The sequence below is a fragment of the Lactuca serriola genome, chromosome 4 (genome assembly GCF_051521515.1).
Source record: "Lactuca serriola cultivar US96UC23 chromosome 4, Lser_US96UC23_V15, whole genome shotgun sequence".
Classification (NCBI taxonomy): Eukaryota; Viridiplantae; Streptophyta; class Magnoliopsida; order Asterales; family Asteraceae; genus Lactuca; species Lactuca serriola.
This window is the reverse complement of record NC_136411.1, coordinates 277,053,703-277,197,881: the sequence shown is the minus strand read 5'-3', so window position 1 is coordinate 277,197,881 and position 144,179 is coordinate 277,053,703. Positions and strand designations below refer to the sequence as shown.

General features: G+C 36.7%; 2 protein-coding genes across 2 annotated transcripts; one reads left to right on the top strand and one right to left on the bottom strand.

Moving 5' to 3' along the window:
* Positions 1-62,652: 62,652 nt before the first annotated feature.
* Positions 62,653-63,388, top strand: LOC145099368 (uncharacterized). Its single transcript, XM_079036957.1, has 3 exons — positions 62,653-62,734; positions 62,788-63,001; positions 63,127-63,388. The coding sequence occupies exons 1-3, from the start codon at positions 62,653-62,655 to the stop codon at positions 63,386-63,388; spliced, it is 558 nt and encodes a 185-aa protein (XP_078893083.1).
* Positions 63,389-65,984: 2,596 nt separating this feature from the next.
* LOC145097049 (cycloartenol Synthase-like) lies at positions 65,985-132,034 on the bottom strand. Its single transcript, XM_079034535.1, has 19 exons — positions 131,948-132,034; positions 131,657-131,865; positions 128,160-128,348; positions 127,852-127,941; positions 127,508-127,702; positions 127,167-127,251; positions 122,109-122,275; positions 111,110-111,298; positions 110,879-110,992; positions 110,662-110,784; positions 110,440-110,562; positions 110,250-110,348; positions 110,012-110,068; positions 109,784-109,830; positions 109,552-109,695; positions 109,198-109,375; positions 109,018-109,098; positions 91,155-91,238; positions 65,985-66,452 (listed from the first exon to the last, which is right to left on the bottom strand). Exons 2-19 carry the CDS (start codon positions 131,852-131,854, stop codon positions 66,336-66,338), a joined length of 2,280 nt encoding a protein of 759 aa, XP_078890661.1. The 5' UTR covers positions 131,855-131,865; positions 131,948-132,034; the 3' UTR covers positions 65,985-66,335.
* Between the last annotated feature and the right edge of the window lie 12,145 nt (positions 132,035-144,179).

Genomic DNA, 144,179 nt, shown 5'->3' with positions numbered 1-144,179 from the left:
CATGATCACAATGATAACAATGTTTGATGCTAGTATCTGGAGCCTGCTACCGACAGTCCCTCGCAATGTGACCATGCTTACCACATGTGTCGCATCCTGAAGAATATCGACAAGCTCCATCATGAACCTTGCCACACTTACCACAAGTACGGGCCCTCTGACTCCCAAACCTAAAATAAGCGGCCTGGACCATTTTAGTGCAGGCTGCGACTACGTCGAGGCCGGTCTCTGGTCTTTCGTCTCGAGCTCCAACTCATTCTCAAGCCACCTGACGACCTTGCGCAACGCTGAAAATGAACCATAACTTTGAGTGGATACAAACCGTCTGGTATCTGTCTTGAGCATGCTAAAGTAACGGGTCAGCTGAGCTTTCTTAGAAGCAGCAAACTCAGGACAAAACATGGCCCTCTCCGTGAACATCTTGGTGATCTACGTCACCGACTCCGTCCCCTACCTTAATTCTAAATACTACTAGGCCAATCACTCACGCTCCACCAGCGGAACATATCTAGAACGGAACATCTCCGAGAACCGCTCCCAAGTCACTACAGTCCTCTACTTAGGACAATACGAGTTGGTAACAAGCCTCCACTAATACTTCGCTCCAGACCTAAGAAGGTTTTGAGCACACCTGACCTCACACAACTCATACATGAAACTTCCACTAACCTTGTTGCACTCGTGTACGATAATTACATAACAGTGAACGCTATAGACAGACGAATATCTGATCCTACCCTAAGCTCGTCATCAAACAAGAACAGGAAATAAGGCTAAACCAAACATTCTCAGGTTATAGCATCTTAGTTATGTATAACTACGATGCATACACTAAGCAACTATAGTAATGATGTCAATTTCATATAAGTAAGAACCCTAGGCTATCAAGCATCATAAAATCAGACAATTCTATCATGTAATTCCTAATAGCATGTTGTTTTAATATATCACAAGATCAAATAACAGTGTGGTAATTTGGGCTCTACGTACTGGCTCAGGCTGATCGTACACATCACATCCTCTTTGATTATTTTGAAAACAATTTGAAATTCATTTTTAAAATATTTTTCCTTAGTTTGAGACTGGGTTCGCATGAGTGTTCCTCCAATTAACTCAAACCAAGGCTCTGATACCAACTTGTAACACCCAACAAAATCACAAGAAATTTAAACTTTTTAACACCAACCCAAAATTCACAAATTGTTTACAAACATAGTTTTCAAAACATTTTCAACATCAGAGTCTCCCGAAATCATAGCTCAAAATATAAGGATGTTTACGGTCATGCCTTTGCCTTCCCACAATCATCTGAAGTACCTGAAAAATAACCTAAACTTATAAAGCAATGCTTAGTGAAATCCCCCATGGTACCAACACACAAACAAATAACATATACGATAACTGTTGGATTAGTGTCTAAGTCCATAACTATAATTAGTATGTACTTGACCCGACTCGGTATGGTTCATTTGTGTTGCATGGCATCAGAACATTTGGATAGACAGTTTGTGAGAAGAGGACATTTGTGGCATATTAATATATTATAAGTTTTAATATATTAATATGAAATCATGTTATTTAATTAGTATTGATCACGAATAAAGTTGGACTTAATTTAGTGATCAAAAGAGACTAATTAAATATATGGGGATTGATTGTGTAAATATTTAATTCTTATATATGTGGGCTTATGATCCAAGATTCCTTATGTTGGAAATTGAGTTTTGAATAGTTCCAAAACTTGCCCTCGAGTTTTGGAATTTGAAAAGTTTTCCCTTATGAATATTTTAATTCCAAGTTAAGCCCATAAACTTTTAAAAGTTAAAATTCAACCCTTATACTTTATAGTTTTATAAGTTAATAATATATATATATATATATATATATATATATATATATATATATATATATATATATATATATATATATATAAGTGCAAGTCAGTCTTACCGTTAGTAGGCCTCATTCACGAAGCCGGTCTATAAGGGGGTATAAGGTTACTGCCTATAAAATGGCAGTTTAATGGGTGTCCACTCTCACCCACCGCTTCCTTGACTGGTGGAGGGTCATTAGCCGAACAGTTAGGACAAGGACTAGAATTCTCCCTTCATTAAATGTATCAATGATAAATATAAAGTAACTAAAATGTTTTTATAATTCTCAATCTTAGTTACTTTAGGAAAAATGTGAATAAGGTGCTAATCCATGAAATTACACTTTGCTTAAAGTCGGTTAGTGGAGCGCGTGTGGTTAACCGGCACACTAGCTTAATTTAACAAGGTAGGAAAATGGTAACTTAATATTTATCATAGTATCCGTGGAGCGCGTGTGGTTAACCGGCACATCGATTAAGGGGTAAATATTAAGGTGTCATAACTAGAAATTTTGATGCTTTGTAACTACAACAATTATATCAATTATGAACCAACAATGTGAAAGCATGTATGATGCTTATTCAATAACAACAAAACTTCATCAAACACTTCATTCAAGCACTAAAAATAGTTAATAAAGAATGGGAAACCCTTGAAATCCCGGTTTAAGTCCATTTTGGACTAGGATTCCCTTATTGGGCCAAATGGACCCCTAAGCTTCCAATTCGACTATCTTGAACATAGAACTCTCAAATGGGCCCTAATTTGGACCCATATGCTTAAGATTTTGGGCTTTATAAGCCTAAAATAAACTAGGATTCTTTTAATGGACCTCACTGGGTCACAACCAATTTAAATTAGTCCTAATGGGTCATAAAAATCATGCTTTGATTTAATTGGGCCAAAAATCATCTAAGTAAAGCACAAGAAGGGCCTAAGGGCAAAAAACCCAATTTTCTTCCTTTTCCCCTCTCATTTCTCGGCCCAACAACCTAAGAGAGAAAGGGTTCACTTTAGCATTGCCACCTCACATTTACCCCTTGGATCTCCATGTATTCATCTCATATCTCCATCCAAACATCCCATCAAGATCTCTCTCGGACGAAAGAACACAAACACACACACATTTCACTCAAACTCTCTCAAAGAAACTCCCTTCATCCTTCATCAAATTCTCGAAATTTAGGCGGCTTTTCAAGGAAATCAAACCACAAAACGCATCATCTAAGTTAAGTTGATGTTTAATCCATGATCTAACTTCTTCATTTCAGCAAAAGTCTCTTCTAAATCTAATCAAACTCGTGATCTTGCATCTTAGAACACATCTAAGTCAAAATCTTTCAAGAAAGACTTGCTAGGATCGAATCTTCGTCATTTCTCTCTTCAAAAACCGAACCCACAACTCAAGGTGGGCTTCATGCCCCTCTCCTTTCAGTTTTTAATTGTTTTATGGGGGGGAATACAAGAAAATGTGTATGTGTATGTTATGTGTGATTTTATGTATGTGTTTGATTTTATGTGTGTTTTGTGATGAACATGTAACCAAAAAGGAGTGATATGTAGAGATCTATGACATGAGAAAGTAAACCAACATGATCTAAGTTATTTCGCACCAAACAAGTCAAGAATAATAACTTATAAGGTTGTTTTAAACATACTTCAACATAAAACCCATTTTTGGGCTTAAAATGTCAAATATACTAAACTTGGGTTAAATGTTGCCAAGTCAAGGTTTCTTAAGGGTCAAAAGAGTCAAAACAGTTTCAATAATTGTTTTTCTGAATATTAAAATTTTCAAAGGACTAAAAATGTAAATTTTTAGCTTAATGGGCTAATTTTGGGCTTTTCGGCCCAATAAGCCCAAAATTGCAAAAAATGACAATTAAAGGGGCTGAAATGAAACTTTCTTCAAAACAGGGGATAAAAAGTGTAACAAAACTATTTCATGGGTTAAAAATGCTTTTATTTCCAAAAAGGATTAAAAATGTAAAGTTTTTGGATTTCGGGCCAAAATTGTAAAAATTGTGAAAAGTTGGTTTTTAACCGAAAATTACTATTCTAAAAGGGCTAAAACAGTTAACAAATAAATTTTGAGTTAAAACCCTCATTTCAACAAATTATGATACAAAAGTGTCAAGAAAATGTTTATAGGGCTAAAAATGTCTTTTCTTTTATATAAAGGACTAAACTTGTATTTTTATAAAAAGAAAAGTGTGAAAAGGGTCAAACCTCTACTTTTAAACAAATTATTTCATTGAGTCACAATACAAAAAACACGACTGCCGAAAAATCAAAAGACGAATACACGTATAACCCCAAATATCGTTACAAACGAATCGATACTATTACAACAACCGTAAAATCGAACCCTCCAATACATATGCAAAACCTAAGATGAGTAGATATTCAAACTTTGGGCTTAGAAGTTTCTAATCATGCTTGTTGGACCTTGCAAGTCCATTAGCATGATCTTTGGGCCCAAAGTGATAACGCTTATATGTTATTGGGCCTCCTATGACCCAATTCCATATAAAATGACTTTCAATATCTTTTATGTGCTTTTGGGCCCTAGTGGCCCATTAGTATTGCTAGTAAGGTCAAAGTAATCAAATGCGAGTTGGACCATCGTGTCTTTCGCATCCCCGACAGCCTAAGGTACTTTTGGTAGTAGCAGGACATAGTGTTCCTCTTCTCTTCGTTCGCTAAGGCTTACGAGTAATCAAAGTAGACGAAATTAGGACGTTATTCAATAGTAATCAAGGTGGAGTAATCTATAGTCATTCGATATGACGGTACGAAAGTCAGTAATCACGTATATCTTTCGACATTGGAAAACATCGGGTTTTCCGGGGAAATCAATACTATTCATTCGGAAATTCCATAACTATAATACAAAACACCCTTCATATATATGGTTTAAAATCATTCATGCATCAACTTATGGATCTTCACACTTTGATAAACTAATGTCTTTTCAGAAAATATCGGATTTTCTAGGTTTTACAAACTATACAAATCATTTTATTCACAACCTTGCTTATGAACTCACCAACATTTCATATGTTGACGTTTTTTCAAAATGACTTGTATTCTCAGGTAACAGATAAGCGGAAGGGTAATACCAAGTACGCTAGAATGTTTTGTTTTGAAAACTCTGAAATAGTTTGTGTTATGAATGTGTAATATTTGAAAACATTTTACTGGATGTAAACGATTTCAATTGTAATGTATTGATGCATGGTGATGTTTATGTTATGATTCATGTATATTCATTGTGATGGTATTCAATTTAAGTCACGTGAGCCCTTAGACGTTTCCGTCGTCTGGTTTCGGGGGTGTGACAGGTTGGTATCAAAGCTCTGTTTATAGTGAACTAGCATATCTAACCACACATTGATATGCAACTATAATCCAAAGAGGGACTAACACAACTCTGAACAAAACAAATAAAACACAACGATAAAACATCTTTGCTTGTGTGAATTAGGAAACATGTGACAACCCGAAGTTTGTTTCATCAATTGTAACCCTTTTCGTTAATATATTCGTCGTTTTCGATTCGTTTCCGTTATGTCATTTAATTAGGTCATATTTGTGGGACTTCTATTATGACTTAATGAGTGTCTAAACATGTTTAGAACTCACATTAACACTTCACATTAATAATCGGAAACATTTCAGAATCGACCATATCGGGTTACGGTAACTCAATCGGGTGTGACCAAAAGCACCGTATAATGCCGGTATCGGGTAGAATTCCATTGTGTCCAAAACTTAGACACTATTTAAAGTGACCTAAGCTTCCATTTGAAGCATTTGCTTTCTATCACTACTCTCTCTCTCTCTCTCTAACCTCTCTCCTCAACCAAAGATTCAAGGTCCAAAACATTGATTTAAGGCTCCAAATCTTTGAGGTAACATCCCTAACTTGTTGTTTAACCTCTTAGGCCTTCAAATATGTTTAAAATGTGATTTTGGACCTGGAACATGTGTTTATGGCCAAGGAGCATGCTTGGGTCGTAAACACTTAATAAATGGGTTTTTGAGCAATTTAACCCCTCCAAACCAACATTGGGACTTAGATACGACCTTATGGCCTACAAATCCAGACTTAGAACACCCTAAACATGAATTCTGAGGAGAAAATAAGAGTTTGTGGCCAAGGAATATGCTTGGGCCGTAAACCCCTCAAACATGGGGAGTAAACTCATTTAAACATGTTTAAAAGCCATATAACTCCACCAATAGCCTTGGAATAAATCCTAGAATCATCTAAAAATAGTTTGGGGACCTTAAACATGTCAAACACCCTTCATTTAGGAGTTTACGGCCAAAGCTTCCCAAGAAATAGTTCCAGGGCCATAAACTCATAAAAACATGTTAAAAGGTGCCCTAAATTCATACCAAGGCTTAGAAAATTAGTTAGAATCACATGTGATTGTCCTAGCCTTCCAAAATAATTATGGTTTGAGCTTGGGGGAGTTTACGGCCGTAAACTCCAAGTTTACTACCGTGAACTCCCATAAATAACATATATGCTAGTACAATCCATTCCAAGGCTTTAGAAAAATCCATTCCAACATTTAGCATGTGCATTTATGCCATTTAGCACCCCAAAACACCCAATCATGAATTCACGGCCGTGAACTCATGTATGTATGGGGTATGTGGCCGAAAACTCCCTAAGGAGTTTACTCTTGAAGATTAAACTCAATTCCCAAGTCCCACACATCATTACACGTCCGTAGATGTCACCCGGGTCGCTCCAAACACTTGTTTCGAAGTGTCTTAGTTCATTGGAGTGTAGTATCTCATCTAATTAGTATTCTTAAATCTAATTAGATATATTTGGATATTATTTCATATTACATAGGAACCTCGCATGTAATCAAGCCTCGAACCAACGTTTAGTGTCCGAAACAGTTGCGCCTTATCGTCTGGTGAGTTCATACCCCTACCATTTTTCACTGTTTTTCACTGTTTTCAGGGGGGAATACAAGCAAAGTACAAGGGATTACTTGTACTCAAAACTTTTTTTTTCATGTGTGTGTTTTATATTTCATATGCTTTTAACACTGATTGTTATAACTGATAACCGATTGAACCTACAGAACACGTAATCATATGTTTGTGAAATGGGTTATAAACTGTTATGTTTTATATATTTCACAAATGGTTTTCCACATTATTATAAGTTAAAAGCATGACATTAGAACCTTTAAACATAAAACTTTGTACACTGTTTTGTCCTCGGTAACACTCCACAGAGATACGCGAGTGGAGGATTATCGTATTATTACTAGTAAATTTGTTAGTCCTATATAATTGGAGACACGTCCTCGGCGAACACTCCACAGAGATACACGAGTGGAGGACCGCAACCGTAACCAGAATATCTTAGATAGGGAGCGTGACTTGAGTGTATAGATCTATACGGGGCTGACTACCCTACACCTGGCTGCTAGCTACAGCCGAACCAAAATGGTTCAAGGGTGATGAAAGTCATAAGGTGATGTGGACTACTTATTGCCATATCTAGTCTATTGTATGGTTATGGAACTCGCAATAAGGATAACAGAGATTTACTTAATAGTAATAATGAATAAAGTAATTAATTTACTTTGTAAATATTAGTTTTATATATGTGTTAAAACTAATACATTTCGCAAGAACAACCGGGTTTTCAGTATACATCTTTCACATTTGGTAACCAACATTTAGGAAAATATGGGATTTTCCTGGGAAAACATTTGTACATAACCAGAAACGTGTAACAAACCAGATAACTAAACTTTACATTTTACAAGGGTAAACATGTTTTTAGTATACATCTTTCACATTTGGTAACCAACATTCAGGAAAATATGGGATTTTCCTGGGGAAACATTTGTACATAACCATAAACGTGTAACAAACCAGATAACTAAACTTTACATTTCACAAGGGTAAACATGTTTTCAGTGTACATCTTTACATTACATGTTGGGATTCAATAACCAACTTTTAAGAAAATATGGGATTTTTTTGGTGTGTAACTTTTTCAGAAACGGAAAGGAACTTGTACATTTTTCACAAAACAAAACCGCTTATGAACTCACCAGCGTTATGGTGATTTTCAAACTACTTGTATTCTCAGGTTCGTATTAAAGAGGTACCCGATGACTCCTTTTGGCGAAGATGGAGCGCGTTCAAGACACGTCTTGCTTTTGTTTATATATATATATATATATATATATATATATATATATATATATATATATATATATATATATATATATGTATAACAATGTACAAATTTACTTTTGAAACAAATGTAAACTTTTATATATGTAATGTAATGGTTGTTTACTTTACTTACTATGTGCATTGGATTTGATACTCAACGTGGAGTCAACCCCGGAAATGTTTCCGCCTTCGGTTTTCGGGGTGTGACAGAACAGAACATAATACTAAATCAAACAAATAAACACTGACCTCTCGGTTAAGTCGGGACTGTTCATGGTTGTAGTAAGGGGTGAGTGTAGCCTGATCAACTACATTTTCTCCAAAGTGCGGCTATCACATGCTCCGAGGAAGCCTCGATGGTCAGTAAACCTAAAAAAATACCCTCGTTTACCAAGAAGAGAACATCAACTCAATCTATACAAAAATTGAAGCATCTTAGCAATAATGCTAGTATATTTATACATCCTCGTAGACAGCATGGCTGGTTTCCATCACCCCGGAGATCCTTATTTCCCCAATCAGGGAAATAACGGATGGTTGAAAGAATCCGAAGAGGAACCTGAAGAGGACCCCGTGGAGGAGTCTAAAGAGGAACCCGAGGAAGACCTCGAGGAGGAATCCGAAAGGGAACCTGAGGCGGAAGCCGATGGCGGACCTGCCGAGCCAGTGGTGGACCAGCAAGAAGAGGAAGCCGAAGGAGGTCTCGAGGAGTAACCCAACGATAACGGAGATGGTGATTCGGACGCAGAGTCCGAAGTCATCAACCCCCCTTATCTGGTTAGGGTGCCCGCTTATCAGGTGGGCCCCACTAGTCCTACACCCCCTGGGGTATTAACCTTTGGAGGTGGAGCAGGCAGCAGGGACAACAACCCACGTTTGGCATGTCACGCGAGTTCTATGACTTGAGGGAAGGAGGACCGGCTGATCACGCACTCCCGGTTATGGTGAGATGATTGCGGAACACTGGCGACCTAGCTCAGAGCACCGTCGATCAGATGCACCGGATGCGAACTAGGGTCGAGCGTGCAGAGCAGTAAACACGAGAGGTTATCCGAGAGTTCCACATGAGGCAGGCGAGGTGGGAGGCTCGACTCCGGGATGCGGAAGGACAGGTGGCTCGTCTTCAGGGAGCGTCCACATCCTCAGCACACCCCTGGCGCATCCCACCATGACTAGGACTAGTCGTATCTGTCTTTAGTATTATGTTACTAGGATCTATGTTATGTACCACCGACTCTATGTTTAAGTGATTACACTAATCATAGAGCCGTTATGCTGCCAAACTTACACCACTTATGTATGCTCTTTCGAGCAAAGTTTTCATGTATCAAAGTGCGGATAATATTAATGGAAAATTTTATGTGTTCTACTGTGATGTTGTAATCTGCTATGTGTTATATATCCATGATTGTATGCTAATTTGTGAAATTGCTTAAGTTCGTGCCACACATCTAGTTTATAGGATCACAATCTCACAAAAACCATAGGCACTCAACATCTTTCTGTTCCATGACAGAAAGATGCCTCAAGGACCAACACGCGGTAACCCTGGGCCAACCCCACCCGAAGTCGACTCAGTTGCAATCCAAGCGGCTGTATCTGTTGCGGTCACCACAGCAATGGCACAAATTCACCAAGGGAAGAATGAAGGAGTTAACGGAAAAGGGGCTGGAATTTCGAACAACGGGATCAATCAAGGACCTACCAAAACTGATGGGTTTTATCCATATGAACATTCCTATGTGCACATGCAAACCCTAATGCTTGGATATAGGTTTCTCTAATTGAACATACATTGAATCCAAGACTTCTAATGGCTAATAGAGTATAATAACAATAAGAAATCAGAATTAGAAGTTTACCTTGAATCACTTGCTTGATCTTCTTGTCCTTGGAGCTTTAGAGTCACAATTGTCACTTCTCTAATGGCTTACAAACACCAACTAGCAAGAGGATGATTTGAGAGAGAGGAGAGGGATCTAGAAATCGGCCAGGGTTTCTTCTAAAGCATAGGTGCCGATTTCCTTAACCCTTAGGGTCTATTTATACTTGTAAGGCTCCTAGGGTTTCACCCTTAAAACCCTAATTGGATAACTTAGGCCCTAAGCAATCCAATACCCTAATTGATAAGCCTTGGACGATTTCAAGGCCTATCCATAGCCCCCAAAACCGTCCCCCTTTATCATTAAGGGATTTATAGCCCAAAATATAACTATCACACAATTGACAACTTATACCCCTTTATTCAATTAATCTCTTTAAGTCACCAAATTAATTCCTAATTAATTTATGACTTATATTAATCAAATAATAATATTATTATTCCTTATATTATTCTCATAATACATTAATAATATTTATCCTCTCGTAATAAATCATCCTGTCAAGTTGCTATGGTGAAGGCAACCCAAAAGGACCATGCATAACCGGGTCAAATACTTGCCTAATATAGTTGCAGCCTTAGACACTATTCCAACAGTCTCCCACTTGGATAAGTCTAGTAAATATATACACAAGTATAATCCGATTAGCAATCGTAGCTCTCAAAGACGCTGTGAAACTCTGATCTAATCAATATTGTCCTTCAGATAAGGGATCGTACAGTCCTCTGTTTAGATATCATGCTGACAATTCTATGGAACCAATTTGTCTAGCATTTGGTTTCTCGATTTCAGATTTATTCGACATAGAACTTAATCGAACACATCAATTCAGTTCTGACCGGGCCCGACACATAAGTCAAATCAAATCATCGAGCGACCGAGATATCGCTTCTACCCTCTTAGGATAAAAGTAACAGTTAAACTTCAACTTATATGCATTTACTTATTCATTAATCAACTATACACAACAATGTGTTTTATAGCATCAAGTTACTGATGCGGTTTCGCATTATCAATGTACAACCAATTAACAAATAACAAACCATATATCTTGGTTTTAAGACCATATGATATTATCGTCTTGCGATCACCCTTTTTATCACATTCCATGAGGTGATTCCAGCAAGCGCGGGTTTGTTCCAATGCTCAAAACTAGTTCATAAGCACTCATGAATGTTGCAGCAAACTTTTGCTATGTCTAATACCATTTAGACAATCTACACACCAATTCATGAAAATCTTCATTCATACCTACTTCCAACATATGAACGATTGTGGACAATTTGAATAATTCGATTATTCTCTATAAACTCAATTATTCTAGAAGTCAAAACATGCAAAGTGAAACAATAGTTTAAACAATTAACATTAGATAGTAATATTACTCATAAATAATACTCTTTTATTTAATCATCAAATGTTAATTACATTTATCTATTACACGTTTCTACTACTATCTAATCTATACTAATATCATCCTTCAGCCCAATACTCCTAGCATGCTGTAAGTGCTTAACCCTACTCAGTCCCTTCGTAAGCGGACCTACTGGGTTATCTTCTGATGATATCCACTTCACCACGAGTTGTCCTTCTTCTACATGATGTCTAATAAAGTGATATTTTCTTGTTGATATGTCGAGATCTACCATGATCCCTTGGTTCCTTGGTCAAGGCAACCGCTCCTTCATTATCACAAAAAATCTCCATGGGCTCCTTTATGGCAGGTACAACTACAACATCACCGATGAAGTTCTTCAACCATATTGCCTCCTTCGACGGTTCGCTCGCTACAATGTACTCTGATTCGCACATTGAATCAGCTACGGTTTCTTGCTTGGAACTTTTCCAAGTTACTGCTCCTCCATTCAAGGTAAAGACCCAGCCCGACTACGAACGGTAGTTGTCCCTGTTGGTCTAAAAGCTGGCGTCACTATACCCTCGCACCTTCAAGTCATCACTCCCTCCGAGAACTAAGAACCATTCCTTCGTCCTCCGAAGGTACTTAAGGATATTCTTGACCGCAATCCAATGGGCTCTGCCAGGGTTCCCTTGATATCTACTAACCATGCTCAAAGAAAAGGCTATATCAGGGCGAGTACAAGTCATAGCATACATGATTGAGCCAACTGCGGAAGCGTATGGAACTCGGCTCATTTCTGCTATTTCAGCTTCGGTACTCAGACTTTGAGTCTTACTCAACTTGGCATTACTTTGTATCGGTAATTCTCCCTTCTTCGAGTTTTCCATACTAAAACGTTTTAGTACCTTATCTAAGTAAGTGTTCTGACTAAGTCCTATTAGTCTCTTACTTCGTTCTCTCACTATCCTTACTCCCAAAATATAGGAAGCCTCTCTGAGGTCCTTCATAGCGAAGCACTTCCCAAGCCAGGACTTAACCTCCTGCAGAGTCGGGACGTCGTTTCCTATGAGTAGTATGTCATCGGCATATAGAACGAGGAAGCTTACTATATTCCCACTGGCTTTGAAATATACACATGATTCATCTTTGCTTCGTACAAATCCAAACTCTTTGACTTTCTCATCGAAGCAAAGATTCCATCTGCGAGACGCTTGCTTAAGTCCATAAATGTACTTCTCAAGCTTACACACTCTATTTGGATGCTTCAGATCGACAAAACCCTCCCGCTGAGCCATGCAAACTTCCTCAGCCAACTTTCCATTAAGGAAAGCGGTTTTGACATCCATTTGCCAAATCTCATAATCATGAAATGCGGCAATCGGTAGCATCACTCTAATAGATTTTATATTCGCAACTGGTGAGAAGGTCTCATCATAGTCAACTTCGGGAGTTTGAGTAAAACCCTTTCCAACCAATCGCACCTTATATGTGTGTATGTTTCCATCCACGTCGGTCTTCTTCTTGAAGATCCACTTGCACCCAACGGTCTTATGTCCGGGCACATTATCAACCAAATTCCAAACTTGGTTGTCATACATGGACTGGATCTCGCTGTCCATTGCCTCTTTCCATTTTACAGACTCTGGGCCTGCCATGGCTTCCTTATAGCTATTAGGTTCATCTAGATTTATTAGTGTACCATCACTAATATACGTATCCCCTTCGGTAGTAATATGAAAACCATAAAACTGGGGTTGAACTCTAACTCTTTCGGAACGTCTAAGAGGTAATGACTCGTCAATCAGTTCAACCGGAGTTTCCTCCTCGGGTTGAGTGCCAGCGGTAGAGGTTCCTTCATCTATCGACTCTTGAATCTCTTCAAGCTCGCTTTGCCTCCCACTGTCTCCTTGGCTTATGAGTTCTCGCTCTCGGAAAACTCCTCTCCTCGCAACGAAGACTACATTGTCCTTCGGTCTATAGAAGAGATATCCAAAGGATTTCTGCGGGTAGCCGATGAAAATACATCGCTCACTACGAGGTTCAAGCTTGTCGTGAGTATCTCGTCTTACGAAAGCCTCACAACCCCAAACCTTGATATGTGCTAACGAGGGAGCTTTCCCTGTCCACATCTCGTGAGGTGTTTTGGCAACCTTCTTAGTAGGGACATGGTTAAGGATATGAGCGGCAGTCTCTAAGGCATACCCCCAGAATGAGATAGGTAGTGAAGCACGACTCATCATAGAGCGAACCATGTCTAACAAGGTTCGATTACGCCTTTCTGCCACACCATTCAACTGCGGTGTCCCAGGTGGCGTCAATTGTGAAACTATTCCACACACCTTGAGATAGTTGTGGAATTCAAGACTTAGGTACTCTCCTCCTCGATCGGATCGAAGCATCTTGAGTTTCCTGCCCAATTGATTCTCCACTTCATTCTTGAACTCTTTGAACTTTTCAAATGTTCTTGAATTTTGCTTGATTAAGTAGAGATACCCATATTTACTATAGTCATCGGTAAAAGTCACATAGAAGCGGTTCCCATCCTTTGTGGTTGATCTAAATGGTCCACATACATCGGTATGTATGAGGTCCAATAGACCCTCACCCCTTTCACATGTTCTAGTGAAGGGTGACTTAGTCATCCTTCCAAGAAAACAAGATTCGCATGTGTCATCTTCCCTAAGGTCGAATGACTCCAACACTCCATCCTTTTGGAGTTGGGCTATGCGATTCTTGTTGACATGTCCAAGACGACAATGCCACAAGGATGCTCTATCCATACCATTGGAAGAATCCATGCATAAAACATCATTTCCTAGGTTATCTACAATCATAACAGTTTCATAAATACCATTACATGGTATTGCTTCAAAATATAAGACACCATTTAGATAAGCAAGAATAGAACCATTTTCATTATTAAAAGAAAATCTAAAACCTTGTCTAAACAAACCATGAAATGAAATGATGTTTCTTGCCATTTCTGGTGAATAGCAATAATTGTTCAAATCTAAACATAGACCATTCCTAAGCACTAAAGAATACACTCCAATCTTGGTCACAGGCGATGATCTTCTGTTCCCCATGATTAGATTTATTCTTCCATGCTCCACATCCCTATTTCTTCTTAGTCCATGCAATTCAGAACAAATGTGGTAACCACAACCAGTATCAAGGACCCAAGAAATAGCTTGAGATGAATCATTAGATTTAATTGTGTATATACCTGCGAAAGATGGCTTGATATTTCCTTCCCTTATGGCTTGCAGGTAGTCTGGGCAGCTTCTCTTCCAATGCCCTATTTTATGGCAATGATGGCACTCTACCTCCTTTGGGTTAGGATTAGGCTTAGCGGGATCAACTTTGGTTCCACTAGAGGAGGAACCATCTCGGGAATTTCCCTTGCGGTGGCTCTTAGACGGAGCCTTCCTCTTCTTGCATCTTCCTTCCCCAATGGCCAAAACAGGAGCAGCGGGTGGATTGGGAGTGGGTGCAACAGACTTGTCCTTGAGGTTTCTTTCAGCAACCCTAAGGAGACCTTGGAGCTTGCTTAGGGTGACCTTTTCTTTGTTCATATGATAGGTCATCCTAAATTGATTGTAACACGGAGGCAAAGAGTGAAGCACCATGTCGATTGCCAAGTCTTCCCCAAAGTCAACATTCAACTTGTGAAGACGATCGACATACCTTTGCATCTTTTGCAGGTGCACGGTTAGAGATTCTACATGACCCATTTTGGCGGAAATCATGTTAGTGAAAATCTCATAACGCTCCTGCCTCGTGTTCTGGTGGTATCTCTCCAACAAGTCTTGGTGCATTTCGTACGAATACATGTCCTCATAGGACTTTTGGAATTCAGCGTTCATTGTGGCTATCATGATGCAATGAACCTTCATTGCATCACGTTCATGAGTCTCAAAAGCAGTCATTTCAGCCGGAGTAGCGATTTCTGGGTTGATCTTCTCAAGCTTCTCATCGAGGACATACTCCTTGTCCTCGTAGCGAGCAATAGTGCGAATGTATCTTATCCATTCGCTAAAGTTCGTCCCATCGAAAGTCACCTTTTGGCAAAGGCTCATCAATGTGAACGAGCTAGCAGCAGCGTTGTTCACGTTCGACATCTACAAATAGAAAGGACAAAGATAGATTAGAATTTGAATCCCTAATAATCACCCAATACGAAAATTAGGGCTAGGATCCAACAACAATATTTACATATTAGAAAAGGGATGCCGTAATCTAACATGCAAACAATTTGAAGGTAAGTGAATGACGATTCACTAATTCTCCACCATGAAAACATAACTTTATGTTCTAAATGTATTGAGAATTCCTAGGTTTCGATGAGATTCATTGAAACTTTTCAACGGCATGTTTAAATCTCGATATGCCCCTCTCGTTTGTGACTGGGATACCGAGGATCACAAAGTGGGTGTGAATTACCATGCAAATTCACATGGTGCCTTCATTGTAACAATCACCTATTTGATGTGTCGGTAAACCACACACGCTCAATCGAACTATGATAAACAATGAATCACCCTTTGCCACCTTTGCTTAGAACCAATTACTGTGCCGGTAAACCACACACGCTCCACTAACTTCTTAGCAAGGGTGCAAAGTGTAATTTCATGGGATTGCATCAATTCACTTTTCCTAAAGTAACTAGGATTGGAAATTGTTTGAAAAACATGTAGTTACTTTGTATTTCATATTATACTTTTAATGAGGAGATGAGGTTCCCCTATCCTACCCGTTCGGCTAACGACCCTCCACCAATCAAGCTAGCGGTGGGTGTGAGTGTACACCCATTAAGCGCAATTTTATAGGCAGCAACCTTATACCCACCTTATAGACCGACTTCGTGAATGAGGCCTACTAACGGTAAGACTAGCATTTTAATTATATATATATATATATATATATATATATATATATATATATATATCAATCTTGTAATATTATATTAGTATAGGGTTGAATTTTAAACTTGTAAAATTCTAAGGTTTGAAATTTAAATTGTCTAAATTAAACTTTTAATCACAAAACATAAATTTCAAAACTTGAGGGCAAGTTTTAAACTTTTCAAAACATAGGGGATCAAATAACAAATAATCTAAATTAACATTTAATCACATTATTATCCATATTTGATTTATTTAATAATTTCTTGCAAAACAATTTACCAAATTAATTAAAATAATTAATCAATTATCACATAAGGAAATAAATATTTTATTAATTGATAAATATGTTCAATTAGGTCAAGAATATACTCATATATATCACAAAATCGGATTTATATTGACCTATGATGGGATTAAAATAACTTTTAATCTAAGAAGATCGATTAGATCTTGAACAAGTATATGAATATAAAACAATTAACAACGCAATAATAAGAACAAACAGCTTGAATCAAACGTGTCGAATGATTAAATAAAATCCTTAGAAGAGCTCGATTAAGAACATCAACTGTAAAGGATTAGAAGATTACAAGAACGATAACAGAAAATTATAATACTCTTGATCAATCGTTGTATCGATAATCTCTAGAATCTTAACCTAATATGCATGCAAGCATTTAACTTATATACAATACATAAAAGGCTCTCGGTTGGACAGGCCCAAACCGGAGAATAAAAGGCTAATCTAACGAGCCCAAAAGACGCAACATCAAAACTCTTTTCAGCCCAACAATCTCCCCCTTTGCGTCAATTTGGAGCGAGACTTTCAGTTCCTACTTGGGCCGGCGGCTGAAGCTGGTACCTTCTTCTTCACGGTACTAAACAGACACTTGGTTATGGAAAGGATGGTCTGTCTAAACCGGATGTACCAATTGATCATATCATTGAAGTACTTGATATCATCAGCCGAATTGTCCTTACACCGCTTGATAATTGATAAGATGTGCTCCAAGCAAGTTGTGGTGTAAAGATGTTTGTCAGCTAAAGCGAAGAGACATTTCTGTCCTTCGGCTCTAGTGAACATCACAGAGTTTCGCCTCGAATCTATCTTGCCCATCAGCATTTGATTCAGATCACTGGCCGATCCCACAGGCTTGACTTTCGGTTTCTTCTTAAAAACTGTGGCAACCTCCTGATCCATTAGGGCCACCTCCATGATGTAGCATGTCAGCATCCTTTTGACATGGTCTAAGATGGGACAATATTCGGCTTCGTTTGTCAGCAGGATGTTGTACAAGACTATCCAATCATGAGGGTTCAGATTGGGCAGATCCGCCAGAGAGATCATGTGAGCAGTTCTTGCAGATCCTCGGATAAGCTTGAACTTGACGTTTGTGAATCTCCCCACGGCAAAAGGCTTCATCACCCGAACATTGACAATCTTCTGGGCGCTCCATGTAAGGAATTGAGGGCGAGCGGCCTCCAGGTAGAAGTCAATGAGCTCCCTGTCAAGCTCATCGTTCAGATGCGGGACTTCAGAAATGTTGGAGAAGGCGTGGAAGATGAACGCCTTTCGAGTCAGTGGCATATCGAACTGCGAATCAATGGTGTTGTTGCAGTCGAACGATATCACCGGCTCGAGCCATAGTATGCTTGGAGTCTCTATGGCCTCTTTTATCAACCGATCCCTGGTCCAGGCAGGGAAGAGCAACTTTCGGCTCTCAAGGAGATCGTTGGCTTCTTTTTGTTTACGTTCGGCTTCTTCAGCTTCACGTGCCACACGACTGACATCGTCATCAGTATTGCGACTGTTCTTTCTCTTTAACATGTCCGCAATAGTCTCCTTGTCTTCATCTTCATCTTCATCTTCATCCTCTGCTATGTGTTTGCCCTTGTTCTTCACACCCGAACCCGAGGCATGACCAGTTTGGGGTGGTTCGGTTGTGTGAGTAGCGTTGGAGGACGGAGGTGGTTTCGATCCTTTCTTCTCTTCTCCCCCTTGTTTCGGAATGGACACGAAACTCGGAAGGCCTTCAATTTTGCTTAAGAGAGCCATGGCCAGGGAGAGCTTTTCAGTGAGGGTGCGCCTCACTGAATGATTAAGGATTGGGTCGTGTGCTTCCAGGATGTTGGATAGAGCCGCGTGGACATCCGAAACACACGTCTTGATGACTTCCCTCTCGGATCGAAGAGCTTCCAATTGTTGTTCAGAGTTGGAAAGCTGCGTGCTCTTGACCTTTAGGGCAGTTGTTTTACTTGCCAGAACGTCCATCAGAGAGTTCTCTGCCGCAAGATCCTCTTGGAGTTTTGCCAGACGGGCATCGATGGAGGCACGGAGTGCCGAGTTGTCGTCGCTGAGGTTTTGGCGGAGGGTAGCGAACGAAGTCAACTCCGTCGAGACGAACTTGGCCAATTGATGAACAATCGGTTCAAGAGTCGTCTTTGTGGCATTGGCGCTTTCCTGCAGAGACTTTAGCAGGTCCGAAGCGTCGGAGAATAGTTTATCGACTTTTTCGGTCGCTGCCTCACAGGCTCGGGTGGAGGCGTCTATCGCAGCAGTTGCTGAGGCTACTGAGTCATGTTGAGCCCGGGAGAAGGCATCAACGATCCTCTGAAGGGCAGCTTCAGATAAGGTGGACTGCTGGTTTGAAGAGGAGGCGAGAAGTTGATCAACCTTCTCGTTAAGATCGCGGAGATGCTTCTTTGTCACTGGAGCATCATCCTCCTCATCACTCTGAACTTGAAACGGACTATAGTAGACCGAATCAAAGTTCATGTGATCACCACCAAGGAATTGATCATCGCCATCGGAGGCGTCTTCTGGAGATTGAGGTGGTGGTGAAGCTGGGGGTGTTATGGGTTTAGTTGGTTCAGGTTGAGTAGGTGGGGGGTTAGTTTCGGGTGGTGGTTGTGTATGGGTTTCGGTTTGTGGAGGTTCGGTTACGGGAGGGGTTTCGGTTACAGGTGGTGTTTCGGTTGAGGTGGTGAATATGGGTGGAGGTATAGGGAATGAGGTAGGTGGTATAGTAGGGGTTATGGTGGGAATGGAAATAGGTATTGTGGGTGGAGGGGAAGGAACTGGGGATTGGTGAAGTTCCATCTCCGGGGTTGGGGACCGAGGGGGTGTGTTGCCTCGTAGAGGAGAGACATCGCCTTGTGATCCCTCAGCGTCCGAACTCTCAACTTCGGATTCACTTGATGAGGAGGAAAGGATTAGCTTTCGCTTTTGTTGGGTCTTCCTCCTTTTCGGTTGTGGTGACGAAGCAGCCTTCGGTTGTTTGCGCTTCTTGGGAGTAGGTTTTGGGGCTTTGGATGGTTTCTTCCCCTTGTCTGCCTTCTTACCCCTGGCCACCGGTTTGTCGGCATCATGGATCGATCTCAACATGTCCGGTGTTAGTTCCCTCGGACCAGATGGCCCTAACTCCTTGATCGCCTTGATCATACTGCTGTCTGATGGCACACTACCATACATCGACTCCGGGATAGAGCCAATGAAGGAGAATTTCGATGCAGCAGATACGATGATCTTCGTGGTGTGGAACGTACCAATCGAAGACATCGGTGCACCGTCAGCAGTTTGGACATCGAACTTGTCCATAGCCCATCTTGTGATCAAGATCCAGAACCGGGCTAGTGACACCTCGGAGTGTCGGGAAGTGGAAGAAAGGCTCTGAATCAGTTGTTGCCAAAGGACAAACCCATAATCGAGGTTGATCCCGTTGTATACCCCGTACATGATTGACAGGAAAAGACGACTGGCTCCGTCCGATCCTGAGCTTCGTTCTGACAGTCCCTTGAAGAGAACTGTAAATAACCCATTCCATTGGGGCGGTAGGCATGACTTCTTGAATCTGGCGACGGAGGTGAGAACTTCCGTGTAGCCCATGTTGTAGAACATGCTGTAGAGCATACCAACCGGAATTGTCTCCGGGTGAACACGCGATGGGTCAGCAGCAAACCCAAGCATAGAGCAGAAGCGGGAACGAGAAATCGACGTCTTGTGTTCCGCCACTTCGAAAAAGACTCTGTCAACGGCCTTGTCGTAATAAGTCGTTGCGTAGACCTGAGATAGGGCCACCATTGGCACCGTTTCAATCCGTGACAGTGCCGGAGCAAGCTGGGAGTATTTGAGACACTCGATGATCGGCGACATGTAGGGATCATAGGCCAGTGGGTTCAGATCAATCACGAGGCATTGCTGAGGACGGATTGGAATAATCTGAGAAGTAGCATGGACGGAAGAGGATTCAGCCATTGTTGCAGGTTGGAGAAGATGATAACCGGGAGAGAGTTTGGAAGTATTTTTGCTCTGGAAATTATGGGGCAGTAAAGAGGTAAAAGGTGGTCTGGATGGGTTTTTATAGTAGGTGATAGGAGAGAGAAAGATCGATTCAAATCTCTTATGGAAATATGGAAGGGTTTTTTTTTTGAGTGACTGATTGGTGACAGTTGGGACGTGCGATGATCACGTAGGAGAGAGAGTGTCAGATTCCTAGGATCACGCCGCCCAATAAGCGCCGGTTCAGAGAGAGGAACCGTTTCCATTTCCACACGCGCCATTAATGCCAGATGGATGACGCTTCAATACTGCACACGCGTCCAAATGTGTCAGAAAAAGCGCGGCCGCTTCAAATTCACGCGCCCTCCTATTTACCGTCGTTTGAATATCTATCCTTTGAACTTCCGCCGCGTCAGCAACTTTTTGTCTTTTTCCCCTTTTTAATCAGCTGTATTCAATTGAGGACCCACGTGGCTAATTTTTGGCCACAACTTCATTAGTAATCCCTCAGTAATAAACCAGCCTGTAAAATAATTAGTAACAGAATTTTGAAAATCTAGGATTTTCGTGCAAAGAGTGTAAAAGATAAGGAAATAAAGCAACTCTTTTTGAAATAATCTGTGATGTCAATTATGACACGAAACTGATGATCCCGGGCACGAATCTCTTCCTTCAAGATCAAGAAAGACCTCAAAGTGTTAGTGTGGAATCCCGTTGAATTACGATCAAACATTTATTAATAAATGTTGAAAGGCTTCTTTTAATAAGGCTAATTAAGGGTGGTTTCGCTTTGATTCAACAATTCAATTCTCGATATAAGAACGAAAGTGAACAAAGTACTTGTGAGACCGGTGTAGTCTGTTGAACAAGTAGGGTAGAGTTGATTTTTAAGTAACTCGGTTAAGTATAAAATCTCAGATAAAAAAATTATAACATGATACCATGGGAAGAAACGTTATGGTGTGTAACAATTTCATTGGAATCAGAAAAAAATTGAGATTTCATGAAGGTACATTCGTCAATTCATTGGTGAAAACTTGATCAAATTAATTTGTCACCGTCAATTCATTGGTGTTGAATTTTGGGTTTCACTCAGCTCGTAGTGGCACGAAACTAAGATCATAAACACGGATGTTGTGTAACCATAAACCTCAGTGGTAGTTTCTGAGAGTCTCAAGGGTTACAGTGATGAAACGAATGTTATGGAGAAGTGTAATAGGGATGGTGAAAGAAGACATAGTACCTCTGCTGCGAAAAAAAGGACCAAGCAGGAGACTCTTAACTCATGTGAGAAGAGTGTGAGGTAGCTCACGATTAGAATAAATAAGTTAGCCTTATTGGGAAGACAAGGTTTGTGTATACCAAGTCGTGAAGGCAATTATTCAAAATCTTATGAGGCTTGGGACACATACAGCAGCATGCTTCTAGGGACACTTAAGTAATTTAGCAAATATATCCCCATAAGTAAACGAACATACAAAAAAAATAAAAACATATTTTTGGAGTGTTTGAAATTTATAAAAAAAATAAAATAATAAAAATAGAAGAAAAAATAAGACAAGGAAAAAAAAACTTTTGATTCAAAAAAAATGGAAAACCGAACCCGAACGTTCGGTTGGTTTCGGTTGGAAAAAGTTGAAAAACCGAACCCGAACCTTCGGTTGGTTTCGGTTCAGGAAAATTTTGAAAAACCGAACCCGAACCTTCGGTTGGTTTCGGTTCAGGAAAATTTTGAAAAACCGAACCCGAACCTTCGGTTGGTTTCGGTTCTTGAAAATTTTGAAAAACCGAACCCGAACCTTCGGTTGGTTTCGGTTCTTGAAAATTTTGAAAAACCGAACCCGAACCTTCGGTTGGTTTCGGTTCTTGAAAATTTTGAAAAACCGAACCCGAACCTTCTTGAAGTTCCGGTCTTTGAAAATTTTTAAGAAACCAAGAAGTTTAGAGATAAAAAAAACTTGTTACGTAAAGAAAAATAAATTTTGCACAAGAAATATACAACACAGAAAAACTACCTTTGAAGTAAAGAGCGAGTCAGATGGTGGAACCGAACCCGAACGTTCGGTTGGTTTCGCTTCTTACGGTTGAGATTGAGTGGTAGTGTGAGGAACTGATTCTGATTCCATCATACCGAGCCCTTGCAATCTTTTATTGAATGATGCTTCAGGAAGAGCTTTGGTAAAGACATCAGCCAGTTGATCAGTGGTTCTTACGAAGTGAACTTCGACATTTCCATCTTCCACATGATCTTTGATGAAGTGATACCTTAGTGCTATGTGTTTGGTTTTAGAGTGTTGCACTGGGTTATGACAGATCCTAATTGCACTTTCAGAGTCACAATATAGTGGGATCTTCTTCATATTGAGTCCATAGTCTCGAAGTTGACTCTGGATCCAAATCACTTGTGATGTGCAGGATGCAGCGGCAATGTATTCCGCTTCAGCAGTAGACAGCGACACACATGTTTGTTTCTTGGATTGCCAGCTAACCAACTTCCCATCAAGAAATTGACAGCCGCCAGTTGTGCTTTTGCGGTCGAGTCCACATCCTCCAAGGTCAGCATCAGAATAGGCTTGAACGAAGAAGCCTGAATTGGATGGATACCATAGACCTAAGGAGGCGGTTCGCTTGAGATAGCGTAGGATGTTCTTCACTGCCAGCATGTGAGGTTCGCGTGGGTTAGCCTGAAATCGAGCACAATAACACACAGAAAACATGATATCAGGCCTGCTAGCAGTTAGATACATCAATGAGCCAATCATTTGACGATAGAGCGTGATGTCAACAGCCGGTTTATCTAGTGAAGGGGTCAGCTTGGTGCCGAATGCCATTGGGACTTTGACTTTTGAGTCTCCCATCATTCCAAACTTCGCTAGGAGAGTCTTCGTGTAAGCTTCCTGATTGATAAAGATGCCTTCGGGTCCCTGTCTTATGTTTAAACCAAGGAAAAAGTTAATAGGACCCATTGAGCTCATTTCAAACTTAGTCTCCATCAACTTTCTGAATTCAGCTGTTAAGCTGGGATTCGTGGAGCCAAAGATGATGTCATCGACATAAATTTGAACTATCATAAGGTGGTTACCTTCCTTTTTACGAAAGAAGGTTGGGTCAACCGAACCTTGTTTAAATTTGGACATCTTCAAAAATTTTGTAAGCGTTTCATACCAGGCTCTCGGAGCTTGTTTGAGGCCGTACACAGCTTTATCCAGAATGTAGCAATGATTTGGATGCTTTTCATTCACGAACCCAGGAGGTTGCTCCACATACACAGTTTCTTCAAGTTCTCCATTGAGAAATGCACACTTGACGTCCATTTGGAAAACCTCAAAGTTTTTGTGAGCAGCATAGGCCAGAAATATTCTAACCGATTCTAGCCTAGCTACTGGAGCGAACGTTTCTTCGTAATCTATCCCTTCCTCCTGACAGTATCCCTTGACAACCAGACGAGCCTTGTTCCTTATGACATTACCTTCCTTGTCCATTTTGTTTCTAAAAACCCATTTAAGACCAACAACCGAAGCATCTGGAGGAGTTGGAATGAGGCGCCAAACTTTGTTCCTTTCAAACTCATTCAGTTCGTCTTGCATCGCTTGAACCCAATCAGAGTGATCGAGGGCAGTGTTCGCTGTCTTCGGTTCAACTTTTGATACGAATGAATTAAACATACAAAACTCAACCTTTGAGAATAAGGATGTCTGTTTTGCCTTCAGTTGAGATCGGGTCAGAACCTTTTCAGATACATCACCAACTACTTGGGAGATAGGATGATCTCTGGTCCATTTTGTGAGAGGAGGGTAATTCGGATCGAAGGTTGGATCTAGTTCAGCATTGATCATCTCTTCGGGCTCAGATTGGCTATCGTCATCATTCGTCATATCATCATGCTCCCCCTCAATTGATGAGTCTTGAGAAACATGAGTTTCAAGGGTTTCTTGTGGTGCTGGAGTTTCAGTCATTGAAGCACCTTAGTTTGGAGGGGCACCTTCGGTTGGAGAAGTACCTTCGGGTGAGGTTGTAGAGCTTTGCTCCCCCTCGATATGAGAACTTGGCTCCCCCTCGACTGAAGCATTGTTGGTTGGAGAGTCATCAGTGGGCGATTCTCCTTCATGCATTCTTCTTGCAGCATCTTCGACAATCTTCTTCATATGATCTATCTTGTTGTCAGTTGCACCTGCTTCGGAGAGAGAAGCTTTTTCCGGTTCGTCAAAGAGATCCAGAAAGTTCTCGTACATATTGGCGATTGAGACTGTGACTTGACCAGTTTGAGGAAAGATTTCCCTGGCAGTGTCATCTATGGCCTGTAGCTTCTTGACATAGCTATCGTCGAAGGTCACATAGTATGTCTCTTCAATCCTTCTTGATCGTTTGTTTAGGACCCTGTACGCCTTTGAAGTGAGTGAGTAACCCAGAAAGATTCCCTCGTCAGCCTTGACATCAAACTTGTTGCGGTGTTCTTTAGAGTTAAAGATGAAACACCTTGAGCCAAACACGTGGAAAAATTTCACGTTGGGTTTTCTGTTATTTATTATCTCATATGGTGTGAGCGTGAATCGCTTGTTGAGATAGGACCTGTTTTGTGTATAACAAGCAGCAGAAATAGCGTCAGCCCAAAAATAAAGAGGTAAGGAAGCGAAACTTAGCATAGTTCGGGCAGCTTCACATAACGATCGGTTTCGTCTTTCGACTATTCCGTTTTGCTGTGGTGTGTAGGGAGCTGAGAAATTATGACTGATTCCCTTTTCTGCAAGAAACTCTTCAAACTCTTTGTTCTTGAATTCGAGAACATTGTCGCTCCTTATGTTGCGAACGACCTTCTTGAGCTGGACTTCAATTTGTTTGATAAACGCTTTCAGCTTTTGAGTCGCTTCAGATTTAAGCTTTAGAAAGAAAACCCATGTAAATCGAGAGAAGTCATCAACGATAACAAGAATGTACTTGCTACCACCTATGCTTTCAATAGATGAAGGACCACACAAATCGATATGAAGCAATTCGAGTGGTTCAACAACTTTTGTGTTAATTATGGATGGGTGACTTTGACGACTCTGCTTTCCCATTTCGCATGCAGCACACAAATGCTCTCTGTCAAACTTGAGCAATGGAAGACCCCTAACATGACCTCCAGTGACAAGTCGGTTGATATCCTTGAAATTGAGATGAGAGAGTCTTCGGTGCCACAACCAGCTTTCGTCGGATTGAGCCTTTGATAGCAGACATATGGTTGGGTTTCCTTTGATGGGTTTCATGTTCAGAGGAAACATTTCACCCTTTCGCTCTGACTTCAGAATCACTTTCTTTGTCTTTTTCTCTATGATTTCCGAACCTTCATCATCGAATGAAACTTTGAGACCAGTACCTCCAACAAGCTGAGATACACTGATGAGGTTGTGTTGAAGTCCTTCCACATAGGCCACCTTTCTTATGGTAAAATCACCATTCGTTATCATCCCGTATCCCTTTATGGTCCCGAAAGAGTTATTTCCAAACTTAACATTGCCACCATTTGCAAGGGATCTGTATTCCCTAAGCTCCTCTTTCCTCCCTGTCATGTGACGCGAGCAGCCACTATCGATGTACCATTCTTCGTCAAACTGCTCGTCACTTATAACCTGCAAAAAATTAAGCAGATTTAGGAACCCAAAGTTTCTTGGGTCCATGTGAGCTTTTCATGGGAACAGGAATAGTGAGAGAGATGTCAACTAGATATGTTCGTTTTATTAGAGTTGTTTCATCTTTCTTTTTAATGGTAAAGACTTTTATTTTATGAAAATTAGAGATGTTCGTTTTGGACTCAGGTTTGGATTCATCGACCTTTTGCTTTCCCTTCTGTTCAGCTGAAGAATGAGGTTTTCGAGGGCAAGCGGGATTAGTTTTGGAATTAGATGGGGATGAATTAGGAAGAGAGGATTTGGATTTGGATGGAGATGTCTTCCTTGCTGATGACTCTAGGTGACCCTTCTGCTTTTGATCGTTGATGGGGTTAACCTTTGAGTCTTGTTCCTTTTTCATTTTGGAGCCGAACCTCTGCGTTCGGTTGGTGTTGTTCTTGGAACCGAACCTTTGGTTTCGGTCGAAGTCCTTTTCAGAACCGAACCTTGGCTTTCGGTTGGTATCTTCTTGCGAACCGAACCTTGGCTTTCGGTTAGTATCTTCTTGCGAACCGAACCTTGGCTTTCGGTTAGTGGAACTTTCAGGCTTTCGTACAGGATTGTTTTCATACTTCAGATTCTTGTCCTTGTGTGTATAGTATGCGTTCTGGGAGTGCCAGAATTGTTTCCTTTCAGAAAGATTTTTCCTGTATCTTTGGTTCCTCTCTATCTTCTTATCCCTCATCTGCTTAGGTTGATGATGAACGTTCGCTTTTGTTTTTGCTGTAACTTTGACTGATTCCTTTTGAACTTCAGGAGTTTTTCTTTGTGCAGAAGGAACAGATGGAATATCTGAAGAAGATTCAGTTTGTACTGAGGAAGCGGAAGGAGTATCTGATGAAGTTTCGCTTCGAGCTGTAGGTGTTGAAGGAATGTCTTCTTTTGCTAAACAATCATCCTCTTGAGGAATTTCTTTGGTACCACTTGTACTTGGTTCACTGAAATTATCAGGCTTGTTCAAGGGTTCAGGTATGTACCTCCCTTTCTTCATCCAGGAGGTTCTTTCAGAAAGACCAACGGTTTCATTTCCATTATCAATAGGAGCTTCCCAGAAATACTCATCACAACCATCAGCATTGTCTTCGTTAACAATAGCTGTGAGTTCAGCTGTTTGATGTTTGGTTACTCCAGTCACCTTGTATACTTGATTTGGAGTGGTCCTGACCTTTTGATACACAACAGCTTTTTCTACTAATTTCGGGGACTTTTGTTGGGACAATCTAGCGAATTCCACAGAATTTTCAGAAATAAGGTTTTTGTGGTTTTCAGTTTCACTTTTAACAAATTCTGAGCAGTCAACCGTATCCTCCACAGAAATTTCACTCATGTTTTCGTCCTCGTTAAGCTCAGATGAATTTTCAACATCGATTTTGTTTTCTGAGCTTACGTTGGCGTTAAGAGAGTTAAATTTTTGCATGGTTTCGGTTCTCAGTTTAAGTCGGTCATTTTCGTCCAAAAGGTTTTTGAGCATGTCCTTGTGGTCTTTGGACTTAATGAAGGACTCAATTTTGTCCAGTCCATACATATAGGTTGGATTGACATCATCAGACGATATCACACTTTCACAATTGTAGGCTTCGGCATCGATTTCATCCTCCTTAAATTCTAGAAAGGGCAAAATCATGCGATGGATCTTTTGACCTATCTCACAGTCCAAGTGAAGTTGAGTAATATTGGAATACAAACGTTTAGCTATTAAACAAAAAACATTTCGTTGTTTTAACAATTTCAAATTGTCTCTCTGCAAATAAATGTTTTCGTCTTTAACTTTAATTAATTCCGACTCTTTTAACTCAATCCACATTCGCCGCTCCTCACTCTTCGACGCCGCCCTGCTTAATTGATCAGTCAGGTTAGAATTGGTGACTCGAGTTTGAGTTAGGCTACTATCTAAATGAGAAATTCTTGTATTGATATTTTTTAGTTCTTTCTCGTAAGAGGATGGTGGTACTTTAAATGAAATAAAAGCAGATTGTACCTTCTTTATCAGTTCATCGAGTTCATTGAACTGCTGGCTGAGTGGTTTAGCCGTAAAGCACATATCCTCCTGCACCTTCGGTCCATTGCTTCCTCCATCGGTGTTGTATCCCCTCATTTGAGACACCTCAGTCACCATGAAGCATTTTCCACCACTGCTTTCCTCCTTAGCCACATATGCCTTTCCATGAGTAGGCTTTCTCACTTCTTCGTCTTCTGAGTCAGTAGACCAAACTTCAGTGCTACCGAACTCATCGTCATTGACCGAACCCTGCACAATAAGAGCATTAATAGAAGGGTTAACGGTAGACTTCTTCTTTCTTAACTCATCCAATCTCTTCTGCAGCACAGCTTCCTCATCATTTCCATTGTCCTTTTCAGCCATCTTCTTAAGAACACAGTCCTTAGCGTAGTGGTTCTTGCCACCACAATAGAAACAGCTTACTCCGGAATCGCCATCTGCTTTCGGTTCCTTTTTGGGCTCCTCAGCTTTCGGTTCATTGTTTGCTTTTTCTGAGCTGTAACTCCCCTGCCAGTTTCGGTTTTTGTTGCTGGGGAATCTCTTCTTTATGAACCTCTTAGGATTGGATACCATCATGGCATAATCCTCAGTTGAGAGGTCATATTCATCCAAGTTGAGCTCTTCATCCTCCACCACAGCTTTACTTTTAGATAGGAGGGCCAACGAACCAAGACTAGAGACAACATTCTTCTCTTGAACCACATTCTTCTCTTGAGACTTTAGAATACCCACCAGTTTTGCCAACGAATATGATTTAAACTGTTCATGGGCTTTGACTGTGGAAACAACTGCTCTCCATTCAGATCGCAGTCCATTCAAGAAAGTAACCTTTTGTTCGATAAGCTTCCTTTCAATGTCGTGTTTGATCATCTTGCTGAGAAGATGATTGAAGCGATCAAACGTCTGGGTCACAGCTTCTTCGGCCCCTTGCCTGAATTCACCAAATTCAGATAGAAGTAAGGTTTGGATGGAATGTTCAAGATCTTCGTCTGTGGAATACAGTTCGCGAAGTCTATCCCACACTTCCTTTGCCGTAGTGCATGAGCTAACCAGCCTGAATGTGTCGGACTGAAGGGCGAATCTGATCAACCTAAGTGCCTTAATATTGCACTGGAGTTTGTCTTTTTCATCTTGCGCGATATTCGTCACGTCCTTGAGCAGATCATTGTACTCTTTTTGCGTCTTGATGATTCTGGACGTCGTAGAATGAGAAAACGGTCCACTGATGATGGCTTCCCATATGAGATAACCATTGTCCTCCGATCCAATCACATAATCTTCGAAATGATGCGCCCATACTTCATAGTCATGGGTGTACAAGATTGGAATCTTTGTCGTCGAACCGATGCTGTTGGAAATATTAATAGGGTTTGATTGCGTTGCGTCCATAATGATCGTAAAAACCTGTTCAAAGATCAGACTTGTAATAAAGCAGATTAGGGCAAAACAATAAATACTAAGATACGTCAATTAAGATGACGGCTCAATAAATATCGATGATTGCGGAAAACCCTAATGGAAACCTTTTTCACAGAAAAGATGTGTATCGATTACACAGCCTCCTGCTCTGATACCAATTGATGGGATTAAAATAACTTTTAATCTAAGAAGATCGATTAGATCTTGAACAAGTATATGAATATAAAACAGTTAACAACGCAATAATAAGAACAAACAGCTTGAATCAAACGTGTCGAATGATTAAATAAAATCCTTAGAAGAGCTCGATTAAGAACATCAACTGTAAAGGATTAGAAGATTACAAGAACGATAACAGAAAATTATAATACTCTTGATCAATCGCTGTATCGATAATCTCTAGAATCTTAACCTAATATGCATGCAAGCATTTAACTTATATACAATACATAAAAGGCTCTCGGTTGGACAGGCCCAAACCGGAGAATAAAAGGCTAATCTAACGAGCCCAAAAGACGCAACATCAAAACTCTTTTCAGCCCAACAACCTAATATGATTAAGGAAAGTATCTAACAGATAAACAACAAGAAATCCCGAAGTTAGCTCTTTCTGACGCTCGGACTCGCCAAGTACCACAATGGACTCGCCGAGTCCATCAGGCAGAAACACAAAATTCGAATTTTGAAGGCATCAAACAAGCAACCAATGCATCAATTCAATAGAAACCAATCTAGGCTCTAATACCACTGATGGGTTTTATCCATATGAACATTCCTATGTGCACATGCAAACCCTAATGCTTGGATCTAGGTTTCTCTAATTGAACATACATTGAATCCAAGACTTCTAATGGCTAATAGAGTATAATAACAATGAGAAATCAGAATTAGAAGTTTACCTTGAATCACTTGCTTGATCTTCTTGTCCTTGGAGCTTTAGAGTCACAATTGTCACTCCTCTAATGGCTTACAAACACCAACTAGCAAGAGGATGATTTGAGAGAGAGGAGAGGGATCTAGAAATCGGCCAGGGTTTCTTCTAAAGCATAGGTGACGATTTCCTTAACCCTTAGGGTCTATTTATACTTGTAAGGCTCCTAGGGTTTCACCCTTAAAACCCTAATTGGATAACTTAGGCCCTAAGCAATCCAATACCCTAATTGATAAGCCTTGGACGATTTCAAGGCCTATCCATAGCCCCCAAAACCGTCCCCCTTTATCATTAAGGGATTTATAGCCCAAAAAATAACTATCACACAATTGACAGCTTATACCCCTTTATTCAATTAATCTCTTTAAGTCACCAAATTAATTCCTAATTAATTTATGACTTATATTAATCAAATAATAATATTATTATTCCTTATATTATTCTCATAATATATTAATAATATTTATTCTCTCATAATAAATCATCCTGTCAAGTTGCTATGGTGAAGGCAACCCAAAAGGACCATGCATAACCGGGTCAAATACTTGCCTAATATAGTTGCAGCCTTAGACACTATTCCAACAAAAACATGCTCCTACAAAGATTTCACCAATGCCAAGCCGCAAACCACAAGGACCTATCCTCCCCAGAACCAACCACAAGGAAACAACAACAAGAACAACACCATCTATAATGACAATAACACAGGATCAAGCCCCACCTACTATGGATGTGGAAGGACCGGGCATATCCGTCGAAACTACCCCAACACCAACAACACTAGGAACGGAGGAACATGAAGGGTGCTAGCTATGGGTCAAGGAGAAGCAGTTCAGGATCTCGCTGTTGTTACCGGTACGTTTATCCTAAACCACACTCATGCATGCATCCTATTTGATACCGGAGTAGAAAGAAGTTTTGTGAGTAATAAATTCAAACACTTGTTAAAGCAACAACCCCAGAAGCTTAATGAAACCTTCACGGTGGAAATGGATAATGGGAAGACAGAATCCACTGGGGGAATCTACATCGGATGTACCCTGACCTTAAATCATCACGTCTTTCGAATAAACTTAATGCCTGTTTCCATTAGGAGTTTCGATGTGATTATTGGCATGGATTGGTTAAGCCCCCACCATGCTGAAATTATGTGTCACGAGAAGGCCGTTCGCTTTCATCTCCCAAATTACGAAACCCTAGTTATTTATAGAGACAAACCCAGCACGAACCTTCGTCCTATCTCGTGCATTAAGGCGCAAAAGTACCTACGAAAGAAGGACTTGACGTTCCTAGCTCATATAGTGGATAAGTCCAAAGAAGAAATCAATATTCGAAACATCCCTGTGGCTTGTGATTTCCCGGATGTTTTTCCGGAGGACCTTACGGGGATACCCCCAGAAAGACAAGTCGAGTTCCGAATAGATCTAGTGCCAGGAGCTACTCCCATTGCCAAATCACCCTACAGATTGGCTCCTGCGGAGATGCAAGAGTTGTCCAGTCAACTCAGCGAGCTTTTGAACAAAGGATTCACCCAACCCAGCTTCTCACCTTGGGGAGCTCCAGTTCTCTTTGTCAAGAAGAAGGACGGTACCTTCAGGATGTGTATCGACTACAGAGAACTTAACAAGCTCACTGTCAAAAACCATTATCCACTTCCGCGAATTGACGATCTATTTGACCAGCTCCAAGGAGCTAGTTACTTCTCAAAGATAGATCTGCGATCTGGATACCACCAACTCAAAGTCCGGGAGGAGGATATTCCTAAAACTGCCTTCCGAACTCGTTACGGACATTATGAATTTGTTGTAATGCCCTTCGGTCTAACGAATGCTCCTGCCGCATTCATGGACTTAATGAATTGAATCTGCCGACCATTCCTTGATAACTTTGTTATCGTTTTCATCGATGATATCCTAGTCTATTCTCGAAACGAAGAAGAACACGGCCGACGTCTTCGACAAATCCTGGAAACCCTGCGAACCAAAAAGTTATACGCAAAACTCTCCAAGTGCAAGTTTTGGCTCCGAAGTGTGAACTTTTTGGGACATGTTGTTAGTCAGGAAGGAATTCATATGGATCCTTCTAAAATCCAAGCCATCGAAGGATGGGCAATTCCAACAACACCCACGGAAATTCACCAATTTCTAGGCCTTGCAGGCTACTACAGAAGATTTATTCAAAACTTCTCCAAAACTGCAAAGCCACTTACCTAGCTTACAAAAAAGGGCGTACCCTTCGAATGGACGAACAAGCAAGAAGTTGCATTCCGAACCCTAAAAGCAGGCACTCTGCAGTGCGTCGGTGCTATCACTACCTGATGAAACAGAAGACTTTATAGTCTACTGTGATGCGTCAAATCAGGGTTTAGGTTGTGTACTCATGCAGCATGGAAAGGTGATAGCTTACGCGTCCCGACAACTAAAGATGCACGAGGTGAATTACACCACTCATGATCTAGAACTGGGAGCAGTGGTCTTCGCGCTGAAAATTTGGAGGCACTACCTTTACAGTACTAAGTGCACCATCTTCACCGACCACAAGAGTCTCCAGCACATCTTGAATCAAAAAGAGCTAAACATGAGGCAACGAAGATGGGCTGAACTGCTAAACGACTACAAGTGTGAAATCAAGTACCACCCAGGCAAGGATAATGTGGTAGCTGATGCCTTGAGTCGGAAGGAATACTCAAATATTCGTGTGAAAACTCTCTCGATAACCATCCAATCCCACCTGACCTCACAAATCAGAGCAGCCCAGTCAGATGCCATGAAGGCAGAAAACAGAACAAGTGAAGCGTTGCGTGGAATGGAAAAGAATCTCGAAGGGAAAGAGGACAGGGCATATTATTTCAGGAACCGCATTTGGGTCCCTAAACTTGGGGGATTCAGAGAGGTAGTCATGAATGAAGCCCACAAGACGCGATACTCCATCCATCCAGGTTTAGACAAAATATTAAGCAACACTATTGGTGGCCTAACATGAAGGCAGAGATTGCCACCTATGTTAGCAAATGCCTTACTTGCGCTAAAGTAAAGGTGGAATATCAGAAGCCCTCTGGACTATTATAGCAACCAGTAATTCCCGAGTGGAAATAAGATAGGATTACTATGGACTTTGTGACCAAGCTACCCAAGTCATCAGATGGATTGGACACGATCTGGGTAATAGTTGATAGATTAACGAAATCCGCCGATTTCCTACCAATAAAAGAATCATACAAGATGGAGCGCCTGACAAGAATCTACATCAAAGAAATCATGAGACTCCACGGAGTACCCGTATCTACCATCTCAGATAGAGATGGTAGATTTACTTCCCGCTTTTGGCAATCGCTTCAGAAAGCTATGGGAACACAACTTGACATGTGCACTGCCTACCACCCACAAACGGATGGTCAAAGCGAGCGAGCCATTTAAACGCTAGAAGATATGCTCCGCGCGTGTGTGATAGACTTTGGAAAATCGTGGGATACCCACTTGCCTCTAATTACATCAAATATTTTGATTTGAATTATCTTGTTTTTATGAGTTGCTTAGATTAACAGAAAAGTTATGTGAAATTATTGTTTTCAATCCATATTAATCTAAGAGTTGATTCTAAAATGTGTTTTTGTAACTTGTCCTCAAGTTATATGAAAATTCACATTTAAGATTCATAAAACTCATAAATATTCCATAGGTTATGAATAAAGAAAAGCCACATTCTTTTTAATAGTTTAAAGTCTTCCATAACTTGTCCTCAAGTTATGAAACTTGAAGAGTTTTTGGATTAAAACTACTTTAAACACATAAGTTATGGAAATTGAATAGTTTTGAATAGTTTCAAAACTTGCCCTCAAGTTTTGGAATTTGAAAAGTTTTCCCTTATAAATACTTTAATTCCAAGTTAAACCAATAGAATTTTAAAAGATAAAATTCAATCCTTATACTTTATAGTTTTATAAGTTAATAATATATATATATATATATATATATATATATATATATATATATATATATATATATATATATATATATATAAGTGCAAGTTAGTCTTACCGTTAGTAGGCCTCATTCACGAAGCCGGTCTATAAGGGGGTATAAGGTTACTGCCTATAAAATGGCAGTTTAATGGGTGTCCACTCTCACCCACCGCTTCCTTGACTGGTGGAGGGTCATTAGTCGAACGGGTAGGACAAGGACTAGAATTCTCCCTTCATTAAATGTATCAATGATAAATATAAAGTAACTAAAATGTTTTTATAATTCTCAATCTTAGTTACTTTAGGAAAATGTGAATAAGGTGCTAATCCATGAAATTACACTTTGCTTAAAGTCGGTTAGTGGAGCGCGTGTGGTTAACCGGCACACTAGCTTGATTTAACAAGGTAGGAAAAGGGTAACTTAATATTTATCATAGTATCGGTGGAGCGCGTGTGGTTAACCGGCACATTGATTAAGGGGTAAATATTAAGGTGTCATAACTAGAAATTTTGATGCTTTGTAACTACAACAATTATATCAATTATGAACCAACAATGTGAAAGCATGTATGATGCTTATTCAATAACAACAAAACTTCATCAAACACTTCATTCAAGCACTAAAAATAGTTAATAAAGAATGGGAAACCCTTGAAATCCCGGTTTAAGTCCATTTTGGACTAGGATTCCCTTATTGGGCCTAATGGACCCATAAGCTTCCAATTCGACTATCTTGAACATAGAACTCTCAAATGGGCCCTAATTTGGACCCATATGCTTAATATTTTGGGCTTTATAAGCCTAAAGTAAACTAGGATTATTTTAATGCACCTCATGTTGGATTAATGTCTAAGTCCATAACTATATTTGGTATGTACTTGACCCGACCCGGCATGGTCCATTTGGGTTGCACTTCACCGACACAATTTATATGGATAGTCTTTTGAGAATAGTATATTTATGATTTATATTAATATATTATAAGTTCTAATATATTAATATTTAATTAGTATTGATCAAGAATTAATTTATAATTAATTAAGTGATCAAAATGAACTAATTAAATATGGACTTTTATATATATGGAATGGGCCAAGTTCATTTAGGTCGGGCTAAGCTTTCATGGATAGTCCATGGAGTCTTTAACCCATGGATCATATGAAATGAAAGGTCATGGGTTTAACCGTAGTCTCTATACTATATAAAGATGTCCTTGGTTGGTGAAATTGGCACTAGTGTGGTACACTAAGAAAGGCTAGCCGATTTCACTAGAGAGAACCAAGTATCCATATTCTCTAATGTCTTCCAAGGTGTTTTGGTGATTTGTGATTCCACTTGAGGCTTCCACACTATTGGGGCTAAGCTCTTAAAGCTTGAAGACATCAAGCTACATCAAAAGGTATGTCATCTAACTAGAACTTTGTAGTATAAGAACTTCATAATATGCTAGTTAGGATTAAAGCCTTGGAAAATTCTTATTTGCATGTATAATAGAGACAACATACATCCAAGGTTTATACGGTTGCATGTACACCAAAGGAGTGTTAGAATGCTCAAAACCCAAAAGTGGTATCAGAGCCACGAGTTGTTTTCTGCTATATCGATGCAAATATTTTATTTTCAAAGTTGAAAAAAAAAGGAAAAAAACATGAACTTTATCAAAATTTAAGATAATTACTTGTTCTTGTGAAAAACTAATTATTTGTATAATTTGAATAATTTGCTTTATGAGTTGAATTTGGTCAAATTTAATAAAAGATAAAATGATATGATTATTTTATTAGTTTTAAAAGTTTGATCTAAAGAGTTTTATTTTTTGAAACCTCCATAAGTTATGGATATGAAAAGGTTTTAAAAAAAGTTGATTCAAAGTTTTTATGGAGTTACAAAATTTGGTGTTAATGTTTTAAAGGATTCCATAACTTAAGAATAAGTTATGGATCACCAAAAGTTTTTTTGTATTATCTTGTTCTTATGAATTGTTAGATTAATAGAAAAGTTGAGTGAAATAGTTGTTTTCAATCCAAATTAATCTAAGAGTTGATTCTAAAATGTGTTTTTGTAACTTGTCCTCAAGTTATATGAAAAGTCACATTTAAGTTTCATAAAACTCATAAAAGTTGGCAAAGGTTACAAAATGAAGAGTCTAGTTCTAATTAAATGGTTTTATGAATCCATAACTTGTCCTCAAGTTATGGAGGACCAAGAGTCTCTTCATTAAATAATAAATAAATAAAATGTGTAACCTTAATTAATTCCATAAGTTATAAAATAAAGAAAAGTTAATTCTTTTATTAGTTTAAAGTCTTCCATAACTTGTCCTCAAGTTATGGAACTTGAAGAGTTTTTGGATTAAAACTACTTTAAACACATAAGTTATGGAATTAATTAGTTTTGAATAGTTTCAAAACTTGCCCTCAAGTTTTGGAATTTGAAAAAGTTTTCACTTATGAATACTTTAATTCCATGTTAGCCCTTAGAATTTTAAAAGTTAAAATTCAACCCTTATACTTTATAATATTATAAGTTAATAATATATATGTATATGTATAAGAGTAAAGTCAGTCTTACCGTTAGTAGGCCTCATTCACGAAGCCGGTCTATAAGGGGGGTATAAGGTTACTGCCTATAAAATGGCAGTTTAATGGATGTTCACTCTCTGTAAGTCCCTAATCTACCCGTGTATCAGTCAGATCCGTTTGATGGTGCGGAATCCCAATCAAACGGATGATGTCAGATAAAAAAGAAGAGAAGGAAAAGAAGAATAATATGAATCTTGAATATATTGATAATATGAATTAAGTTCCTTACACATGATTCACCCACACAATAGTTCTTCTGTCTCTCTGGTCGTAAACTCTCTAGGGTTTATCAATCTCTACTCCTCACCCTAACACCTCTATTTATACTTGAATATGGGCCGGACAAAACAAATGGGTCGTAAATGAGTTTACGGCCGTAAGGTGTTTACGGCGGTAAACTCAGCCGTAAACTAGGCCATAAATTCATAAAATATTACATAAAAATATAATTGCCCAGAAAAGTAAAGTATAAACCATATTTTGACCTAACAATCTCCCCTTTGGTTTATAGCTTTCTTTTCTTAATTGACCCAACAATTTCCCCCTAAAAAGTAGCTGGATTTCTTGATAATCTTCATTGGGAACTTGGCTTCAGCATTAATCTTCAAATTCTTCACGACTTCAGGATGAACTTGATGAATTTTCAATGAATGACTTCATCTTGAGCACTTGCGCTTTTCTTCGGAATTTGGAATTAAACGCACATTGGGTGAGGAGGGTTGACGTATTGATTCTTGAAAGATAACGCTTTCAGCTTGAGAATCTTCAGAGAGAACAAATTTTCTGGATCACTTCAGCAGGTACAACAATAGCAGCAGACTGATTGAGGAGGCTTCAATGCAATCTGTCACATAATCTTCAATTGCAGCTTCACCTTGCTTCTGGGGTTGAAGGATTGAATGTTGAAAGAATGATCTTCATTTCTTGCTCCTTCGAATGCGAATTCTTCGATGCTCACGGACGAAGCCTTTGGCTCAGAAATCTTCAACACAAACTCCATGAGTCTTATCTATACCTGAAATCACTATTCAAGACAAAAACAAAACTAAAGAAAACTTAGCACACAAATTAAAATAGAAACAAAAATATTTTTGGATTTTTTATTTTTCTGAACAAGAAATAAAACAGAAATAACACTATTTTTGGATTTTTAATTTTTTTGATTTTTCTTTGATTTTTGAATTTTTTTATTTTTTTATTTTTTTATTTTTTTATTTTTTTCATTATTTTTAATTTTTAATTTTTAATTCTCCCCTAATATTTAAATTAGAAGAAACTATGACAAATTTAACAAAAATAAAAATGATATTTAACTTTAAGAGTGATTTGGGATCAAAGTTTTTAGACAGCTTTTATCCACTTGTCGGTACCTTCCATATTCACATTTTTGTCTGGTCGATTGTCGGTATTGTGGTCCACCTAAACACGAAAAATTGTGACAAATTAGGACATACTATTTGTTACAAGACAAGGTGAACTTAAGTTCCAAAAAATTATATCTGATCCTAATTCCTTAAATACTATATCTTAAGGACCATTCACCTGACGACGACCAGGGATATTGTTGTCCACCTAAATTGAGCAGCGAGATCTATAGACAATCTGTATGAGTTCAATTTTAAGTGTACTGGAACGTGTTTCCCGCTTCCTGATATGCCCCAGCCATCAAGAACTTCCAAAGTACTCCTTACACCAGGTGAGCAGACAACCATTCAGAGAGAGAAGAGATTCATAATTCTATTGCTAACTACTTCAGAGGGGTTGAGAAGAAGAAGGTTACATATGTTGTGTACTAGGTCGGATTAGAAGTTGCGCAAAGGAGACAGCATATGGCTAACAGATAAGAAGTATTTCACACATTTATATATAGCCTGCAGAGAAATAGAGTTGCATATGTTGTGTACCAGGTAGGATTGGAAGTCACGCAAAGGAGACAACATATGACTAATAGACGGAAAGAAAGAAAATGATATTCTACAGACCTAATTTATCGAAATTTACCAGTCGCCCCATCCAACCGGAATTAAGGACAGAATCCGCACATCGAGGAAAAGTTAAGCCACGGTTCCAAGTACGGGTTCATTTAATTTAACGAGTAGATTCCCATATATATCTCCCTGCTCAACCTATCCGAGCGTCGTATTGTCAGGCTGAACGTATCTAACTAGGTCAAGAATTGTCAAGTCTATAAATTTCCTAAGTTCAACTCTGCCTAGTTAAGTCCATTAAAAAAATTTCGTGCCTACCGACGCATCAAGTCAGAGCATAGACCCTTCAACTTCGGGTACGTTACGCAGACTCAGGTTGCCTGTTATCACTTGACAATATCACTTCCCAAAACATCTCCCTCAAACACATTTCATTTACACCATATATTTTTTATTTTCTGATGCTTTTGGATTTTTGAAAATTTTCTAATTTTTAATTTTTGTTTTGTTTTTTATTTCTCCCCCTAAATTTGTGCATAGGAGAGAAACAAAAGTTAATGCGCAAATTTAAACTATCCTAAAACAAAAATTTGTCTTTAAAGCGAATCAGGTTAAGAAAAACTTAGGAGTATTAGAGAAGAAAACGCAAACCGTAAGTCACCGATTGAATTTGCATCTAGAAGGTCTGAGAATAGCACGCATAATCTCAGAACAGATTCGAAAATTCTTCATGTCATTAAGCACAAACCCCGTGAGTGATCACTTCTTTTCTTTCCTTCCCGCAAAGGACACATACTCTCAAGCAAAAGTCTGAAAGTTGTACAGCTGAGAGATTTCCCCAATCATATGCCAGGAGCAGCCACTACCAATAAACCAAAGTCTGATGATATGCCTCCATAGCTGCTCCGACATAGAGCGGGATTAGTTGGTCTTTGGAACCTAGTCCATTTTTACACTGGGTCGACCTTTGTCATCAACGCACGATACCCTCTCCCATGACATATACTGCTTGTCACAAACAGAAGACGGTGAAATATTAGACTCATTAGACAATTTGGGAGTTTTAACCTTTGGTACCCATTGGTAATTGGGTTTACCCATTTCTTTTTCAATCCTATGGGTGGCTCAGTACTTGATTTGGAACTTGAAGCCGACTGCCGAGATGACTTTGACCTAACCGGTCTTAGCTTCACAGGAGCATCTCTTGAACTAGACATCTGGGCCGACATTCCCTTCTTGTTCTTGGGAGTTGGATGCTTGGCATTGGGAGTTTGATTCTTGGCCTTCTGCACGTTCCAATCGTTATTGTCTGAACGTGACCTTGAGGGATTTCTTTTGGAGTATCTCCCTCTTGGCGCGTTTTTCCATCCTTGTGCGTAGTAGGGAACGTGCGATTAGGACAATTTCTGGCAATGTGTCTAGGTGTTCCGCAGTGAAAACATGTCTTTTTCTTCACTGGGGAGTTGTCTCTTCCTGCCCCTGGTTGCGTATCCTTGCCTTGTCTCTTACTTTTCCCACACGCACAGTTGCAACAAGCACTCTGTTTAGCTTGAAATGGTGGCCTGTATTTACCAACAAGAGGTTGATTAGAAGCAACAGATTCAGAGTTCAAGGGGTCGTTTGTTTGTTCAGAAGAACTCTCCTTGTTCTCATCCTCTGTTACTTTGCTTGCACAAGAAGTAGTAACATTAGAATCTTCAATATTAATAACTCCTCCTGACACAAATCCAACTCGTTTTCCATATTGAAGATGTGGCTCCCTGTCAGTTTCGTCCTGTGTCATAGGGATGGATGTGTAGTTATGATTATAAGGAGGAGGTACACTATCATACCCTAGACCCTTGTTTTGATTTTCTTTGAATTTTAACTGGGTTTCATATAAGGACTCGACTGTCTGACTTGACGCAGTATAATTTTTGAAACTGACATCAGTTTTTTCCACACTTGATTTTTAAAGCGTCAAGTTCTTCAGTTACAGCAACAAGTTGACTCTTAACATAATCATAATTTTCACACTTGTTGCTATACTCTTCCTGAAGTTTCCTAAAGTCCTTGGTTTTTGCTTCTAACTCAGCCTTCAGGGGTTTCTGTCCTTTCCTGAGTTGATATCCTTCATATCTCAAGTCTTCAACTTCTCTTTTAAATATATCAATTTGTTACCAAAGAAATTTAATCGTATCTTCACATGATTGAGAACATGAAACTTCACATGAATGAGAACATGACACTTCATTGACCGGAAGGTTTAGAGAACTCTTTAAAGCGTCAAGCTCTTCAATTACTTCAGCAATACTAAGACGATTGAGATCTTTTGTCTTCTTGATGACAGCCACGTTCATATCCCACGATTTCGGAAGTGAATTTAGCAGCTTTTTGTTTATCTCGGACTTAGTCAAGAAGATCCCGGCTACATTCATCTCAGTAGTGAGTGTAGTAAATCGCTGCAACTGAGTTTCGAGCGTTTCTCCAGGGACATAATCGAAAAAGTTGAAATTTTGTCTTAACATATCCTGACGACTTTCTTTCATGTTCTTAACTCCCTTGTAGACCTTAAAATCAATTAAAAAAAACTAGAAGCTAAAATAAAACTTAAAAGTTAAAATTAAAAAAAAAAAATTAAACTCAAAAGTCAAACATGAAAAAGTCAACCTTGAAAAAGTCAAACTAAAAAAAATCAAACTTGAAAGTCAAACCGAAAAGTTAAATTTAAAATTTTTTTTTTAAAAAAAAAATTAAGCGAAAAAGTCAAGGTTTAAAGTCAAAAGTCAAACTTGAAAGTCAAAGTCAAAAATCAAAAATAAAAACAAAAATTAAAATATAATTTATTTATTAATTTTAATTTAATTTATTTATTATTATTATTAATAATTTTATTATTATTTTGGATGAAAAAGAAATTTAAAATTAAAGAAAAATCAATTTTGGGCTGAAAATGACAATAATGCGAAAGTTGGATGCGACTGGAAGTGTTTAAGTTTAATATTTTGGAGTTAAGTCACAAGAGGTCTGATGGTGGAGATGGAAAAGGCGCTGACTGTGAACTAGAGGTCCCGGGTTCGATTCGCGGCAACCCCTAAATCCGCATCTGTGTTTTGATGCAAGGCTGCAAGGCGCTGATGCGAGGACGAGGCGAGGCGAGGATCCGATGTGCCTCGAAGACGAGGTCTGAACTCGTGCGAGCTGTAAACCACCGAAGACTGCAAGCCGACGCCGTAAACTCTGAGCCGCAAGCTCGGACCGTGAACCTCGGGCCGTGAACTTCGGGCCGTAAACTCCGGGCCGTCAACCTCCGAAACCCTAGCCGCCGGCCGTGAACAGTTTCTGGCCGTGAACTGTTTCCGGTAGTAAGCTTCGGCCGAAAACTCTTCAACGGTTACGTGAAAAACAACAATTTTTCGACTTTGAAGCTCCGAAACTCGATCAAAAACCTTTTTTTTATGAAAACACGAAGAACAAACCCCCCTTATTTTTGCGAGATCTATCCAAAAACAAAAGAATATTTTGAAAATAAAATCAAATAATGCCCCAAAATAGGGTTTACGGCCCAATAACTCGGTGTTTATGGCCATAAGCTTGGACCGGAATCACCAATTATTCAGATTCCAGACGAAACAATAAATCCTTTTGACTGATACAACCAGGCTTTGATACCAATTGTAAGTCCATAATCTGTCCGTGTATCAGTCAGATCCGTTTGATGGTGCGGAATCCCAATCAAACGAATGATGTCAGATAAAAAAGAAGAGAAGGAGAAGAAGAATAATATGAATCTTGAATATATTGATAATATGAATTAAGTTCCTTACACAAGATTCACCCACACAATAGTTCTTCTGTCTCTCTGGCCGTAAACTCTCTATGGTTAATCAATCTCTACTCCTCACCCTAACACCTCTATTTATACTTGAATATGGGCCGGACAAAACAAATGGGCCGTAAATGAGTTTACGGCCGTAAACTCAGCCGTAAAATAAGCCATAAATTCATAAAATATTACACAAAAATATAATTGCCCAAAAAAGTAAAGTATAAACCATATTTTGACCTAACACTCTCACCCACCACTTCCTTGATTGGTGGAGGGTCGTTAGCCGAACGGGTTTGACAGGACTATAATTCTCCCTTCATTAAAAGTATTAATGATAAATACTAAGTAACTAAACTCTTAATAATACCCAATCTTAGTTACTTATGAAAATGTGAATAAAGTGCTAATCCATGAAATTACACTTTGCACTTTGTTTAAGTCAGTTAGTGGAGCGTGTGTGGTTAACCGACACATTAACTCGTATTTAACAAGGTAGGCAAAGGGTAACTTAATGTTTATCATAGTATCGATGGAGCGTGTGTGGTTAACCGGCACATCGATTGAGGGGTAAACACTTAAGGGTACCAAGTAATTTGCATGGTTACTTCACACCTTGTTTTGTGATCCTCGACATCCCAGTCACAAAACCTGAAGGGCACACTCGAGATTGAAACATGCCATTGAAAGTTCAATGAATCTCAAAGATCTAGAAATTTCAAATCCAATTAAAACCTAATTAATTATTTCGTTTTTCATGGTGGAAATTGGTGAATCGTCATTCACCTACCTTCAAATATTATATAGCTTGGATTACGGCATCCCTCTTCGAAGTTATAAAATAGTTTGTTGGGTCCTAGCCTTAATATTTCATATTGGGTGTTATATTAAGGACCTTAAATCAACTATCTTGAATATCTCCCAAGAGATGTCAAGTTCAGACATCTATGATCTTCCCAAATATCTTGGAACTTCACTTCCTCCACCTCCTCCAATTATTCTTCCTAACCGACAAGTTCAAGGTCACTCAAGCCCTATTGGCAAGGCAAGGTCTATGTGTGATCACATCTTGGAGTTGTAGTCACATATTGACAAGCCGGGAGAGTTGGGTGTCAAAGTCTTGAGAAAGTTGGTGGCTCAATCACTTTCTAAGTCACATAGTGAGTTCCTTTGGGACACCTATGAAATAGACTATGACAAGATCCTTAATGATCTTATCTATTTGCTTGGTGTTGCTAAATCAAAAATGATTTAGTGTACTAGTAAAGCAAATTTGATTAGGAGATCAACTTCCCAAAACTTTATGGACAAGGACAATAGTGACACAGGAAATCCAGAAATGCATTCTCTTCCCAATGCTAAGGGATTGGCCATAGTCAACTTGGTTGACCAAATGGTAAAGAGAAAGGCTAAGTCTAAGATAGTCCCATGTACTATTACCTAAGGGTCCATATATTTCTGTTGCCAAAGGAAGGGGCTTTGGTTATGAAGCTGCCAGACTTACCTAAGGATGATAAAGTCAATAAGTTTGACTTTATTTCAGGTAAAGTCCATTGTCTAACTCTATTAAGTTCCTACTTGGAGATTCTTATTACATGATGTGGCTGGGTCACATGTTGATGTTTTAAGAATCAAAGAAAAGTAAAGAAAATTAAAGGAAGTATATGTTGATTATGATCGCGAAGATGGATTTCGATCGCATGGTTCGGTGATCAGAATTTTGAGCACGTGCTTAAGAGTTATGATAGATTGCTTTGGAATCGATAACAACAAGTTTTCATATACATTTGCATTGTAAGGATTAGTTTATCCTCAAAGTTTTAAAATAAAAGAAAAGTTTTTATTTTTGTTTATTTTAAAAAAATATCCTTACAATGGCATTTGTAGAAAAAGGAAAAGATGTTGCTTATATGATTCCATTGATAGCAATATTGGAAATATGAAATTGATTCTTTCATTTGTGGTAATGTCTAAATTTACCAAATAAGGAAAGATTCTCATCACCCAAGTTTCAATTGAAACGGAACTTGGAATCATGCAAGTTGTATAGCATGATGAATGAGAACTTTCGAGCATTGGAAAATTAAGACTAACCGCTTGTTCACATGAAGGTGTGAGTCAAGAGCAGGACTAAGGGATCAAGTACACTTTCTTGTGCACTTGTCAAAGTCCACCACAAAAGATGGATAAGACTATTCATCATGATTTACTAAGGTTTAGTAAATATGATTATACTTACAAGCTTAAGTATAATTCTGAAGCATTGGAAAATTTTCAATGTATGACAGAACGAATAAGAAGAATCAAATTAGGCAGAAGGATAAAAGCTTCTCAAATCTGAAAAGATGGGAGAGTACCTTAGTATCATGTTTTAAGATCATCTTAATGATTTTGAGACCTTATCACAATTCATCCTCTAAGTACATTCTGATAGTTAAGAAGAGGAGTTATGAATTGTTGAAGTGGTTAAATCAAGAAGATGATTCATACTTCATTCCAAAACAATTCATAGATTTATACTCTAAGATTGTAACTTGAGTGACATGTCTTAAAGAAGGTTTAAAAACACTCGTCAAATTTAAGAGTAAAAGTTTTCTACTCTTGTACATTTGAAATTGGTAAGTTGTGATGTTTTGGATAAAACAAAGACCAACTAAGGCTAATTGTGTTAAGTGTCCATCTTGATTAGCATCCACACTATCTCTTGAATATTTGGCAAGAAAGTCTTATAGGTCAAGGAGACAGTGGGAGTCTAAAAGATCCAGAAAGGGTTTCAAGAAGTAATCAAGAATAAAACCTGTATTTCATCGCTAGCACACATCTAGAGAGTTATAACCTATCGTGCTGACATTTCTATGCACATTCTAGTTAAGTTGGCTATACATTTGAGTTCTACATGTTCTCAATTTTTTGTATAGCTACTTGGAAGCAATGGCAGGCCCTTGAGCTGCCATGTAGCAAGAAGTTAAGATTGCACAAGTTCAATCCATATGAGTTAGGATTTGTCACCAACCTAGTCCTGTGATTATGGTTTTGACAAATTCACATGGATAGGAACACTTACACCATAAAATCTAAGTGTCATAAGGTTTCTCTTTCATTCATGAAAATGATGGTAAGGAAACTCTTTCACTAAGTAGATTTTAAGTAGATAGCAAATTGTGATATTTGCAGTTCTCAAAGTTGTTAGTGGAGCGTGCATGGTTAACCGACACAATAACATTGACTTATGAGAAATGGCAAAAGGTCTAAACAATTTAGACTTTGATTACGACATCCCTTTTCATAGTTCTGAAATTGTTTAGACACACTTGTGAGCTATCTAAGAGAGGTGTATGATTTTGATAAAGTCTTATCAAGGCAATCTAGTATCAGAAATTTGAACTTTGGTAACAAAGTCAATAAAGTATTGATTTCTAGAAGTCCAGTTGATTTCTGGGTACATGTCAAAGCTAGTGGGAGCATAAGTGTTATGCTATTAATCATCATGTTAGTGGGAGCATGATAATTATGATAAAGGTTGCAAGTTAGCAATGTTAATTATAGAAAACAAAAAGGTCTCAATTGGGAAAGAGTTGTTTTACTATAATTAAGGGAGAGGAAATTATACTTCATCTCAAATCTAAAAACTTAGATTGAGGTCTTAATCGTATTTAGTCAAGAATATATATGAATTTCATGTTGGAATGGCTCAACATAAGGAAATTCTATATACAGGTTCATTATTTGCGTTCTAAAATTCGATTATGATTACGACATCCCTTTTCATAATCTGAATTATGAGAACTTGGCAAATAAAAATGGAAATATTATAGCAAAAGACTAGTTTAGTCTTTATGTGAGACATCATGGATCGTGCACCATATGCTTCGAATATTGGATCGATTACGTGTGCTATATTTATCCTTTCCAATATTTTCCAAATGCCCGGGGCATTAAGAAGGGAAAACGTCTAGAATTGGATATGACTAAAATGATTAAGCAATTGTTGAGGACAATCTAAGGTTTACCAAGAATTGGTTGCTCAAGGACAGTTGGAAGTATAGTGTTGACTTTGGAAGGACCATATTGACATAGTCTGAAAAGAGGCAACTCTTGTTCGGAAGTGATAGTCAAAATGGAATATGGAAATGGTTCAAAGTTAGAAAGTATTCAATCTGTAAGATTAGGAAACTTAATGCAAGAAGGATGTTTCCAAGGAGTTGATCTCCGTTGGAATACTCTGTAATGATTCTTGCCAAGTCTTTGTGAATTTGTGCATAATCATTACAAGAAGATCAATGCATATAAGTTTAGAATCTAACAAATTTTAGTAAATGGCAAGAATTTGGAATTCGTGCATTTGCAGAAAGGAATTGGGACTGTGAAATTAGAATCATTGAAGTTATGTTCAACTGGTCTATTTCGCAAAGTAAAGATCATAGAAAAACATAGTATGCATACTTGGTGTGTGGAATGACTAGTGTTTAGAAAACATAGTGTACGTGCTTGGAGCATGGTACAACTATTGTTTTAAATTCAAGAATAAAGTTGATACCTGAAACAGTATACAATGAATAATGTGTAATCATATGGTGATAAATAAAAGGTGTTTTATTTATATTCATAAGTTCTGAGACCATATTGGATTCAATTATTCTTGTGTTTCATTTTGCATGTTTTGACTTCCAGAATAAACTAGGCTATTCTTCCGGAATGACTAAGTTATTCAAACCATCCAGAGTCGGTCATATGTAGGAAGTAGATATGAATTAAGACTGTCATGGGTTAGTTTGTTGAGGTCTAAGGTGTTGGACAAAGGGCTACAACACTCATGAGTGCTCATAAGTTTTGAGTATTCGATTCAACCCGCACTCATTGGAATCACTTCATGGATTTTATCACGAGTGATCATGAGACGATAATATCTTATATTCTTCAAACCTAGAGATATGATTTGTTACTATGAGTTGGTTGTACATTGATTGCACGAAAACGCATTCGGTAACTCGGTGTTATAAAACGTGCCTTTGTGTATGATTCAAAAAGTAGTAAAACAAGCCATATGAGTCGAAGTTTATCCATTCCTTTTACCTTTGGGATAAAAGTGATATCTGTGGGCCCCTCGATGATTTAATGATGACACATGTGAGTGCTTGGCCAAGCCAGGACTAATTTGATTTGTTCAATCAGTCGGTCGTCATGAATCGGAAATCGGGAAACAACAAATGGACAGAGAGAATGATTATAATCCATGTCTTAGTCCATATGATATCTAGAATGGAGGAATATATGATCCCTTATCTAATGGACAAGTTCGTTGACAAGATCAGAGTTCGGCAGCGGCTTTAAGAGCTACGATTGCCAGTTAGGTTTTGAAGTCATACTCAATAATAGTTTTAGACTTATCCAAGTAGGAGACTGTTGGATTAATGTCTAAGTCCATAACTATATTTAGTATGTACTTGACCCGACCCGACATGGTCCATTTGGGTTGCACTTCACCGACACAAATTATATGGATAGTCTTTTGAGAATAGTATATTTATGATTTATATTAATATATTATAATTTCTAATATATTAATATTTAATCATATTATTTAATTAGTATTGATCAAGAATTAATTTATAATTAATTAAGTGATCAAAATGAACTAATTAAATATGGACTCTTATATATATGGAATGGGCCAAGTTCATTTAGGTTGGGCTAAGCTTTCATGGATAGTCCATGGAGTCTTTAACCCATGGATCATATGAAATGAAAGGTCATGGGTTTAACCCTAATCTCCATACTATATAAAGATGTCCTTGGTTGGTGAAATTGGCACTAGTGTGGTACACTAAGAAGGGCTAGCCGATTTCACTAGAGAGAACCAAGTATCCATATTCTCTAAAGTCTTCCAAGGTGTTTTGGTGATTTGTGATTCCACTTGAGGCTTCCACACTATTGGGGCTAAGCTCTTAAAGCATGAAGACATCAAGCTACATCAAAAGGTATGTCATCTAACTAGAACTTTGTAGTATAAGAACTTCATAATATGCTAGTTAGGATTAAAGCCTTGGAAAATTCTTATTTGCATGTATAATAGAGAAAACATACATCCAAGGTTTATAGGGTTGCATGTACACCATAGGAGTGTTAGAATGCTCAAAACCCAACACCTCATTGGGTCACAACCAATTTAAATTAGTCCTAATGGGTCATAAAATCATGCTTTGATTTAATTGGGCCAAAAATCATCTAACCAAAGCACAAGAGGGGCCTAAGGGCAAAAAAACCAATTTTCTTCTTTTTCCCCTCTCATTTCCCGGCCCAACAACCCAAGAGAGAAAGGGTTCACTTTAGCATTGCCACCTCACATTTACCCCTTGGATCTCCATGCATTCATCTCATATCTCCATCCAAACATTCCATCAAGATCTCTCTCTTCCTCTCTCATTTTCTCTCGGATGAAAGAACAAAAACACACGCACACATTTCACTCAAACTCTCTCAAAGAAACTCCCTTCATCCTTCATCAAATTCTCGAAATTTAGGCAGCTTTTCAAGGAAATCAAACCACAAAACGCATCATCTAAGGTAAATTGATGTTTAATCCATGATCTAACTACTTCATTTCAGCAAAAATCTCTTCTAAATCTAATCAAACTCGTGATCTTGCATCTTAGAACACATCTAAGTCAAAATCTTTCAAGAAAGACTTGCTAGGATCCAATCTTCTTCATTTCTCTCTTCAAAAACCGAACCCACAGCTCAAGGTGGGCTTCATACCCCTCTCTTTTCGGTTTTTAATTGTTTTATGGGGGAGAATACAAGAAAATGTGTATGTGTATGTTATGTGTGATTTTATGCATGTATGTATGATTTTATGTGTGTTTTGTGATGAACATGTAACCAAAAAGGAGTGATATGTCGAGATCTATGACATGAGAAAGTAAACAAACATGATCTAAGTTATTTCGCACCAAACAAGTCAAGAATAATAACTTATAAGGTTGTGTTAAACATACTTCAACATAAAACCCATTTTTGGGCTTAAAATGTCAAATATACTAAACTTGGGTTAAAAGTTGCCAAGTCATGGTTTCTTAAGGGTGAAAAGAGTCAAAACAGTTTCAATAATTGTTTTTCTGAATATTAAAATTTTCAAAGGACTAAAAATGTAAATTTTTAGCATAATGGGCTAATTTTGGGCTTTTCGGCCCAATAAGCCCAAAATTGCGAAAAATGACAATTAAAGGGGCTGAAATGAAACTTTCTTCAAAACAAGGGATTAAAAGTGTAACAAAACTATTTCAACGGTTAAAAATGCTTTTATTTCCAAAAAGGATTAAAAATGTAAAGTTTTTGGATTTCGGGCCAAAACTGTAAAAATTGTGAAAAGTTGGGTTTTAACCGAAAATTACTATTCTAAAAGGGCTAAAAGAGTTAAAAAATAAATTTTCAGTTAAAACCATCATTTCAACAAATTATGATACAAAAGTGTCAAGAAAATGTTTAAAGGACTAAAAATGTCTTTTCTTTTATATAAAGGACTAAACTTGTATTTTTATAAAATGAAATGTGTGAAAAGGGTCAAACCTCTACTTTTAAACAAATTATTTCATTGAGTCAAAATACAAAAAACACGACTGCCGAAAAATCAAAAGACTAATACACGTATAACCCCAAATATCGCTACAAACGAATCGATACTATTACAACAACCGTAAAATCGAACACTCCAATAGATATGTGAAACCTAAGATGAGTAGATATTCAAACTTTGGGCTTAGAAGTTTCAAATCATGCTTGTTGGACCTTGCAAGTCCATTAACATGATCTTTGGGCCCAAAGGGATAACGCTTATATGTTATTGGGCCTCCTATGACCCAATTCCATATAAAAAGGACTTTCAATAGCTTTTATGTGCTTTTGGGCCCTAGTGGCCCATTAGTATTGATAGTAAGGTCAAAGTAATCAAATGCGAGTTGGACCATTGTGTCTTCCGCATCCCCGACAGCCTAAGGTACTTACGATAGTAGCAGGACATAGTGCTCCTCTTCTCTTCGTTCGCTAAGTCTTACGAGTAATCAAAGTAGACGAAATTAGGACATTATTCAATAGTAATCAAGGTGGAGTAATCAATAGTCATTCGATATGACGGTACGTAAGTCAGTAATCACGTATATCTTTCGACATCGGAAAACATCGGGTTTTCCGGGGAAATCAATACTATTCGTTCGGAAATCCCATAACTATAATACAAAACACCCTTCATATATATGGTTTGAAATCATTCATGCATCAACTTATGGATCTTCACACTTTGATAAACTAATGTCTTTTCAGAAAATATCGGATTTTCTGGGTTTTACAAACTATACAAATCATTTTATTCACAACCTTGCTTATGAACTCACCAACATTTCATATGTTGACGTTTTTCCAAAATAACTTGTATTCTCAGGTAACAGATAAGCGGAAGGGTAATACCAAGTACGCTAGAATGTTTTGTTTTGAAAACTCTGAAATAGTTTGTGTTATGAATGTGTAATATTTGAAAACATTGTACTGGATGTAAACGATATCAGTTGTAATTTATTGATGCATGGTGATGTTTATGTTATGATTCATGTATATTCATTGTGATGGTATTCAATTTAAGTCACGTGAGCCCCCGGACATTTCCGCCATCTGGTTTCAGGGGTGTGACATAAGGGTACCAAGTAATTTGCATGGTTACTTCACACCTTATTTTGTGATCCTCGGCATCCCAGTCACAAAACCTGAAGGGCACACTCGAGACTGAAACATGCCATTGAACAGTTCAATGAATCTCAAAAGATCTAGGAGTTTCAAATCCAATTAAAACCTAATAAATTATTTCGTTTTCATGGTGGAAATTGTTGAATCGTCATTCGCCTACCTTCAAATATTTTATAGCTTGGATTATGGCATCCCTCTTCCAAGTTATAAAAGTATTGTGTTGGGTCCTCGCCTTAATATTTCATATTGGGTATTATTAAGGACTTTAAATCAACTATCTTGAATATCTCCCAAAAGATGTCTAGTTCAGACATCTATGATCTTCCCAAATCTCTTGGAAATTCACTTCCTCCACCTCCTCTAATTATTCTCCCTTACCCACAAGTACAAGGTCACTCAAGTCCTAATGGCAAGCAAGGTCTATGTGTGCTCACAACTTGGAGATGAAGTCACATATTGACAAGTCGGGAGAGTTGGGTGTCAATGTCTTATGAAAGTTGGTTGTTCAATCACTTTCTAAGCCACATAGTGAGTTACCTCTAGGAATACTATGAAATAGACTATGACATAACCCTTAATGATCTTATCTATTTACTTGGTGCTGCTAAATCAGTAATAATTTGGAGCACTGGCAGAGCAAATTCGATTAAGAAGTTCAACTTCCCAGACCTTCATGGACATTAAAAATGGTAACATAGGATATCTAGAACAACTTTCTCTTCCCAAGGAAAGGGGTTGACCATAGTCAACTCGTTAGACCAAATGGTAAAGAGAAAGGCAAGTCTAAGATAGTCTAGTGCACCATTCCCAAAGAGTCCATATATTTTGCCAAAGGAAGGGGCATTGATTGCGAAGCTGCCTATTTACCTGAAAGATCATAAGGTTGATCAAGTCAAGAAGTTTTACTCTACTTTAGGTAAAGACCACTATCTAACTCTGTTAAGTTTCTATTATGAGATTCTTGTTACATGATGTGACTGGGTCACATGTTGATGTTTTAACAATCAAAGAAAAGTGAAGAAACTTAAAAGAAGTATATGTTGATTCTGATCGCGAAAATGGATTTCGATCGCATGGTTCGGAGATCAGAATTTTGAGATGTTACTTAGGAGTTATGATATATTGCTTAGGAATAGATAACAACACAGTTTTCCATATACTTTTGCACTGTATGGATAAGTTTTTCCGCAAAGTTTTTAAAATAAAAGGAAATTTTTTATTTCATTTATTCTAAGTATCCTTACAATTGCGTTTATGGAAAATTGTTTCTTATGTGATTCCATTGATAGCAGTATTGGAAAACGGATTTGTTCCTTTCATTTGTAGTAGTGTCTAAATTTACCAAATAAGGAAAGATTCTCATCGCCCAAGGTTTCAGTTGGATAGAAACTTGGAAATCATGCAAGTTGTATAGTATGATGAATGAGAATTTGCATCTTTAGAAATTTAAGACTAATTCCTTATTCATATGTATATGTGAGTCAAGTGAAGGACTAATGGATCAAGTACACACTCTTGTGCAATAATCAAGTCCACCATAAAAGATCGATAAGACTATTCGTCTTGATTTACTAAAGTTTAGTATATATGGTTATACTTAAAAGTTTAAGTATAATTCTGAAGCATTGGAAAAGTTTCGATGTATGACAAAACGAATGAGAAGAATCAAATTAGGCAGAAGGATAAAAGTTTCTCAAATCTGAAAAGATGGGAGAGTACTTTAGTATCAAGCTTTGTGATCATCTTAATGATTTAGAAATCATATCACAATTAGTCCTTTAAGGAAATCTTAGTGCATTATTATGACTAAGAATAGGAATCTTGAATTGTTGAAATGTTTAAATTAAGAAGATGAGACATACTGTGTTCCAAAACAAGTCTTAGAGTCATACTCCAAGACTGTACGTTGAGTGACATATCTTAAAGAAAGGTTTAAAACACTTGTCAAATGTAAGAGTAAAAATGTCCTATTCTTTTACATTTGAAATTGGTAAGTTGTGATGTTTTGGATAAAACAAAGACCAACGTAGGCCAATTGTGTGAAGCGTTTGTCTTGATAAAGAAGTCGCACTATCTCTTGAACATTTGGCAAAGATAGTCTTATATCTCAAGAGGACAGTGGGAGTCTTAAGGATCCTGGAAGAATTTCAAGATCTAATCAAGAATAAAAGCCTGTAGTTTGACACTAGCACTCGACGTGAGGTTTATAACCTATCATGTTGACATATTCCTACTTTTGTGCCCATTCCAATGAAAGTTGGCTTTGCATATGAGTTCTGAGAGTTCTCAATTGGTTGCACAACAACTTGGAAGCAATGACAGACCCTTGTGCTGCCAAGTGGCATGAAGTTAAGACTGCGCAAGTTCCATCCATATGAGTTTGGATTTGTCATTAACTATGTCTTGTGATTATGGTTTTGAAAAATTCACATGGATAGGAACACATACACCATAAAATCTAAGTGTCATAAGATTTCACTCTGATTCATGAAAATGATGGTTAGGAAACGCTTTCACTAAGTAGCTTTTAGGTAGATGGCAAGTGTGATATTTGCATTCTCAAAGCCGTTAGTGGAGCGTGTGGGGTTAACCGGCACACTAACATGGACTTGTGAGGAATGGCAAAAGGTCTAAGCAATTGAGACTATGATTACGACATCCCTTTTAATAGTTCTAAAATTGTTTAGACACACATGTGAGCTATCTAAGGAAAGGTGTATGATATTGATATAGTTTTATCAAAGCATGTCGTATCAGAAGTCTGAACTTTGGTAAGAAAGTCAATAAAGTATTGATTTCTAGAAGTCCAGCTGATTTCTGACTACATGTCAAAGCTAGTGGGAGCATGAGTGTATTGCTAATAATCATCATGTTAGTGGGAGAACGATAATTATGATAAAGGTTGCAAGATAGAAATATTAATTATAGAAAACAAAAGTTTCAATTCGTGGAGTTGCAGGGGTTGAAAAGTTGTTTTGCTATAAATAAGGGAGAGGAAATTATACTTCACTTCAATTCTAAAAGCATATATTGAGGTTTTAATCATATTTAGTCAAGGATGTATATAAGAATTTCATGTTGGAGTGGCTCAACATAAGGAAATTCTATATATGGGTCCATTATTTGCGTTCTAAAATTCGATTATGATTATGTCATCCCTTTTCATAATCTGAATTATGAGAACTTGGAAAATAGAAATATTTTAGCAAAAGGACTGGTCTAGTATCATGTCTTTATGTGAGACATCATGAATCGTGTCCCATATGCTTTGGATATAGGATCGAGTGCATGTGCTACAATATTCATCCTTTCTAATATTTTCCAAATCCATGGGGCATTGAGGGGAAAAGTCTAGAATTTCATATATGACTAAAATGATTACGAAATTGTTGAGGACAATCTAAGGTTTACCAAAGATTGGTTTCTTAAGGATAATTGGAAGTATGGTGTTAATTTTGGAAGGACCATATTGACAAATTCTGAAAAGAGGCAACTCTTGTTCAAAAGTGATAGTCAAATTGGGAATATGGAGTTGTTCCCAAAGGTGGAAGTTATTCATCAAATCTGTGTGAGATTAAAAAACTTAATGCATGAAGGATGTTCAAAGCAATGAACTTTGAATATTAGACTTCAGTTCCATGGAGTTGGTCTCCATTGGAATACTCTGTAATGTATGTTGGCAAGTCTTTGTGACTTTGTGCATAATCATTACAAGAGGACCAATGCATATAAGTTTAGAATCTAATAGATTTAGGTAAGTGACAGGAATTTGGAATTCTTGCATTTGCAGTAAGGAATTGGGAGTGTGAAATAAGAATCATTGGAACTATGTTCAATCGATCTATTTCACAAAGTAAAGATCATAGACAAACTTAGTATGCATACTTGGTGTATGGAATTACGAGTGTATAGAAAAACATAGTGTACATGCTTGGAGCATGGGACAACTATTGTTTTTAATTCAAGTATAAAGTTGATAGTTTGAAACAGTATGCAACGAATGATGGGTAATCAATATGGTGATAAAAAAAAAGATGTGTTATTTATATTCATAAGTTCTGAGACCATATTGGATATGATTATTCATGAGTTTCACTTTGCACGTTTTGACTTCCAGAATAAGTAGGTCATTTTTCACGAATGACTAAGTTATTCAAACCATCCACAGTCGGTCATATGTTGGAAGTAGATATGAATCAAGACTGTCATGGGTTGGCTTGTAGAGGTCTAAGATGTTGGACAAAGTGGTACTACAACACTCATGAGTGCTCATAAGTTCTGAGTATTGGATTCAACCCACGCTCATTGGAATCACTTCATGGATTTTATCACGAGTGATAATGAGACAATAATATCTTATATTCTTCAAACCTAGGGATATGAGTTGTTATTATGAGTTGGTTATACATTGATTGCACGAAACCGCATTGGTGGGCCCCTCGATGATTTAATGATGATACATGTGAGTGCTTGGCCAAGCCAGGACTGATTTGATCTGCTCAATCAGTCACTCATCATGAATCGGCAATATGGAAACAACAAATGGACAAAGAGAATGATTTATAATCCATGTCTCAGTCCATATGATATCGATAATGGAGGAATATATGATCCCTTATCTAATGGACAAGACATCGACAAAGGACAGAGTTCATCGACAATGTCAAAGTTCGACAGCGGCTTTTGAGAGCTACGATTGCCAGTTAGGTTTGAAGTCATACTCAATAATAGTTTTAGACTTATCCAAGTGAGAGACTGTTGGATTAGTGTTTATGTCCATAACTATAATTGGTATGTACTTGACCCGACTCGACATCGTCCATTTGGGTTGCATGGCATTGGAACATTTGGATAGACTGTTTGTGAGAAGAGGACATTTGTGACATATTAATATATTATAAGTTCTAATATATTAATATGAAATCATGTTATTTAATTAGTATTGATCAAGAATAATTTTGGACTTAATTTAGTGATCAAAAGAGACTAGTTAAATATATAGGGATTGATTGTGTAAATCATTCATTCTTATATATGTGGGTTTATGATCAAGGATTCCTTATGTTGGGTTTAACCCATGTGGTGACCCATGGATACTCCATGGAGGTTAAAACCCATGGAGCATAAGGAATGGATAAAGTCATGAGTTACATGGTGTAACCCTAATAGCCACACTATATAAAGACCCCTTTAGCTTAAGAAATTGGCACTAGTGACACATATATGAGGCTAGCCAATTTGAGCATGAAGTGTCTTCTTCTCATGGTTATTAGATGTGTTGGTGATGTTGTGTGAAACATTTGAGGTATCACACTTGGGGCACTAGGCTCTCAAGCTTCATAAAGTCAAGCTACATCAACAAGGTATGTATCATATCTATTTTTATTACCCAAGTATCAAAGATTGTATGCTACTTAGGGTAATACCTTGGAATATTCATATTTGCATGTATAATAGAGAAAACATAGATCCAAGGTATTTAGGGTTGCATGTACACCATAGGAGTGTTAGAATGCTCAAAACCCAACAATAACATCATGTCGGGTCCAATCAACCATCGGGTTGTAATACCCCAAGCTCCTTAAACGTCGGGTTAGAATGCCAATACACCACGAGTGCAGTCAACCATCAAGTTGGAATATCCCTGGCCCATCAACTATCAGGTTGGAATTTCAATACACAACGGGTCCTCTCATCCTTAGAATAGAATACCCTCGGGCCCATTCAACCATCGGGTTGGAATGCCCCCGGTGTGTTGGCTCATGCACAAAACAGTAAAGCCTCAACCACCAATCAAACATGTGCACATATAACAGATAATCATATAACAATCTACAGATAGTTAGGAAAATCTACAAACTAAGCATATCGTCATCCTATATACCAGGATACTGATCTAACAGATCACTATAGTATAATACTATGCATAACAGGATATCGAATCCAAAGGGTCGGCCTTGGTGCCTTCGACCTGCAAGTATAGTGAGGAAAACGGACCTCACAAGCTGAACAAAAGTTGATGAGGTCTCGACTCTGAACCTCAGCTCTCTAACGAACACCTATTCCCACCAATGACTAATTTTCGTCAAAACCCCAAAATACCCTCAAGGTCAAAGTTGTTCGAACTTGGTACATGAAGCCTTGCAGGTTGACTACCATCGGGGTGGTTGACCTCGTACGCGTGGTGTACTTTGAGTACGTGTGGCGTACCCTTGCAAAACCAAAAGAATCCATTAAGAGCTTAATGGTTTAAACTCTTACATCCATAATTCAGATCCATGGCTATAATCTTCCTAGGATTCATGAAGTCTCCAACTTTATGACCTAACATGTCCATTAAGACATTCTAAATGATACATGAAGCAAAACTAACCATTTAGTACCCATTTTTATTACTTCAGACCCCTCTTAGGGTCTGAAAGGACAACTTAAAGGTCAAGAACATGCCATATTCAAGATCTAACATTTGGGGACCAAAAAGCTCCATAAATACATCAGAAACTAGATCTATATATTAGAGGAATAAAGTTGCAAGATTTTTATCTTAGAATGGTTGCAAATGATGTAGAAATCTCAGATCCAAGTGTTCTACTCCTTCAAGATGTGCTTGGATTGCTTCTTTCTTCTTTTAAGGTACCAAAACCACATTTCTAAACTTGAAAAGGCTCCTCAAGGTGAAACTAGCGTTGCACAAATGGTTGAGAGGGATGGAGGCAATTGTGGTGAATGAAATGAGGCCATAAGAGTGCTTAAATACGAGATAAAGCCTAAAAATTAGGGTTTCCCTAAGTAGCAAGTATGCCTAGCGTATACTGATGTACGCCAAGCATAATAGGGAGAGCCCTAGTACACTCAGTGTACACCACATACACATGGCATACTCCCAAGGACAAATTACGAAAATGCCACTATGGCTCCTTTTGCATATTTTCTTGGACTTAGGGACCAAAATGCGACATACTAAAATTATAGGGTTGTAATTTGAAGTACCTTATCATCAGGATGTTACAAGTATAGGGAACAGTTTTGATATGCCTAGGATATGGATAAGGTATGTTTTGAATAAGGTAAGGATAATCCTTAATAGTTTCAATCCCTTAAGGATTTATCAACTACTTATAAACAGACTACTAGGGATCAAAGCCTACCCATCGATTACTTCTCTTAAACCATTCACCCTCTCTCTCTCCTTTTTCCAAAATTATAACCCCTTTCTTAGGGTTACTAAATTTTCAAAAAACCATACACCAGGTTTAATCCTTATTAGCTTTTTGGAGTTTTAGGACTGACTACATTATAAAGATTCTACTTTAGGTCCTTCATCATTTGCAAGAGCTGATAATTCCGAGATCACAATCGAAAGATCAAGATGTTAGTATTTTATCCCTAATAGTTTGATTTTTAAAGTATGTTTCTATAACTAATAAAACATAGATCTTAGGGTGATGTTAATGCGAATGTGAATCGCAACCTTTTGCTATCTAGGTCAGTTGTTGGATGTGAATGGATGCAAATGATCGCTACTCATTACAAGTGTTGAGTAGTGGATGTGAAACATGAAGGATTCGATGTGAATGCGGACCTTGGGAAGGTGGATGCAAACAACAATTCATGGCTTTCAGATGCAAAAGTTCAGAATGCAAAGAGTCACTTGTGATTGGAATTTGCATGGTTTGATATGTCGGTTTAAATGGAAGGTTCTAGAGGCGTGTTTGGTTTATTTTTAGCGTGAATAATCCTTTACAAGGCAGTTTCTTTTTATTTTGAAATTTCCTTTAATTTTAAAGTTGCCTTATTTTTGTGATAGCTTGTAAGGCTATAAATAGCCCTTAGTAGAACCTTTTGATGATATGATGTTTTTTATTTCGAAATAAAGAACTTTATTTATTTTGAGTTGCTTACTCGTCTTTCGTCAATTCTAGAACATCTATTCTAGCTTGATACAAACTCAAATCAATAAGTCTTGATTTATTTTCATCAATACTCAATCTATAGGTCAAGATTGTTTATCACTTCTATCTTTTCTTGATTTCTTGTTGCGCAAGTTAGTTAATATAATCATGTTATTGGTTTTAATCTTGAATATTCTGTTGCATTCTAAATTATTGAAATCAATCCCTCCATACACGCATCATAAGTGGTATCAGAGCGTCAGATATCGATTTTCCTGACATGTGTGTTCGATTTTGTTTGATTGCTAGATCTTGCTGTTGGTGTTTGGAATTTGCATGAAGAATCCATGAATGTTGATGATTTAAATTTCATTAGTGCCTTGTGCGGTTTGGAATATGGTGGAGAAAGGCGACAGCCTAGGCCTGGACCGTTTAGGGTGGCTGAAGATTGCAAGGTGAATGAGTTTCCTGAGTTCGTTGGTGGTGTTGATCCCGAACTTTACTTAGATTGGGAAAGAAAGATGACCAGTTCTTTGAGTTTAAGTTGTTAAATGATGATAAGTGTTGTAAGTATGTAGTTCTTAAGTTGAGTTGAGGAGCATCGCTTTGGTATGAAGGTTTGAAAAGTAGAAGGGATCGTGAAAGAAAAGAAAAGATTACTTATTGAGCGACTTTGAAGCAAAAACTTCGAAATATATATGTTCCTGCTCATCATAGATCAACAACCTATAAGAAGATGGCGTATTTGAAGCAAGGAAAGCTAAGCGTGGAAAAATACATCAATGAGTTCGAGAATTTAACATTTCTAGGGGATGTTGAGGAGTATAAAGAACAAAACATGGCACATTTTACTAGTGGGGTTTGAATTACAACATAGCAGATATTGTAAAAATTTATCCGTGTTTTGATTTTGACGCGCTTTGTAGTCTCAATTTGAAGGAAGAATCGAAATGGAAGGCAAATTATGTAGGAATTTCTAGGGGCAACGGATAAACCCAAGCCTTAGGTGAAGTCAAAAGTGGATGTGAAAGCGACAACTACTCCTACTGTTGTGAACAGTCCCATTTGACTCCTAAGGCAGGCACTACGAACAATGAAACGAACCTATAAAAGCTTTGTTGGTTTAAGTGTCAAGGTGTGGACACTATCAGAACGCATGTCCAAACGGAAGGATAGTGACGCTTAGAGAAGTTGTTGCAATCCGGGATGAGTTATTTGAAGAAGAATCGGTTTTGGATAATACTTTTGGTTTTGAGGAAGTTTGTGAAGGAGGAGAGGAGGTAGAAAAGTATAAAGCTCCAAAGTGCAAGACGATGCAGGTCTTTAGGGATTTACAAACTCAAGTGGTTCATGTTGATAGCGATCAGAGGGATCAACTTTTTCATACTAAATGTCGTGTGAATGACCGATTGTGTAACTTGATCATCAATGGTGGTGCTTGTACGAATGTGGATTTAAGTGAGATGGTTACTAATTTGGGTTTAGTCAAGACAACCCGTACCATACATACTTCATTGGTTAGACGATGGAAATAAAGTGAAGGTGACAAAGCAAGTTCGAGTTGGTTTAACAATGGGGTCATACAAGGATGAGATTTTATGTGATGTGATTCCAATGGATGCTTTCCATATTCTATTAGGACGTCCTTGGCAGTTCGATAAGGATGTGTTGCATAAGTGGAGGAGTAATGAGTATAAGTTGAAACATAATGGGAATAAAATCGTGTTGTCACCCATGTCCTCAACAGAAGTGTGATCGATGAACAACAAAAAACCAAGCTTGACTATGTTGGCTAGCAAAAATGAGGTGGAACAGGTTCTCAACAAAGGAGAGGAAATTTTCATCCTTGTTGTCAAAGAAGGACCAAAGTTGGAGACTGGGAAAGAAGCACATGAGGAGATGAATTCAAAAGTAGAGGGTCTGATTGCAGAATTTCTTGTGGAGTTTCATGATGTGTTTCCAGCAAACTTACCACCGGGTTTACCACCAATCCGTGATATTGAACATCAAATCAACCTCATTCGAGAGGCTTCCTTGCCAAACAAGGCGGCCTATCGTTGCAATCTGTAGGAAACGAAGGAGATGCAAAAGCAAATTAACGAATTAATGAAAAAGGGCTATGTTCGTGAGAGCCTTAGTCCATGTGTTGTTCCAGTTTTACTTGTACCTAAGAAGGATGGAACTTAGCATATGTGTGTGGATAACCGAGTGGTGAATAATATAATGATCAAGCATAGGTTTCCCATTCCTAGACTTGACAACATGTTGGACGAATTGCATGGGTGAGATGTGTTTTCAAAGATTGACTTGCGATGTGGGTATCACCAAATTTGCATGAGAGAAGGTGATGATTGGAAGACCGCCTTGAAGACTAAGCATGGGTTGTACGAATGGAATATGATGCCATTTGGTCTTACTAATACGCCTAGTACTTTCATGAGGCTGATGAACGAATTATTGAAGTCTTTTCTTAGGAGATTCGTAGTTATATACCTTAATGATATCTTGGTATATAGCAAAAGCATTGAAGATCATATGGTGCATTTATGAAAGGTGTTCGAGACTCTTAGAACACAAAAGCTTTATGGGAAGAAGGAATCTTGGTAGAAAAGGTGATTTTCATGGGTTATGTTTTTCCCAAAGATTGTGTTTCGGTGGATCAATCCAAGATTGAAGCAATTTAGTCATGGCCTACTCCATGTACTATTTCAGAAGTCCAATCGTTTCATGGTCTTGCTTCATTTTATAGAAGGTTCATTCGTGACTTTAGCACCATTATGATCTGGTCACAGGTTGTTTGAAGAACGGAGCTTTCGCATGAGGGGAGGATGCTTAGAAAGCCTTTGCAAAAGTAGGAGTTATTATGTGTTGCTCTTGTCTTAGCACTTCCTGACTTTTCGCAACCATTCGAGGTAGAGTACGATGTGAGTGGAATTAGAATAGGAGTTCATCTCATTCAAGGTAAGTGGCGTATCGCTTATTTTTCAAAAAAAGCTTGGAGGTGCTCAGTTAAATTATTGTATGTATGATAAGGAGTTTGACATCACTGTTCGAGCGTTGGATCATTGGAGTCATTACTTACGTGCAAATCATTTTATTTTACACTTGGATCATGAGTCGTTGAAGTATATTAATGGTCAGCAAAGTTGAGTACACGACATCCCAAGTGGGTAGAGTTTTTGTAATCTTTTCACTTTTCGTCCAAGTATAAAGATGGCAAAGCAACATGGTGGCTGATGCACTGTCAAGGCGATATTCTTTGCTAGTGACTTTGGATGCTCAATTGTTGGGGTTTGAGGCAATGAAAAGTTATTATGCGACTAACATAGATTTTGGATACTTGTTTTTTTAAAATGTGCAGGTGGACCTGAAGGTAAATTCATATTGCTAGAAGGTTATCTCTTCAAAGGTAACAGACTTTGCGTTCCGAAGCTTGCGATTCATGAGTTGTTTGTCCGAGAAGCTCATGCTGGAGGGATGGTTGGACACTTTGGAATGACTAAAAATTTGGAGATCTTGAAGGAGCTTTGTTATTGGTCGAAGATGTTAGGGGATGTGACCAACATCGTGAACAAGTGTGTGATGTTTTGAATGTCTAAAAGTTCCCTCAACCTAGGGTTGTACTCTCCTTTTTCAGTTCCTAATAATCCTTGGTAAGATGTATTTATGGATTTTGTGATTGCTTTTCCTCGTACTCAAGAGGTAAGGATGCAGTTATGGTAGTGGTGGATCGTTTTTCCAAGATGGCTCATTTTGTTGCTTGCAACAAAACTGATGTTGCTAGCAACATGGCTGACTTATACTTTAAGGAGATTGTTCATCTGCATGGAATTCCAAAAACTATTGTTTTAGATCAAGATTCGATGTTTTTGAGTTATTTTTTGGAATACGTTATGGAGGAAGGTGGGTATGAAACTACTGTTCAGTACTTCATATCACCTATAAATGGAAGTTACGAATAGAACTTTAGGAACGTTGTTGCAAGGGTTGGTAACTAAGACTCAGAAAGATTGGGACGTTAAGATTGCACATCCTGAGTTAGCTTATAATCGATCTCCTACGTTCACAATTGGAAATTCGACTTTTGAGGTTGTCTATGGTGTTAATGCATATCTTCCCTTAGATCTAATTCCGTTGCCAAAAAAGAATTAGTTCATTAGAATGTTGAAGCAAAGTTGAAGTCGATGATGAAGTTGCATGAGAAAATTCGTAATGACATTGAAGCTGTGAATGCGAACTATAAGAAGAAGTTGAATAAGAATAAGAAGACTCAAATATTTACTAATGGAGACTTAGTGTGGCTGCACTTGAGGAAGGAAATTTTGCTATGTAAAAGAAAGAACTAGTTGATGCCAAGAGTTGAAGGTCCTTGCAAAGTGGTGGGACGAGTTAATGATAATGCCTACAAGGTTGAACTTCCATGTGACTATGGAACTCATGCCACATTGAACGTTGGAGACCTTTCACCTTATCTTGATGATGATAGACTAGCTGAATTGAGGACAATTTCTTTGAAAGGGGGATGGGATGATGCGAATGCGAATCGCAACATTTCGTTGTCTAAGTCACTTGTTGGATGTGATCGGATACGAATGGATGCTAATGATCGCAACTATCGCAAGTGTTGAGTAGTGGATGCAAAAACCGAAAGACTCATTGCGAATGCGAACCTTGGGAAGGTGACTACGAACGACTCTTGGTTTTCAGATGCGAAAGTTCAAAATACGAAGAGTCACGTGTGCATGGAGTTTGCATGGTTTCATATATCGGTTTAGCTGGAAGGTTCTAGAGGCGTGTTTGGTTTATTTTTAGCGTGAATAAGCTTTTGTAAGACATTTTCTTTTTATTTCGAAGTTTTCTTTTATTTTAGAGTTGCCTTATTTTTTAGATAGCTTCTAAGGCTATAAATAGCCCTTAGAAGAACCTTTTGATGATACGATGTTTTTGTTGGTTTCGAAAGAAAAAAACTTTTAATCTCGCTTATCGATCCTAGAATTTAAACGCTACCTCACATTTATTGTTTTCATTTATAACCAAACGCACCACCGTTATCTCCACCTTCAACCATGGAACTATATGTGACCTCTCTCTCTCTCTCTCTCTCTCTCAAATTTGTCTCAAATTAAGATTTGTTGCGATTTGATCATAAATTCATAAAGAGCTCAAAAATGTGTTTGCTCATCATATCATATCATACTATATTAAAGGAAGCATTTTTCCTTTCATCACATTCATTTGAAACTCTCATGTATTTTTCCTTTCACACATTCATTTGAAACTCCCGTGACTTTTCAATTTCTTTCTAATAATAATGATAAGTTGGTTAATAAGGTTAAATAAATATCAAACCTAGTGTGTAATGACATATAAACAAAATTTCAATATTAAAATAATATATTTACTTCTACTTATTAAGTGGTTTTTTTAACTTTTAACATATTATACTTCATTTAGTAGTTTTAATATATTTTTGGATGTAAATCACTATCATTTTAAAGATACAATTTTGGAAGAATTTGTATAAAATACTTCAATTATTAATTTAAATATAACATTACATGGTCAACTTAAATATAAATTTGAGTTTAACATAAACAACTCAAAAAATATTTTGTAAATAGTTAAGAGTAGTAAATTATAGTGTCTTTCTAATAATGATTATAAGTTGGTTAATAAGGTTAAATAAATATCAAACCTAAAGTGTAATCATAAATAAAATAAATTTTAATTTTAAAATAATATTTTTACCTCTACTTATAAAGTTATATCTTTAACTTTTAATATATTATACTTAATTTATTATATTTAAAATGCTGTTATATGTAAACCATTATCAGTTTAAAGCAACAACTTTTGAACAATTTAGAAAAAAAATACTTAAATTGTTAATTTAAATATAACATTACATTGTCAATTTAAATAAAATTTCAGTTTCATTTAAAAACCCAAATAATATTTTATAACTAGTTAAAAGTGATAAATTGTAGTGATAAATGTAAAATTAAATTGTAATCTCAATTTAACTAAAATATTTCCTCAAGATATTTTTATAATCGTTAAAAGTTTTCAAATAAGTACCTTAAAATAACTTACAATAACAATAATTAAAAATAACTCTCTCTCTCTCTCTCTCTCTCTCTATATATATATATATATATATATATATATATATATATATATATATATATATATATATATATATATATATATATATATATATATATATATATGATTATATTGTTACCTTTAAAATCAAAAAACAATGTTTGATGTTTTAAATAATTATAATGATAGAAATTAAAACATTAAGCAGATAAATTTTAAAAAATTAATGAACAATAACAACAACTATAAATAACGTTAAATCATATTATTTAATTTTATTCATATGTAACTTACGGGTAGAAGTCATTCAAACGATTGATATTATGCAGTTATAATAGATATATATTATCATATAATTCAAAATAATCAATATATTATATCAATTTAGTATACGAATTATTATATTAAATTTAGCAACAATGTTATTCTTATATTTAAAGGGAACATATATTTGTAAAGACTTAAAATATAGGTGTTTCTGTGCAACGCACGGGCATTCGCCTATTTTAAAGATAATTGGAGCACTCTACTTCATGTATCATCTTAGTGTTGCCAAATTTCTAATAAAATGGATTACATGAAGGTACAAAAGTTTGTTCCCTCCCCTATAACATAGCACTTGAATATATAAATCTTGAAGACAAAAAAATAAAAAAAGAGAGATCTCATTTTGACGAATACCCCCATTTTGTTTCTCTAACACATTCCAGTTCGTAAGTTTCTTCAGAAGAGACCATTTCAAGACTCTTTTCATGTTCAAAAGGCGATACAAATGAATGGAAGATAACTACCATTAAACTAAATTTAGCTTGGCACCTGAAGTACCCTATATTTGTATTCTCCCAAGGCCCAAATTGGGAAGATGTTTCTAAATGCAGCATATGTAAGCATGCAGTTCCTGTTAAAAACCCCGATAATCTCCTGCACAATTTACAACATTTTTTCAGCCACGGATTGCTTTACTTTTTTCTTATCATAAATTTGAAAATATAACAATCCAATGCATTTTGTTCAAAGAATGCTTTGCTGGGAATTTGAACATGTAAAACGAATTAGGAATTTCAAGGAATAATTTTTTTTCATACGTTTTCTTGGAAGAAAAAGAATGAAATTTAGTTTCAGTTACTTTTTATATTTACGTTCAAGTTTTGTAAATATGCCAAAATGATTCATAAGGTAAATAACAAGTAATATAAATCTATTTTATTGAATTTGCATGAAGAATTTATTTATTTATTTATTTTGAACGTCAAATATAATATAATTCTAAACTACTCCTAAATTTACTTTAGGTGTCCGAGACTTTAACCTTCAACATCAAGAAAAGAAGACAACATCTGATACTGTTGGACTAGAAACCCTTTGATAAAAAAAAAAATTAATATTGAAAAACGTTATAAACTAAGGTTTATTAATTTTTTATTCACGAAAAACAGATCAACTATATTTAGCTAAAAATAAGTGATACATATTAGAATGGAAATGCTACTTTTTGAAAGAAAAAAATTATAAAGCAATTTTTATGTAGAAAGGAATTAAGATTTAAATTACCTTTTTAGAAAATAAAAAGATTAAAGTATTTTAACAGTGATGGAATTTTTAGACTCATAATCAACTCATCATTTTTCAACACCAAAAACACAAATCTTGTCCAAATGATACGTCTAAGTCATATCTAGGATAAAAAAAGATTTGACAATGGATTTATTTATTTTCGAAATTTGCATGTATGCACAATCAATAATTGTACGGACTAATGATGAGCACAATCAACAGTCATATTGATTGTGGATGTGCACAATCAGCAGTCATATTGATTGGTGATGAGCACAATCAGCAGCCATATGGACTGCTGATTATGCTCATCATCAATCCATATGACTGTTGATTGTGCTCATCAGCAATCCTTACAACTGATGATTGTGCTCATCAGCGGTCATACAAAAAACTAAAAAAAAAACATCAAATCTTTTTTTAAGCCTAGATATGGCTTAGACGCACGATTTGGAGAACATTGGTATTTTTGGTGTTGAAAAATGTTGGGTTGATTATGAGTTCGCAAGTTCTCACAAATTTTTTGCTTCTGTAAAGAAGTTGCTCTCTCTCTCTCTTTGTGTGTGTGTGTGTGTGTCTGTGTATGTGTGTGTGTATATATATATGTGTGTATATATACATATATATATATATATACATATATATATATATATATATATCAAATGAGAACCACTAAAGGTTAAGAACCACTTAAAAACATTTTTTATTAAAGTATAACATAATAACCCACTTTCATCTTTTGTTATATTAGATCTATACAATACATACACTCTCACATGGTTATCTTCTCTCTCATACCAAAGTTGAAGAACACATAAACATTACCACCAGTTAGCCATCAGAGACCAACCTTGACCGCCGCCGCCTCCTACCGCCAGCAAACCACCAACGTCTCTTCCTACCGATGAACCACCACCATCAAATCCACAAGATTCGATTAGCTCTAGATCAATAATTTCAACTTCAGATCTACAACATCAACTTCAGATCTACGATTTTCCTCTTCAGATCTACAATTTTTGTCTTCAGATATACTATTTTTGAATTTAGATCTTTGAATTTCTCCTCCAAATTATGAGCTCCGGCGAGCGGTGATAACCACCATCTTCCTCCATCACTGTCACCGCGAATTCCTGTTCCTTGTCGTTACCTACCAATAACAGAAACACATATCTGACAAGATCTGATGAAAATATATCCATATCTACCGTCGATCGCCACTTGGTCTCAGATCTAGAGTCAAGAAGTTGTTTCAGCTTCACCTTCTCTCTCTAAAACGCAAAACATATCAGATTTTTGTGTGTGTGTGTGTGTCTATATATATCCACTAAAGGTTAAGAACCACTTAAAAACCATTTTTATTAAAGTATAACACAAGAGCCCACTTTCATCTTTTGTTATATCAGATTTGTACAGTTCATACCCTCTGACATGGTTATCTTTACTCTCATCTAAAACTTAATGACACCCATAAACATTACCACCAGCTAGCAACTAGAGACCAACCTTGACTGCCGCTGCCTCCTGTCGCCGCCACCTCTTACCACTGACGAACCACCGCCATCAGATCTACAAGCTTTGGTTGGCTCCATATCTGCAATTTCAGCTTCAGATCTACAACTTCAACTTCAGATCTACGGTTTTCCTCTTCAGATCTACAATTTTTTCTTTTAGATCTACTATTTTTGACTTTAGATCTTTGAATTTCTCCTCCAAATTATGAGCTCTGGCGAGCGTTGATAACCACCACCTTCCTCTATCATTGTCACCACAAATTCCTCTTCCTTGCCATTACCCTACCACCAACAGAAACATAGATCTGACAACATCTAATGCAAATACCTCCATATATACTGTCAATCGCCACCTACTCTCAAATCTGGAGTAAAAATTTGTTTCAACTTCACTTTCTCTCTCTAAATTGCAAAACATATCAAATCTAGTGCGATTTGATCAAATCTGATAGTCGACCTTATAACCACCAACCACCGCCTAACATTAGCTAATGTGCTTCATCGGAACACCAAAAAATGTCGCACTCTACTCCGAAGTCTAGATCTTGGATATCCAGATACGATAGAATACTATAAAACTTCTCCGATTTGCCTTGCTGGAAAAATAGATTTGAAAAAATCACCGCAAACAGATATGACATTCAGATCTAATGCTACCACCGTCGATGTGGCCTCACCTCTACTACAATCGAAATCGCACCATGTTATTGCTGGTTATCATCGGTGCTCATGGATCTGAAGCAAGCAAACAATCTCAGATCTAGACATATGATGCAATGAAGGTGTTTGATGAAATGTCTCACTGAAAACAAAGTACGTTTTTAAACCTTAAATAACATGAATAAGTTTATGAACTAGTTTATTAAGTTGTGAATGAATGTCTAGACTAGTTTATTAAGCAGTGAATAAGTGTTTTTTCAATAATTATGAAGTTATTAATGCACAAATTTGATACATATCTGACTGATTCAATTAGAAAAAGTTATAACATGTGAATGCATGATTTTTTTATAAGTATTAAGTTGTGAAGGCACAAATTTTTTTGTAAATATTAAGTTGTGAATATATGATTTTTTTATAAGTTTTGGTTGTGATTAAATGAATTTTTATAAGTTTTAAGTTGTTAATGTATGGGTTTTTATTAGTTTTAAATGTGAATTTAAACGTGTTTTTATTACATATGTGTTTTTTCAAATAATATGAATTCAGGTTTTTTAAGTTGTAAATTGTGATGAGTGTGTGAGCTACTATCTAATACAACATCCATGGCTCCAAACATCATCAGATGTATGTTTTAACCTGTAAATATAATTATTAAATTGTGAATTAAATATATTAATCTATGAATTGAGTATATTAAGTCGTTATTTTTTTTTTATGAATTTTATGTTTGCTTCGAAAATATGAGATGAAAGAAGCATTATACAAAGATTTTATTTTCTCTAATTTTGAATAAATATGTAAAATTTAAATTGTGAATCTTATGTAAATTAAAGTTTGAAAGAAACAATATCCCACATATCTAAAGATATAAATGTAAGTTTTCAGTATATAATATGGATGTGAATGTATAGTTTTTACGTAACAAACTGTGAATTTAATATAGTAAGTTGTTAATTTTATGTATTATTTCTAAATTGAGTGTATTAAGCTGCAAATTGATTGTACTAAGTTGTGGTTTTTTTATAAATTTTATGTTAAAAAATGAATATTTATATTAATTTTCTGGTGAGTATTTTTTTGTGGAGTAAATATGTAAGAATGTATTAGTTTTTATAAATATTGCCATAAACTCTAAATTAGTGAATTAATATGTTTATTAAACTGTGAATATAATATTTAAGATGACAATGTGTAATTCTATATACAAATTTGGTTTGAAAGGAATGATGATTGCAACGTCAACATACATGGTTGGTCCAGTCGTGTAGTAATTGGATGTGGTGGAAGAGTTTGAGTTTGACTCCCCAAAATTTGTGAATAACTAATGTTATGATTGCATTAATTTGTGATTTTGTTGTACTAAACTATGAATGGAATGTATTAAATTTTGTATTTTATACAATTTTTGTGTTATAATAGGAATCAGTGTATAAATGAAAATATTAGACTGTAAAAATTACAATTTTGCCCTTTACGAACCAAAAACACAAAAAAATTAGAATATTAACATGTTTAATAAGTATTGTGTACATATTTACTTATAAAATGAGATTCTTACGGTTCTTAATTTTTTGTGGTTCTCATTTGAACATTTCCTTATATATATATATATATATATATATATATATATATATATATATATATATATATATATATATATTCAAATGTTTCTCACATCTATTGTGTGCTAGAATGCACCAATAAGAAATTCATAAAATCCAAATTATTATTTAATCAAATAAAGATAGATATTAAATGATTTCCATAATTATATGTATATTAAATGATATCCATAATTATAGTTCTTTTTTATGGAAACTAATTAAATTCGTTATTAATGCCAGCAATAATATTCTTTCAGAATGAATTCGTATCAAGAAGAATGACATTGTATTCTACCAGAATGAAAGTGTATTATATAGTAGATTAACAACAAATTTAATTAGTTTCCATAAAAAGAGAATTATACTTATGAATATTTTTTAGTATACATACAATTACGGAAATCATTTAATATCCATCTTTATTTAATTAAGTAATTATTTAATTTTATAAATTTTAATTGGTGCCTTCTAACACACAATAATTGTAAGAAACATATTAACCTAGCCTTATATATATATATATATATATATATATATATATATATATATATATATATATATACATATATATATATATATATGTATGTATATACATATATATATATATATATATACACATATATGTATGTATATACATATATATATGTATATACATATATGTATGTATATACATATATATATATATATATATATATATATATATATATATATATATATATATATAAATATATACATATATATATATATATACATATATATATATATATATATATAAATATATACATATATATATATATACATATATATATATATATATATATATATATATATGTATATACATACATATATGTATATACATACATATATGTATATACATACATATATGTATATACATACATATATGTGTATATATATATATATATATGTATATATATATATATATATATATATATATATATATATATATATGTATATATATATATATATATATATATAGGGAAGGGTTATATAAAAAATCCTAGAAACCTTAAAAATACATTAAAAAAAATACTTCTAGATTCAACGTTATAATTTAATTATGTAACATTTTGGTCCCTAAGTTCAAGAAAAAGTGTGCAAGAAGACCTCTTCTAGTATTTTTCTAATTTTGGCCTTAGGGTACGTAGTGCGTATGTGGTGTATGATGAGTGTACTTGGGCACGCCCTATTACGCTCAGCGTACTTACCATATAAGAAAACCCTAATTTTTTCGGTGTGACTCATATTTAAGCACATTTATGGCCTCATTTCATCTGCCTTATCTGTATCCATCCCTCTCACACATCTTTGCAACCCTAGTTTCGCCATGTGGAGCATTTTCAAGCTAAATGTGTGTATTTTGGTGCCTTAGAAGAAGAAGGAAGCCAAGCTCATCCTGAATGAGTGGAACACTTAGATCTGGGATTTCTACATCATTTGCAGCCTTCCTAAGGTATAAAGCCTGTAACTTTATCCCTCTAGCATATACATATAGTTTTGGATGTCATATGGAGCTTTTTGGTCTGAAAAGGTTAGATCTTGAACATGGCATGTTCTTGACCTTTGAGTTCTCATTTCAGACCCTAAGAGAGGTCTTAAGTCATAAAAATGGGTTCCAAATGGCTAGTCTTGATTCATGCATCAATTTGAAGGACTTAATGGAATAAGACCTTGAGTTAAGCACTTATTGATCATGCTAAGTAATAAAGTTAGAGACTTTATGACTCCTAAGAGTATTTTAGCCATGGATCTAAAGTATAGACGTAAGAGCTTAATCCATTAAGCTCTTAATGGATTTTGGACTTCCAAGGGGTACGCCCCGTGCGCTTAGAGTACGCCCTGCATATGAGGTCAACCACCCCAATGGTGGTCAAAATGCAAGGCTGCATGTATGCCCAACGTACCTTTGGAGTACGCCCAGAGTACGTACCCTGAGTTGAATCGGTCGAGTTTACTTAGTTGGATTGACTCGGTTGACCTAGTTGGTTTGACCAATTTAACTTTAACCAAGTTTGACCTTAATGGTATTTTGGGTATTGTGGGATTTTGATGGAAATTCGTCATTTGATGGGTATAGGTGTTAGTTAGAGAGTCGAGATTAGGAGTCGAGACCTCATTAGCATATGTTCAGTTTGTGAGGTGAGTTTTCCTCACTGTACTTTCGGTCGAAGGCACCAAGGTCGACCCTTGGATTGTTATCCTGGTTTATCGTATGTTGGTATGCTGTAGTGATCTGTTAGATATGTATCCGGGTATATAGGAAGATGCTATGCTTAGTAATCCGTAGGATTTGTCTGATTGTCTATTGACTGGTCATATGTATGCTTATCTATTATGTATATGTCGACATATGTCGACATGGTTTATGTGTGGTTGGGTTGAGGCGGACAAATGTAGACTGAAGGCCAAGAGACCCAAGGCGTCTCGGATAGACTACAAGCCCGAGAGGCATACCAGTCAGGCTGAAGTCCCGGGGAACGTTCCAGATAGGCTGAGGCATACCAGTCTTGCTGAAGGTTATGTGAGCGTACCATATAGTCTGTAGTCCGGTAGGGGCATACTAGTCATCCTGAAGGCTCTATGAGCATGTTGTTTGTTATTATGATTATATATTGTGTTGGTACTTTGGGGGATCTTGCTAAGTGTTAGGTTACAGTTTTGGGTTATGTTTCATGTACTTTAGATGAATGAGGGATGGCGAAGGCATGACCATACACATCCTTCTATTTTGTCTTATGATTTTTTGAGACCCTAATGTTGAAAATGTTTTGAAAACAATGTTTGTAACAATTTGTGAATTTGGGTTGGTTTTAAAAGGTTTAAATTTATCATGATTTTTATGGATGTTACAAGTTGGTATAAGAGCCTTGGTTTGAGTGAATTGGAGGAACACTCATGCGAATCTAGTCTCAAACTAAGGAACAATATTTTTAAAAATGATTTTCAAATTGTATTCAAAATAATAAAAGAGCATACGATATGTACGATCAGCCGGAGCTAGTAAGTAGACCCTAAATTACCACACTATTATTTGATCTTGTGACATGTTAGAACAGCATGGTAGTGATATGTTATGGATCTTCAGGAATTGCATGATATAATTGCCTAATTATATGATGCTTGATAGCCTAGGGTTCTTCGTTATATGAAACTAACATCATTATTGTAGTTTCTTAGTGTATGCATCATAGTTATACATTACTAAGATTCTATAGCCTGAGAATGTTTGGTTTGACCTTATTTCTTGTTCTTGGTTGATGAAGGGTTTAGGGTAGGATCATATATTCAACTATCTATAGGGTCTAATGTTATGTAGAATTAGCATACATGAGTGTTGCAGGGTTGGTGGAACTTTCATGGATGAGTTGTCTGGGGTCAATCGACCAGTTTCGTGATGTTTAGCCTTCCTCTCGGGAGTGACGATTGAGTGTATGCATTTTCTAGTGTGTATTTTTAGGGTTTATGAGATGATCCTTGAGACAAATACAGGTAGGTATAGAAGGTAGTATGGGCCCGTTCTACTGGAAGCATAGGACCCGTACGTGTAACAGGGAAGTCACAACCATAGGGCTTTGTTAGGAGTTGGTTCCCCAGATATGATATGTGCGTTATCTGATATCTCCCTGGTTTATTTTCAGTATGGTGATGATGCGACACTTTCGAAGCAGGATCCAGATCAGGATCAGGGACATGTGGCCAGAGTGGGTAAGCTGTGTCCGAGGACAGGATTAGGGAGATCCTTCAGGAAGAGTTTGTTGCTCACTTTCGAGAACAGTTGCCAAAGATGGTTGGGTCTATTAAGAGCGCCATGGTGGAGTATTTTGATGAGCGTTATGTTGCATTGTCTGAGACTGCTGCTGTTATAGCCACCGCAATCGTTACAGTGCATGGATTGGTGCTAGGAAAACCTTTCAATATCAGGAATTTGACAATACGAAGCCCCCAACATTTGACGGAGCTCAAGAGCTGATCATAGCCATCAGGTGATTTTCTGACATCGAGGGATGTTTCTTCACTTGCTCTTGCCTAGCTGACCAGAGGGCCAAGTGCGCTCTGAACCTTTTGTGGTCTGGAACGAAGGATTGGTGGAGGATTGTTACTAGCTCGTATTCTTTTGAGTAGAGAGCTGATGTGACTTGGGAGCAGTTCTCATATATGTTCCGTTCTAGATATGTTCCAATGGTGGAGCATGAGAGTTGGCCCAGGAGTAATTGGGTTTGAGACAGGGGACTGAGTCGGTAACGGAGATCACCTTGATGTTCATAGAGACGGCCATGTTTTGTCCTAATTTTGCTACTTCTGAGCAAGCTCAGATGACCCATTACTTGAGCATGCTTAAGATGGATATCAGGCAGTTTGTATCCACTCAACGTTATGGTTCGTCATTGGAGTTGTAGGAGGCCGCCAAGCGGCGTGAGATTGAGATGGAGCTCCAAACAAGAAAGCGATTCAAGGTCGCTGATACTAGATTTAGAGGTCAGAGGGGCCGCAGTTGTAGGAAGTGTGGCACAGCTCATGAGGGGGCCTCTCGATCAGGCTATGTATGCCACAAATGTGGCAAGGAAGGGCACTATGCGAGGGATTGTTTCCAGCTAGCCCTAGTTCCAAGTTCTAGAATTTGCTGCCACTATGATCAGGTTGACCATGTGAAGGTCAATGGTTTATTGTTTTCCGCCAAGCCGGTGAAGGCCCCCGTTCCCACTACTTTGAGGATCACCGATGGGCGCCAGGGAAAGGCAGAGCCCACGAGGGCTCGGGGTCGTGCTTTCCAGGTCATTGTCGAGGAGGCCAGAGCAGCTCCAAATGTCGTCACCGGTATGTTTCTATTTACTTTTCTATTGATTATGTTTTATGTTTGCTTATTTTATATATATATATATATATATATATATATATATATATATATATATATATATATATATATATATATATATGCTCCTGAAAGGTACATTGTTAATGAACTCTTTGCTTTCTCTTGTGCTATTTGACTCAGGCACAAGTCAGTCCTTTGTATCTCGATCAATCAGTAGGGAGTTTCATATGCCTATTAGGGTGTTAGAGTGTCCGTTGCGGGTTTCTATCGTCAACAAACACGGGGTTTCTGCATATGCATTATCAAGGTTGTGTATTGGAGATCTTCAGAGTGCCTTATCTGATTGATTTGATCCCCATCTCCATGGGGGATGTATGCATGATAGTGGGTATGGACAGGCTAAGTAAGTTTGGTGCCATGATTGATTGTGAGGGCCAACTAGTGGTAGTTCGAACCCCAAGTGGGGGAGAACTAGTTATCTATGGGGAGGGCACTAGGATTGGTTCAAGGTTTTGTTCGGCAGCCAGGGCTCGACAGTATATTTAGCACGGGTGTGCCGATTATCTGGCTTATGTGGTTGATACCTTGAGTTGGGGGCAATGGTTTTTCCCCTCAAGATTTGGAGACCTAATCTTTATGGGGTCCTTTGTACGATTTACACGGATCACAATAGTTTGTAGCGTGTTATGCATTAGCCGAACCTGAACATTAGGCAACGCAGGTGGCTGGACGTGGTCAAGGATTATGACTATGAGATCCTTTACCATCCGGGTAAAGCGAATGTGGTAGCAGATGCTTTGAGCCGCAAGTTGCCTGGATCTTCGATCGGGGAGATGTGTATGAGGATATCTGTTTGACTAGAGAGGCTTGGGTTGAAGGAGTTCGTAAGGAGAACTGGAAACATGAAAGGATCAAGGGTGAGATCGACTGGTTTCTCATGGATTGTCGAGGGTTGTTGACCCGGTGTGGTCAGGTTTGGGTTCCAGTTTCGAGTGGGATCGGGCATATTTTGTTAGAGGAGGCTCATAAGTCTCACTTTTCTATTCACCCATGGGCATCAAGATGTACCGAGATTTGAGATTGAGCTATTGGTGTCTGTTTATGAAGAGAGAGAGATAGCCTGGTATGTCGAGAGGTGCTTAACCTACAGATTGGTTAAGCCCGAGCATTAGAGGCAGCATGGCAAGCTACAACATCTAGAGGTTCCCATGTGGAAATGGGAGCAAATCACTATAGATTTTATCACCAAGTTGCCGAAGACGGTGAAGGGTCTGATGCTATTGTTGGATTAGTGTCTATGTCCATAACTATTTTGGTATGTACTTGACCCGATTATGAGCATGGTCCTTTTGAGGTTGCCTTCACCATAGCAATATGTAGAATGAATTAAGGAGACAAATTGGACTAGGTCAAAATTAGTTATTTGAATTATTTGGTGAATTATCTTGCAAGAAATTAAATAAAAGAGAACTTCATATTAATTAAAGAATTATTTCCTTATATGATAAAATTTAATTATTTGAATTATTTGGTGAATTATCTTGCAAGAAATTGGACTAGGTCAAAATTAGATAATTGCCTTATTTGAATTTTGTGATCTAGACTGTTCTTGATCAAGTTTGGAAAAGTTTCAAATTAACCCTTTAGGTTTCATAGTTTAAATTTGAGCTTAATAGTTTTAGTTTTGAAATTTTAATAGTTGAACCACAATGTTTTGAAAAGTTTCAAAACTTGCCCTCAAGTTTTGGATTTTAAAATTAGTTAAAAGTCTTAATTTGAAATTTTAAATTCTAAAAGCCTAGTAATTTGAAAAGGTTCAAATCACACCCTTATGGTTTTATTAATTAATTAAAATGTATATTTAAAAGAGATTTAATAAACCCATAAAGTTTTGGATTACATTTAATTAAATTAAAAGTATAATTTACTAAATTAAACCACCTAGTATTTTAAAAATGTAAAATACACCCTATACTATATATAACATTAAAAGTCTAATATTATATATAGGTATGAGTAAAGAGTCAGTCTTACCGTTAGTAGGCCTCATTCACGAAACTGGTCTATAAGGGGTGTTTAAGGAAATTGCCTACAAAATGGCTATTGAATAGGTATCCACTCTTACCCACCGCACTCTTGACTAGTGGAGGGTCGTTAGCCGAACGGGTAGGATAGGACGAAACCTTCCATTATAAGTATAATGAAGTATACAAAGTAACTAAATACTTTCATAAATTCCCAAATCATAGTTACTTTAGGAAAAATGTGAAATTGTATGCTAATCCATGGAATGACACTTTGTACCCTTGCCGAGACGTTAGTGGAGCGTGTGTGGTTAACCGGCACACTAATTTGGGGTTGGCATTGGTGGCGAAGGATGGCTCGATGTTTGTCATAGGTCAATGGAGCATGTGTGGCTAACCGGCACATTGATTAGGTGATAGTAGCATTGAGTGCACCACGTGATTCGTATGGTTATTTACACCTTATTTGTGAACCTCGGCATCCCAGTCACAAATAATAGGGCATAATTGAGATTTAAACATGCCGTTAAAAAGTTCAATGAATCTCAAAAGATCTACGAGTTTCAATTCATTTAAAACTTAAACTTCCTTTTCATTTTTCATGGTGGAAATTGGTAAATCGTCATTTACCTACCTTCAAATATTTTGCGACTAGATTACGTCATCCCTCTTCTAGGTTGTAGAATATTTTGTTGGATCCTAGCCTTAATAACTCATTCGGGTGTTTTATTAAGGAATCAATCAAATTAACTTGAATTTTCTCCCGTTTTGTAGCTGTCTAAATCTTACAATGGTCTTCCCAAATCCTTTGGAACAAGCTTTCCAAATGAATATGACGTTCCGAGATACGATCACGGAAATGAAAGTCATGCTTCACTTCCTCCACCTCCTCCAATTGTTCTCTCTAACCCACAAGTTCGAAGGCTTGAAAAGTTCAAGCTCACTCAAGCCCTTTTGGCAAGTAAACACGAAGATGGGAAACCTGTGTGTGCACACGTCTTAGAGATGAAGTCATACATTGATAGGTTAAGCATGTTGGGTGTCGAGATTTCAAGTGAGTTGGCTGTTGACTGGGTTCTTCAATCACTTCCTAAATCATATAGTGAGTTCGTTAGAGAGTACTATATGATGGATCACGACGTGACCCTCATTAATCTCACCTATTTGCTTATAGTTGTTGAATCAGCAATGATTTGGCGTGCTAATCAAGCAAATTTGTCTGGTGAGTCAAACTCCCAAACTTTAATGGACACTGCAACATTGGAAGTCCAGAAAGAACTAAGTCTGTGATTGTCCAATGTGTTGTGCCAAAGGAGTCCATTTGCTTTTATTGCCAAGAGAATGGGCATTGGACACGAAGCTTCCCAAACTACCTGAGAGATCTAAGAGATGGGAGAGTCAAGACGTATGGCTCTTCTTCAGGGAAAATCCATTATCTAACTCTTTTAAGTTCCTATTCTAGATTCTTAATACATGATGTGATAAGATTACATTTTGATGTTTTGTAGGATCGAAGAAAAGAGAGGAAGCTTAAGGGAAGAAGTGAGCTGAATCTAATCGTGAAGAAATGGATTTCGGTCGCATTGCTTGAAGATTGGATTCTTGAGCTACTACTTGGAGTTAGAATAGGTTGCTAAGAAATATGTAAAAACATAATTTTTCAGTTGAATTGCATTGTAAGGACAAATTTTTCCGCAATAAAACGAATTTTGATTTTATCTTGTCCTTCTAATGGCATGTATGAAAAAAAAAATGTTCGAAGGTTTCTATAATTAGCAATAATGGATTTGATTTTTAATTATGTTATTTGTGGAAATGTCGAGAATTTACCAAATATAGAGAGTTTCTCATCGCCCAAGTTTCAATTGGACAGAAACTTGGAATCATACAATTTGGTTGTGTGATGAATAAGAAACTTCATATTTGGAAATTAGACTGATTCTTTGACAAAGTGTCAAGTGAAGGACTAGGAGATCGAGTACACTAGCTTGTGCGTTGATCAAGTCCACCACAAAGAGAGATAAAGATCTTCGTCATGATTTACTAAAGTTTAGTAAATATGGTTATATTTATAAAATTAAGTGTAATTCTGAGTGGATTGGAAAGGTTTCAATAAATAGCAGAAGGAATAAGAAGAATCTAGTAGGCAGAAAGATAAAAGTTTCTCTATTCTAAGAAGAAAGGAGAGTAACTTTTAATGTGTTTATGATAGGTCTTAATGATTAAGAACCATGTCTCAATTGATCCTATAAGTGAGTCTTAGTGCAATTGCATGTCTAAGAAGAGAAATCAAGAATTGTATAAATGGTTAAATCAAGAAGTCAATCATACTTCATTCCAATATCAAGTCTTAGAGTCAAGATTGCGACTTGAGTGAAAAAGTCTTTAGTAGGTTTATAACACTCAACAAATGTGGAATTTGGAAAAGTTTTCTTATTCTTGCACATTTGAAATTGGTAAGTTGTGATGTCTTGGATAAGACAAAGACCAACTAGGACCAATTATGTGAAGTGTTTTGTCTTGATAAGAACTACACTAACTCTTGAATATTTGTTTTGTCTAGGAAAGTATCCTGACAAGAGAATCATATATGTCAAGAGGTCAAAAGGAGTTTTAATGATATTGAAAAAGGTTTCAAGAACAAATCAAGAATAAACCTTATCAATCATCACTAGCACACGACTTGAGGTTTACAACCTATCGTGTTGACATTATTTTGTTTTTGTGCCATTCAAATTGAGTTAATTATGCATGTGAGTACTATGAGTTCTCTTTTAAATGTATAAAGACAAATCGCCTTGATCGATGGAAAGTACATTGATATGTAAGGATAAGTTACTAAACTACTTGGAAGACATGGTGGGCACTCGTGTTACCATAAGGCTAGAAATCAAGAAAGTTCAATCCATATGAGTTTGGATTTGTCGCAAACTTGGTTTTGGCAAATTCACATGGATAGGAACTCATACCATAAAAATCTAAGTGTCATAAGATTCCCTCCTTCATGAAAATGACTGTGAGGAAATGCTTTCACTAAGAGAGATTTTAAGAAGATAGCAATTGTGAGAATTGTATTCTCAAATTCGATTATGGTTACGACATCCCTTTCCATAGTTCGAATTGTGAGATTTGGCAATTAGTCTAACATTTGGGACTTATTGATATAAGTTCTGAATTGTTTAGACACGCATATGAGATATCTAAGTCAAGGGTGTATAAGTTTAAGAAGCATAGATAAAGGCTTATCGAAGCATCTGGTATTAGAAATATGAACTTCAGAAATTCAATAGGCATTGTTTTCTGGAAGTTCAGCTATTTTCTGAATACATGTCAAAGCTAGTGGGAGCATAAGTGTTATGCTTATATGATAATAATCATCATGATAGTGGGAGCATAAGTGTTATGCTTGTATGATTATTATGGCAAGTATTGCAAGTTAGCAATATTAATTATAGAAAAACAAAGATTAAATTTGCAAAGTTGCATGGGTTGAAAAGTGGTTTTGCTATAATTAAGGGAGAGAATATTATACTTCCTTTCAAAATCTAAAGCTTAGATTGAGAAATTTTAATAAATATAGTTAAAGGATACATAATGTGTTCTCAAATTTCGATTATGATTACGGCATCACTCTTCATAGTTCGAATTGTGAGAATGAGACACATAAAATATTATGGCAAAAGATTAATAAAGTATCATATCTTTATGTAAGACATTATGCATTGTGTCCCATACGCTTCGTGTATAGGATCGATTGCAAATGCTATAATATTTAACCATTCTTAAATTTTCCAAATGTCAAGCGCATTAAGAGGGCAAAAGGACTAGAATCGGTTTTGACTAAAATAATTAAACAACTATCAAAGGACGATCCAAAGTTCGTCGAGGATTGGTCGCTTGTGAGTAGTTGGAAGTATGGTATTGGATGGACCATGTTGGCATTATTATGAATAGATAAGATTCTATTAAGAATGATTTGTCATATGACAAATATGGAAATGTTTCCATATTGGGAGTTGGATATTGAGAGTCTATGTCTAAATTAGAAAGTTTTATGCAAGAAGGATGTTCAAAGGAATGTACTTTGAATGTGAGACTTCACGTCTATGGAATTGTCTTGTAACAATTTCCGATAGAGTACTTTTTAATTTCATTGGCCAAGTCTTGGTGACTTTTGTGCTATGACTTTGCGAAAGGATCGTTGCATAAAATATTAGAATCTAGCATATTCTAGTAGTGGCAAGAACCTTATGTTCTAACACTAATGATAAGGATTGGGAATTATGAAATGAGCATCATTGGAAAAAAAAATTCAATTGATCTATTTCACAAATTAAGGACCATAGGAAACATAGTGTGCATGCTTTGTGCATGGGACAGCTATTGTTGTAATTTGAGTAATAAGTTGATTTTCTAAAACAGTGAACAATGAATAATGAGTAATCAATATGGTGTTTAAACAAAAGTGTTTTATTTAGTCCCACAAGTTTGGGGCCATATAGGATTACGTATTATTGTTGTGTTTCAGTTTGCATGTTTTGACTTCCAGAATTACTGGGTTATTCGAACCTCCACAGTCAGTCATACGTTGGAAGTAAGTATGAAGGAAGAATGCCATGAAGAGTCTGTAGATTGTCTAAAGAGTTTAGACATAGCACAAGTTTGCTGCAGAGTTCATGAGTGCTTTAATAAGATTAGAGTATTGGATTAAACCCACGCTCACTTGGATCACTTCATGGATTTATCACGGGTGATTAGTGAGACGATAATATTGTATATTCTTGAAACTAGGACGTGTGAGTTGTTATTTGTTGGTCGGTTGGACATTGATAATAAGTAAACGCACCAGTAACTTGGTGTTATAAAACTTATTTTTGTGTGTGATTCGATCAGTAAATGCAAGCAAACATTTGAGTTGAGGTTTATCCATTCCTTTTACCCAAAGTAGGATAAAAGCGATATATGTGGGCCCCTCGATGATTTAATGATGACACCTAAGTGCTTGGCCAAGCCGGGACTAAGTTGATGTGTTCAATTGTGGTCTGTTGTCAGTCGTCATAAATCGGAAGTCGGGAAGTAGTATAGAGAGAATGATTGAAATTCATGTCTTATGTCTATACGATATCTTGAAAATGGAGGAATATATGATCCCTTATCTAAAGGACATGCGAATCTGATAAGATCAGAGTTGACAGCGGTTTTTGAAAGCTACAATTGTTGATCAGGTTCTGAAGTTATACGGGAAATAGTTATTAGACTTATCCAAGTAGGAGACTGTTGGATTAGTGTCTAAGTACATAACTATTTTGGTATGTACTTGACCCGATTTTGGGTTGACTTCACCATAGCAATATGTAGAATGAATTAAGGAGAGAAAGGTTTGATTATGATTTATTAATATATTATAAGAATAATATATTAAAGGAGAAATCATATTGTTTAATTAATATTAGTCAAGAATTAATTAAGAATTAATTTTGTGGCTAAAAGAGATTAATTAAATATGGGGGACTGGACTGCAGTTATTGGATAATTGAGTTATTGGGCTAAGGAAGGCTAAAGGAACAAGGGGTGAACGAAATTATGATGGGAGCCCATCATATTTTCGTCCATGGCTTTATCCCAGAAGGTTCCATGGGCTGCTTAGAGTTTAAGCTGTCCATTAGGGTTTTGACTGAAACCCTAGCAGCCCACACAAGTATATAAAGGACCCCTTAGGCCCCAAAAACGTGGCTAACTGATTCCTTAGGGTTTCTAGACATTTTTGGGTGCCTCCTCTCTTATCCTTCTTCATCTAGTTGCTTAGTGATGTTTGTGACTCCATTAGAGGTGCAGCACTTGAGGCACTAAGCTTTCTAAAGCTAAGTATTGATTGTTATTGCTATATAACAATCTAAGGTCAGATCTAAACTCTATTTTATGTTAATATGATTAATTGTATGCTAGATCTAGGGTTTATAGCTTTGGATATTCAATTGCATGTTCATTAGACAAACTAGATCCAAAAACTATAAGGGTTTGCATGTCCACCATAGGAATGATGTATTGTTCGAAACTTATCAGCTATATGGGTCATCGTGGATCGATTGACCAAGAGTGCCCACTTTTTGCTATCCGGGAGATCTCTTCAGCCGAAAAGTTGGCCGATGTGTATGTTATGGAGATCGTTGCACATCATGGGGTTCTAGTCTCCATTTTTCAGGTAGATGTTCCACGAGGAACTGGGCATAAGGTTACATTTCAGCACTACTTACCATCCACAGACCGACTACCAGAGTGAGCAGACGATACAGGCCCTTGAGGATATTTTGTGGGCATGTGCTATTGATTTTGGTGGGAGTTGGGATTCCTACCAACCTCTTGTGGAGTTCTCCTACAACAATAGTTATCACTCCAGCATTTGTGCTCTGCCTTTTGAGCTCTTGTATAGTCGGAGATGTCATACTCCGGTTTGTTGGGGGAAGGATGGTCACAAGTTTTGGGAAGGACCGAAGTTGTCCTTCAAACCACATAGCATATCCATCAGACCATGTAGAGATTGCAGACAACCAAAAGTCGGCAGAAAATATATGTTGATAGGCGTTGATTCGAGTTTGAGTTTCAGGTCGGTGACATGGTATTACTGAAGGTCTCACCTTGGAAAGGAGTTGTATGCTTCTGGAAGAGGGGGAAGTTGGTCCCTAGTATATTAGGCTTTTCTGGGTGATTGCTAAGGCTAGAAAGGTAGCTTACAGGTTGGATCTACCTGAGGAGCTCAGTCAGCTTCACAACACATTCCATGTTTCCCAGTTGCGAAAGTGCATATTGAATGATGAGGCAGTGGTTTCGTTGGGCGATATTCAAGTCGATGAGTGCATGAACTATGTTGAAAGGCCGATAGCTATTTCGGAGAGAAATATGAAGGTTCTGCGCAACAAGAAAATACCTTTAGTAAAGGTACAATGGCAACATCGGAGAGGCTCTGAGTGGACCAGGGAACCAGAGGCTGAGATGCAGTAGCATCATCCCGAGTTATTCATTTCAGAAGAATTCGGGGACGAAGTATAAACCAAGTGGGGGAGAATTGTAACATCCTGATGAGAAGGTACTTCTAAATTAAACCCTATAATTTAATTATGTTGCATTTTGGTCCCTAAGTTCAAGTAAGTGTGCAAAAGGAGCCCAAGTGGTATTTTTGTAATTTTGTCCTTAGGAGTACGCCATGCATACGTGGTATACGATGGGCATACTTGATAGATAAAGAAACCCTAATTTTTAGGGTGTGACTCATATTTAAGCAAACTTATGGCCTCATTTCATCCACCTTATCTGCATCCATCCTTCTCATAGATATTTGCAACCCTAGTTTCACCTTGAGGAGCAATTTCAAGCTTAGAGTGTGTATTTTGGTGCCTTAGAAGAAGAAGGAAGGAACCAAACTCATCTTGAAGGAGTGGAACACTTGGATCTGGGATTTCTACATCATTTACTACCTTCCTAAGGTATAAAGCTTGCAACTTTATCCCTCTTGTATATAGGTCTAGTTTTGGATATGTTTATGGAGCTTTTTGGTCCCAAAAGGTTAGGTCTTGAACATAGCATGTTCATGACCTTTGAGCTGTCCTTTCAGACCGTATGAGGAGTTTTAAGTCATAAAATGGGTTCTAAATGATTAGTTTTGCTTCATGCATCATTTAGAAAGTCTTAATGGAATAAGACCTTGAGTTAAGCACTTATTGATAATGCTAAGTCATAAAGTTAGAGACTTTATGACTCTTAAGAGTACTTTAGCCATGGATCTGAAGTGTCGACGTAAAAGCCTAACCCATTAACCTCTTAATGAATTTTGGACTTCTGAGGAGTACCCCCCACGTACTCGTAGTACGCCCTGTGTACGACATCAACCACCCCGATGGTGGTCAACGTGCGAGGCTGCATGTACGCCCAACGTACCTTCGGAGTACGCCCCACATACGCACCTTGAGTTGACTCGGTCAAGTTCACTCGATTGGTGTAACGCCCGTGTTTTTTGGCTAAAGCATTAATAATGGTGTAATAGTCTAGGTCAACCTTTGTAACTCATTTTGAAGTAATAAAGAGGAATTATGTGAATATTATGTGAATTATCTGCTTATTTGCTTAATTATTATGATTTAGTTAATTAATAATAAAAATAAGCTTTGAAAATAAATATTAAATAAAGCCGATATCTTTTAAGAAAGTTGCAGTGGCCGGGACAAGGATTCTGGAGATATAAAGAATACCGAAATCCGAGTTATAACGAAGAAGTTATGACCTATCGAAGTTTCGCAACGGAACCGTCACGGCACCGGGAAGCATAAAAAGTGAATTTACGATAAAGTGCTTTTTAGCCTTAGCAATCTAAAAGAAAGTCGTAGTGTTCGATAAACCGAGAGCATATATAAAAAGAACGCCCAAATCTGACTTCATATGAGGAAGTTATGATTTTTCTAAGTTTCAGCTTAGCAGTAGACAACTAAAAACTTGAATTTTAGATCGATTGATTTTTAGCCGACACAACCTAAATGAGAATCGAAGGTCTCGTCAATAGTAGTACAACAGTAAAAATACAGACGAAAACGGACATCGGATGAAGAAGTAATGAATTTTTAACAGATTTTCCTGTCCCGGTCTGTTAAAAATAATAATATTAAAAATACATTCAAAATTAGCCAACGGAGTCTAAATGAAACTTGTAGAACATAATTTCACCTACGCGTGCATATAAAGAACGTCAAAAACGGAGCTCGTATGCAAAAGTTATGGATTTTAGAAGTTTGAGACACAAAATTCGAGAAAAAAATGCGAAAACCGAGGAATTTCGCATGGCTGGGGTTCGGCCACGTCATCCTCGCATGCGAGCCTATGTGGTGCCCCTCTGTTGATTCGTCCGAAGCATGGTCCGGTAGAAGTTCGACGTGTGTCGCATACGTGGAGGTGTCCAAAGCAAGCTTCTGACGCACCCTTCGCATCCGAGCCACCTCCGAGCCTCGCAGCTGCCGCGTGGCCTTTGCACCTGCTGCCACATGCCCTCTCCGGATCCGTAGCCTCCCCTATAAATAGTGCACGCGAGATCTCCTGGCTAGATTTAGAAATTTGGCATTTTTCACCCCTAAACTAATATTTTCACTATTTCAACCTCCTTCGAAGCCCCGGTATCATTTCCAATGCCCGAAACACGCCCCGAAGTGCCCGAAGACCCGGAAGAATTTATCTTTTCGGTTTTGAAGCTCCAACCTCGCGGAGCCCGGTTTTTCATTAAAGCCCCCAGTTTTATCAGAAACGATCCTTTTAAGAAACGGAGTACTGCCCGATTATCATTAAATCAAGTGAGTGTATAGTCACTTTTAGAACACATAAATATGAAGTATTTTCTATAAAATAAGTGCTATGTGTATATATATTGTTTGTTTATTTGAGATGGATATTGAATGGATGTTTTGTACAAGTTTTAAACTGTATATATATTTTTATCTACAAATATGTTGGGTAAAACATGGGTAGATGAAATAGTTGATGTGTGTTAAAATGATGGGAGGCCTCAATGTTGTTGCTGTTCCAGTCATCTAGCGGAGTATGGATGACGACCACATACTTTTTCTAGACGGTCCTGTAGAACACTAGCAGGCCCGCAACTTGCAGGTGTTGTGGACTTGATGTTCACTGGTGTACTCCATCCCCCTCATGGTTGCCTTACGAACATATATGGCTGAGGAATCCCCTTAGCAGTAAATTCCATCCCGATGATAAATTCCTTAGACTAGGTCCCTTGTATAGGTGTTTAGGGACGTAAAGTGAGGATAACGGGAATGGGTAATCAGGGTTATCGTTGGTTGATGAAATTAATAAATTTATTGTTGGTCGATAAAATTAATAAATTTATTATTATTTGTGGGTTGAAAACCTATATGTTCACCAGGCTCCCAAGCATGATCCACACAGTTTTCTGTTTTATAGGTAGCGGACCCAGAGCATAATTTGGATGATGATGAGGAATTTTGGCATTATAGGCAAGTAGTTGTAAATAATTGTTGTAAGGCTTATAATGTACTGTTTATGCTTTTGGTCTGTATCGGAACATGACATCCTGAGGTTTTTGTATATAATAAAAATACATTTCTTTAAGAAATGCTTTGATAAACTTTTTATCATATTTTGTTTTGGGAACAAATTCCGCAACAATTTTAATCAAAGGATTACTATGCTTTTATTATAAAAAACATAAACTAAATCGGCCTTTTCTAGGCGTGAAATTGGGGATGTCATAGTTGGGTTGACTAAGATGGGTTGACTTAGTTGACCTAGTTGGTTTGACCAATTTGACTTTGACAAAGTTTTTCCTTAAGGGTATTTTGGGATTTTGAGGAAATTGATCGTTTGGTGGGAATAGGTGTCGGTTAGAGAGTTGAGATTCGGAGTGGAGACCTCATCAACTTCTGTTTAGTTTGTGAGGTGAGTTTTCTTCACTGTACTTTCGGTTCGAAGGCACGAAGGTCGGACATTGGATTGTTGTCTTGGTTTATCGTATGTTGGTATGTTGTAGTGATCTATTAGATTTGTATCCATGTATATAGGATGATGCTATGCTTAGTGATTTATAAGATCTGTATGATTGTCTATTGGCTACTCATATGTATGCTTATCTGTTATGTATATGTCGACATGCTTTATGTGTGGTTGGGTTAAAGCAGACCAATAGACCGAATACCAAGGGACCAAGGGTGTCCCAGATAGACTGTAGGCCCAAGAGGCGTACCAGTCTTGTTGAAGGCGCAGAGAACGTTCTAGATAGGTTGAAGGCCTGGTGAGGCGTATCAGTCATGCTGAAGTTTCCGTGAGCATATCAGATAGTCTGTAGGCGGGTGGGGCGTACCATTCAGGCTGAAGGCTCTATATGCATGTTGTTTATTATTATGATTATGTGTTATGTTGGTACTTTGGAGGATCTCGCTAAACGTTGGGTTACAGTTTTGGGTTATGTTTCAGGTACTACAGATGACCGCAGGAAGGCGAATACGTGACCATACACATCCTCATGTTTTGTCTTATGATTATGGGATACTCTGATGTTGAAAATGTTTTGAAAACTATGTTTGTAAACAATTTGTGAATTTGGGTTGGTTTTAAAAAGTTTAAATTTATCATGATTTTTATGGATGTTACAATATATATATATATATATATATATATATATATATATATATATATATATAGGGTCCAGATCCGATAGGAACCCAAAATTTTGTATGAACCACGATGATTGTTCTCCACCAGTCATTTCGTTAATGACACAAATGTCACACCGATTAGTTGGTTGTGGCGCGTTCGCACACATGTCCATGGAACATAATACGCACTCGAGGGAAAATCATGAGTGACGAACGTTGATTGAACATCTTTTAAATAGGTTTTTCTTTTCTTTTACGTTTTTTTTATTTTTTATTTTTTTATATAAAAAACTTTTTTAGGTAATAGTATATTCGGTTTTTAAGTTTTTTTTCGTTTTCTTTAAAGTGTTTTTTTATGAAAAAAACTTTTTATGAATTATGATCAATATATACTCGGTTTTTCAGTTTTTCAATTTTTTTGTTTTTTTTTTTTTTATTTTTTGAATTAAATATCGGTTCGAGTTTATGATGTTTAACCATTATAAAGGGTTTCGAATCATAACGATATTATCATCATATATTTTTGATCATACTAATTTGAATCATATAATTTTGATCGTATCATTTCGAATCATAAAATTTTGGATCATATTATTTTGAATCATATGATTGTGGATCATAATATATTGAACTAAATGAAGTTTATGTTCAATACAATTTGAATCATTGCATTTTTTGAATCCTTTAATTTTGAATCATAAAAGATATAATAACTAATGATCATAGAATATTTGAATCAAAATATTTTGAAATCATAACAAGTTAATGATCATAAACAGGTTGAATCATAATATTTTTGAATTATAAATATTTTGAATCGTTTCAATTTGGATCAATTTATGTTCAATATTTTTTTAAAACTTTCAATGATTTTAAATTAAATTTGGTATCTAAAACCCTTTATTTTCTAAAAGTTCTGTTTACAAAGTCATTCGTATTGTTAGTAGAAGTATTCTTTATAATTTTATATTTTTGGAAAAAAAATTCTAGGTTTTTTTATAAATAATAAAAACTAAAAGAATATATTTTTTTTCTAAATCTTCATGATTATGCTCATCTTGTAGATAATTAAATTTTAAAAACTTTGATTTGTCAGGAATATTTTTTCAATGAATAAAAAAGTTTTTGTTAACCAGTAAGACGACAACACATGGCGGAGAAAGGGAAGTTAGACATTGGGAGCATGGTGCGAGTCCACGAGCGTGAAATGTTTCATTTATGTTACTATAATACCCTCAATTATTATTAGATTTCAAGCTATTTTCCAATAATTTCACACCCATCCCTTATATATATATATATATATATATATATATATATATATATATATATATATATATATATATATATATATATATATATATATATATATATATATATATATATATATATCAGCAGTAAAAAAAATTAGCAGCCAAAAAAATCGTTAAATCGTTTTTTAGACTAGATATGGCTTAGACGTTAGATTTCGTTAATATTTGTGGTTTGATTTTAAAAAATGATGTTTAGATTAGTTGTTCTCAAGTTCTTTTGAGAACCAAAAGATTTGTGAGAAATTACGAACTAATAATTAAATCTATTTTTTAGACTAGATATGTCATACAGCCAAGTTCTTTTAAGAAAAGATTTGTGAGAACTTGCAAAATCATAATTACCTCATTATTTTTCAAAACCAAAACATCAATCTTTTCAAAATGGTGCGTCTAAGTTAAATCTAGGTTTAAAAAAAGATTTGTTGAATTTTTTTTTGTTTTTTTGGAAAATGTGGACTTATGCACAATCACAATCAATAGTCATATACATGTATGTACAAGCAACAGTTATATGGACTCAACAGTTATATAGACTGTTGATGAGCGCAATCAACAGTCATAACTGTTGATGAGCCCAATCAACAGTCATAACTGTTGATTGCCCTCATCAGCAGTCTATATGACTGTTGAGTCCATATAACTGTTGATTGTGCATACATGTAAATTTCCAAAATAAATAAAAAATAAAAACTTGTCAAATCATTTTTTTTGAGTCTAGATATGGCTTAAACGCACAATTTGGAAAAGATTGATGTTTTTTGCTCTGAAAAATAATGAACTGATTATGAGTTCACAAGTTCATATGTTTTTTTAGTTGTCACAATTACTTATATATATATATATATATATATATATATATATATATATATATATATATATATATATATATATATATATATATATATATATATATTATTTATTACTCAAAGAAAATGAAATTGAAAGGTAATACCTGTTGCGGAAAATCTCCATTTCCCATCTGAGAGTTAATCAATAGTCTTGCTGCGTTGTGCAATGGCGTTTGGTCTCTCTTGGCCTATACAATTTAAAACTTAAACAACTTATGAGATATGTATACGGTAACATGTTCTGTCTATATATTGATACATGTATACAATGGTATTATTTACAATTATAATAATTATATTAGGTGTTAAGCTTATTAGTATAAGATGACTTCAATTATATTTTGCAACTTGACTAGGTTCCATTATACGTTAATAAAAACACACTTTATCAAATTTTTAACAAAAATTAAATATTCTATTACTTTTGTTCCCACAAATCTTCCTACCCAATTAAATCGTGGTACGTGTAATATTTAACGCTCATTTAATGATATTTTAATATACTAATATGCCATTTAATTAGGTATGAGGATCTATAGGAACAAAAGTAGGAGGATATTTAATCAGTATATGGGCAACATCCCTACAGTTGTAGCCTGTTATAAAATTGTAATATATAGGCAACATCCTTAGCTTTTTTTTCTTTTTTTTATGCCAAAACAACCTAAAGTTTTCTATTACAATCAATAACTTTATAAAGCACAAACATATATAAATATTTTGAAGGGTTTTTTGTAATTTACTCCCACCATTTAGATTAATGCTAGGTGAAGCTATAATGTATTTTGTAAACGCTTCTTTATATCAAATAATATTGCTTAGCATCTATGCATGTTTTCTCATAGAAAGGAAACTAAAGATTAATATTAGGAAGTGATCTTCATGATCCTAGATTATCCTCACGCCTAGCTTTGGTACAAGGTGATGAGGAAAATGCTAAGCTTTTTCATCTTGCACATCGCTCTTTTAGGATTATCTAAGCCTTGTTTGTTGAAAATTATAAAAAAAACATCAAGTTAGACTAGTTTCCTTGTCCTACATATGGGGAAGGGAAGAACATTTAATGAGTTTATAAATCTCTTCTTTCCCTTATCCATCAAAGGCTTTCATTGGGGTTAAATGGTGTGCGAAGCAAACCAAGTTAGTTTGGTCATGGATGCGAAGTTCATGACATAACATGATGTAGGCTCACTTTAAACTTCACATGTTGCACGCCATCTCCATGTATTTTTTTTAGCAGCTTCCTAGGGTTTCCACTTTTTAACCAAGTCAAATGTGTAACGTGTGGTAAATTGTGATAGGGTTTTCGACATCATCTCCATGTAATTCGTTTAGCAGCTTCCTAAGGTTTCTGATAGTCTTACATACAGGCTCCCTAGAGCCATATTCTACATACCAAATTTAAGATCTTTTCTCTCTCTGCAAATTCAACAACGTATTTTATAATTTATGTTCTTTGAGTTTCCTAGTATTTGTTTTTCGTTTAGCGATTCTTTTATAGTTGTTGGAAGGAACGATAATAAATTAAATTCTTGGGTTTTGCAGTGAAGATTACAACTAAAGATTCTTGTAAAAATCTCTAAGACTATTGTATTTCAAACTTAAAAATCAAACAATTCAGCGATTAGTATTGTGAACTAAAACAAAAAGGTAGATAATTAATCACTAATATGAAATACCTACTTGTTTGGTTTAGATATTACTAACATTTCGAAATTAGCTCATAATATTAACTGTGACATTGTTCTATTGTCACGTTTGAAATACAACAATATTAAATGTTTTTATATGATTAATTTTCAAGCAAATAGACGACACCAAAATCTCTTTTGTAGATTTCCAACTCATTTCCCCCTATTCCAACTGATCCTATCCCTGAAGTGGGAAACGGAATTAAACTAGAATGAAATTTCCAATCTATGATAAATAACTTATATCTCGACCACATACAGAATTCTCTTTGTGACTCCTTTATGGTATATGTACATTGGTCATGGACCCTAGAGAACTCTAGAATATTTTAGAGCCCAAGTATAAGGTAAACAAGGAAAGCACTAACAAGTACCTTGTGAAAAAGTAGTTATACTACCAAATGGTAAACGAAGGACCCATCTTGGAGCACATGCATGAGCTCTAGGTCTTAGTCAACAACTTGACCACACTTTTTGTTGGGATTAAGGACGCTTTAAACATATATGAATACAACATTACTGGAACGTTGAAGATTAAACAATAAGAACAAAGAAAAAGTTACTATGATTTAACTCGTTCACTTGATTTGTGGATCAAGTTACATGGCAAATTAGAGTGATTTTTTCAATAAACAATTATGTATAATTTTCAATATTTGGTATATCTTCCAGGGTTACAATTGATAAATTATAGAGTGTGCCTGACCTTAGAATCAAAGCCAAAACAACATAGGTAAACATGATGGGTATTTTCATATAAAGAATCATTAAGATAGTACAAGACATGTTGTCTACAAAAAGCATGAAAGTTAATACATGCCACTAGAGGTGGACTTGTCAAGGTCGTGGATATCACATCTTTGGAGATTCTACCAACACTTATGTGTCCAGCTTCATAGTGTCAATGCTACCCACTAAAACAATGCTAATTGTGTTTCCACTACGTTATGCTAATGACTATTTGCTCTGAGCGATACCTCTAAATGACTTTAGCCACACTGCTCATTGTAGATTCACTTAACACTCCATATTAGAATCAAAGTTTACACCATATAATCTCTCACTTAGAGGTTGAGCACCAATATTGCTTCCATTCAAGATATAACCCCAATATTTCTCTCTAATTATGACACTAAGTCTTCACTTTTGAATTACATAAGGACAAATGAATCCATACAAAGCTTCAACTTCTCCAAAGTAACAACCTTGGTGAACATATACATGGGATTCTTTGCACCAAGGATTTTCATCAGGTTAAGTACACCTTTGCGGATGCTTCGTTATTAAATGGAATATCATAAATTATGCAAGATGTATTGCGCTCTGATTATCACAATGTAATCAAGCTAACTCTGATAGGAAGTTCTTCAACCAAATTAACTCTTATAGGTTTCTGCTAAAGCCATGTGTTCTTCTTCAGTAATTGAAAGAGAAACACTTTTATGTAGTATTGACATCCAAATGGTTGCAATGCCAAATATGAATACTTAAACATGTATTACTCTTTCAAGAATCCATAAAACCCACATCTCAACATCACAGAAACCTTCAAGAATGTTCTTACACCTCTTATAATATAACATAACATACATAGTTCCCTTCATGTAACACTCGTTTTCTAAGTATGTTTGTAGATTGAGTTAATTTATCTTAAGTTTTGGATTTGGAGATTTCGTCGGATCGAGACATAGTGGTCGCTTTAGATGCGGGATACATCGATAGTAATGACGTAGTCATGCATCTTGCTCGCGGCGTGGCATTGTTGAAAAGTGAAAACCTTAATCTTTGAGTTTTGGGCCCTATTTAAAGGTTCTAATACCCAGGGTTTACCATTTTGAGCAACATCCTACTTTAAAAATGTACCCTCATCTAAACCTTAGCCCCCATTGATAGGTTTTCTAATTTTGGTGTCCTTTTTCTGAAGATCAAAGGAGAAGAAAGCTAGAAGTGATGTTTGGTGTGTGATTCCTTTGAGTTCTAGCAAGTTAATCTTCTTTTGAACATTTTGTGAGTATAAAGCTTCCACCTTTATGTTTCTTTTGTGTATATCTAGAATTTTCCTAGAGGTTGTGGTCATTTAAACTTATGATCTTGGAGTTGGAGTGACTCTAGAATCCTAGAACAAGTTATGCTTGTTTTCTAGACCCTTGAGTATGAGAAAGTTGAGTGTTTGTACTCATTCTAAACCATGAATGTGATTTTGATCATTTTCGTCCCTTAGAGAGTTAAGATTTTAGATCTAGATTGATTGGACATGGGAAATGGAGAAAGTTAGAAATTTTATTCATGGAAATCACTAGAAGAATTAGTTCTGAGATTTTAAGCTATGTATTTTAAGGATTAAGAGCTTAATGGATCAAGTTTTTTGGACTTATGTCGCAATGTAGTGATTGTGTAACAGCCCGGAATTCTAGGTATCTTTATTGATTTGATTATTTTGTGTTTTGAGAGGGGACTCGGCGAGTTGGAGCTCAGACTCGCCAAGTAGGGTCGCGATTCTGGACGCGGGATTCGTCTGGACTCGGCGAGTCCAGGATATGGACTCGGCGAGTCTGCGCTGTTTAATGAAACCCTAATTTCCCGGTCCTAAGCCCTATTTAAAGGACCTTATGGCCCTCATTTGCGGCCACCTTGAACCCTAAGAGCCCCCATACGACTGTGAGCCCTTGTGAGTGTATTTGGAGGCCATTTGTTCACCATTTTGTGTGATATTGCAAGAAAGGAGGGAGAGGATCAAACTTGAGGAGTTGGGGAGCTTGGATCTGTTGCTAATTCATCAAGGGAGTCTTCTTGAGGTAACTTTCAGAGCCAAACTTCGTGTTTTGTGTTGATGTGTCAAATCTAGGGTTTCTTCTTGCATATCTTGGCTTAAATTGGAAGTATGAAAGGTTCCATGGAGATATGGAACCTAGATCTGGGCCTTAGCAGGTCCATGAGACCCCATATGACTAGCTTTATGTCCATCCTTTTGAGTTAGAAGCTAAGGTGGTCATATTAGAGGTTGTTTCCCCAACATAAGCCTTGTACGCATTGCATGGCAACCAAGATTGAGACTTTACGTGACAAATAGGCTTGGGAAGGCCAGATCTATGAATGGATGGAACGGATCTGACCGCAAAAGCCAGTTTTAGCTGGTGCATGGCATGGACTCGCCGAGTCTGATGAACAGACTCGACGAGTCGCTTGAAGATTGTCCTTGAGGACACCCAGTGTGTAGTCCTGACCGAGTTATGGTTGACTCAGTGAGTCAGGACGAGTTAGAGAGGGTCGACAGGTGGACTGAGTCGAGCTGGGACTCGCCGAGTTGTTCTTGAGACTCGGCGAGTTGAGTCGGGGTGGCCCCACGACTCTCCCAGGTGGAACTCGTCAAGTCAGGAGAAGCACTCGACGAGTAAGAAGGGAATCCTAGGGAGTTGACGAATACGTCTAGACTCGCCGAGTTGCCCTTGTGCACTCGCCGAGTCCGGTCAAGCTGACCGCTGACCGTTGACCGTTGACCGGAGTTGACCTATGTTTGACTTCTTAGGGATAGTCAAACTTAGAAGATAAAAGTGTTAATAAGAGATGTATGATGTTATAGGGAGATTGTAGCTCGGCGGATCTTGCACGAGTGCCTTCGGGATTTGCTAGCTTTCGATATTCACGAGGTGAGTCTTCTCACTATACTGTACCTGGAAGGGTTTGACTGTGTGACCGGAAGGTCGGATAGGATATGTGATGTATGTGCTATATGTGATAAGTTAATTGTTATACGTGCTATGAATGTTATGTGGGCCGGAAGGCATTATGTTATGGGCCGGAAGGCGTGTAATGTGGACCGTAAGGTTAGCGTGGGTAGGACCGGAAGGTTTACCCAGCAGGGACGGAAGTCCCCTGAGACACATGGACCGGAAGGTCAGGGCCTGGAAAGGCGTATGTGCGTAAGTTGTATTTTGGGGAACTCACTAAGCAATTATGCTTACAGTTGTTGTGTATGTGTTTCAGGTACTAGCGAGGACCGTGGGAAGGCGCCGGCGTGATCTGTACACAATGATAGATGTTTTTTTGATCTTAGGATTCATATGATTGTATTCTGTTATGACACATGGAATGTTTATGCCTTGTTTTGAATGAAAACACTTTATTTTGAAATGAAAAATTTGTTTGAAATTTACGTCGTTACAAATTGGTATCAGAGCCTTGGTTTGAGGGATTCGGGTGCACCTTCGGGCGTAACTGAACTCAAACCGAGGATTTGAGGAAAACTTTTTAAATAAAGGCATAAACTTTTATAAATGATTTTGTGGTAAGCAAGAATGAAGCAGTGTGTACGATCAGTCAGCGCCCGAACGGTAAAGATCCCCAAAATATCTTACAATGTTATGTTAACAGATGTGATATGATATGAATTGTTATGCATGCTAGAAGACTAGGTATTCATGATAGGACTAGAGTGGCCTGATTTGTGATGCCTTAGTCTAGGAAAGTTTGCCGATATGAGATGCTTTGATAGCGTGTGGGTAGATAGTGCATAACAAAAGTAGAGTACTCATTATCCGGGGTTTAGGGAGGAAGACTTGGGATGAATGCTGATGCGGTGTGGTCAGTAGTATTGGGCCCGTACTACCGAAGACACCGGGTCAGGGGGAAACCCAAGTAAGAATCCCTAGATATCGGAGACTGAGTAGGGTTGCGTTATCGAGTGCGATTATACTCGATGGAGTCTCTGATAGTTTTATGTTGTATTTCAGAGACATCATGGTTGGACCACGCCACAGACCGAGTACGAGTGGTGTGAGTGACGAGGAGATTCGTCAGATGATTCATGAGGAGGTGGCTGCAGCGATCCGGGCTGAGATTCCGGAGATGTTTGGGTCTATTAAGACCACCTTGATGGAGACTTTTGATGAGCGGTACGCCGCATTGACTGAGGCTGCAGCCGCTGCAGCTACCGCAGCTGTGGCCGCTGCCAGGCCACAGGGGGGTGACTCATTGCTATTTCGGGAGTTCAGCAACACGAAGCCACCTGAGTTTGATGGGACGCAGGATCCGATTGCTGCGATGAGGTGGATCGCTGATATTGAGGGGTGCTTCTACACTTGTTCATGTCCGGAGCATCTGAGGGTACGGTTCGCTTTGAACCAGCTCCGTCTGGGAGTGAAGGATTGGTGGAAGTTCGTGACGGCGAACTTCACTTTGGCAGAGATTTCAGCAGTGACATGGGAGAGGTTTACCTCTATGTTCAGAGACGAGTACGTTCCCCCGGTGGAGAGGGAACGATTGGTTCAGGAGTTCTTGACCCTCAAGCAGGGTACTGATTCGGTTACGGTGATCACGCGGAAGTTTCATGAGAGGGCGATGTTCTGCCCTGAGCTGGTGTCCACAGAGTAGGCTCGGATGAGCCGGTACTTGGGTGTTTTGAGGAGGGATATCCGGGAGTTTGTGTCAAACTCCACCTATTATACCTTTGCTGAGCTTCAGGCGAATGCCAGGAAGCGCGAGATCGAGTTGGAGACCCAGGCCAGGGAGGAGGCCGAGTCTCAGCGGGTGGACCGGCGGCCGGCTCAGTCTCAGCCGGCAGCCAAGCGGACTAAGTCCGCCGATTCGAGGACGGGAGGTCCGAAGGGCCGCACTTGCGGAAAGTGCGGCAAGGGTCATGAGGGGACATGTCGATCTGGTGGTTGCTACAAGTGTGGCAAGGAGGGGCACATCGCCAGGGATTGCCCCAAGGGGTTTATGGTTTGCTTTCATTGCAACCAGACAGGCCATCGGAAGGCCGAGTGCCCTCAGCTTCTTCAGGGATTTGCACCTGCTGCCAGGGCTACTGAGACTCGACCGGTGAAGGTCGAGGCCCCGAGGGCTCGTGGGAGAGCTTTTCAGCTGACTGCGGAGGAGGTCCGCGCTGCACCCGATGTTGTGGCAGGTATGCTTTTATTTCATGTATTTATTTTGATGTTGAGATGTTATGCTTATGTTATGTTATGCGTAGGTACTTTCCTTGTGAACTCTGTGCCTGCTTTAGTGCTATTTGACTCGGGTGCGAGTCGGTCTTTTGTATCTTTGGCCTTTAGTCAGCATATCAGCGTTAGTCGTGAGCCGTTGAGTCGGCCTCTGAGAGTTTCAATAGCTGACGAGAGGGTGATTTGTGCCACGGAGGTTCTCCGGGGATGTGTGTTAGAGATTTTCGGGGTCGAGTTTCCGATTGATCTGATTCCTATTGCGATGGGTGATGTCTGTGTCATTGTGGGCATGGACTGGTTGAGCCGATTCGGCGCCGTCATCGACTGTGAGCGTCAGCTGGTGACTATACGAGACCCTAGTGGGGGAGTTCTTTCGGTGTACGGCGAGGGTACCCGTTCAGGATCAGCTTTTTGTTCGGCCGCTAGGGCGAGGCAGTGTTTACAGCAGGGCTATAAGGGTTTTGTGGCGTATGTGATGGATGCGCGGAAGGCTTCCGAGAGACCGAGATCAGTTGAGGAGGTTCCAGTGGTGCGTGAGTTTCCAGATGTTTTTCCCGAGGAGCTGCCGGGAGTACCTCCTGTGAGGCAAGTGGAGTTTGGTATTGATCTGGTTCCGGGGGCCGCGCCTATCACTAAGGTGCCTTATCGTCTTGCACCTCCAGAGATGCAAGAGTTGTCCTTGCAGCTTCAGGAGTTGCTGGGGAAGGGATTCATTCGGCCGAGCAGCTCGCCGTGGGGAGCACCTATTCTGTTCGTCAAGAAGAAGGATGGTTCACACCGGATGTGCATTGATTACTGGGAGTTGAACAAGTTGACGGTCAAGAATCGTTACCCGTTACCGAGGATCGATGATTTATTCGATCAGTTGCAGGGAGCATCTTGGTTTTCCAAGATCGATCTGAGGTCGGGGTACCATCAGGTGAGAGTGCGGGATGAGGACGTCCAGAAGACAGCGTTTAGGATGCGATATGGGCATTATGAGTTTGTGGTGATGCCTTTCGGGCTCCCCAATGCCCCGGCTGTGTTCATGGATCTCATGAACAGGGTATGCAGGCCGATGTTGGATCGGTCAGTGATTGTATTTATCGATGATATTCTAGTGTATTCGAGATCTAGAGAGCAGCATGAGGAGCATTTGAGGGAGGTCCTTGGGGTGTTGAGATCGGAGAAGCTTTATGCAAAGTTCTCCAAGTGTGATTTCTGGTTGCGGGAGGTCCAGTTCCTAGGACACCTCGTTAACCAGGAAGGGATTCTGGTCGATCTGGCCAAGGTTGAGGCGGTGATGAGTTGGGAAGTGCCGAAGTCACCATCTGAGATTAGGAGTTTCCTCGGGTTGACAGGGTATTATCGGAGATTTATCAAGGATTTCTCCAAGATCGCAGTGCCGCTCACCAGATTGACCCGGAAGGGTGTTGCATTCTCATGGGGTCCCGAGCAGCAGACCTCCATTGAGACACTTCGCCAAAGGTTGTGCGAAGCCCCGGTATTAGCTCTCGCGGAAGGGATGGAGGATTTTGTAGTATATTGTGATGCATCGATTTTGGGGCTGGGTGCAGTGTTGATGCAGAGGGGTCATGTGATAGCTTATGCGTCGAGGCAGCTGAAGCCTCATGAGACGAGATATCCCACGCATGATTTAGAGTTGGGGGCAGTAGTGTTCGCTCTCAAGATTTGGCTTCACTACTTGTATGGGGTTCGATGTACGATATACACGGACCATAAGAGCTCGAAGTATTTGATGGATCAGCCCAACCTAAATATGCGTCAGAGGAGGTGGTTGGATGTGGTCAAGGATTATGATTGTGAGATCCTGTACCACCCAGGCAAGGCTAATGTGGTAGCCGATGCGTTGAGTCGCAGGGCGGAGAGCACTCCATTGCGAGATGTATGTTTGAGATTGACCGTGATAGCTTCAGTAGTGGATGCTATTCGTGGGGCACAGGCCGAGGCTGTGCGACCGGAGATGCAGAAGAGAGAGCGGGTCGTTGGTTTGGTTTCAGAGTTCGTTACGGATGGACGAGGGCTTATGACGTTTCAGGGTCAGATTTGGGTACCGTTCGTGGGTGGTACGCGTATTACTTTGATGGAAGAGGCTCATCGGTCGAAGTTTTCGATCCATCCGGGGGCTACGAAGATGTATTTGGATTTGAGGAAAGAGTATTGGTGGCCCTGTATGAAGAGGGACATCGCATGGTTCGTTGAGAGGTGCTTGACCTGCCGCAGGGTTAAGGCCGAGCACCAGAGACCGCATGGCAAGTTGCAGCCATTGGAGGTTCCCGAATGGAAGTGGGAACATATCACTATGGATTTCATCACCAAATTGCCGAGGACTGCCAGAGGAGTTGATGCAATTTGGGTGATTGTGGATAGGTTGATGAAGAGCGCTCACTTCCTTGCCATCAGTGAGAGTTCTTCAGCGGAGAAGTTGGCGGAGTTATATGTGAGAGAAGTGGTATCACGGCATGGGGTGCCGATCTCGATTGTTTCAGACCGTGATGTGCGCTTCACTTCCAGATTCTGGAAGAAATTCCATGAGGAACTGGGTACTAAAGTGCATTTTAGTACCGCATATCATCCCCAGACAGACGGCCAGAGCGAACGGACAATTCAGACGCTGGAAGACATGATTCGAGCGTGTGTGTTAGATTTCGGGGGTACCTGGGATGCGTATTTACCCTTGGCAGAGTTTTCCTACAACAACAGCCATCATTCGAGCATTGGTATGCCACCTTTTGAGCTGTTGTATGGTAGGAGGTGTCGGACCCCCATTTGCTGGGGAGAGGTTGGGCAGAGAGTGATGGGCAGTACAGAGATTGTGCTTCAGACGACAGAGCAGATTCAGCAGGTCAGACAGAGGTTATTGACCGCTCAGAGCCGACAGAAGAGTTATGCAGACAGGTCGGCGACTTCGTTCTCCTGAAGGTCTCTCCTTGGAAAGGAGTGATTCGATTCAGGAAGAGGGGCAAGTTGGGGCCCCGGTATATTGGGCCATTTCGTGTGATTGCAAGGGTAGGCCGGGTAGCCTATCGTTTGGAGTTGCCAGCCGAGTTGGGGCAGATCCACGACACTTTTCACGTGTCGCAGTTGAGGAAGTGTATAGCCGATGAGTCGGCAGTGGTTCCATTAGAGGATATTCATGTGGATGCGAGTCTGAATTATGCTGACAGGCCTGTGGCCATCAGGGATCGGAAGATCAAGGTTCTGAGGAACAAGGAGGTACCTCTGGTGTTGGTTCAGTGGCAACACCGGAAGGGATCGGAGATGACCTAGGAGCCGGAGCGCGAGATGCGGGAGCAGCATCCGGAGCTATTTTCAGAGCGAGACTTCGAGGGCGAAGTCTAGTTCTAGTGGGGGAGAATTGTAACAGCCCAGAATTCCAGGTATCTTTATTGATTTGATTATTTTGTGTTTTGAGAGGGGACTCGGCGAGTTGGAGCTCAGACTCGCCGAGTAGGGTCGCGATTCTGGACGCGGGATTCGTTTGGACTCGGCGAGTCCAGGATATGGACTCGGCGAGTCTGTGCTGTTTAATGAAACCCTAATTTCCCGGTCCTAAGCCATATTTAAAGGACCTTATGGCCCTCATTTGCGGCCACCTTGAACCCTAAGAGCCCCCATACAACTGTGAGCCCTTGTGAGTGTATTTGGAGGCCATTTGTTCACCATTTTGTGTGATATTGCAAGAAAGGAGGGAGAGGATCAAACTTGAGGAGTTGGGGAGCTTGGATCTGTTGCTAATTCATCAAGGGAGTCTTCTTGAGGTAACTTTCAGAGCCAAACTTCGTGTTTTGTGTTGATGTGTCAAATCTAGGGTTTCTTCTTGCATATCTTGGCTTAAATTGGAAGTATGAAAGGTTCCATGGAGATATGGAACCTAGATCTGGGCCTTAGCAGGTCCAGGAGACCCCATATGACTAGCTTTATGTCCATCCTTTTGAGTTAGAAGCTAAGGTGGTCATATTAGAGGTTGTTTCCCCAAGATAAGCCTTGTACGCATTGCATGGCAACCAAGACTGAGACTTTACGTGACAAATAGGCTTGGGAAGGCCAGATCTATGAATGGATGGAACGGATCTGACCGCAAAAGCCAGTTTTAGCTGGTGCATGGCATGGACTCGCCGAGTCTGATGAACAGACTCGACGAGTCGCTTGAAGATTGTCCTTGAGGACACCCAGTGTGTAGTCCTGACCGAGTTATGGTTGACTTAGTGAGTCAGGACGAGTTAGAGAGGGTCGACAGGTGGACTGAGTCGAGCTGGGACTCGCCGAGTTGTTCTTGAGACTCGGCGAGTTGAGTCGGGGTGACCCCACGACTCTCCCAGGTGGAACTCGTCGAGTCAGGAGAAGCACTCGACGAGTAAGAAGGGAATCCTAGGGAGTTGACGAATACGTCTAGACTCGCCGAGTTGCCCTTGTGCACTCGTCGAGTCCGGTCAAGCTGACCGCTGACTGTTGACCGTTGACCAGAGTTGACCTATGTTTGACTTCTTAGGGATAGTCAAACTTAGAATATAAAAGTGTTAATAAGAGATGTATGATGTTATAGGGAGATTGTAGCTCGGCGGATCGAGCACGAGTGACTTCGGGATTTGCTAGCTTTCGATATTCACGAGGTGAGTCTTCTCACTATACTGTACCCAGAAGGGTTTGACTGTGTGACCGGAAGGTCGGATAGGATATGTGATGTATGTGCTATATGTGATAAGTTAATTGTTATACGTGCTATGTATGTTATGTGGGCCGGAAGGCATTATGTGATGGGCCGGAAGGCGTGTAATGTGGACCGTAAGGTTGGCGTGGGTAGGACCGGAAGGTTTACCCAGCAGGGACGGAAGTCCCCTGAGACACATGGACCAGAAGGTCAGGTCCTGGAAAGGCGTATGTGCGTAAGTTGTATTTTGGGGAACTCACTAAGCAATTATGCTTACAGTTGTTGTGTATGTGTTTCAGGTACTAGCGAGGACCGTGGGAAGGCGCTGGCGTGATCTGTACACACTGATAGATGTTTTTTTGATCTTGGGATTCATATGATTGTATTTTGTTATGACACATGGAATGTTTATGCCTTGTTTTGAATGAAAACACTTTATTTTGAAATGAAAATTTTGTTTGAAATTTACGTCGTTATAGATTGCGTATATAGAACGCTCCTGATCAGTGCAATGGGACGTGTCTATTTATCTATCTCTTGGGGTACTTTAGTAATAGGTTCTATAGGAACTGGACGATATTATTTGTTCAAATACCTAGCGAAAAACTTTGTGAGTCTTGATGAACAATCATGACTTTTTTGGTGGTTAGTTGTCGTGTCGCGACCAAGGGAGTTGGTCAGAACCTGAGGACTAGTTGACTGTTTACTTGACCATTGGTGTTGACTTTTGACTAGTTGGAGTTTTTGTCTAATGGGAAGTATTAAGTTGTAGTTTGAGGTTTAACCTCTATTGGTTTAGTAGTTTCGTGTAGCTCCTTCTTTCAGAGTTCAAGTAGATGGGATTCAAATCTTTGATTCAGGTAATTCTTCTAACTATACTATGTAGGACACTAGGTGTCATGGTATGCTAGTTTGTCTTTGTGACTTTTGCATGAAAAACTATGATGGTACCATAACACTTGTCTGAAGGACTATTGTGGTACAATAACATTTGTTTGAAAGACTATGGTGGTACAATATCACTCGTATGAAATACTATAGTGATACCATAACACTTCCAAGAAAGACTATGGTGGTACCATAACAGTTGTATGAAAGATTATTGTGGGATCATAATAAGAAAGACTGCAGCGGTACTACAACAACGAAAGTGAGTGTCACACTATGATGGTATCATAACATTCACATGGATATCTGGTATTTTGGGGAACTGACTAAGTTTTGTGGTTACTGGTTTAACTTTAAATGTTTTAGGTTGTTCGTTGGGAACATCATCATTCCCTCCACTATGGGAATAACAATTTCAGTGGGTTGGAGGGTACGACAACAATGATTCCCTCCACCCCGATGAAAAGAACCATTTATGATTTTTATAAATAGTATCATTTTCGGTTTTGATTTTATTTCTAATTAGTTGCATAAATTACTACAAGAAGAAAATTAAAAGAGTGAAATAAGCGACAGTATAAAAAGGAAAATGACATTACATATGGATAAATAAATAAGATATATATTGAAATAAGCAAGATAATCATGGAACTACATGTCAATATAAAGATCAGAATGAATGAAAGTGATTTTTAATATCAATGTATTTTATATTATATATCTATATAATATGTACTTTAAATTTGATATATACATGATATAATTATATTTAATAAGTTTAACAATAAAAAAAATTAATCATAATAAAAACTAAGAAAATCTAGATAACATTATAATAAAAAGTACATGTTCTAGTTTTTTATAAAATAATATTATAATTTAATTACCTAAGTGTCTTTGGTCTAGTAGTATCAAAACGTTTGAAAATTTGTTTCTCACTTAAGGGGTTGAGGGTTCAAGTCTCGTGGTGAAGACGAAACACTATAATGAGAGGAGGCGTGGGCATCTTTGACGTGTCACTCGATAAAGACAGAACACCATCCCCATTGGTTGTTGACTTTTGACCAATTTGAGCTTATATAATGGTAAGTTGTAGTATGTTAACCTCTGTTTGGTTTAGGAGTTTCGTGTAGCTAGTTCTTTGAGAGTTCGAGGTGTTGCGATTCAACTCTTTGATTCTGGTAAGTCTTCTTACTATACTATATAGAACACCAGGTGTCCTGGTATGCTAGATTGTCTTTGTGACTTTTGCATGAAAGACTATGATGGTACCATACCACTTGTTTGAAAGACTATCGTGGCACCATAACACATGTTTAAAAGACCATGGTGGTATGATAGCTCTTGTATGAAAGACTATAGTGGTACCATAACACTTATATGAAAGACTATGGTTGTACCATAATAGTTGTATGAAAGTGAAAGACTATTGTGGGATCATAGTAAGAAAGACTGTAGTGGTACTACAACAATGAAAGTGAGTGTCAGATTATGATGGTATGATAGCATTCACATGGGTATCTGGTATTATGAGGAAGCCAGTAAACTTTGTACTTACTGGTTTAAGTTTAAATGTTTCACGTTGTTCCCACGGCAATCTTTTGTTGTTGTGGTTTGGTTATGGCTTGTTAACTAATTACAAATGATTATTTATATATCTTTGAGAAAGAAATTGGAATAATTTTTTTGAATTTAAAATAAAAATATGGTTTGAAATTCGGGAAGTTAAACTTCAAATAGTGAAGCAGCCATATGACTCCTTCTTAATGCTCCATCCCTATATTGGACATAAATTGTACGACGACTCCCACTGCATGATAAATATATGTTCTGGTGCACACCATTATGTATATTAAGCTACATACTATAAACGCATAAGGAACCTTCACCATTTTAGTTCTATCATTTGCGATCTTTAGGTATTGAGTCCGTGAGAACTTTAAGTGACTCCTAAGAGGTTTTCTTATGGCCTTCACATTTTATACGTTGAAATTTTCCAAAACATTTTAGATATACTTTTGCTAGTGATAGTTTCAAAATACCATCAATGTCGTCTTTGATTATGTGCATGCCTGATATTTACTTTGCAACCCCTAGGTCCTTTATGTTGACCTCTCTAGACAGATGCCACTTTAACTTATTTATTTTCTTTATGGTGAACCTCACGACCAACATATCATTAATATAAAGCAAGAGGATGATAATATCAATAGTGACCGCTATCACTTCCTCTATACATATTCTTTGTAATGAAGTCATCAAACTTCAAGTACCAATGCCTTGGAGCTTTTCTCTATCATATATAGGATTTTGTTTAGTTTACACATTAGGTTTTCCTTCTTAGCAGTTTGAAAACATTATGGCTATTCCATGTAGATATCTTCGTCAAGGTCACCATGAAGCAAAAGTAGTCTTCACATCTAATTTCTCAAGATGTAAATCTTGTGAATCCACGATACAAAGGACCATACTGATTATGTTCATTTTACAAATGGAGATAAGATATGGTGTAATCAACCCCTCCTCTTATTGGAATTCCTCTACCATTAATTTGTCCTTGTATCTCTTGCTTCAATCCGCTTCGTCTTTCACCATGAATACCTACTTATTCTATAGTGCCTTATTCTTTGATGGTAACTTGACAAGTCTTGTTCTTCTCAAACAAATATAACTACTCTTCTATATCATTCTTCCACTATATGGAAATCTTCATCCTCAAGGATTCTGAGTAACTCTCTAGCTCCCTATTTTCTATTACCAATAACAAGTTTGCTAATGAGGGATATCTCACTAGAGGTATGCTTATACGAGTTGATCTATGAAATTCTCTAACGACTACTATTGTAAACTTGATCCAAAACGATCCAAATTGGGAGCTCGAGTTATTAATAGAATCATCGGATATGATCATAACATCAAATTCTGACAACTGTTTGATACTAAATCAAGCGTCGTTGTAAAGCCCAAAGATGTGGAATTCTTTGACGAAAAGTTTTCAAAAGATGATGAAAATTTAAACTCCATAACAACTTTAAGTACTTCTCATCCGATCTGTTATAACAGAACCAATGAGAAGGACAAGGGTTTGAAAATAGGAGAATCTAGGAGGAAAATATCTCTTAATTAGTTTAAGGGACTCAAAAGAAAGTGAAGACATAAGTCATTTCTCCATTATCTGGGATTAGGATCCGAAGACCTTTATTGCAAACATGTCTTCTAAGGATGATCCTTTTTATGAGGAAGCTATCAATGATGAAATAGATTTAATTATGGGTAATGGAACTTAGGAGTTATTTGTTATGTCCAAGGTAACGCACATAATACAATCCAAATGGATTTTCAAAAGAAAGTGTCATCTAGATGGATCCATATCTTCCTATAGAGAACGATAAATTGATAAAGGATACGTGCAAAGAGAAGGTATCAACTACTTTGATACCTATTAGAATTAGTTCTATTGGAAATATTATAACAATCTTATAAGTGAAAGGATTATAGATTCATCAAACAGGTGTGAGATGTGCTTTCTAATTTGATATCTAAATGAGGAGACTTATTTAGAGGAACCAAAATGGTTTGTGATACCCAAACATGAACGAAGTATGTAGACTTATTAAATCATTATGCATGTATATTTATAGTTTTATACCAAATGCAAGACCGAATACACAATCATTACTTTATGTCTATGATATGTTGATCATTAGAACTTGCATATATGGTATTTCTAAGTAAAAGAAATACATATCTTTGAACTTGAATATTAAAAATTTAGGAGTAGATATCATTCTTGGTATGAAGGTGAAAATGACATATCGTATGAGATCTTGAAGTCAATCCCACTAGCTAGAGAAGCTTATGACAAAGTTTCAACATTTAAACATTAAGGAAATTAAAACTCACTTTTATTCAAGTGTGAAACTGAACGTGATCTATCATCACATTCACTGTATAAGCTAAGATAGTATATTGTCAATCCATGTATGAAATACTTGAAGGAAGTAAGTAGAGTACTAGCGGTACCTGAAAATGACAAATACTCTAGAATTGAAGTACACATCATCTCTAACATAACTTCCTCCTATCAAAGAATCGTAGGTCTAATACTATATATCAAAGAACCGTAGGTCTAACGCTATATATCAAAGAACCGTAGGTCTAATACTTTGACATACAATCAGTGATTGATGGAAGTGAAGCAAAATGTGGTTTCTTGGTATAGCATCCAATGGATCAATGAGCATAATGAAGTGTCGATATTTCAAAAGCTAGGGACTGATTTATGGTAGACGGCTAAGGAAGAAGCTACTTGAGCCACAAATAATCCTTGATGAATTGACAACGAAATGGTATGATTTCTATTCTACATGTTTATGTTACTGATATTATTACAAAGGTACTAAGTAACACTGACTTTAAGAAGTTTGTGTCGAAGCTAGGAATGAAAACATATATTCTCTAGCTTGTAGGGTTGTTTAGGAACACATGATGCTAGAAGCTACTCTAGGAAACAAGTATTTAATAAGCTATTTTATGAGATACCTTATATATTAGGCCTATACAACCGAGTTTTCGTTCTATTAGGGCATTCCATAAACCTAGGATCTTTTTGGTACTTTTTATTCTTCAATGCCATGGTCATTTTCTAAATTTATTTGAATATTTAGATTAACATACACTTTTTTCTCTGCATGATTGAGAACATTTTCTTTTGCTTTCTTCATTTTAATTCAACTTGAAAAAGAATCAGCAAGATAAAATAAAATCATAAAGATCGGCAGTGAATTTAGGTGTATACCTGGTCAGTATCAATGAGAGCTAGCATAGCCCATCCCGTATTTACAACGTGAGATCGATTCCCCTCAAGATTGGTATACACCTACATAGAAAACATTGACATATTGATGAAAGTGTGGACAAATCGAAATAATTCAGTTTTAACACTTGTATTCACTTATTAATTGAATTTCAATTTTACCTTGTTTTGACAAGAGAGATAGCTCTCTCCCCATCCCCCTGAAGCAAGTTGCTTAGACAATAAAAAGTTACAGGCCTTACGAATGCTCAAGCAATTAGAGAAGTTCCTTCCAGCAGCCACTAATCCTCTCACTCCAAACCATGTGCCATATGTGAAGCAAACTCCCCAGGAACCGTACCTAGTCAACATTTTGTAAAACGTTTCAATCAAATTCTAGATTGGCAAAGTTGCATGTGCATAAATTTTTCTTTAGCATAAACTGTGCATTAGTAATGAAGCACCCAAGAGCATGGAATATATAAAAAAGAATGCCCATAGGATTCTATAACTATAACAATAAGGTGAAAAACAAACCATGAACCATCTGGTTCTTGTATTTTTTCGATAAAGGCGGCAGCTTTATCAATACAACGTTGTACTTCTTCTTGCCTATGCCCAGGGTACAATATCTTAAATGCCACCAGAGCATCAATTGCAGATGAAGTACACTCTACATATCTGAGAGATCATATCACATCGGTAAACAAGCCTTGTAGTTCCCAACTTAACAAAAAGATTCAGAAAAGAGGTACGGATGATATCTTACGGGTAGTCAATGACAATGTCACCAAAAGTTTCAGCAGGATTGATCAACTGAAAATGGGGTTATAAAAACATATATAAATGTCAGATTAAATGTTTTCTGCTGATAAAAATAAAATTATTGTAACTACATCACATTTTTATTGGGAAATGAGGTGTGTATATATGTGCATACGGGAAGGTCAGTGGTTACAGTCAATCATTTTAATTAAGAAGTGCATGGGTGGGGTACCTCCAACCAGCTGTAGGATCTTGTCAGTTCATATGTTGCAAAACTACCATCTGAATTCTACATCGATATAATGAAATTAACTTCTCAGACATTCAGAAGGATTTAGATCCATGTTATGCTCAAAATAATTCAACATAAAACAATAAAGATGCTAATAGTAGTATAATATTCACCATACAAAACACAAATACAAGCGCACACCAGTGGGGCACAAGGTTTTCACAATATGAAGCATTACCTGTAAAGATAAAATAACATTGACAGCATCATAAAATCTCTTTGCATCCAGTGGCTCGTCAACAATATCTGATGACAATTTTGAAAGCAAGAGTGCAGCCTAATAACAAGAAAATAAGGTGTGTTAATGGTGAACAATACAGAATCAATAGAATGGATGGTCAACATGTATATGATAAATAGTTAGTTGCCTTGAGCCCTTCTGCAGTACAATCTGAAATGAGCCATCCTTGATCTGCTGTTGAGAAAGGCCAACCACCTTTTGAAATATGACGATACCAATAATCAAGATCACCAGGCCAGTTATCCAACACCTTTTATGAATGAAACAAAAGGAAGCAGTTAAGAAGAAACAAGGATAACCAATGTCACATGGTTTAAAAGTTGAATTTCAGTGAAACTGTATCTTTCACCTGTGACTTTTTTATGAACATGTGTCCTTTTTTCAGTGTTGGACCAAATTCTTTGATGAGGTTTGTAGAGATAATTGCTTGAACGGTGAATGCGGTATCCCAAAGTTGACTACCATTGTAACCCTGCATTAGATGATGAAAATTCATTTACACTCTGATACTAATTAATATGTGCAGACAGAACAAATCAAATTTAATCAAAGTAAGATGGTAAAACCTGCATTTTCATGCCATCTTCAGCAAGCCAAAGATAATCATGTATCCTTGGGAGGTGTAGCTTGAAAGCCTCTGAGTTTGGATCTTCTACCCAGCAGCAGAGCATATTTAACACCTGCAGAAAAGGTTTTGGATTAGAATGGGAAGGCTTTTGATATATCAAATCAAAATCATGAACCCACGCACAACTTATTTCCAAATATAAAGATTAGATTATAATCGTATTGTTTACCTTGTTTACAGGCCCTATGCATATATAGCGAGTACTATCATCCTCATAATGGATGTGTTCCATTGCAGTGCGAAGAGCCTTCTCTCGCAACTTTTTCCCAGGCCATCTCATGAGTATAGGCTCCACAAACTTGTCAAGAGTTGCCCACAATATGTCTTGGACGAATGGGTGAGGGTAATAAAGATCTTCCTATAAAAATATAAGATGAATTATTTTAAAATACATTAATGTTAAGATTCGTTGTGGAATTCATCATCCTTATTAGAGTCTTAAAGGAAATAAGAAGAGATGTTAACAATGTTGCAATTAATGATGACCGTATTTCATTGACAACAAAATACAAAATCCAACATTTCTTCATCTAGAAAACATCTAGTTGTTGAGCACATGGAGCACATAGATAAACAAGTACATAGATAGCACTTGGTCTTTTACACAATTTTTCATACATTTGATGCAATATAAAGAGCAACATCTTCATAGGTAATGAAAAACTAAGATTTACCTCAAAACACCTTCTGAGACAATAGGACTACATCATATACTTTATCATGAACTCAACTTACACGCACCAAGTACTTGCCAAAGGAATGGAATGAATGTCCCTTTGTATTATTACTCACTTTTTATGCCTATTGGTTTGTGGTTACTGATAAATGCTATATAAGGTTCGAATGTCCAATAGCTTCATAAAGTCTTCAAATGTAGACCCTCTCAAATTAGATGCTCTTGGGAATCCTACCAAGGGGTATTATCTACACTATAAATAAGTTGCAACAATGAACCCTCATGAGTCTTGAAAAATAGTGTGAATCAGGTTGGTCTGGAAAATGGTATATTTTAAAGGAAACGACTTGTAACCACCAATTTAGCATCCTCTCCCCCTCCAAGTTTGCATAATGTCACAATGAAATCCATACTCGGATCTTCCTAAGGATGATTTGGGATATGAAGAGGATTATATAAACCTTTATGAAGTAGACATAACTTGATGTAGGTGGAAAACAAGCAATAGGGATATAAAAACATTTTAACAAGCATAGGAAATGGAATGCTCGTTCAAGATCTCCCAAGTTTTTGTATTGCAAAAGTAACTAGAAAATATTCCATGAGCTTCTCTTATAAAAAGTATCAGATCAAGCCTATTAAGATGTATAATTAGGTATTAGTAAGAGAATCTCATCTTGAACCATTAGATGCATTTTCTAAAGAATGTAGAAGAGGATCAAAGTCTTATAACACTTGCACAAAGCATCGATCACCATATATGAGGAAGAAGATTTGTGCATCGACATAAACAAGTTCATTTAAAAAAACTGTACCCAATTGTCATGAATTAGACTGAGTTTATGTTAGAAATGGTGTACCTTAAAGCCTAGTGATCCAAAAAATAAAACAATTTTTCTTCAACTTGAGATAATGGGAGCAGTAGACTACAATGAGCTTCTCACATGACTCTATCACGTATAACTCTACTTGAGTGTTTGTTACACTCATTGATAAATCTTTGAGTATAATATTTTCAAAATGATGATTTACGAGATGGTTGAGACTTGAAAAATGTCTAGCAAAAGCAATATATAGATAGATTGCATGTTTTTAGTTCAAGCATATGTTAGGAGGATACATAAGCACGATACATAATTGTAGACCCTTAAATAGGAAACAAGCAAAAGAGAAATTTGTTAATCTAACATCAAAGCAAAATAATTGATTCTGGTTGTAAAGCTCTTCATAAAAAAAATAAAAAAAAAAAAGTCCGTCCTCCGTTTAGTGTCTGTGACACCCAGACTGGACTGAAAACTAGAAAAAATATTATTTTGTTGGTAAGCCTCCTATGTAACTAAAAATAAAACATAATACAAATACAATGTATAAATACAAAAATTGGGAATGTGATATTTTCCCATGAAGATACTTTCATTAAATCAAATATCTATATACAAATACAATGTATAAGGCCTCTTAAGATAAAGCGCCGATCAATAAAAGGGCTACACTAAAAACCATGGAATAATCACACTTGTTATTAAAACCAAGGCAAGTAATAAACATAGAAAAGCGTTGAAACCATGTCTGAGGTGCCTGTTTGAGCCCATATAAAGATCTCTGAAGAAGAAAAACATGATCAGGTTTGTTTGAATCACGAAAACCTGGTGGTTGCTGCATATAAACTGTCTATTTAAGGTGGCTGTGAAGAAAAGCATTCTTCACATCAAGCTATTGGATAGGCCAATGGTGTGTGACATCAATTCTCGGAACAATACAAATAGAAGCAGGTTTTACAACAAGACTAAAAGTCTTATCACAATCAATGGCAGGTCTCTGGCTACAATGATTTGCAACAAGAAGAGCTTTGTATTGAGACAACGTACAATCCATGTTAAGTTTCTTTTTTAAATAACTAAATGAAATTAGTAATATTAGCACCCTGTGGTCGCGGTACGAGAACCCACATTTTGTTTTTAATAAGAGCACAATATTCCTCTTTCATTGACTTTAGCCAGTTAGGATCTTTGAATGCCTGTAAATAAATGAGAAGAATAGGAGAAGTGAAATCAACTTGAAGATTTAGTTTCTCATGAGGTGGTTTTTTAATTCCACGTTTGAGACGGGTAACCATGGGGTGAGGAGTGTGAGATTTAGCATGCATAGGAGTAGTCGGGACAGGCGTGACGGAAGGTCAGCAACCAACATAGCCGTATGAGAGGAGGGCTCGAGAGGAGACACCTCCTCGAGAGTGGGAGCAGAAGACACGACGGTAGGAGTTTGCATAACATGGGAAACCGGATGGAGATCGTTGATTATAGGGTCCTCGGTAATGGGAGAGGCCGAGGAACGAGAGTCAATAATAGGAGGGCTCACATGATCTAAAAAGGAATAAGAAGTAGCATCATCGGGAGTCATAGACCTGAAGGGAAAGACAATTTCATCAAAGACAACGTGTCGAGAGATGATAATTTGCGTTCTTTGAAGTTTTAGACACCAAGAACCTTTGTGATTGGATGGGTAGCCAAGAAAAACATAAGGGTTGATCTAGGAGAGACTTTGTGAGGAGCGACAATGTTTGGAAAACAAAGACAACCTAACATGCAAAGGTGATCATAGTTGGGATTTTTTTCGAAATAATTTGTGAAATGGAGTATTATTTTGAATGGTGGTGGAGGGTAGAATATTTAAGATATGTGAAGAGCTTCTACCGAATATTCTAGAGGAAGACGGGCGTGAAAAAGAAGAGTTTGAATGACATTATTAATAGAGCGTAACATGTGTTCTGATTTTCTGTTCTGTTAAGATGTGTGTGGACACAAGAAACACATGTCAATGCCATTATCCTGACATAATTTTTGGAATTTGAGATTTTTGTACTCACCACCATTGTCACATTTAATGATTTTGATGTCCGTTTGAAAATAATTTTGCACAAACGCACGGAAATGGACAAATTTAGAGTAAACATCAAATTTTCACACACAAAGGATATACCCAAAAATAATGAGAGAAATCATCTAAAAATGACATAATATTTTATTTCACTAACACTGGTAAATGGAGAAGTCTACACATCAGAATGAATAATATCAAAGGGAGAATTAAAAACAGAATTTGATAAGCTAAAAGGTAACTTGACATGTTTTTCAAGTTGACATGATCCATATAAGCTATGAAACTTATTATTAGAACACGAAAGAAAACGATTGTCATAAGTTGCTTGAAGACTTGAGGATTGGGGTGACCGATACGTTGATGCCAAACAAATGGAGCAACAGAAACAAGTAGGAGAGGTGACGTGATAGAGATCCCTAGTGCTCTCACTTCGCATGAGAGTTCGTTTGGTGTGTAAATCCTCTACAGAAAAACCAAGTGGGTCAAATTCAATAGAGAAAATATTATCACATGTGAAACAATGAACGAAAATAAGATTTTTAATGATTTCAGGCATGATAAGAATGTTTTTTAGAGTAAGAGTGCGAGATGGATTAGGTTTTGAAAGAATAGAATGACCAACTTTATTTACAGGAATTGAAGATCTTTTTCCAACTAAAACAAAAGAAGGAAAATTATGATTATTAGAAACAGTTTGAATTATACCTACATGAAGGTGAGAGGTGGCCTCAGTGTCAATATACCATTATGTATTTCCCGGATCTTAAACCATCATTGCATTGAACATTTAAGGAAGTGTTGTGGGTTGCTAATAAGTGAATTGGGGGTGCTGTTGGGCCTGATTTAGTTAGATAAAAGCTTGTTGAGGAGTTGAAGAAGCTGGTGGGCCAAAGTAAAAATGTTGTTGTTGGGCTGTTGGAAGATTGCTGGAATGGACCTGCAGGAGTGGGCAACAACCCACGATTGGACTGCACTATTGAAGCCTCTGGTTGATATATACCATCCATAAACCCAACCTGCAGGTGGGCATACCTATTGCCATTGTTGAAAATGGCCACCAAAATTTTTTTGGCCTCCACTGTCACAACCTCATGGCCACCACAATTATTCCGACCACCCCTGCCACATAAGAGAAACCTCCTCCGTGATTGGAATGTTGATGATTTGTCTTGGTAGAAAGAACTTGTGGGGAAAAAGAATGACCAGAATGAGGAATGGAACCTTGGTTTTGTTGTTCACAAAGCATCTCTTCTTCTTCTTCTTCCATAGCAGCATAGATCGAACCTCCATAAAAGAAGGTTTTGGTTTTTGATACTTGATGGTGGTGGTGACATATTGTAACTTGGGGGACAAGCCGCTGAGAGTGTAGACAATCAAGTTTCTTTCAAGTACAGGGGCATCAATATTTTGAAGTAGATCAGCAATGTGTTTGATCCGTGTGCGATAATTAGTTACCGAAGAATCGTCCATCGTGATGTTTCTGATTTGAGTTTCAAGTTGAAGAGCTTTGTTCTCTTTTTTATCACAAAAGAGATTCTCAAAAGTGTTCCAAAGAACATATACAACACACTTTTTCTTGAGGGCCATTGTTAAGAGAGATTAAGAAAGAGTGTTGTAAATCCATGACTTGACAATGGAGTCATGGGTAGTCCATTCAGTAGAGGTGGAAACCTTCTCGTTTGGAGGTTGGAGATGATCATCAACACTAAAACCAATGCAATGAGTTTCGAGCAATTCCCTCCATATGTCATAATCCATTCAATCAACATCCAAAACAAGAGGCACCACATGTTTGAAGAGAGGGGTTTATCCAGTCATGATTGAAGAGAAGAGGGAGAAGACAGAAGCGAGAGCAAAGGGAATAGAGGAGAAACGAAAAAGATAGAGTAGAGGAGAAGGGGTACGAACAGGGTTAAGGAACCTAGTCTGATACCATGTGAACATGATATTTTCCCATAAATGTACTTTCATTAAATCAAAGGTATATATACAAATACAATGTATAGGGCCTCTTAAGATAAAGGGTCGATCAATAATAATGATAGCAATAGTAATAGTATTCATTCAAGATTTTTTCCTTGGCTCTACCTTGATCATTACACAAGAATGTGATAAAACATATTCCAAGCACAATGAACAAGTTAAATGGAGATCTTCGAATAATAAACAACAGCAATCTAAGTATTCAACGGGGCATCATTACTTCAAATTAAAAAAGGAAAGCTACAAAATAAAATGAGTTTTCAGAACGAAAATTTTCTCATTGCTCGCATTAAAAGATTTGTGTCCATTTACCAAACACATATTACTTTGTGACACTAAGTTGGAAAAGCCAACGAGGATCAAAGCACAATGAAATTATGAAATAATATCATTGGTTGACTTTGTTTATACAAAAGTAAGATCACATAACAAAAAGCATAAATTAGTGTAGAAAATTTAATAAAACATACTAAAATTTAGGAGCAGAAAACCAGACGCATGCTGCCAGAGAGAGGTCTTATTGCAATAGGAAATGCTTTACAATGATGAGTGATAACTAGGTTATGGTATTTCCTTAGTGTAAAGTAAAATTAAATCCCATCATTTAAATAAAGATGAAAGCTAGTCATTGTATGGTAAAGCATCATTATATTTAGAGAACTCCAAAAATATCGTCTTTAGATTAGAAACAGTGTGTCTATGAATTCCATTACATAGCAATTATTTTTCATGTAGTATTTTGTTCTTTTTATGAAACTGTCATTCGACACATTATTGTTTATCGATTTATTTTAAACATATTATCTTCCTGATATTTATTATTCCACACCTAGCCAACCAAAATGGGTTCCTCTTATTGATATATAACTATTCTCATTTTATATGAGGAAAGATTTCGATTGGCTAACAATCTTCATGTTTTTTTTAGTTTTAGATAAACATTTCTCAAATTCCCAGCTCATATTCTTATGATAATTTTTCTAAGCTATGGTTGGTTTTTGTAAAAAATATCTTAAAGGTACAAGTATGGATTGTCAAATGGCTATCAATAGTTTTTGTTAAAAACTATTAATTTATAAGAGTGAAAGACATGATTTTTTTTCAGGCCAATGAGGGGTCAACACCTCATTAGGTTTGATCTAAAAGAAGGAAAGATTAATTTTAAATGTAATTGCATTATCCCTTATATAAGTCCACGTACAAGCTTTCTAGTTGACACACACTCACAACTGGACCTACCCCATGCAAATTTTCATCCTTTAACCCCCAAGATCCAAATTTTCTCATTTCATTCACTTTCGGTACCATAGCCAACAACACCCACCAATTGAATCCCTAAATTTATTTAACCTACCCCTTACCTTCATCACATATGAACGACCCCAAAATCCAATTTTATACCCGTTTTCTTACAACACTTACCTATGTCACCCACTTCGGCCTTAACCTTTTTTCCTGATAAAATCAAACCAAATACATTTTTTCTTTCGACCCTCCTTCTCCTATCATACCTTCTATCTTACCACCCCTTATCCTTCTATCTAATGTGAAGCACTCACCTCCTATCCTTTGCTTCAGATAATCCCATACCCTACACTTTATCCGCCGACCACCCCTTTATTAACTCCTTGACCACTCACTTCTCGTTAAACCAACCTTCACCCTTAACTCACTACCCCAAGAATTCAACCCTACATTTGACTTCACTTCACTCACACCCTTACCCTTCTACAATTCTGAACCTAACCTATCCTAACCAAACCCAAACTTTTTATCTCTAACTTCATGAAGAACATAATATCATATCCATGAATTGTCTTCATGTGAGTGAATATTCAAAGATTATATTCGAAGAACAAACACAAGATACATTTAACTTTGAATTTCAAATGCTTGAAATCTTATGCTTCTAAATACATCTACTCATGAATGAAAACAATAATGTTTATTTTATTCCACTCATTTCTGTTGTCCACCTAATCAAGGTCAATAGACCAACCTTAGACCAATGATCGACATATCAAGGATGATTGGACCAACAACTTCAGACTGAAGATATTTATATCTATACATATTAGCAGAACCTCTTCACCAGGTTCGCGTCAGCTTTGGATATCAACATAATTGAACTACTTTAGCAACTAACCCTTAACAATGTTGTTTTACCGTCCGTTGGCCAAGATGTAACATCCGGTTTCGAGAAGCTTCCAATTTTTTAAGAACTATGGGAATTAATGGAATAAGATAGGGTTCTGGACTTCAAAGGGTTTGGGTTCTTGGCCCATTCAGGAATGGGTTTTATATAAGTTGTGCGAGCCAAGCTTTCAGTTTGTATTTTGGAGCCCAAGGGTATAATGGTAAAAGTGATGCTTTAGGCCTTTAATGAATTAAGGATTCAAGTTTAGAAGGTTTTGAGTCGATAGATTTTAGATGGAATTATAGGTTTTCTCATTACCTTTCCTAGCATATAAAGAACGTTGAAATAAGAATTGGTACACATAAGTTATGGCCTTCAAAATTTTGGATGGGAAAGGGGTTGGCCAATACGTTGATCGTACTTGGGCCATTTTTGGGCCTTGGGTCAGTTGGGTTTTGGACCATGGATTTTTGGGTCAGATATGAGAAGGGTAAAAAGGTCTTTCACCCTCTTTATATGATATAATAAGAGTTGGACCTTTGATTTTGAGTTATTACCCTAATTATTGATTAGGGATGATTATGGATATGTTTAGTGTGAGGAGCCCCGTAGTAGCATCGTTGTATGTGTTTTGGTTATTTTGGATATAAATGAGTCTTCTCATTGTGCTTATGAGTCGAAGGCACCAATGTTGGCCCACTAAATTGTGTATGTAGGATGTTAACTGTCTTTGTGACTCTTGCATGTTTATTTGAATGGGTTGAAATAAATATCAGGGTTGGGCCCATTATTGTATGAATTGGTTGAAAGAGTCCCCAGGGTTGGGCCTATTATTGTATGAATGGATTGAAAGAGACCTCAGGAGAGGGCCCCAGGGCTAGGCCCATGACTGAATATTGGGTTGGAATATACCCCAGGGCTTGGCCCGATTGTCTGTTTGGTATGTGGTATTTTAGGGAACTTATTAAGCTTTAGCTTACGATTTCATGTTTATGGTTTTAGGTACTTCTAGTTCGAAAAGGAATAGCAGGACATGATTGCATAGAATCCCCTAGAGTTTATTTTGCATTTGATTAGTCGCGATTTTTACTCTGATGTTTAAATACTATTGTTCATAATGAATGATTTTGGGAGTAGAATGTTATACGAATTAATGTTTTGAGAATGAAATTTTTTTCCATGGATTTTTAGGATCTTACACAAGATGTAATGCATGTTTTCCAAATGAATATCAATTGAAAGTTTATGTATTTTATGGATAAAAGAAAATGAGAAGTATTGTGTAACATGACGTATGCATGTGTTGCACGCGGGTGCGTGAGTTCCACGTGGACGTGGGCATGTGAGTGACATGTGGACGCTATGCGTGTTTAAATGAAGTATACAACACAAGATGCCACGAATAGCTTAAACCTTGGTCTTTGGACTTCGAAACTATTTAAGGGCTATAATTTTTAGGGTTTCATTCTTATTGGCCTCCATCCTCTCAAGAAAACCCTAGACTAGCCTCCTTTTATCCTTGTTGATATTTTTTGCATTTTGGTGTGCAATCTGGAAGAAGAAATCTTTGTTTGGTGTAAGAGGAAGCAATATTAACCGGTTAGACTAGTTGAGTCTTGCTTTTTTATTGGTATATATATATATACATATATATATATATATATATATATATGTGTGTGTGTGTGTGTTCGTGTGTGCGTCTATATATATATATATATATATATATATATATATATATATATATATATATATAGAGAGAGAGAGAGAGAGAGAGAGAGAGATAGAGAGAAAGAGAGACAGAGAGAGAAAGAGAGAGAGAGAGAGAGAGGTAGGTTCAAATGTTTCTCACATCAATTGTATGCTAGAATGCACCAATAAGAATTTAGTAAAAACTAAATTATTATTTAATCAAATAAAGATGGATACTAAATGATTTTCATAATTATATGTATATTAAATTATATCCATGATTATAATTACTTTTTCATGGAAACTAATTAAATTCGTCATTAATGTCAGGAAAAATATTCTTTCAGAATTAATTCGTATCTAAAAGAATGACATTGTATTCTAGCAGAATAAAAGTGTATTCTAGTAGAATACACTCTCATTCTTTATATTTTATGCAACTTTATTGTATTTAAGTGAGTGTGCCCTGAAACAAAACATGAATCCAAAGTGTTATTTCCACTTAATAATTTGATCCATCCACATGAGGTACAACACCTTTGCAACTATCGTACAAGTTTGGAAAACATACATTTCAAGTGGATGAATCAATTTATCAAGTGGAAATATCACTTCCCATATATAAAATGTAGATGTGAATTCATTCAAAAAGAATGTTCTTACTGACATTAATGACGAATTTAATTAGTTTCCATAGAAGGTGAATTTAAATTGTGGATATCATTTAATATACATACAGTTATGGAAATCATTTAATATCTATCTTTATTAAATTAAATAATTATTTAATTTTACTAAATTCCTATTGGTGCACTCTAGTACATAATAAATGTAAGAAACACATTAACCTATCCCTATATATACACACACACACACAGACTCTCTCTCTCTCTCTCTCTCACACACACACACACATATATATATATATATATATATATATATATGTTTGTGTGTATGTGTCTGTGTGTGTGTATTTTTATGTGATGATCAAAGAACAACTCTAACCATGAGCCTACAACCGATGTGTTGAGGTTCATGAATGTGGTTGTGAACTAAAATTTCAAAATGGTCGATACATGTGTCCTAAAAGTGGTTGTTGATAGATATCATGAAAGTGGTCATGAGCGGTTATTACGAAGGTGGTCATGTGAAAATTTGGTACATAAAACAACAATGTTGGTTTTCAGCTTTTGTTAAATACAAAAAATAGACTATTTTCGTGTTTTATCAAGTCCCTTCATACATATAGGAGAACATGCAAAGTTTCTATTATTTGATGAGGTATACTCCGATCTAAATATGGTTTATGAGAAGCTTGATGTCAAGATTGACAAAGATAAACAACCAGTTGATATTTCCAGACAATCAACTGATTCAATTGTTTGGATAAAGAAATAACCAGTTTTTTATTTCAACTACCCATCGTCCCGTTCTTTCAAAAACAACCAACTAGACTAATAAAAGGAATAACTCATATTCTTGTTTCTCAAACTTAAAGGCATCATTAAAACATGTTTTCATCAGTATAATTTTCATTGGAAAGTCAAAACAAATAAAAGGGAAAAGATAAATATGTTTCATTACCATTAAAAACAAATAAAAGAAAATGATGATAAGATTCTAGATTTCTAGACTTCTTGTGTTGAGTAGAATGCATGTCGCTCTTTATATTTGTATTATATAGTATTAGAAAGATAGAGAAAATTGGTATGTGGTAATATATACCAAATATCAAAGCGTTCATAAGACATGATATCTACGTGAAATGTAAACATAACATATGAATGGAAAGTGAATACAAACCTTGGCACAAAGGTTGCGCGCATTATTCCAATCTATATTGTGATAGGGGACAATAAATAACTCCTCTCTCAAGGCTAGAATGGTAGATGTGATAGGTCCAACAAACCTCTTCCCATATAAGTATGACATAGGAAGGTACACCATCCGACAATGAGACCACATCTTACCTGAAAGACCAAGGTAGGTTTTAGCCACATAGTGATTAATTTTCATCTGGTAGTGAAGAAATTAGTATTTATTGCTAATAATTATAATGAATCTATGTGTATTTCATTGATAATACAAGTATATATACAAGCTGTCATACACTATTTTTTATATGGGATATATACAAAATCTTCACTAACTAATATCTCATAATACTAAGAAAGATAATCTTGTTGTGATGATAAGATAATCTCAATTAATATACCCCTACACTCGAATTGGGAGGAGCATGGAAATTGAGAATGATTTTGAAGTCATCAAATAGCATTGTAGATAGATCTTTGGTGAAGATTTTTGCGACCTGATAGCATGAGGGAATGTGAAAAACATGGATTTGACCATGATCAAGTTTTTCCCGAACAAAGTGGATATCAAGCTCGATGTGTTTTGTTCTTTAATGTTGAACAGGATTGCAAGATAGGTATATTGCACTAAATTTCTCATAGTAGACAAATGTGGCTTTATTTTGAGGCAAATGAAGTTCAAATAGTAGATTCCTTAGCCAACATGTTTTGGATACACATTAACAACGCCTCGATACTCCGTCTCGACACTTGATCGAGAAAGAGTTGGTTGTCACTTTGATGTCCAGGAGGCAAGATTATTTCCCATTTAGATAGCATATCCTAACGTCGATCGTCTTGTGTCCGGTCACCTTGCCCATTCAGCATCTATGTATGCGATAATGGGGCGTATGGGTGATCTGGTAAGGTGCAGTTCGTGATGGATTGTACCCTTTATGTAGCGCAAGATCCTTTTAAGAGTGCTAAAGTGGGTTGTTCGAGGACCATGCATATCCATGAAAATTTGTTGAACAACATAAGGTATTGGGGTGCACCAGATAGATGATTGTAGTGAGTGCCTCCATTGGAGAGAAGAGTTCCATCATTGTTGCTCAACTTGGATTTTATGTCAACTGGTGTGGATGATGGATGATAGGAACTCATGGGGGCTCTTTGTAATAATTTGATGGCATATTTTTGTTGTGGGAGATGAATGGAATCGTTGCTTTGTGTGACTGAAATCCCAAGGAAGTAGCTTAGAGGACCAAGATCATTCATTGCAAATTCCTTGGCTAATAGTTGCATGAATCCCAAGGAACGAGCAAGATGTCATCTACATTTAGAAGTATGAAGTTCGTATGTGACTCATTCTTACAGAAGAACAGAGAATGATCATATTTGTTGTGTTTGATTCCTAAGGTGAACACGTAATCAACGAACCGTTGGTTCCTAAGGTGAACACGTAATCAACGAACCGTTGGTACAAAGCCTAGGGAGCTTGTTTGAGACCATAAAGATTTCTTGAGTAAGAAAACATGGTCCAAATAGGAGAGATCTCAAAATCCCTGGGGGTGATGCATGAACACAGTTTTGTGTAGGTGCCCATGTAAAAATGTGTTTTTCACGTCAAGCTGGTGAATTCGCCTTGCATTTGAAAAAGCGATGGAAAAAACGATGCGGATTGTTGTTGGCTTCACCACGGGACTAAATGTTTCTCCACACACGACTCCTTCCTTTTGAGACCTACCATCACAAACCAAACATGCTTTATATCGCTCTAAAGAACCGTCAGACTTAGTTTTGTGGTGATAAATCCACATACTCCATACCACATTCATATTCGGAGTTTTTAGGACTAACTTCCATGTGTTATTGTTAACAAGGGCTTGTAATTCATCGTTCATGGTTGTATTCTAATCCGGATTTTTGAGAGCCTCGAGTTTTAGGTAAAGGTAAGATAGACGATGATGTATGAAAAAGGAAAGATTGTTTTGGTTTAGAGATGTCGGACATCCTCATGGTATGTATGGTTCGATTTGAGGTAGTTTGCAACATAAGGGAGGGGGCGTTGGTTCCTGAGTTATAGGAGGTGGAGGTGGAGCCCGGTTGGAACGGCGAGCATAGGTGAACTAGATGGGAGGTTTTTGGAGATAGCGTGTGAGTAGTGGTTCGTGATGGGTCAGAAGTAGACCATAAGGAAGGATGAGGGTCTGATTCGGTATTGGTTTGAGTGGAAGGGGTTGATGGTGAAGATGGCAATTTTGAGAATGGGAATATTGTTTCAGAAAAAATTATGTGGCAGTAAAGGATGATGGTACGGATTTTTATGTCATAGCTTTTATAACCCTGATGGTTGGGTGGGTGACCCACAAAAACACAAGGTGATGACCATTTATTTAATTTGTGTATAGTAGTAGAAGAAGTCAGGGGATAGCAAAGACAGCTGAAAGTGTGTAAATGAGAATATATGGGTTGAAGATTATATAGAAGGTGAATATGTGTGAGTTTATGTAAGAGATTACTTGGAAGAATTTTTAGGAGATAAGTGGCATATTGAAGGGCATGGTGCCAAAAATTTAATGGCACCGTGGAGTGAGCGAGAAGAATCCACACCACATTATTGATGGAACAAATTTTTCTTTCCACTTTTCCATTTTGCAGAGAGGTGTGTGGACAAGAGAACCAAAACATGGTGTCATTTTGAGAATAACAATGATGAAATTTATGATTGTTATACTCGCGACCATTATCACACTGTATTGTTTTTATTGTAAAATGAAATTGGGTTTTGATGGCTGTGAAAAGTTGAATGAAAGTGGAATCGACTTGAGGTTTGTATGCAAGTGGGTATGTCCATAAGAAATTAATTTTGTCATCTAAAATTAAGAGATAATATCGATGACCACTAGAACTTAGCATAGGTGATGTCCACAAATCAGTGTGAATTATATCAAAAGGTAAATGTGTGATAGAGTTTGAAGCATAAAAAGGAAATTTAGATTGTTTTCCAAACACACAAGAGGAACAAACAGGAGATGATGTTTTAGAGTTAGAGCTAAAATTCAAACTAGACTTTAAAGAAGATAAAATATCGGATCCCAGATGTCCAAGCCAATGGTGCCATAAATCCTTGGTTATTTCAGAAATAGTTGAGGGTTTTGTAACTTGGGATTATGATTAAAGTGTGATGGGATAAAGGTGGCCAGAACTATTGCATCGAAAAATTGGTGTCCGTGTCTGAAAATCCTTCACATCAAAACTGAAAGGTTCAAATTCCACAGAAAGATTACTGTCAGTGGTAAACCGATGAACAGATAAAAGATTTTTGATAACATGAGGAGTATGAATAACATTTTTGAGAATTAAAGGGGGGAAAGGGTAAGGCATAATTTGATGTCTGGTACCTTGGATTGGAATAGTAGGACCATTACCGACAATCACCTTCCGAAAAGCGCGATTATTTTGATAAGACGTGAAGTTACCTTAATTATTTGTCATGTTGGAAGTACCGGTGTCGACATCCTGATTTGTATCAGGTGGGTGTAGCAACATCATGTCGAAAGCCTGCTCCAAATCTGTTGGCATGTAGCTAGAGTCAGAGGTAGCATAGGCCTGTTGGTTCAACTTCCCAGAATACCAGGTCCATTAGATGAAGGTCTAGAATTGCAAAGTTGTTGTGTAGGATAAAGACACTGTGGATAGGCCCACGGTGAGTAGTTTTGGAATGCCCAAGGAGGTGGTGTAGTACATGGTTGATAGGAGCGTGTACCAGAAGTGTATTCAGGTTGATGCAAATTGTTGATGAAACCTCACCCCATGTTGTTGTTCGATCTACCCCGACCATGAGCTCCTCTACCACGACCCCGTCCATGAGAAGTGGTAAAATCAGATTGTTGTTGCTTGAATCGGCTGTTGTTGTCGATGTTTTTGGGGTCCGTAGGTGTCGTGGAGGCTGTTAAACCGGTGGTGTGGGCTTCGATGTTAGGTGATGTTGCAGCGGTGGTAGCTTGATGAGCTTTACGAGATTCTTCAATGATTAGTTTGGATCGGACTTCATAGAAATCAAGAAGAGGATTGGTTTTTTGTATGAGCATGGCAACACCTTCGTAACTTTCATTGAGATCAACAATCAATTATAAAACAAGTCTTTGATTTGACAATGGGTTTCCCACGTTGGCAAGTTAATTCGCCAATATCTCCATAGCTTGGCAGTACGAGGAGATGTTGGGATGATGACCAAGATGGGTCGAGACGAACTTATTGTCAAGATAGACAACCCTTGAACTTTGATTATCTTAAAAGATGTTTTCGAGAGCTTGCATAGCCAATGAGGCGGTAGTTTTAGGTTTTAGGATAGTGTGAAGAAGATCATTGGAGATGGTACTGTAGATCCGTTTTCGAGAGCTTACCAAGCTTGTGAGGTGGTAGTGTTAGGTTTTAGGATAGTGTGAAGAAGAGCATTGGAGATGGTATTGTAGATCCATTGAAGAACACTAGCATCTAGACGAGACCAGATTTCAGATTCAGAAGTTACATTGGTCTTCTCTGCCTTGGTAGCTGGTGAGTAAGTTGGAGCGGATGGCGGTGGTTTGACTTGCGAGTCGATGTGATTTCCAACTTGGAAGGCGCAATAGTGAATTTTGAATAACTTAACCCATGAAGTGTATTGACCATTTTTGCATTTCGATAGTGAATGGAATGAAGTTTATGATGTTTGTAACAGTGATGGCAGGATGATTTTTGGGATCCATTGAAGAAGAAGATCTGATAGAAGAAAGAAAAAGGAGAAGATCGGCGGTTGAGAAGGGTTTCATAGGATTATGGTCTCTGATACCATGCTAATAATTATAATGAATATGTGCGTATTTCATTAATAATACAAGTATATATACAGGCTGTGATACACTATTTTTCGGTATGGGATATGTACAAAAAATTCACTAACTAATATCCCAGAATACTAGGAAATATAATATTGTTGTGATGATAAGATAATCTCGGCTAATAGTTTTGGCTAAAAACTGTAATGCATGCATTTGCATCATCATAATAAATATGAGACACGCACCTGGATGCACGGGAAAGAAATATGGAAGGACCCACATCTCAGGGGGTAACGGATTATTTCCAGACCACTCAAATACCCCAAGTACCTATATATTATGAGAAATTAAATATCCTCCTACTATTTCTTCCTATAAATCCTCCTACCCAATTGAATAGTGACATGTGTATCATTTAATGATATTTTAATACATTAATATGACACATGTCATCATTTAATTGGGTAGGATGATTTGTAGGAACAAAAGTAAGAGAATATTTAATTTCTCATATATTATTAGCAACATGACGAATATATATAGGTAACAAAGAAATATGAACAAGATGAAGGGCAAGTTGCTATACTGAAAGCCAAAACTTTCCCCAAGATGTTATTAAAGTGGCACCACCATGGTCCAAAATCCACTTGCGTCCCTTCTCCATTGCCCCTTCTCCATCATTACATCCTTCACCCAACAATCTCAAGGTAACATAGTTTAAGGCACTGCCAAACATAGTGCTATGACCCTCGATGTGTAGACCCCATCCACCATCTCTATTCTGCATTTATGATATTCTATTAGATTCTCAATGACTCTTGAAAACATACAAGATAAATAATCCTTAAGGTAGCTAGGTTTATTGCAAATAAGAAGGAACTACAGTTGTATGTTATTGAAATATATAGAAAAGAATTATGTTATGCATGCCTGATGATTGTAAATGTAGCGGCAGATCTCCTGTTTATGTTCTTTGGATAAGACTGCATTCAATTCCCCTGTAATTGTTAGGGTAATGACCTGATACATAGATTAACTTGTTGTCAGCATTTACATGGGTTGTTCATCTCTTAAATAAGGTAACCTATATATACAGATAAAACTCAAGGGTCCCATTCTGAGATCGAGCTGCATTTTCTAGAAAGCTAAAATAAAAGAAATTTCTAGTAGACGGATGGAAAACTCAAGAAACCATAGAAGAAATACTAAAACTTTTGCGGGGGAAAGATAAGACTCACCAAACCAGGCAATAAAAACATAGGGCCCCCTATGTCTCCTGGCCAATGTCCATCATCTGCCTGGAGGGTTGAATGGAAACCAATAGCTCTTCTTAATACATTTGTAACTTTATCCTCCGTAATATCTTCATCATTTTTTATATCGACTTTTGGTGGGAATACAGAGGACTCTGAGTTCTCCTTTGCAAACTATGAATTTAAAAACAAAAACAAAATAGTAAATAGTATTAGATGACAAAGGATGCATTCGAATGACAGAAAACGAAAGCTAGGAATCCTGGTAATTTCGCCATTTGATTTGATAAAGGCATTTCAAGATCGGTGGTTCTGCCATCAGACTAGCTATGACTTGTACATTTGCATGCATAGCATATATAGCTTATACAACATTTCCAACTTCTCTTAACTTTCTAACTCAATTCCGCTTCTTTGCTTTCCAAATCACGGGATTAAAGAATCATGACTGCCAATAATTTTGACACTCAAATTTCGATTTCCCAAATACTTAGTAATAAAAGGCTTAAAACAACGAGTTTAATTACAAAAACAATAAAAAAAATCTTCATATTTTTTTATGTTGACTTTTGGTGGGAATACAGAAGGTGGTCAGTTCTTTTTTTCCAAACTATGAATTTTACAACAAAAAGAAAATAGGAAATAGTATTAGTCTATTAGATGACAAAGGATACAATAGAACATTCAACACTACAAGAAAGACTTTAGGTATTTATCTCCCCATCTATTTAGACTTTAGGTATTTATCTCCCCATCTATTTTTCAAATATATCTCATTTTATAGTTTAGGTTCTATGACTTTTTACTGTTATAAAAACAAGAAATACAAGGTTTCTTTTCTTTTTTTTTTTTTTTTTTTTTTTTTGCAAATCCACGTTTGATGCCTTCTATTCTTCTTCTTCTTTTTTATTTTTCTGTTTTTTTCTTCTTTAAGATATATGCCTTATTTTTATTGTTTGTCATATTGTTTTTATAATTTGAGATTTAAAAGATAAATTGATGTTTACTTTCAATAGACTTTTTATTGTTATAATTTTAAATTTTAATGTTTACATAGAATTTTATTCTAATATATAAATTATGTTGAAAGGGTTATCAAAAGGACGTTTAATTTATATGGTTTCTATATTTTATTTTTTAATAAAATATTCAACTCATTACATGTTTATCTACTAAATCGGATAAATTGATGCAATAGGGTTCTTGATAAATTAATTTTTTTTTAAAATCACTTATTTAACTCATTTTAAGATAAAAAAAAACATATATAATACTAAATTTATTTTTAAATAATTTATTAAAAAATACAATTAATTATTATTTAAAAGTATTAAGTAACGATTATGTAATTATTAAAAAGGTACAAAAAGTAACAAATAAAGATGTAAAAGAGTATAGTTTGTAGCGAAAACAATACATTTCTATTTCAAAGATAACCAATAAAATCTAGTGAAGTCAAATTAAAATAGAATGAAATGTAGTTTTAATATAGAGCATAGTGTATAAATAAAAATTATTCAATTCACCCATTCATATGACTTGTGATTCAGCTATCCATATGACTTATACATTTGCATGCATAGCATAGCTTATATATTAAACATGAATAAGTGACCACCGACCAATATTTTAAAAACGGGTTTGAACCGGCAGCCCAAACCAAAAACCGTATATAAGAGCGGTTGAATAACGGCCGGTTTTATGTCAATTTTTAAACCAGATCGAACTGGACGGTTACTTTAAAAACTGGGTTGAACCGGTGTGATACAACCGATAAAACCATTTAAACCAGTTTATTGGATTTATATAGTTGGATTTCATTTAATTGGTTAAAAACCGCTCATTCCCAAAGCATTAAAGCAACTTGAATATTTTTGGAGTATATGCAATTTCAAAGGCCCACACACCACCACCAGACATAAAAAAAAATTCTTGATTGAAGAGATAGTCGAATCGGTAGACCGGTTCAATTAAAAATCTGTTTCTTAAAACATTGCTACTGATCCGCTGGCATTGCTGCTTCTACAAAATTTCAACTTCTCCAACTTTTTAACTCAGTTCCACTTCTTTACTTTCAAATCAAGAGATTAAAGAAATAACACTGCCAATAATTTTGACATTCAAAACTCGATTACCCAAATACTTGGTAATACAAGACTTAAGGAACATGTCGATTTTTCTCCCAAAAATTGGTTTTGATGCTTTGGTTTGAGACATTTTTTGTATTATTATATACATAAAAAAAAAAAAAAAGAAAAAAGAAAAAGAAAAAAAAGAAAGAAGTACCAACTTTACTTGCAGATATGTTTTATCTACATAAAACAGATACTTTTATTTTGACTTTTTATATCTACACTCCATCCTATTTTAACTAGTTTTGACTTTTACTATAGGCATGTTAGCTTTTATTAAAAACAAGCATGAGTGAAGAAAAAAGCCACGCTTCCCTTTTCCTTTTTTCTTTTTTTTTTTTCTTTTTATAATCCACCCGGCAACTTAGTTTTGTAGATTTATTTTAAAGATGTTACTTCTTCTCCTATTTAAAAATATGTCAAAACCCATATGTTTTAATAACGTTTACCGGTAATAGATACGTATAATTTTTTTGTTGCTGGTCCCACTCGATCAAAACCCACATGTTTGATCTATTAGTAAATGATATATTATTATATTTATTATTATTTATATGTAAAATAAAGTTTCCTATTTAATTTTATTATTTTATAGGTATTTAGATCTTAACTTCTGTTGCTTTTCATTTTATGTTGTGTTTTGAATTCATCTATATAACAAGTAACAAATCATTTTTTAAAACTTGAAGTTATTAGTTTAAAACACATTAGTTTGAAAAAACCATTTCAGGGTATATATATATATATATATATATATATATATATATATATATATATATATATATATATATATATATATATATATATATATACTCAAATTAGGATATTAGTTATTTGTAAAAACCACTAACGTAAAAAGTTAAAAGTTGCTCAAGGCTTATATTAATTTTTATAGTAGCATAGATACGTTAACTTATTTATATCTTTTTTTCAGTTTTAATATATATATATATATATATATATATATATATATATATATATATATATATATATATATATATATATATATATATATATATATATATATATATATAAAAGAGGGAAAGAAAAGAAATATAGAAAATTACTTTTTCAGAAAACAATGTAACCAAAACATTTTATTAATACAAATGATTAACTAATTATGATTTTAAATAGGCCCTTTAAATAGGTGTTTAATAGACTGAAGTGTCTCCAACAACACCCTATTTTCTATGTGAATTTGAAATTTCCAACAAACACAGTAAAATTTGCATGCAGAGCAACCAGAAAAATATTTTGTTTATAACAACAAATTAAATGTTGTAAGTTTTAACCGTTTATCCGGCTCCTGTAAACATGCGTGGTGTAAATTAATTAAAAGTGTAGTACCTGAATGCGCATAAGCAGATCTGAGCTGTGTTTTTTCTTGAATCGATTTTCATGAAATGTCTGTCGAGCTTTCTCGATATCGGCCAGTTCCTCAGGGGACCCCAGCGTAGGATCAAACTCCCAAAATTGTTGGCCAACGTGATCGTTTGTCGTACGCAGCCATGGACTCCCTCCCTCTGCGATCTTCAGTTTCCACATTGTTTACTTCACTACCAAAATCATAAAAATAACATCACAATTTCAGTTTCACTAACAGAACAATACAGAAAAAATAAATGCACAACTTATTACATTTTCGAATAACAATGCAAGATCAGGATTCGACTAATTCCACGTGTTAGAAAAGCCACTACGTGCAATAAGGCTGCAAACCCCCGTTACAATGTGTAAAATATAGGAACCGCAGCTACCTGTGGCATATCCTTATAAAAGATTTAATTTTAAAAAAGTTCTTGAATAATTAAAATACTGCAAGATTAGCCCCTATGGTTTACAAAAATGCCTTTAAATTCTTTTTCTTTAAGAAGTCTTAATAAAACCTCCGAAGAATAAGATAATTGATTTAGGGGTATTCAATATTTTAGGTTTGGAGCCGGAAAAAATATCGAATGTGTTTTTAAATTTAATTTATTAATCCTTCCAAAAACATTTAAACTAAACCCTTTTCTTTTGTTTCGTCACATTTTTTTTTGATGAACCAAATATAATTAAATAAACAAACCCCCTAAATTTTACTATTTTTTCCAATTTGACGAAATACAAAAGTAAAGTTATTTCCTTGGGTTTTTACTTTAACAAGAAAATAAAATAAACGTATTCTCTTTTCATTTCTCAACTAACGAATACAAACGGGTGGTATTATTCATACCTTATTATTTTTTATAATACCCCTTAATTATTACATTTTAGGTACAAATAATTAACCAAAGGGCCAATGGCCTAACGGTATGGAGTGATCATCTCATATGAGAGGTCAGAGGTTCAAGTCTCGGTGGAGACATAGGTGGTTATTTAGGAGTAGATTAGTTAATTCGTCGTTTCAAAAAAAAAATGTATAAATAATTAAAGTTGATATTGTTTACTCCATTTTGATCAAACCTAGTAAATTATGTCTAATCAATCAATTTTTTGGGACGTATCTGACCAATGATGCACTAATGAGAAGAGGAGTTCAAATCTCAAATACATTATGCCCACAATGCTTACAACACGATGAAGATGTTGGACACCTTATGATCCGGTGCTTCTTGGCGATGACAGTATGGGAATTGATCTTTAAGTGGTGTGATATCGTTGTCCTACAATTTGACACCATTGGCGATCTTATCAGCTTTGCAATGAACTGGGGACGATGTCCAAAAAGGAGAAACAATCTCATCAGTGTTTGCTATGACACAATATGGTTGTTATGGAAATCACGATGTGATTGGGTGTTCAAAAACATTCACTCCAATCCTATGTTGGTAGTGGACAAAGTCAAGACCTTGGTATACATAGGAGAACTATATGTCATTATAGGTGGGTAGAATGGACTATATGTCCACTTCGATGTCCGTAAAATTATAAACAATGTATTGTAAGCATTCGTATGTTTTTTTTTCTTGTCCCGCCTAGTATCTTGCTAGGCGGTCTTTGCTTTTTAATTTTATAATAATAATAATATTTGTCGGTTCTAAAATAAAAGAATAAAAAAATCAATTTTTTTTAATATCCATATTTAATTTTAGTGTTTTAGTTTTGTTTAATTAATTTAATATTTTATTTATTATTCTTTAACTGTTTTATATTTTCTATAATATAATTAATTTTTGTACGAGCAAAAGTAAAATATGGTTATTGTTAAGTTAAGTTGTTAATAAGCATCTTTGGTTGTTTAGAAACATAAATTATTTATCGGTAAATATTAATCTCTGTCACACCCCAAAACCGGAACGGCGGAAACGTTCTGGGGTGGATGACGTCAAGTCAAGTATCACAACACATGCATTATAGTAATCAAAGTACAACAAAACATTGCATTAATAGTAATAGTTTTACAAGGTTTACATTACAACATAATAAAGTGCACAAACAAATATAATAAGAACAGCATGGTACTAGGCTATCTTCATCAACAGCTCCGGGGATGTACCTGTCTAATTGCTGACCTGAGATTACAAGTTATTTGAAAAGCGAGTATCAGCATTTTTACAAATGCTGGTGAGTTCATAAGTATTAGGTGGCATTTCAATCAAATAACTTTCATAAGTAGTAGTTTAAGTGTTTTCTGAGTATTAGAGTTCTTTCCAGAAAATCTTATATTTTCTTTAATAAAAACAGCCTTCTACCAAGGCTGGTCAGTGCTATGTGGTAAAAAGTAGTTTTCCCTAGATTGCAATCATTATCAAAAATACCGAATCTGATTATTGAGGAAAACAAACGACATCAGGGAATAACATATGCCTCAGCAATGAAGACTGCTGACTAAGGCAAGGAATCATAGACTACAGGAGAACATCGAACTAACGTGCATAAACGCATCAGGAAGTGTAAGCGTTATCGAGTAGGAGTTTAAAATATATGAAAATGAAGCTGCGGTATCTAACAAGTAAAAGTATAAGTCGTAAAAGGATATTTTGATGAAAAACCTTCATACTTGGGAAAAATCACAGTTTGTATTCTTTTGTAAAATATGTTTAAAGCCCTTGGAAATCTTTCAATAACCAGTTTAGAATGAATTTGGATAAATCAGTGTAAGTAAAAGTTTTGAAACAAGTAAAAATCATTATAGTGTCCTACTCGGTAAAACAGTGTAAGGTGTGGTAAAATCTTGTGCATGCGGGTTATCAATCACATGTGATTGATATGATAAATGGCATGTTTAACTTGTAATCCCCCCCTATAAAAACATTTAAAAGCATTTAAAAAGGTTCATTCAGGGGTATGAACTCACCTGGTGTAAGTAGGTCCGACGAAGGTGTCGTTTGGGCGTTCGGTGTCACGCAAGGACTTGAACACACACAATGACCTATTTTAACATATGATAACATATGTTCACATACAATTAGCATATTATGTACTACTTAAACAACTATACGTGCTCAAAGGAGCAGAAAACACTTTGGCTAAGTGTTTGGGTGTCCCGGGTAGCGATTAAGGGTGTGTATGGCTAAGGAATGGAGTTTACTCTCCAAGATTAAATCCCCAAAGTTGAGTTTATGGCCCAGGGACATCTCACCATGAGTTTACGGCCGTAAACTCATGGTGATGGGTTCTATGGTGTTTAATGCTTCTAGCTTGCTCATGGAATTATTCTAAGTACTTTTCACAAAAGGCATGAGTGGGTTTGAGGCTTCTAAGGGCATTTTCTATGAGTTTACGGCCAAGGGACCACTCCTAAGGGAGTTTACGGCCGTAAACTCTCATCCTTAGAGTTTTGTGAAGTTTAAAGCCCCCTATGCCTTTCTAGTAATTTCTAATGAAGTATGATGCTATTTTGGGGGATTAAAACTATCATTTGAATGAGTTTTGGGGAGTTTACGGCCTAGGTACTTGCTTGGGCTGTAAAATCCAAGTCACCCCATATTTCCTTGTGTTTAAGTCCTTAAATCCTTCCTAGCATTTCATAGAAATAGTTTAAGGCCATTTGGGGGGTAAAAACCAACATTTTGGCTTGATTTGGGGAGTTTACGGCCTTGACACATGTATGGGCCGTAAACTCCTTTTGTCCCTTCATTTTGATGTGTTTAAATGGTTTAAACCCAAAATACCAAGTCTCTAATTTATGTGTGAAGCCTAAGGGTGGTTTGGGAGTGTTTTGGAGGCATTTTAACAAGGTTTTAAGGGGTTTACGGCCTAAGCTTGTGCTTGGGCCGTAAACTCTCTTTTACCCCCTAATTCCATGAGTTTTAATGTTTAAACACTCCTAGGTTAATACCTCAATTTATTTCCTAGCCATTAGGGACAAGTTTGGGTTATTTTGGCCATCTTTTGGGGGTTTACGGCCTAAGGAGGCACTTAGGCCGTAAACTCCTTTTTCATGTCTCAATCTTGTGATTTTTAGGCTATAATGACAATAAGGTACACATAGAACAAGTTAGGGTTGATAGTCTTACGTTTAGGAGTCGGAAATCGCGGTTTTTGAGTCGAAAACGAGCCTAGAGAGAGAGTATAGAGAGAGAGGGTGGAAAAGCTCCAAATGGAGTTTACTCCCCTTTATATATGGGTGGGAGTTGGAGCTCAGTGGAATTCTACCCGATACTGCCGTTATACGGGGCTTTTGGTCGCACCCGATTTGGTGGTCGTAACGATAAAACTTAACATTTTCCAAATAAATGGAAATGTGTGTCCTGTGTTTTATTTCCTTTTATCACGACTTAACGGCATTTTAAATGTAAACAATTAGGATGTTTATTAAATTGACGACCTCTAGTTAACAGAACTTTTATACAGTGGAATATTCCGTTAACGGTAACGAGGAAATATAACGGAACAACTTGGGTTGTCACAATCTCAAACATAATAAAAATTCAAATTAAAAATTAACACAAAGTTGAAAAATATGTAAACAAATACACTTATATATTTTAACAAAAAATAATAACGGTAAAAAGTTCCAAACGAAGATACGTAAACATAAAAGACATTATATATATATATATATATATATATATATATATATATATATATATAGAGAGAGAGAGAGAGAGAGAGAGAGAGAGGTAGGTTCAAATGTTTCTTACATCTATTGTGTGCTAGAATGCACCAATAGGAATTTAGTATTAATTATATGTATATTAAATGCTATCCATACTTATAACTCATTTTTATGGAAACAAATTAAATTTGTCATTAATGTCAACAATAATATTCTTTCAGAATAAATTTATATCTACAAGAATGAGAGTGTATTCCAGCAGAATGAGAATGCATTTTAGTAGAATACACTCTCGTTCTTCATATTTCATGAAACTTTATTGTATTTTAAGTGAATGAACCCTGAAACAAAATATAACTCATATATAAAAACCTAGATGTGAATTCATTTTGAAAGAAATGTTATTTATGACATTAACTGTGGATTTAATTAGTTTCCATAAAAAGAGAATCATAATTATGGATATCATTTAATATACATATAATTATGAAAATCATTTAATATCTATATTTATTTGATTAAATAATTATTTAATTTACTAAATTTCTATTGGTGCATTCTAGCACATAATAAATGTAAGAAACAAAATAACCAAGCCCTATATATGTATATATATATATATATATATATATATATATAGTATGATCAAATGAGAACACCTAAAAGGTTGAGAACACGAGAACAGATCACGATCTTGTAAATAATTAGATCTATGGCTATTATTAATTGGACCATTTATGAACATTTATAAAACTGATGTGCTAAATATGTAACTTTGAAATGGCAAGAAGGGTACAATAGGAAATCCATATAATTTAATTAAATAGAAATTCCTATAATTTCTCTCTCTCTCTCTCTCTCTCTCTCTCTCTCTCTACTTAACTAAAAAACCCTAATCTAATTAAATAGAAATTCCGGCGTACCAGGAGAGCAGCAATTCCCCCACCTTTCACCTCTGGTTTACTGTCGAGCAAGGTTACCACTTCGCCATCGTGAAACCGCCACAACCCCACCCTCTCTCTCTTTTTTCTTTTTCTGTTGATCGGAGCAAGGCCAAACACCCTTGATCACCGCTTAGGGATGTCAAAAAGTCTCGTGGGACCCCGATCCCGTGGGGGCCCCGTCCCGTATGGGGGCATTTGTTGAAAAAAATCGGGGACGGGAGCGGGGGCGGGGGCAAGGTTAACCCCCGTTTTAATTTCGGGGGCGGGGGTGGGGGTTGGTAGTCCCGTCCCGAAACCCCCGTGGGGGCCCCGTTAACAAATTATATAAATTGATATATATTAATTTATATAAGTATAATAAACAATAAAATGATTTTTACGTACAAAACTTCAACAAAAAACTTGTTTTTAAGTTGTTTGTAACATGTAAAATTATGTTATAAATATCTATTCGTTACCCAAAATATCGTTTCTTTTAGCCCAAACAAAAACTTATTTTAGCCCAAATAAGTTAGCCCAAAATCAATCGGGGGTGGGGGAACGGGGGCTGGGGCGGGGGTTAGAAGGGGAATTCGGGGGCGGAGGCGGGGGAGGAAAGGATGGAGATTACGGGGGCGGGGGCGGGGGAGGCAATCCCCGTCCCGTTTTCCCCCGTTGACATCCCTATCACCGCCGATAAATGATGCCCTTCCCTTCCTATCGTCATTCTCGTTGGTTAGAAGCAATGCCAAAGTAGTAAGAAGCCGCTGGAGCAGCCCAATGCCATCACCAACAACTCCACTGCCGCCGCTGTTGATGAACTTCCGACTACCACCATCGTACTATCACTGTAAGTTCCGATCATCACCGTTTGCTTTAGATTTTGGATTCACTGTCCCTCTTAAAGTTCAGTTTTTTTTATAGTTTCCTGCAATCAGATTACGAACACCGTTTGCTGCTATCAAACCAGATTACGAACACAAGGTTTGTTTATTGGGTCAAAATACAAGACATATGAATTTGTTCATTGATCTATTCATCAACGAAGAAGTAAAATTGGCTTAAGACGTTAAGCTCTTTTTTTTAACTAACACCTTATTCATTTATGAACAATGAATATCATAGTCTGACTTATTATATTACATTATTTTTTTTTCACTCATGTCTTATTCATTTATAAATATTGGGTTTTTATGTTGATACAGATACAATAGCTTGATCAGACAAAAATATACACATAGAAAGAATGATATGGAAAAAGGGAAGTCAGGTGACACAAAAGATTAAGGCGGTCTGAGAAAAATCATCGCCAGACTACAATGCCTCGGTGACCCATCGGAGATTCACAACGAGTCAATCTCTTTAACTGAGGAAGCCAAAGCCGATACCATATTAGAAATTATTTGTCTATTAACAGTGTTTTCTATTCATGTATGACTAAGTGTGTATTCATTAGTGAATAAATGTGTATTTAAATGTATTCATAAGATTAAATGTATATTCATTAATGATTGAAGCAATTCATATTTAGATGTTTTCATTTATGTGATGTTTCTTTAATTGTGTTTTATTAATTTATGAATATAAATTAATTCATCTATTAATTCAAGATTATTACCGGTTTCATATAGGACTACAAATATATATTCATTCATGCATGATTACTAATATTCAGATAAAATGATTAATGCGTCAGTATTTTTGATGTGGTTGGTAAAAAAAACTTAAAGCAAAAAAAATAACGTTTTTTTTAATATATGCTAAAAACATTTTTAAAATCGTTTTATTGATTTTGTTAATTAAAAATAGATTATATAAGTTCCTAATATTTAGGTAAAAAATCTATTAATCATATTAAATCCCATGATTTTAGGAATTAATTAATTACTCATAAATTATTCATAATTAATTATATTGTAAAATTCCTTTTATGCCCTTATATGATGATTGGTTCACAACTGTTCTCGCGTTCTCAACCTTTTAGGTGTTCTCATTTGATCATTTTTCTATCTCTCTCTCTCTCTATATATATATATATATATATATATATATATATATATATATATATATATATATATTAAAATTCTCATACCTTAGCTACAGTAATTTTGCTAAGGATTTGACAAAAATGCTCCTTCCTTTATATATACATGTTCAATTGTGTCACATTTTAACTTTGCTAAGGATTTGACAAAAATGGTTATCCTTTATATATACATGCTTTTTGTCAATTTTTCCCGTATTCTTTAGTCATTTTGACACCTTTTGTCCTTCCAATCAAAATTTTTACATTTTTTAAAAACCTTTTAACATTCAAAGTTTGGCCACAAAACTTTAAGGAATTGACAACTTTGGCCACTTTTCTAAAAACTTTCTAATTTCAACCCTTTAATTTTTTAGTCATTTTGACATTTTTGGTCCTTACAGTCTAAATTTTTATATTTTTTTCATAAAAAACACAAAAAACGGCCCGGGGCAAAGTCCGCGTTTGTCCTCATATTTAACTTTTATTGTTTTTTCCTGTCTGTTGCACTTTCTGCCGGTTCTCATTTTCTTCGTTTGGTATATTTTTTATATATTGGTCTGCATATTTATTTTTTTTTGTTTTCTTCCTGCCTCTATCTATCTGTCTCCGTCTGTGAAAATTAGGGGTCGAATTATCTCACATGTATCTTTTAACAAAAACAACACTTAAATCAGACGCACACGGCTCATGCGGAGCATAAGCAACATATCTAGTTTAATGTTAATATTATTATAAGTTAACAATAAAATATAATTTTTATTTTTTAATATTTTGTTTAAATATATCCGAATTAACATTGAAAAAATTATATTAGAACAAAACAATAAAATTTAAATAAATTTTCTTTGGATGTTTTGTGTTGTTCTTTATTAATTCTGTTTTTGACATTTTGTTCGAATGCAATATTGTTTTTTTGACGTGTTATTTATCTTTATGCATAAGCTAACTCAAAACAGTTATAAACGTGTTCGAGTTATACATAGGCTAATCCGAAACGGTATGACGTTTTTGAGTTAGACAAACGAATCTGAAACAATTATATGCTAATTTGGAATCTGTAAACGAATAATATTAAACGGTTATGTATTTTCTATCAAAAAACAATTTATTCGAACAAAACATCAAAAAAAATCTAAAATCATTAAACCATATATATATATATATATATATATATATATATATATATATATATATATATATATATATATATATATATATATAAAAGTAAGTAATATATTACGACATTAGTACTTAATGTCTATTTAAATAAATTAAAAAAAATAATAAAATAATCTTCATAATAAATTTAAAGATAATCCTAGTTTAAACATATTTATATTTTATATTTAAAAATAAAAAAATATTAAATATATTTCAAATAAGTTATAGCTTATATATTAAAAAAATGTTTCTATAATTACGTATTAATTATATAACAAAAGTTAAAATTATTATGTAATAATTGTAGTTATTTAAAAAAAAGTAAGAGACAGTGATCAAGGGATATAGATAAATGAATCCATACAAAAATGACATTGTATCTGTTTTTACTTTTTAAACACTTTGTAGCTTTTATTTATTTTATATAAACTAAACAGAAAACAGGATGTATATTCTTTAAGTCACAAAGACGATTTCTGAGTTTATCTTAATCAAAACGTCTATGTTTTTTTTTGTGACTTTTAACAAGAAAATACGTTTGAAAATACAGTAAATGTATTTATTTTCATTTCTTAACAAACGAATACAAAAATCACATTTCATGCTTTTTTTACTTTTTGAACACTTATTAAAGCTTTTATTTATTTTATATAAACTAATTAAAAAAACGGGCCAGATGTTCTTAAAGTTATAAACTAAATTTTCTTTTATCTAATCAAAGGGCCAAGTACATTTGATCTCTTTATATTCTTTAGGTATCATATCACATCACTAAGGGAACAAAGTTATTAAAATGATCTAGTCATCATTAATTGGAAAAAAAAAGTATTGCAATAACTCTTGCAACTAATTACAAAAAAATTAAAAAAGATGATACTGTTTATAAAAACAATGAATGGTTCTTTCATTAGGGTGGCCACTGGAACTTTGCCCCCTTCTGAACATGATTTCTGCAAAACAAATACACAAAACCCAGAAAACACAGAGTATAATTAAAAAAAACATCTCGCATATGTTCCCCGACTCGACTCGTCGAGTCCAGGTCCGACTCGGTGAGTCGCACGAACTGCACGAGTCAGTCGGCGGGTCGATGAAAATTAGACCATGAAACCTGAAAATTGCGTCAAGGGTTTTGTCTAGGCATACATTATTAAGGTATTAAGGCCAGAATAAGCTTTCAAAACAACATAATTCATGAAAAATCAATACCCTAGAAATTTACTACTTTTCAAAAACGAGTTTTTTCATGCAATTGCTACCGTAGATGGCCTTATAATCAGGTTCTTAACAGAAAACAAGAAGAAATTTGTTACCTTTTAAGATTGAACTTGAGAAATTTGAAGAAAACTTGAAGAACAAAGATGAATGCTTGAGAGAGAGTTGAGAGAGAGGCGCACGTCGAGTGTGTGTGTGAAAATAAACTGATTCTTAGGGTTAAAACCCTAGTTACCGGTTGTAAAAGTAATTTCAAAATTATTTTTTTTCTGTAAATAATACCAACTCATCGAGTCGGGGTCAGACTCGGCGAGTCTGGTCGCGATGTCAAACTTTTTCTGAAATCCATATGGACTCGTCGAGTTATGGTCAGACTCGGCGAGTCTCTTGCAAAAAATTCATAATTTTCAAAATTTTGTTATTTATTTAAAATCATTTCACCCCACACTTAGCTCATGCATACTCTCAAGCAGACATGTCCGATGAATTAGAGATTAAAATTCTAAAAACGAAAGAAAAATTTGAAACAAAACTAAAAAGTAAAAGAAAGCAAACTCTAAATAACGGGTTGCCTCTCGCCAAGCGCTTCTTTTTAAGGAGTCATTACCTAGACTCCTTCCCATCTACGTTTCGTCATCTCCGAGCATCGGGAAAGCACGCCTAACTTTTTGTGATTTGTACTTGGTCTTGTAAGCATGAATCTTCTTCTTGTAAGCCCTTTTCAATGCATCTCTTTTCCTTTTCACAGCATCATCCTCAGCTGCTTGGGCTTCCCTTTTTCTCTTTTTCTTCTTTACCCCATTCTTTTTCACCTTCTCTTGCACCTCCTTCTCTTTAAACTTGATTACTTCATATTTCATGATGGTTCGTGCTTTAGGTTTATTAGTGAATGGTTGATCAGCTTCCACCCTCCTTTCCTTTGTCTCTTCATCCTTTCCTGTGCTCAACCCATCTTCAAACGGAATCGTATCAAGACATGCTACATCGGCGTATTGAACTTTCATTCCCATTCCTCCTTCTGCTGTTTGTTCTTCTAAAGAATCATGAATAATATCTAAATCCAAGGTATGTGAAGAACTAGTAACAAACAAATCTAAGTCGGCCAAGTCTTTGTCAAATTCGACTGGACTCGTCGATTCCATTAAGGTGACTCGGCGAGTCTGATCGGGTTCCATCAATTCTTGGGTGTTTTCTGAGTTGGCTCCTTCCAGTAGCTTTTCTAACTCTTCCAAGTCCTTGTTAACATCTACATCTTCTTCAGAGTGTATCAAAAATTTGCTTGGATCTTCTTTTAGCAAACGTGCAAGCTCTTATTGTAATATCTCATCATCCAATTGGATAATTGAGATTTCTTCATTCTTTTCTTCTTCTTGCTTGGCTTCTAGAATAGCTTTAAACATTATAGATTCATCACCCACCCTTAATGTCAATGTAGACTCACATATCTCAATTAAAGCACACGCGGTGTTCAAGAATGATCTCCCCAAAATAATTGGAATTTCGGGGTCTTCTTTCATATCAACTACCACGAAGTCTACTGGGAAAATAAACTTGTCAACTTTTATTAGGAGATCCTCACAAACGCCTTGTGGATGAATTATCGTCTTGTCCGCCAAATGGATCTTCATATTCACCGGCCTTGGTTCTGGTAAATTCAACTTCTTAAAGTATGACAAAGGCATCATATTGATGCTTTCCCCCGAATCAGCTAATGCTCGGGTGGAAACTTCATTACCAAATTGGCACGGGATCACAATATTTCCCGGATCACCCTTCTTTTCAGGTAGCTCACTCATCAATATTTCCGCGACTTCATCCAAATCTTTCCTAGCAGCAAAAAGGCCCTTAAGCAAGTTGAAGTACTTAGGTGTTTGGAGCATTGTTTCCACAAATGGCACATTAACTTGTAAATCTTTAACATGCGTCATGAAGGTTCTGTATGCTTCTACTTTTTCTGCAGGCATGGCTTTGATTGGGTATGGTAGAGGAGGATTATAAGGCTTCAAAGAACTGGCAGTTTTATCATTTACGTATGGACTCGTCGAGTCCCTTGGAGTGACTCGGCGAGTCGGAGCGGGTTTTGCTGGTTCCGATTCTTCTACCTTTTCTGCCTTCTTCTTGGAGATTCTCAGTGCTTCTGTAAATGTTTCTTCACTGCTGGAGGTTATTACACTTACATTCTCCATTCTTGGATTGGGTTCGGTGTTACTCAGAAGTTGACCCGGTCTACTATCATTCACTTGATGCGCAAGCTGCCCCAGCTGTTTCTCAATGTTGAGAATTGATGCTTGCTGATTCCTTAGCATGTTTCTGGTCTCGTGTATGGCAGCATCGTGATCATTGTGTCTTTTTTCAAACGCGGCTATGAATCTAGTGAATAACTCTTCTAAATCGGCTTTCTTTTCTACCGGTTCTTCCTTTTGGTATAGTCCCCTCTCCTTCTGCTTGTATTTCTCCTCCTTTGCCTTCTTATACTCTTCGTATGGTAGCCATTCCTTCTTAGGTTTCCGCCAATTTTCATCATATCGATTGCCACTTGAATAGAAGACTTGAGCTCTCTTA

Coding starts and splice junctions, on each gene's coding strand:
- LOC145099368 (XM_079036957.1), top strand. CDS start 62,653: ATGGTGGCTGATGCACTGTCAAGGCGATATTCTTTGCTAGTGACTTTG. Junction 62,735..62,787: donor GGGGTTTGAGGCAATGAAAA/GTTATTATGCGA, acceptor TAAAATGTGCAG/GTGGACCTGAAGGTAAATTC. Junction 63,002..63,126: donor GTGACCAACATCGTGAACAA/GTGTGTGATGTT, acceptor CTCGTACTCAAG/AGGTAAGGATGCAGTTATGG.
- LOC145097049 (XM_079034535.1), bottom strand. CDS start 131,854: ATGTGGAAACTGAAGATCGCAGAGGGAGGGAGTCCATGGCTGCGTACG. Junction 110,785..110,878: donor AAGATGGCATGAAAATGCAG/GTTTTACCATCT, acceptor CATCTAATGCAG/GGTTACAATGGTAGTCAACT. Junction 109,831..110,011: donor GATCCTACAGCTGGTTGGAG/GTACCCCACCCA, acceptor CCCCATTTTCAG/TTGATCAATCCTGCTGAAAC.